The sequence below is a fragment of the Urocitellus parryii genome, chromosome X, assembly GCF_045843805.1.
Source record: "Urocitellus parryii isolate mUroPar1 chromosome X, mUroPar1.hap1, whole genome shotgun sequence".
Classification (NCBI taxonomy): Eukaryota; Metazoa; Chordata; class Mammalia; order Rodentia; family Sciuridae; genus Urocitellus; species Urocitellus parryii.
The window spans coordinates 59,527,647-59,671,825 of NC_135547.1; the positions used below are offsets into that span (position 1 = coordinate 59,527,647).

At 36.2% G+C, this 144,179-nt stretch overlaps 1 protein-coding gene across 1 annotated transcript; it reads right to left on the bottom strand.

The window, feature by feature from the left end:
• Window positions 1-59,475: 59,475 nt before the first annotated feature.
• Zmat1 (zinc finger matrin-type 1) lies at window positions 59,476-106,340 on the bottom strand. Its single transcript, XM_077793889.1, has 7 exons — window positions 106,064-106,340; window positions 80,864-80,970; window positions 76,972-77,073; window positions 76,577-76,751; window positions 74,609-74,677; window positions 63,069-63,168; window positions 59,476-61,942 (listed from the first exon to the last, which is right to left on the bottom strand). The coding sequence occupies exons 1-7, from the start codon at window positions 106,338-106,340 to the stop codon at window positions 60,622-60,624; spliced, it is 2,151 nt and encodes a 716-aa protein (XP_077650015.1). The 3' UTR covers window positions 59,476-60,621.
• Between the last annotated feature and the right edge of the window lie 37,839 nt (window positions 106,341-144,179).

A 144,179-nucleotide genomic window follows, 5' to 3' on the forward strand; every position in this document is an offset into this window, starting at 1 on the left:
TGACTTCCACTAAGCATTATTTTGGAGACCTAAAGCGTCTATGAATTTAAACAGTTAGTGAATGATGGCAAAATCTGGCCTACAGCCTGTTTTTGTGCAGTCTGCAAGCTAAAAATGGCTTTTACATATTTAACAGGTTAGAAAAAAATGAAAAAAATATTATTTCCAGACATGTTAAAATCATTTGAATTCACTTTTGTATCCAAAAAGGTACAATGGATCCCAGTCATGCTCATGCTATGCCTATGGCTGCCTTTGTTCTAGAATGGTAGAACTGAATAATTCTAGTAGGAACAAAATGGCCTATAAAGCCCTAAATATTCATAATTCAGCCCTTCTCAGGACAAATTTGTTGAACTATGGCTTAGAGCAAGCTCACAGTAACTCTGGTAAATGGTCATGGGTCCCTTTGGCTAAGCCAAGAAAGATTTGTTGGAGTCCTGTGTGACTTCATTGTAGGTTCTTCTGTAATAATCCCTTCATTCAAAGCACTGTAGGATAGGTGTAGAAATGGAGTAAGGGACCACCACTCACCATCATGATTGTTCAATTCCCCTGAAGCTGAATTTCATTTTTAATTTCTTTGTATATTTTTAAATTATATCTTATAAAGAAATATTCTTTATATTGTATTTACTTTTAAATGGATCAAATACAACCTATGCTAGTATGCTTTTCATTGTTATGATCAAAATACCTCATAAGAAAACTTAAGTTACAGAAAAATTTATTTGGGTTCACAGTTTCAGAGGTTCAGTCCATAGTCAGCCAACTCCATTGTTCTGTTCCTGAGTTGAGGCAGAACATCATGGCAGAAGGTTGTGGCAAAGAAAGGCTTTCAGCTCATGGTGTCCAGGATGCAGAAAGAGCAAGAGAGGAGACAGAGACTAGATATGGTACACGAGCATGCTCCCACTGATGTATCCTTCAGCCACATGTCATGTACCTACAGTTACCACCCAGAAGTCCATTCAAATTATTAATACATCAAATAGATTAAAACACTGACAAGGTTACAGTTCTCATGATCTAATTATCTCACCTCTGAACATTTCTGCATTGCCTCATACAGGAGCTTTTTGGGGATATTAAAGATCCTAACCATAACATTCCAACACTGGCTCCCCATACTTCATGTCTATCTCATAGTAAAAAATGCCTTAAATCCATCTCCATAAGTCCCTGTAGTCTTAACAGTTCCAGCACTGCCCAAAAGCCCAAGTCTAAATCCCCTCTGAGACTCAAGGCCTTTGTAAAAATAAAGAACAAATATATATATCCAATATAAAATGGCACAGAGTAAAAATGTCCATTTCAAAAGGGAGGAATAGGAACATAGAATGAAGAAATGGTATAAAAGCATAACCAAAACCCAGCTGGGAAATATGAAGTTCTAGAGCTTCATGTCTAGCACCTGTTGAACATGGTGGCAAGATGTGGGCCCCAAAGGACTTGAACAACCCTACCACTTTGGCCTTCCCAGATTCAGCCCACATGGCTTCTCTCTTGACCTGGCTCTGATCATTTCCTACAGTTTTCATTGACAAACATTCCAGGTTTCTGGCATCTCTTATTTCCTGGGGTCACCATCCCAGCTTTGGTTTCACTCTTACAGCTTAATGCATCTTTTCCTCAGGGGCTATTCACAATAATTCCAATGCTGCTACACTTTACCTGACCTTCCAGGACTTCGTTGGCAAAAGAGTAACTTACAGGTAAAAACTTTATTTTAGGCTCACAGTTTCAGAGGTTCTTTTGTTAGCTGGCTAACTCCATTGCTCTAGGCCTGATTGTGATGCATAATAACAGGGTACAAGGGTGTGGTAGAGGAAAGCTGCTCAGCTCATGCCAGCCAGGAAGCAGAGAGAGTGAGAGGTGCCAGAGGCAACATATATTCTAAGGGCATGCTCTACTTCCTTTACCTGCCTATAGTTACTACTCAGAAGTAAATTCAACTTATTACTCCATCAAATGGATTCATGAACTGTCAAGGTTATAGTTTTCATAATCTAGTCATATCACCTCTGAATAGTTCTTACATTGCCTAACACATGATTTTTTTCAGGGGATATTAAAGATCCAAATCATAACATAACCTTATAGGAACAACCTTATAGGATGTTCAGATATTTCAATATCCAGGAAATATTTTGATTAACTACCCAATTTTGAAAATAACTGTAGGTCAAACCATTATGATTATTTTTCCAACCTTGCTCTCAAGGTCAATAGCACTCCATTTCAACCAGGAAGTTACTTGCTTCTACTCACCCTCTGGCTCCAGAGGTGAAATGAGGGTGACCATGACAAGGGCAGAATCTCACATCTCTCTGTGGCCCTTGCAAAATAAAAACTAACCAATTCCAAAAATAGTATAAGGAAGGAAATAATTAAGATCAGAGCCAAGATCAATGAAATAGAGAATAAAACAATAAGACCATGAATCAATGAAATAAAGAGTTGGTTCTTTGAAAAGATAAGTAAGACTAATAAAACCTTAGCCAAACTAACCAAAGGACAAAAGATAGAAGACCCAAATCTATAAAATTAAAGATAAAAGAGAATTTGCCACAGACATCACAGAAATCCAGAGGATCGTTAGGGACTATTTTGAAAATGTATACTCAAAAAAATTATAAAGCCCAGAAGAAATGGGCACATTTATAGACACAGGCAACCTGCCAAAATTGAATCAACAAGGCACAGAAAACCTAAACAGACCATTGACTTGCAACATGAAGCAGTACTAAAAAGTCTTCTGACACAAAGAAAAACTCAGTAACAGATGGATTCTTAGCTGAATTATATCCAATATTTAAAGAAAAACTAATGCCAATGCTACTCAAATTATTTCATGGAATAGAAAGGGATGAAACACTTTCAAATTCATCCTATGAAGCTAGTATCACTCTCATACTAAAACCAGATTAAGGACACATTAAGGAAAGAAAACTACGGACCAATATTCTTGATGAACATAGATGCAGAAATGTTTAATAAAATATTAACAAATTGCATTCAACAACTGTTGAGAGCCACAGACAAGTCAAGATGGCACCTGGCACTTTGCCAAGAGGAGTGGATTGAGAAGTAACGCCAGCAAACCATTAAGATGATAGAGATTCCTTAATGACTGACTGCTGTGTCTAGATTATGTCAATTAAGTTAAGCTGAGTGTAATCATTAAGATGATGAGGATTCCTTATTGGTTGACTGCTGTATCTAGTTTATGTTAATTAAGATAAGCTGTGTGTAATTAGTTAAGTATATATACCTCTGCTGTCCTGCAATAAAGCGGCTCCCACTGTATCCATCTTCACAAGTTGCTTGTCACCCCCCCCTCCCCCGGTTATTTTGCCCAGCCAGACAGTGGCAGATGGTGGCCCATACAGGGAGCCCCAGGACGCTCCGGGGTAAGTGACGAGGAAAAGCTGCCAGTCCCTAGATAGGATGGGAGCAAATCTGCTCATCCCTAGAAGCAGATAGGACGAGAGGAAGGATGGCCATTTCAAGAAAATGGAGAAGATTGATACAGTATGTTTGTGTCTTGCTTTGTCTTGGTGTATTGTATTGTCTTTGTAACGAAAATATGGAAGGGGTGTTAAGTAAATTACTAAGGGAAGGAAGCACCCCAGTGGAACCAAGAACAGTTAGGGCATACGTTGATAAGGGCCCAGGAACTCTAGTCAGGAAGAGAAAGAAGGTTCAGAGGAGGAAGGACTATCAAGAAAGGAACTGCAAAAGGCTACTACTGAATACTTTTCGTTACTGGAGGATGCAAGAAGGCAGTTGCAGTGGTTGTGGGCGTAGCTGGGACTTTCCAGCCGGTGGCCCTCCCCCCCTCCCATGGGACTGCCCAAGGACTACAGCCAGTGGCAGAGGATACACCCAGCGCCCCTGAAGTTTAGTCATTTCCAAGGTCAATAACAATGATTCTCCCACACCTGGAGGCTAATGAATAATGAGCACCATTAAGACCTATTTCAAATGTAAAAAACCTTGAGATAATGTACTAAATTGTTCAGAAGGTTGTTTTCCCAGTGGAATGCTACAGGATTTTCTTTAGCCATCACTGCAGGAGTTCCTGCCTTCATTCCAGTGCCCACAAGGAAGAGGGTGGAGGGATTTCCAGTGTTGCTGAAAACCGAAGGAGACTGATGCTGTTTCTGCTGCTACAGCTTAAGCTAGCTGCCTGCAGAACTTACCTGGACTGTGATTGAACTTACCTGGACTGTGAATTTACCTGGACTGTGAACTTACCTGGACTGTGATTTAATTAATCTATTGAGCTTCGAACTTACCTGGACTGTGATTTACCTGGACTATGTGTTACTTATATGCATTGTGAACTATCTGTTGATGCAACGAATTGTGGTAGTACCAGGGTATTTTTGCTGATGGTGTCATCTGTGGTACAATTTTTCCAAGGGCTTCTTACTTGGAGCCATCAATTGGCTTGGTATCGTGGTATTTTGTATCCTCCCCTTTTGCTTGTAGCAGATTATTTATGGTGTTTGTGTAAAAACCACTATGGTCGTTATCCACAAGTGTGGCTGAGTGTGTTGGGCCAGTAGTCAAAGACGGGTAAGATCCAATTACAATGGTACCAACCTAAGACAGGAGGCTGATGATTTGAGGTCAGACCATCCAATGATGGGTAAGGACCATATGTAGTATTGGACAACCTAAAACAGGCACAGTCCCTAAGCCACATACTTGTTATTTAAATTAAACAAAAGGGGGAAATGTTTAGAGCCACAGACAAGTCAAGATGGCGCCTGGCACTATGCCAAGAGGAGTGGTTTGAGAAGTAACGCCAGCAAGCCATTAAGATAGAGATTCCTTAATGACTGACTGCTGTGTCTAGATTATGTCAATTAAATTAAGCTGTGTGTAATCATTAAGATGAGGATTCCTTATTGGTTGACTGCTGTATCTAGTTTATGTTAATTAAGATAAGCTGTGTGTAATTAGTTAAGTATATATACCTCTGCTGTCCTGCAATAAAGCAACTCCCGCTGTATCGATCTTCACAAGTTGCTTGTCACCCCCCCCCCGCCCCCGTTATTTTGCCCAGCCAGACTGCAGCAAACAACATAATAAGATTGTACACCACGGTCAAGTTGGTTTTATTCCTGATTTGCAAGGATGGTTTAACATATGCATATCAATAAATGTAATTCACCACAGAAAAAGAATTAAGTAAAACAATCACATAATCATCTCAATAGATGCAGAGAAAGTCTTTGACAAAATACAGCATGCATTCATGATAAAAAATACTGAAGAAACTAGGGATGAAAGGAACTTACCACAACATCATAAAGGTTATATACAATATACCCAAAGCCAACAATCATAGTGAATGGGGAAAAACCAAAAACATTTCCTTTAAAAAACTGGAACAAGACAAGATGTTCACTCTCATCACTGTTTTTCAATATAGCACTGGAAATTTTTGTCAGAACAATTAGGGAAGAGAAGGAAATAAAAGAGATACATATAGGAAAGGAATTATCAATGTTTGCAGATGACATGATCCTATAATTAGAAGATCCAAAAAGCTCCACCAAAAGACTTCAAGAGATAATAAACATTCAGCAAAGTAACAGGTTACAAAATCAATATACAAGCTGAATAGTTATCCTGTATACCAATAATGAATCAGCTGAGAAAGAAGTCAGGGAAACAATTCCAATCACTTTAGCTTAAAAAAAAAAAAAACATTTAGAAATAAATCTAAAGTGCTGAAATACCTCTGGAATGAAAACTATAGACCACTGAAGAAAGAAATTGAAGACACAACATGGATATTTATGTATAGGCAGAATTAAAAAATGGCCCTACTGCCAAAAGCAATATAAAGATTCAATCCATCAAAATACCAATGAAATTCTTCACAGAAGTAGGAAAAATAGTCCTAAAATTCATTTGGAAGAAAAGTCCAAGAATAAAAAAAGCAATTCTATTCCAAAAAAGCAATACTGGAGTCAACACATTACCTAACATCAAATTACACTACAAAGCCACATGAACAAAGACTGCATAGTACTGATGTAAAAACAGACACACGAACTGATGGAACAGAACAGAAGATGGAGACAAACCCACATAGATCCAATCATCTGATCCTTGACCAAGGTGCCAAAAACATATATTAGAGAAAAGACAGCCTTTTTATAAATGGTGCTTGGAAATCTAGTTTTCCATATATACAAGAGTGAGAGTAGATCTTTTCCCTCACCCAGCACAAAATGGATCAAAACCTATGCATCAGACCAGAAAATATGTAACTTCTAGGAGAAAATGTAGGGTCAACACTCTAGCATATTGGAACAGACAATGATTTATAAAGAGGACTCCTGCAACTAATGAAATAATATTAAGAATTAATAAATGAGATAGCATCAAATTAAAAACTTGCATGGCAAAGGTAGCAATTAAGAATGTGAAGAGAACCTACAGAACAGGAGAAAGTCCTTGCTAGTTACTCTTCAGACAAAGGATGAATATCCAGAACATATAAATAATTCAAAACTTAACACCTCCAAATAAATCAATAAATGAGGAAATGAACTAAAAGGACATTTCCTAAAAGAAAAAATACAAATGGACAACAAATATATTTAATAATGTCAAACATCTTTAGCAATCAGGAAAATTAAAATCCAAACTACACTGAAATTTTATCTTACAATAGTTAGGATGGCAACCATCAAAATACAAACAATAATAAATGCTGGAGAGGATATGGATAAAAAGGAACATGTTTACAGTGCTGATGGGATTGCAAATTAGTACAACCACTATGGAAATCAATATGGAGGTTCCTCAAAAAACTAGGAATGGAATCACTGTATGACCAGCTATACCACTTCTCAATATTTATTTTAAAGAATTAAAGTCAGAATACTATAGCAATACATGCATAACCATGTTTGTAGGAGCACAATCCACAACAGCCAAACTATGAAAATAACCTAAGAATCTGGCAATGTATGAATGGATAAAGGAAACACACACACACACACACACACACACACACACACAATGGAGTTTTATTCAATCACAAGGAATAATGAAATTATGGAATTTGTAGCAAATGGATGGAACTTGAGAACATTACATTAAATGAAATAAGTCAAACTTAGAAAGCCAAGGGTCATATTTTTCTCTTATGTGGAGACTAACGAGGAAAAAAGGGGGGGGGAATCTCATGAAAATGGAAGGAAAATCAATAGAGGAAAGAAACTATGGTAAAGCAGGAGGGGAGGGAAGGGGAAATACTGGGGAATGATACTGGCCAATTTATATTGTTATATCATGTGCATGTATGAATATGTAACAATGACGCCCACCATTATGTACTATAATTATAATACACCAATAAAAATACGAGAAAAAACAAAAACCAATATAATGTTTGCTATTATAAATGGTATTCACAATGAAAATGGTATTTTCTATTTGTTAAAATGGTTTTGTGTGTATTAGTCTTCTACCCAACATACTTGTTAATCTGTTTTTAATTTTAATTTTCTTACCTTATTTTGAATTTTATAAGAAGATAGTAATGGATAACTTTGCTTATTTTCACTTTCATATTTGTATTAATCTATGTATGTATGTTTGCAAGTATGTATTATATATCACTGCAGTGCCTGGTAGAATGTGTAGCTTATTGCATTCCATTCTGCCTGATGTTGATCAGAGGTCTCCATAGGAGTTGTCTTTGCCTCTTTTCTAATTGTAAAGGGAATATTTCTAATGTTTTACTACTAAGGGTGGCATTTGATGTAGTGTATTGTTTTAACATTGGTTGTCAGTTCACAGAAACAAAGTTCTGTTTTCAATTTGCTGAGAATTACTGTTATTTTGCGGTTTAATATTGGCTGATTAATTTACTAAATATGTCTTTGCTGGATATTTTGTCATAATCTCACTCTCCTTCTTCCTTTGTTCAGGTAATATGTTAAATATCTTGGACCTCTTAAAATTCTAAACCAACCTCTTGTTCTTGCAATCCCACCAGCACTGTAAACGTGTTCCTTTTGTGATGTCGCATTATCTATTTTAGCTATTGTTGGAGTTAGTTTGCTATTGATTTATTTGGTGGGCTTTTGCATTTATGTAACTAATGGATGTTGACTAGTAATTTTGATTTTGCATGTATTCCTTGTCAACAACACTTTTAAAAATATTAAGATTTTTCTATTCATTTAGTTTGGAAAAATATTTTTATGGCATTTATCTATTTAATATGAAATTTCTAATTATCAGCATATCTTTTTCATATTATCTTTTCACCTCTTCTGTGACTGCAAACATGACTCCTTCTTCACTCCAAAATGGGTTTTCTGTACCTTCTAATTTTTTCTACCCATCTTGCAGAGGATTTATCATTATCCTGTATTTCTAAAGCACTAACTTCTAGCATTTTTTTGTTCAATTATATCATCTCTGTTATCAGTTTCATTTAATATTTGTGCTTATTTTTGATATTTTTCCTTGACAAAGTGGAAAGATTTGAGGTTATTTTCTCTTAAGTCAATAATAAAGTAACAATCTTTTCATATACAACCAGGTTTTATTTATTATAATTTTTATCCTTGAATGAAATGGATATTCAAATATCCAATACTTTCAATGGTTCATAAAAGACCTGTGGCTTTTCAATGTTAGTGTTTTTAATAAATGTCATCATGTATGTTCAATTCAACTGTTGGAATATCAGATGATTAAGGAAGAGGGAACTGCATCACTGAAGTAAAGGAATTATTATTATGAAAATATATGAAGTTTGTTTAAGAGAATAGCATACAGCCTAGAAATGACACTCATTTTGAAATCATACTTCTCTGGATTCAAATCCAGGCTCTGTCACTTATGGTCTATGTGGTTTTAGGAAAGTTCTGAATCTCTCTGGGATGCCATTCTTCTATGTTGAAGTCAAGTGATGCTGTCTGCCAAGTGTTCTCCCTTGTTCCAGGCACTTACCTGATAGAACTGAACTTACTAACTGCCTTCATTTGGGTGGTGCAATGTAAGTGACTAGCTCTAGCTAAACCATTGTTGAGTGATGTTTGCTATTTCTGGGACAGAACATCTTGTTAGTTTGAGACTGGGACTCTCATTACATCTGGCACAGTGACAGACCATTTTCTAAATGGTGGTTGTTTCATCACTTTGTGTCTTTGAGCCATTCCAGTATGAATCATTCAGGCCTCAACATCCACCATCCTGTGAAGGATGTGTACGTGCCATGGACATGTAGTAGCAGTAAAAAATAAGCCACCAAATTTTGAAGGTTGCCTGGAACCACAGCATTAACCAGCCCGTACTGACTCATATATCTCATCTATAAATTAAAATAACACTCTCACAGGATTTTTTTTCTGAGAATAAGTTTCATGATGATGTAATTGATTAACATATAATAAGATCTCAAAATATGACAGTATACTTGATAATAACCTAACAATTCTGGAAAATATGGGAAAATTGTATAAAATAAAAGGTATTATGTCTGCCTATCCTGACAAATAAAATTGTATCCTTCTTAGAAAAGTGATGCATTTTATTTATTGCTACATATAATACTTCCAAACAACTTAAACTTTTCAATAAATTTCTTGCCATCATGATGTCAGGAATATGTTTACAGGGCTGGGGTTGTAGCTCAGAGGTGTGTGAAACACTGGGTTCAATTCTCAGTACCATATATAAATAAATAAAATAAAGGTCCATCAATAATGAAAAAAAAATTTAAAGTAATATATGGGGCTAGGGTTGTAGCTCAGTGGTAGAGTGCTTGTCTCACATGTATGAGGCACTGTGTTCAATCCTCAACATCACATAAAAATAGATAAATAAAAAAGGAGTCTGGGGTTGTAGTGTAGTGGTATAGTGCTCACCTAGCACATGTGAAGCCTTGGGTTCAATCCTCAGCACCACATGAAAATAAATAAATAAAATAAAGGTACTGCGTCCAACTACAACTAAAAATTAAATATTAAAAAAGGTATTGTGTCCATATCCAACTAAAAATTTTAAAAAGTAATATGTTATAATTTGGGGATATCCATAAAGAACAGCAAAGTGGAAATATTACAGCAGGACAGAGACTGACTAGTCAAATAAGAAAATGGGCTAAAGACCAATAAGTAACTTCATAATGATAGTATATTATAATTATTAGTAAACACATATCCCATTGTTCTTTGTAAATATGGGTACAAAATATTTTTAAAACAATTTATATCACTGATGGATCATTATTTTTAAAAATATTTTTAGTTATAGATGGACACACTATCTTTATTTTATTTATTTATTTTTTATGTGGTGCTGAGGGTTGAACCCAGTATCTCATGCATGTGAAACAAGCACTCAAATACTGAGCTATAACCCCAGCCCTGGGAACAAAATATTAATGTAGTATAAAGTATTTAGTTTGAACAGGTTTTCCCAAAATATTTTCTGAAGTTGAGATACCTATACACTATGGAAAATTGTTCCATTCAGGCATAAATTGGACAAACTACCTCTCCTTTCAAGACTCATGTTTCATATTAGCAAATTATCTAAAACTTTCTTATAATATTGAAATCCTTTTACCTTCATTTCTGTTTGTCCCACATTTCTCTAATGGTTGATCACATTTTTGTTGTGGCTGTCTCTCAGACTTAGTGTTTTGCAGAATAACCTTGGAAGTACTGAGATAAGAATTAAAAAAGGGAGTTATGTAAGTTTCATATAAAATAAAGTATCACAAGCTATAATATTTTAAACATTCTTTCAATGAATATTTATTTATTTTATATAGAAATAATACTTTATATTTCTCCCAAAATTAATTGTTTGTCAAAATGATTAAAGCACTATCACTGTGGTGGTAGAGAATTACAAGATTCAGAATATTTTACATATATCAAGATACAAAACATAAAAGATTTAATAGTTCCAAACATAAATTCACTGTAAATAACTTTAAAAATAGAGCATATAACACACAAATTTTCTATAATCCCAAAATACAAATGTAGTAACTGAGTTAATATCCATGTTCATGCTATGTCTACATTAAATACCTACTATTCACATCCATCAAGTGCCCCATAAATGTAAGAACACTCATTTATTTGCCAAACTTTACTTATTTAGTATTATCTTCATGGATTTTGACATATATTACCTATAATTTTACTTAATACATTTTCTTAAGTCACTATTACTTTGTAATGTAGTTTTCAAGGAGTGGAGGAAATAACAGAAAACTGGGGGAAGGGGAGAGCACCCCACAGAAATAATGTTTGATTGAACTACTTTAAGATATTTAGAGATTTCAAGCTCAATAAAGATTATGGCACCCTACTCCATATGCACTTCAGAAAACAACTGAAATTCAAGTAAATACAAGAAACAAATCCTGAATTTTCACATGATGGCTATGTCCACATTTTTATCAATATGCCCAATTCTTATTTTCAAAAAAGCTTCCCTCCCCTTGGGTGTGTGTGTGGTGGTGGTGGTGGTGATACTTGGATGGTACTCAGGGCCTCCCACATGCAAGCAAGCACTCACTATTCCACCAATCCACATTCTCAGCCCCCTCCATTTTCCTCAGAGAATCAAATATGAGTAGGAAATTAAGATTGGATTTGGAATCATCAATAAAAATTAGCATCTAGAAAATGTTTGGTAGTTTTAGAAACAATGGGACAGAGGAAGTCGATGCGGATGCGAGGCACAAACAGTGAATCAGGCAGTGTGATGCACCTAGACGGGATTTCAGAGAGGGTGGGAGGAGACCAAGGTTCCATCTGGCTTGAGAGTCCCGCCCTTGAGATGACTGACACGTCCAGGAACCCCGCCCACCCTTCCCTGCTACCCGCCCCGAGTCCCGTGCATTGTTCTCCTCTGCCTCACTCTCCACCATCAACAGTGCCACTAAGTCCCTGGTGGGGGCAGCAATCATCTGCGTTCTTTCTTTGCCACGTGTACAGGAGTTTGACCTCGATCAGAAAGTCATCTCCCTACTTCCACCCAATTCTCACTCCTCACAAATTTTGGCTCTGTGGTGGCCAGTTGGCTACCCTTCGAAGCTTGATTCCTTGAGTAAAATTCTACTACCAGAAAACTGTCCATGGTGGCAGAATATAAAAGTTTGTGGGAAGGCTGGGATTTAAGGCAGAGTTCGATCAAACTTAAGCCTGAGCTCTGCCACTGATTGCCGTTTTAAATATCTGCACACACTGGGCTGTCTCCTCAGAAGGCCAAGCATGCTGTGGGGGATGGGTGGTGAGGTGGGTGGTGAGGTGGGGGTGGGGGCGGAGGAGGGGTGACGGTGCTCGATGGAGGTACAGGGGTTGGGGGAATGGTACCTGATCAAAGGGGCAGTTACATGACCATAAGATCCACATAACCCACAGCTGTGGGGTCTTACCTGACTGCCTGGCGCTTATCTGAAGAGGCCCGCATGATGGCAATATCCTAGCTCCCTCAGGGATCAGGCGTGCTCTGTCTTCACGTGATTGAGAGGGCTGAGCACCACGTGACCATAGTGTGACACATGACTACCTGAACAACAGCTATAGGGTAGCTACAATGCTCACGTGATTGCAAGGTCTTTGCCTCCTATGTGATAGTGAGAGCCACCTGGCTGCAGACCTTGGATCTGCAGAGTTCCATAGCTTGTAATCCTTGCTAGATAGAAGGCTGAGCATGATACTGTGAAGGAGGGAGTCCTGAGGGGTAGGTAATACGGTATATATGATCATAGAAACACATAACCCAGTAAGTCACCTATATGACATAAGGGTAGAAACTTCCACATTCTGGTAGCCAGCAGTGGCCATGTGATGAAAGAATACAGATAACCAGCAGGATACTCTAGTCACTAGAAAAGCTGCATCTACCAAATGATCATAACAGAAAAGTAACCACGGAGACCAAATTATCTCAGCCTTTACGAGTTCATGGTGCTGACCTGACAGTAGACCAGGGTCTGCCACATCATAGTGTCCACATGATGGAAGCATCCATATGACCAGCAGCCTTAGGAACCTTCAAGGTTCAGAACATTGGACTGGAAAATTTGCATTGTCCTTATGTAAGCCTGGACCTGAAGCATGAGAGCCAGTGTCTCACGATAGTTGTCATAGTTCATTTTCCATTGCTATATACTACTGGAGACTAGGTTAGTTATTTTAAAGAATAGAGGTTTAGTTTGGCTCATGTTTCTGGAGGCAGGGAAGTGCAAGACCATGCTACCAGCATCTGCTCAGTATTGGATAAGGCTCTTATGCTGCATCATAACATGGAGGGAAAAAAGCAGAAAGGTATGGGGGCATTGGGGAAGAGAGAAAAAATGAGGGATGACTACCCTTTATAATAATCTATTCTCAAGGCAACTAATACAATCACAAGAGAACTGCATTAATCTCTCTTAATGACCTAATCACCCCCAAAAGTTCTCACCCACCTCTTCATCAAAGTAAATAAAATTTCAACTTGAGTTTCAAGAGAATAAACCCATATTAAAACCATAGCTCTAGTTAATAACTTATATAATAAGGTCTAACATTCTCTTATTACCAATAGAACTCATATTTTATTTCAAAATACTTTACCATTATCTTTAAAATATTTTACCTGACTGATACATTAAAATTATACATATTTGGGGGAACCATGTGATATATATATAATATATGTACATATACATATATATACATATATTTTATGTAATGCTCAAATCAGTGCAAACATACCTATCCCATCAAATGTTTATCATTTATTTATCATAAGAACACTCAAAGTAATTTATTTTAGCTTTTGTGGTGGGAATAAGTTGAACAAGTCCTTGAACATGCTAGGCAAGTACTCTACCACTGAGCTATATCCCCAGCACTTTATTTTATTTTAAGAGTCTCATTAACTTGCCCAGGCTGACCTTGAACTTGAGATCCTGCTGCCTCAGCCTCATGAGTAGCTGGGATTATAGGTGTGCACCACTTCACCCAACTTTATTTTGGCATTTACAAAATATACATTTTTGCCAAGAGTGGTGGTGCATGCCTGAAATCCCTGTGGCTTGGGAGGCTGAGGCAGGAGGATCCTGAGTTCAAAGAAAGCTTTAGAAAAAGCAAGGCACTAAGCAACTCAGTGAGACCCTGTTTCTAGATAAAATACAAAATAGGGCTGGGGATGTGGCTCAGTGGTCAAGTGTCCCTGAGTTCAATCCCTGGTACTAAATAAATAAATAAATATACAATACATTTTATATTATCTATAGTCATCCTGATACTCGATAGAACACCAGACTTGCTTCCATCTGACTGTAATTGGGTTCCTTTTAAACTTTCTCTCTCTCTCCCTCTACTCTATTCTCCCAGTCCTCCAAAACCCACCATTCCACTCTCAGTTTCTTTGAGATCTACATTCTTTTAGATTCCACATATGAGTGAGATCATGTAATACTGATGTTTCTGTGCCTGGCTTATTTCAATTAATCATTTTAATGCCAAAGTTATGGTCTTTTTATTACTGTTGCTCTGTAGTATATTTTGCAGCCAGGGAGTGTAATACCTTCTGCTTTGTTCTTTTTGCTCAATATTGTTTTGGCTATTGAGAATTCTTTGTGGTTCCATATGAATTTTAGGATTTTTTCTAGTTCTGAGAAAAAATTCCTTAGTATTTTGATAGGAATTACATTGAATCTGTAGATTGTTTTGGGTAATGCAGATATGTTAATGATATTGTATCATCTATTCAGTCTATAATGGGATATCTTTCTATTCCTTTGTGTCCTATCTATCTATCTATCTATCTTCCTTGTATGAGGACTAAACCCAGGGGTACTTTATCACTGAGCTACATCCCCAGTCATTTATATTTGTAAATTGGAGACAAGGTTTTGCTAAATTGCCTGATCTCAAGCTTGTGTTCCTCCTGCCTCAACCTACTGGGTAGCTGAGATCACAGGAGTATGCCACCTTACCTGGCCTCTTTAATTTCTTTCATTAATGTTTTATCATTTTCAGTATAGACATATTTCATATGTCTATATTACATATTTACATAATTGGTAAATTTATCCCTAAGTATTTTGTTTTCATATGTGTATGGTTATTAGATATAGGACTGATTTACTAATTTATTTTAAAGATAATTTGCTATTTGTGTACAGCAGTGGTACTGTTTTTTCATATGCTGATTCGGTATTCTGCAACTTTGCTGAATTCATATATCATCTCTAATAGGTTTTTGTGGTGGCAATTTTGGGGTTCTCTATGTACATGAGTTTGTTAGCTTTCCATTACTGTGAAAAAATGCCTAAACAGAAATTAATTTAAAGGAAAGAAAATTTGGGGTCAGTGTAAAAGATTTCAGCCCATTGTTGCCTGGTTACATTGCTTTTAGGCCTGTAGCAAGGCAGAACATTATGGCAGGGATCTTGATGAAGCATAGACACTTATCTCATGGTGGTTAGGAAGCAGAGAGAGAGGGAGGAAGGGACAAAATAAACCCTTTAAAGTCATGTCCCAGTAACCTACTTCTTCCAAATAGTTCCCACATCCTAAAGGTTCCACTACCTCCGAATAGTGTCATAGGCTGGCAAGCAGTGATTTAGCACATGGACTTTTGAGGATATTTCATATCTGTGGATGTGAAGTAACCCTCAAATACTCATGTGAAACAATGTTTAGAGTTGGGGATTTTACAGGATGACCTTATCAGTACATTAATATCCATTGATAGCTGAATATTCTACTGGAAGTGGTATAAATTATAAGAAGGAGGGACATGATTGGAGGGAAAAGGTCACTGGGGATATGCCCTTGAAGACTATATCTTTTCCTTGGACCCTTCCCCCTCTTTCTCTATTTCTCCCTCTCTTTTTCTCTCTCATTTTCAGCTGCCATGAGCTGAGCAGCTTTCCTCTGCTATATCCTTCCATCATGATGTTCTGTCTTACCTCAAGACTAAAGCATTATAACCAACTGACCATAGACTGAAATCTCTGAAACGATGAAACAAAATAAATCTTTCCACCTGTTTTAGTCAGCTTTTTCACTGCTGTGACTAAAAGACCCAACCAGAACAATTATAGAGGAGGAAAAGTTTATTTAAGGGCTTACAGTTTCGGAGGTCTCACTCCATATACAGACAGATCCATTTACCAGGGACTCCAGGTGAGGCTGAACATAATGACAGAGGGAAGCAGCTCACATGATGATCAGCAAGCAGAGAAAGAAACTCCACTTGCCAGATACAAATATATACCCAAAGCCACACACCTACAGTGACTCACTTCCTCAAGCCATACCCCACTTGCCTTCAGCCACCAGCCAGTTAATCCCATCAGGGATCAACTCACTGATTGATTTAAGGCTCTCACAACCTAATAGTTTCCCCTCTGATCCCTCTTGCATTGTCTCACACATGAGCTTTTGGGGAATAACTCACATATAAACCAAGAAACATCCTCTGAGTTGTACTTTATAGGTATTTTGGTCACAGTGAGAAAAAAAAAACTGACTAACACAAGATCCAAACCATAACATTCCACCCTTGGCCCCCAAAAGTTCATATCCTCCTCATAATGAAAATTCCATTTAGTCCATATCCAAGAGTCTTACAATCTTAATAATTTTAGTATTGTTTAAAAGTCCAGGTCCAAATTCTCCTCTAAGATTCAAAAAACCTCTTACATGTGAGCCCTTTCAAAAAAGAAAAAGAAAAACAAAAAATCAAGTTACATACTTCCAAGTAGTACTTGTTACTTGTTTGCCTCTGAGTACCTGGATGACTGAGCACAATGAAGCAAATTTTGGGGTAACTGCATTCTAAGTGATCCCGTGGGAGCAGAACATTCCATAACTCTCTCCTCAAAGAAAAATTTGAAATAAATTTTCACTTTTGCAACCTTGAGCTGCAATGGGTGAGGTCCAGCCAATTCCTGAGATGCCCCAAGACATCTTTCCTATTGTACTGATGCAAAGTACTTGGTTTCATTTTAATGGTGCTAATCTCTTCAGCAACCACATCTTCCTAGAACTAACTTTATATGTGCCTCTTTTCTGACCAAACTGCAAATTTTTCAAATTTCCTGGTTTACTTATTCATCATAATTCTCACTGTAAATCTGGATAACAACATCATGAATGCTATGCTTCCCATGTCCCAGCCTGAATGTTCTGCTGCCTTGAAATTTCCTCTGCAAGATTTAGTCCATCATCTTAAAACAAAGCCTCACATGATGCCTCTGGGCATGGACAAAATTTAGACAGGTTCTTTGTCATAATATAACATGAATATCCTATAGTCCAATTCTCAACATGGTCCTCATTTCTGTCTGAAACTTAATGAGAACAATCTTAACTCTCTGTATTCCTATCAGCATCTTGGCTCTTTGAATCCTCATCATAATTGCAAATCAGGCTCTACTGACAGCATTCTAGGACTTCTTTAGGCATGCATCTTCAAATCTTTTCAAATTTCTTTGGCAAACAAGTACCAAAGACAATGACCCCACTCTTTTTTAAATTTTATTTTATTTTTGTTGTTGATGAACTTTTATTTTATTTATTTATATGCAGTGCTGAGAATCAAACCCAGTGCCTCACACATTCTAGGTAAGCACTCAACCAATGAGCTACAACTCCAGCTCCATGAGCCCTCTCTTGTTACCAAATTTCGTGTTAGGCAGTTTTCCAGTGCTATGCTAAATACCTGAATAGAGATCAAACTAAAGGAAGAAAAGATTAATTTTGGTTCATGTTTTCAGACGTCTCAGTCTATAGTCAGCTGATTATATTGCCCCTGTGGCAAAGTCCTGTGGCAAAGCAGAACATAATGGTCAGGTTAATGTGGTAGAGAAGAGCTTCTCACTTCATAGTAGGTGAAAAGCAGTGTGCAAATCTTAGTGCCACAAATGCCACAGTGTTTGGTCACAACTGAATCCCTCAGCCCACTGAGAACAGCACAACATAGGAATAGGACCAAGGCCCACACTTGCATGAGTTGCCTACTATGAGGTAGATATGTGGTCCAAGAACATGGCAACAAGACATGGGTGTTGCTCACCAGAAAATAAGTCCAATTTGCTGAGGCTACAAGTTTCTACCAAGCTCCAGGGTAAGTTCAGAGGCTTCATCTGGAGGCATAGTGACCTGTGAACAGGGACTGTCAGGATCTTTCCAGTGTTAGATTTCACAAGTCTGTCACTGAGTTCAAAGGGAAAATCTATGCTTACTTTCTTGCTGTCTCTCAATGGAAGGAGTCTTTCTCTCCTCTCATTCTCAAGGTTGGGGGAGGAGAGGATTGGTGGAGGCAATCCCTTGGCTGCCCAGGGATTGCACCTGAGTCATACAGTCACAGACCCATTCCACTGCAGGTGGTAATGCAGGCTGAAACAAGAGTATCTCACACAAGGACACAGATTTCCATCTGATTCAGGTCTAGAGGCTCTATTTGTGACCATCTGCCTGGAAATAAGGTTTGGCCTCTACCTGGTTCTGGGTCTCACTGTAGCAGATTTAGCACTGGGCTGCAAGACAATGTCCTATGTTAACTTTTCTGACCTACTTCCTAGCTTCTGGAGTTTTGTATCTTGATTTACTGTCCAAGATTGGGGAAGTAATTGTGGGGAGAGTCCCTTGTCCACCTGTCAAAGGAGGGTCCAGCTTAGTCTCAAAATTCTGGCTTGGAAGCAAGGGTTGTGGATCTCCGTTAACCTCTGGTTTTCATTGTGGTGGACCTAAAACTGCTTCAAATCAAAGGCCTGGAATTTATTCCCTCTCCCTCCACCAAACAGATGGTGTCTCCATCCATACCCTACCCACCTTCAGTTATCACTCAGTTATTCCTATTAGGGGATTAATTCACTGATTGGGTTAAGGCTCATATAACCCAATCATTTCACCTCTAAACTTTCTTGCATTGTCTCATGATTAGTTTTGGGGAGACACTGCCATTTAAACCATAACAGTGATTTTCTTAAACTTATTACACATCTTCTCCACTTTCTGATCCCTCCTTCTACCCTCTTGATCTCCTTCTTCAACTCCACTGATCTGCCCTTTATGATATCTGATCTACCATCCTGCCATTTTCCCCTTGTTTAACTCTAACTTCCACATATGAGAGAAAATATGCAACCCTTGATTTTTTTGAATCTGGCTTATTTCACATAGCATGATATCCTCCTGTCCTATCCACTTACCCCCAAATGCCATAATTTAATTCTTTTTTTATGGCTGATAAAACTCCACTGTGAATATATATCACATTTTCTCAATTCAGTAATCTATTGATTGGTATCTGGGCTGGTTCCACAATTTGACTATTGTGAATTGTGCTGCTATAAACATTGATGTGGTTGTATTACTATAGTATGCTGATTCCAGACACTTTGGATAAGTGGGATATCCAGGTCGTATGGTGCTTCCATTCCTAGTGTTTTGAGGAATCTCCATACTGCTTCCAAGAGTGGTTGTACTAAGTTGTAGTCCTACCAACAATTTATAAGAGTACCTTTTTTTCCACAACTTTGTCAGCATTTATATTTATTTGTATACTTGATAATTGACATTTTGACTGGTGTGAGATGAAATCTTAGTGTAGTTTTAATTTGCATTTCCCTTTCTGCAGAGTTGTTGAATATTTTTTCTTATATTTGTTGACCATTTGTGTTTCTTCTTTTGAAAATGTCCATTGAATTCTTTTGCACATTTATTTATTGGGAATTTGACTTTTTGGTGGTAAGGGCTTTTTTAAAAAAAGATTTTTATATATTCTGAATATTAATCTCCTGTAAGAGGAGTAGCTGGAAAAGATTCCCCCCCACTCTGCAGGATATCTTCATACTCTTAAGCATTTCCTTTGCTGTACAGAATCTTTTTAATTTGATGTCATCCCACTTATCTACTCTTCATTTCATTTCTTGAGTGTTAGGAATCTGATTAAGAAGCCAGTGCCTGCCGCAAAATGATGGAGTGCTCACCCTACATTTTATTCTATCTAGCAGCTGCAAAGTTTCTGGTCTAATTCCTAAGTCTGTGATCCACTTTGATTTAACTTTCACGCAGGGAAGAGATAGAGATCTAGTTTCATTCTACTACATATGAATATTCAGTTTTTCCACTACCATTTGTTACAAATGCTATCTTTTCTCCAATTTATATTTTTGGCACCTGTCAAATATCAGATGACTGTAAGTATGTGGGTTTTTCCTCTCTGTTTTCTATTCTATTCCATTGATCTTCATGTTTATTTTTTATGTATGTATCATGTTATTTTTGTTTCTACAACTGTATAGTATAATTTGAGACCAGCATGTAGTGGGTACTCTTATAGCAGGGGTGGTGCAGAGTTTTAAATTGGAAGTTCCAGTAGTTGGGATTTAGTCCCAGATGACCTTTGGAACTCTGTTCGTGGGTATTTGAGAGTTGATTCATATCCCCTTTTACCAGGGTGATACAGATCTCTGCTGGACATGTGGGTCTCAGGGGACTCCCGTAAATTCAATTTTTAGGATACAGAGCCTAAACCTCTACAGGTTTCACATTTGCTGCTATTCATATGAATTACCCAGGATTAGACCTGGAGCACAGATGCTCCTATGTGGCCATTATTGGTGTCTTCCCTATAGCTCTTAAGGGACACCAGCAACAACAGGAACTTTCTATCTCTCAGTATCCCAAGCCTAGATACCCTAGGTACAATTCTCTGTGCCCATTTCAGTCACACTGGTCCCTACACTCTGGGTCCCAGAATAGGCAACTGTTGGGTCATTCTGGCAACTTCCTTTATGTGTTCATGATCTCCTGCCTCTGCTTGCAGCTGCAGAGTGCTTATAAATTGTTTCCACACAAGCAACCCTGGTTCCTGTCAAACTATCTGCTCATGGGCTGACCAATTTTGGTTGCTTTTCACTCAACATTCTCCAGCAACTCTGAGTCCATTAAGATCAACCTCCCTATCACAAAGGTTCCCCCAAGCCTATTTTTCCCTACCACACTTTATTCTTTTTCTGTCTGTGCTCCCAGTCCCCTTAGCAGCCTAGACTGCCACCATCAGTCAGTCAAGCCAGTGCAACTCTAACATATTATTTCTTATATTATGTTTGAAGTTTCTGAATTTCTGTGTGTTATGTCTCTAGACATTAGTAACTCCATTTTGATTCTGAGACTCCATCTTTACCCAAAATCAAAACTCATAAACTGCTAAAAAAAAAGAAACTTAAGATACTTTGATCCTGTAACCCCACCCCAAGGTCCCTAAGCTCCCCAAAATGTTGTTACCCAATTCCATGCACTCAATGTCAATTCTAGCTTGCTCTTGTTCCTTATCCAAAAGATATATAAGATTCCATTCAAGTAACACTGGCTTCTGTGCCTTGCAGAAGGGCAGCCTGGCAGATATTCTCTGTCAATAAATGTTTGCTTAAATTCAGAGCCGTGTCTCATGGCTACCAGTTACCCTAACATTCTGGTGCTGAAACTCGGGAGGGGGTCCATGGTCATTGCCTGCTGGTTCTCCCCTCACAGGGATCTGAGCTGCCTTGACCACCTTGATTGTGCCCCCTCCCCCTGGCCAGTATCCACAATAGGGAGTTTCTGCCTCTTGCTGTTGCTGCCCTCCTCACTCAACACAGAATTCAACTAGCCTTCCTTCTACTGGCAGTGAGTTTTCAGAACCCTTCTATGGCAGCTCTGAGAGTGTTCTCTCTCTCTCTCTCTCTCTCTCTCTCTCTCTCTCTCTCTCTCATACACACACACACACACACACACACATACACACACACACACACACACACCAGATCCCAGTGCTGGTTCGGGGCCTCCCTTGGCTTTGGTCATACACCTGTCAGGCATAATGATGACCTTCACTGATGGTCTACTTCTATGTGAGAAATAAGAGAAGTTGTGGGAATGCATCCTCTGTTTTCCTACTCTGGGATCCTGAGAACTCAGCCATGGGCTCTTCTCAATCTAAAATTCCCTGCAACTCCCCCATCCCCTCAGCTTTCTTCTCAAAAACCTCTCCATATGACTCCTGATCTCAATCCTCACAGGCCCATTTTCTATTATAACACAGCCTGGCCACAATATAAATTAGATAATGATTCCTCCTGGCCAGAGAATGGGACTTTCAATCCCACCATTATACAGGATTTACACAACTTCTGTCACCACAGTAGCAACTGGGCAGAGATTCCTTATGTTCAAGCCCTCTCTTTTCTTCACTATCACCCCTCTCTTTGTCAATTCTGCTTCCCTGTCCAGGTCCTCCTTTCTCACTCTCCCTTAACCCTTTCACCTCCCAATCCTAGCAATTTTCCCTATTTTGACCCATAATAAGATCACTCTTCACTTTCTTGACCTCCACCCTATTCTTCTTCAACTCCTTGCCCAGCCACATTTTCATCACCTGACTCGGACACACCTTCACTAAATAGGTAGCCAACTTTCCTGTCCAGCCCTGTCCTTCCTCCCCCTTCCCCTTTTCTTGACCTCAAAGCCTACTTCCACCTCTTCTTCTCCTTATTTCTCCCCTCCCTCATAATTGCTCCCATGAACCCCACCTTGCAGCTTCAGCAGCCCCCCTCCTATGATTAGGGGACACAGCTGGAGCCAAAGGCATTGTATGTATTCACATTCCCTTCTCACTCACTGACCTGTCCCAGATTGAAAAACATTTAGATTCCTATTCTACTCATCCTGATACCTATACTAGGCAATTCCAAAATCTTACCAGATTCTATGATATGACAGGGCACAATCTACATCATTCTATCTTCTACCCTCCTCTGAGGAGAGACAGATGAGACACATAGAACCAATCCTGATTCTCCTATTGGAGCTATTGCAATTCCCTCATCTGAGCCTAATGGGGATTATCAAACCAATGGCCAAACACTAAGAGACCAGATGGTTATTTGTCTCCTGACAGTTCTCAAAAAGGCCTCTCAGAAAGTGGTTAATTTTGATAAATTTAAGTTAATTACCAAGGACCCTAATGAGAATCTAGCCCAGTTTCTTTCATGCCTTACAAAGGCTCTTCAATGCTATACTAAAGTTGACCACAATCCCCTTCTTCATTCACAGCTATAGAGATAGCTGATGAATCCCCTTCATAGAGATCCTGGGACCCCATGGCCTTCCCAGTAGTCTTCTCCTCTCCTGCAGGTTCCCCTCCCCAAAGCCCTATCACTTCCATTCAAATCCTCCCCGCAATGAAGCCAGCTTCCTAAGTCTCATACACTGAATTGCTTCCTAAGTCTCATACACTGCCCCTGTCACCTCAGATAACACATTTTAGGAGCACCAAGTTACAGAGATGACAAATGGCCAAGCGGCAGACAAATATTCCCCTTCTATAGATTTCAAAAAGCTATAAGGCCTTTGTTTGTTCTGTGTATTGTCTTGTCTACATGTGTTTGTGAATCAAAACCAACATATAGAGCACTTATAAACTAAAATTAAAAATGTGGATCCAAATACTTTTGATTCACAAAGGTTCAATTTAAATTGGGTAAATAAATAAAAATGTTAATGTCTTTAAAATCACTAACCCACAAGCTTTTTTTCCCAGAGGATCAGACAATGAAGGATGTTGTTTTCTATAAAATGTTTAAAGTTGCGAGTTCAAGACCAGCCTCAGTAACAGTGAGGTGCTAAGCAACTCAATGAGACCCTGTCTCTAAACAAAAAAATACCAAAAAAAAAAAGGGCTGGGGTGTGGTTCAGTGGTTAAGTGCCCCTGAGTTCAATCCCCAGTACCAAAAAAAAAAAATGTTTAAAGTGTAATATCCATTGCTTCTAGGATTTTCCTTCAACGGAAAAGGATGATTTGAATTTTAATGTACTGATATGAAGCAAAGTGTGAAACATTGATCTGCTCTTATCTATTGATAATTTTCTTTTATTTGTTAGGTTTTATTACTTGGGGAAACTAAGTCTTAAAGGAATTAGGGTATATACCTATTTTAAGGTCTTAAATAATTACTTTGTAACTGGTTAAATAAACAGATGTTATTTAGGTTATAACAATATAATTGACCCCAAAATATATGTGACTAGGTATATTTATGCATCTGAGAACTACATCTGTCTAAGTCTTATCTAAGTGTTATGTAAAGGTTTATAAAGTAAAAATTTATATAAGTTTACCAGCAAGATAACCATTAAGTTATCTCTTTTGTGCATGGTCATAAAAGGGTTACACTGTCATTTGAAGATATGTCTTATATTGGTTTACTTTGACTAAGTCAATTTCTGATTATTAACACAGTTTCCTAAATGTATGAGATTTAATGCTATCCTTTGATTTTTGTTAACCTATGTAGACCTATGCATTCTAAATTATACTTTAAAAGGTAAACTTAGTTAAATGTAAAGCTTAGGAGAGCACTTTGTCACATTGGTGTTCTCCAAACTAAAATTATCTGCAGCAAGAGTCTCACATTTGTGTAGAATAACAAATTAAATTGGTATGTATTCATATCTTCTAATGTTTTATAGCTGGATTAATTAACCTGTTGTCAATAAGTTATATATACAATTTTATGTTACTCTTCACACTAGAATTGGAATTTAAATGCACTTTTGAAAGATAATGAGGAGAATATGATCTATTTAAAGGTAATATCATAAAACAAAACATTTTGCCACTTAACCACACAAAAGGAAAGTTAAAAGCTCTCTCAACCTTTCTCTGATTAATGTTTTAAATATGTTATATTATGTTAACTAATGTTCATATAAACTCAGGAAAAATATATACAAACTTTATAAAATGACATTTAATAAAGAGACAAAGATCAATTTCAGAACTGGAACAATTAAACTAAAATTTACCAAGAGCCCCAGCTCACATAAATTAAGACCCTGTCTCTCATGTTACTGCTCCATGTTAAGATAATCTCAAAGTAGATTAAATTTAAGCTAATTTAAAGTTATGTTCAAAGGATAACTTTTTGTTATAAAGATAACTGTGATTTCAAAATAAATAAGGGACATAATACAAAATTACATAAAGATTTTGATAAAGTATGAAAGGTATTTATGGTTGTAAAAGAGTTTAAAAAGAAAATAAACTGTGAAGGATTTCATAAGTGATTAAATTCATAAATTATTTGGTCTTTTTAGGGACTAAATAGATATCAAATTTACATTAGTACTATTATAGAAATTATATTTCTTGGTTCAAAGTCATTATACAAACTGAATATGTTGTTACTCTTACTGACTTCATTTTATACTTTCCTGTAAACTTCATAGCTGTTGCCTGTTAATGTTCTACAGAGGTATTGCTTAAAGAACACACAGCCTGGATTAATTTAAGATAATAAGCCATCATATACTGGACAAATAGGATATAAAGCTAACTTCTAATACATACCACAATTAAATACAATGGGTAAATGATTGTAAGGTTATGAACATTGAAGTTAAAGCTCAGCACTCTTACTTTAAGACTGGTGAGACAGACTTGCTAGATGTTTAAAACCAAGGCTTAAAGATTAAAGTTAAAATAAAAGGGCCAAGAAAACCAATATTTGGCTCTAACTCTGAGTCAGCCTGAACCTAGGGAACAAGAGAACTTCTCTAAGGAGATTTCCAACTCTAGGCCACATGAATTCCTGATCAGGGAGATCAATGGGACCACTGGAAAATGGAAAGCCAATCCATGCACCTGCTGCAAAAGGGGAAGGTCATTTGAGAAGGGAGACATCCCTGATGCTTCCAAGGGAAGCCACCTCATCAAGGAGACCCTAGTAGATGGCACTAAAAGAGCTAAGAAGTTACTCTCAAGTTCCCCAAGAGTAACCCCTGAGGGAACTCAGCTGACTCTTAACTGCAGATAGGAACATGGTTAATTTTTGACCAACTTGGTCTTAAACACCTGGCAAGAGAGTATAATCAAAACACAGCCACACATGGACATTTAGAAAAAAAATAGTTTTTTTTTAATAAAACTTAAGATGTACACTTATTTCAGTCCCACAGCCCTGATGCCCCCAAACTCCTGAGGTATATTCTTTAAGTGGCTCATAAATTGGCCTCTATACCTTAATTTTCTTTACTTCTCAAACTGACATTCAACCCCACAACCAAAGTCTACCCATTCCAATAACAGCACACACCAGACACAGGAGATCCCCCTCATCGGGCCTTCACTAATTATTCTCTTAGTAATTCTTATAGGTCCTTGCATTTTCAGTTGCCCACCAAAATTTCCCAATGGACCAGAAAAAGATCTTCACCACTTCCTCATGTAATTCCTCAGGACCACTTTATTCCAATGTCTCCTACTTTGCTGCATCCTCCCCACCCTATGTTTCTATTCCACCATTCTATCTAATAGTTCCTTATGCAATACCACTTACAATATCACTCAGGCACTTCAGAGCCAACCTGGCATCTTCTTCCTCTGTGGAAGCTCCATTCTTCACTGCCTGACAATCCCTATTCCCACTTTCTGCCTCCCTGTCCTCCTTACACCTGATATCACCATACACTATGGGGGGGGGGTTGAACTGTCCCTTTTCTCTCCTTCCTGGACTTCACTTCAACATCCCAGATGCAAAAGAACAATCTTCAACCCAGTCCTCATTGGATCAGGCATATTGGCAGCAGCTGGCACAGGGGTAGTAGAAATTGGTACAGCCACCCATCTTTACCATAAACTCTCCCAAGAATTGAATGATGACTTTAAGCAGGTGGCAGACTTCCTAGAATCTCTTCAAATCCAAGTCACTTCTTTAGCCAATGTCGTTTTCCAAAATAGGAGAGCTATTGATTTACTAACTGCAGAAAAGGGAGGCACTTGTGTCTTTTTAGAAGAGGAATGCTATTATTTTGCCAACAAATCCAGAATAGTCCAAGGAAAAATAGCTGAGCTCCAGGAGAGCATTAAGAAGTGCCACCAGGAGCAGCAGCAGTCACCTCCCTGGAACCTTTTGGGTCAGATTCTCCTCTGGCTGCTCCCATTGATGGGCCCACTCCTTATATTCATCATAGTGCTCTTAATAAGACCTTGTCTGGTAAAATTCTTGAAAACTTTTTTACAAGATTGAGTAAAGGCACTCACTAATCAGACTGTAAACCAGCTCTTTATGAATCAACATAGCCCCATCCCCAAAGTTCTGGCCTAAACCCTTCTTCACCCCCATTCAGCTCAAAGAAGAATGAACAACACTCATTATTATAAGACAAAAGGCCAAAATTTAGGTCCCTAGATATTAGTAACTCCATTTTGGTTCTGAGACTCCATCTTGACCTGAAACCAAAACTTTTATAAATTGCCAAGAAAAAGAAACTTGAGATACCCTGTTCCCATAACCCCTCAAGGTCCCTAAGCACAAAAAAACCCTGTTGTTACCCAAACACCTGTAACCAAAGTCATTTCTAGCTTGCTCTTGCTCCTTGTCCAAAAGATATATAAGCTTCCATTCAAGTGAGACTGGCTGCTGCACTTTGCAGAAGGGCAGCCTGACAGATATTCTCTGTCAGTAAACCTTTGCTTGAACTCAGAGCTGTGTCTCTCATGGATATTTGCACCAGCTACTCTGACACTATGTCTCTCTGGTTTCCTTTACTTTCCAATATTGAATTTCATTGAGTTTCTTAGTTATCCATCTTTCTGAGGTGCTGCCATCCCTTTTTCAAATCTTAAGGAAAGGAATTGCTGGAAAGCACAGCCTTCCTCTAATCTGCCATCTTCTCTCTCTGCCTCTAACTTGATAAGATTTCAGAGGGTCTATGTGGGGATCATGGATTTTGTGTCTTCAGAACACTTTTCTTCACACTTGTCTGAGTGACCTATGTAACTGTCCTGAGAGATAGTTGATAATCAAGTTAAACATTTGGAGATGATATGACTTATTCTACAGGGAGGAGTCAGAAGGGAATGACTTGAAGATATTGTCCATCATGTGATTTCCCTAGTTGTTAATCTATACTGATGAAGCAAAGAACAGGAGTTAAAACTGTGTCCAATAATGCAAGCTTACCTCTTAGAATGATTACAGCTCCAGTATTCCATGGATTTACCCAAGGCTGTAGAATGGAAGGTGGTCATTCATTTGTGCCCTATAGTGAAGTCACAGGGTCCCTGGTGCTCCTCCTATCTCTGCAATAGGTAAGGAGAAACTAAATCAACCACCTGCAAAATGTTTGTGTGTATTTTCACAGGAAAGATTTTTAAAAGTAAAAGGAAAATCACAAACACAAATCCCACCTGTTTATCAAAACCATTACCTTTAGCATATTTAGTTTTAGAAGTATTGCCTGCCCAGTGACATATGTTTAATAGTCATAGTATCCCAATTATTCAAAAGTAGTATTATTATTTGTTTTCTAAATAGATACTCATATAAATTGATTTAGGATTGGCTATGAACTGGTATGCCTCTGTCTCTGACAATGTTTCAATAATGCCAATGAGTACAGATGAGGTCTCAAATGCATTCCTCTAGTTCTCAAGTCATGAGTTAACTTCAAACACCATAGCTTCAACATCTTGTGGGGATGGAAGGTTTGCAATGTTTACTTTAAGTTCAATACAGTAGGGCGGGTGAAGGAGCAGTGGCAGTGGATCCCCGTAAGAGGCATTTTTTGATCCTTTCTCCTGTCACCAACCTAGTTAATACCAACTAGCCATTTCTGCCATGACACTGTTTTATCCAGTTATCCTCCCAAATCCTTCTCCACATCTCACACAGTCATGCATCATTACCATAATGACATTCAATAACATGCTCAAGTATTTCAAATGTATATTCAGGGGCTGGGGATGTAACTCAGTGGTAAAGCACTAGCATAGCATGTATAAAGTCCTGCGTTCAATCCCTAGCATCACACATAAAAATACATGTTCAGCTCCTACCTACATCAAGTCCTTTCTTCTCTAAGAGACTCCAAGCAACAACTTCAAAGTTTCTCAAACTTCATGTTGCATACCAGTGGAACTTGGAATATGTTTTGGTTCTGTATTCTCTGTTGTCTATATCACTTTCCCTTGCTTTAGGAAAGAGGCTAACAGGAAACTTCTCTAAGGCATGTACAACTAAGGGTTTTGTCTGCTCAACTCCAAGAAACCAGTGTGAGATAAGACAGAAAACCTGAATGAATTTTCACAGTGCTTAGATTTCCTCCCAGGTCTGGTCAGGACAATTATTCATAACAGTAGCTAAAGGAGAGAGCCCCAGTGTTCTCTCACATCCCTCCTTCCATCCTGGCAATGATGACTAGAAATGCACAGTTATTTCTTGGCCCATGTCAGGCCTCAGTATACCAGATCCTAGTACTAAGTAATTTAGATGAAAATTATTAGTTCAGTGTTTACTTTTGACTTTGTGGGGGCTTCAGAGAGTATTAATTGATTCAAACAATTTACTGGCTTTTCTCTAAATCAACATTATAAATAATGACATTTTAATGAACAGTCCCCCAAAACAACCCTTTACCCCAATCCTATGAGTAATAGTCAATGCAATGAGATTTACTTTGCTTCATTTTACAGAGCAGTGCTTCTAAAATACTAATGGTCTCTTAGCAAATGTTAAGAGTGTTCTTCTTTTCCTTTCATCCTAGTATATTCCAATTTATTAATTTGTCCAGGTTCTACCTCCATTACAATTTATAGGTGAGAGGACATTAATTAGTAAAATCAAAAAGATAAAAATACTCTTATGAGGCTGATAAAATTGGACACTAAACATCAGAAAGAGACAATATAAGCAAGAAAAAATATAGTACATGTTTAAATGTAAATGTAAAAATTACAAATAAAACATTATCAACCTGAACTAACCAATGCATAATCACAAAATATTTGTTCCTAAAATGAAAGGATAGTAAAATATTAGTAAAAAATCAATCAACAAACTTCTAATAATGCCTGAAAAAATGAATACAAATGTTTCATTTCTTCTTTCAGAAAACTGCTGATAAAGAAGTAAAGGGGTAAAATAGGGTCTGGAAGCCAAGAAAAATATGTGAGTAAAATTTCAGGAGCTAGAAAACAGGTGGATGAACTATAAGCCCTTAGACAGCCACAAAGAATGAAACTAATCTTATAGGAAATAAATTAAAAACTCTGGAATTGGAGATATCAAGTTATATCCAAGGCAGAGATTGAAGAGTATACATAATTACTGGATGATTCAAGGAAAACATCAAAAAAGCAATTACCTCTCTACTGTCCTCCACCCTAAATAGTCAGAATTCCTATGTCAGCCTCAACATGAACTCAAGTTTTCTTCACATCCTCTTTGTACTCTGCTAGTGCCTATAACATCCATTGCACCTCAGTTTTTCTTCCATTCTATGGTTACTGGGGTTGCATAAAGTTGTCAAATACTCATTTTAAAAAATCAACTTGATAGGTTGGGGTTGTGGCTCAGTGGTAGAACACTTGCCTCGAACATGTGAGTCACTGGGTTCCATCCTCAGCATCACATAAAAATAAATAAATAAAGATTAAAAAATCAACTTGCCAAAATAAGACCATAACATGTTATACCTTTTCTTCTCAAGACTAGCAGGTAGCTGATATAACAATAGGACTGAAGACTAAGAACAGGGTAGGTATGGGAAATACCAGTCACCTGGATAAACCACCTAATGTTTTAACAGCTAAACTCCTCTGAAGATAACTGGAAAACCTGTTGCTATCTGCTTGTGGAAAATTTGAATCTTTTCCCTCTACTTCTTCAGAATTGTTCCATTTATCTGAGTGAAACCCATATTTGACCATTCAACTTCAGCTTAAATAATTTACTATGACTGCACCTAACTTAATGAAGCAGAATATTATGGGGACCTTAGGGCAATCTTTTTTCTTACCACAAATTTGAGCGTGCACACTGAACTCTGTCCCTATCTCTCTGCCAAGGGTGTACATATATCCCTATCTCTCTGCCAAGGATGTGTATAATTATAAAAATAATCAATGTACTTTTTTATGGACATCTTCAGAGAGACAAAGGAGGGAAATCTCTGGCACGCTGCAGAATAAAACCTCATCAAACTTGCTTCATTAGACTGTCTAACCTCCATTCCTGGCAAAATGTCTGTACTATTTTATATCTCCATTTAGCCAATACTTATTGAGGTTCTACTATGTTCCAGGCAATACTCTGGACTCTGTGGGCACAGCCTTGAAGAAAGCAGATAAATATGCGTATCTCCATTCCCAAAGGCTAAATGGGTGTTCCAAGGTGCCCTCCTGGAAACAGGCTCTGAGATTAAACTTACTACACTGGATGTTTATTATGAAGTTTCATTGGGATCAACATTCATAGGTAAGAGTGGGCAGATTGATTGAACTAAGAAAAAAAGTCAGTCTGCAATGCAGGTCTATTGACAGTTTTTGCCAATACCATTTGAAGTTTAGGAGCTAAAATGTCCTACTAGACTTGCCAAGTATTAGACCTAAGTGGCTGAGCTTTTATATACTACTTCCTTCAGTCACATAGATAGAACATAACCATGGGCAATATAGCTTTCTGCAGCAGAGTTAGCCCTGAAAACACAACAAATAAGGGAAGTCTGTTGACATCTATGCCAGCAGGTGGGCAACAAGTCATTCACTCAGGAAAAATATAGGTAACACACATATGTTGTCCCTCACAGCTTACTCTTTGCTGTGATTGGATTCATGTTTCCACGTAACATTCAAGTATCAGCTTCTCTAGGATCTGTTTGGTTTGAATTACTAAGGAAACTTAGAAGAATATAGATACTAGCCAATACCATTGTAACTGGCCTTGTGGCCACAGCTAGTATTTAACTATTTCTTGCACAATTCACTATACAATCATTTCACCTTCAGTTCCTAAGCCTTAAGACTTAAAGGTTGTCTTAGTGATTTATATGGAATTATCCATACACTCATCCTTGGTCATCCTACCCTTCCCTGGCCTATCTTGCTACCTTGTCCTTTTACTGACAATGCTGGGCAGAAGAGTATCAAGAAAAATTTAATAGATCACCTAAGAGTCATACTTATTTCTCCCTCTTCCAATGAATGACAGCATCCTTTCTTCTTGTGAAAATCAGAGTCAGTTACCCCTGGCAGGATGGTGACTCCTTCCTTATGCTGGATGGTTCATGAGCACAATGAAGACAGAAATTCAATATCAAAGTGAAATCATGTGATGTGTCTTCTGTGCCTGACTTATTTCACTTAACATAATTATTTCTAGTTCCATTCACAGTGTTCCAAATGACAGGATTTTATTCTTTTTTATGACTGAACAGTATTCTACTCTGTTTATGTACCATATCTTCTTTATCCATGCATCCATTCATGGATACTTTGGTTGACTTTGTATCATGGTTGTTGTGAATTATACTGCAATAAATGTGGAGAGTAGATATCTCTTTGACATCAATATCATTTGTTCATTAGAATTGTTTTTGAAAATATCTTTGAATTCCTCCAAGATTCTAGAGCTGTGTCCTGTTCAGGTATGAAGTCATCCGTATTATTCTGTTAAGCAATATAGGATTTTTTTGTTTTGTTGTTATGATATAGTCAAGGGCTTCAAGACTTATATATCCAACCACATGGCCCTGCCAAGATTCTTTATAGTATCCACAAACAACACAGCTAAAATAGCTTTTACCTTTTGGGCCTCAAACAAAACCTTGTCTTTCCCTCACTTTCTCATCTCAACATTAACTTCCCTGTCTCAATTGCAAAGGTACACATTCCAAGGGACACACTTAATTCATTTCTATCATTTACCACAAACATTTACTTCATCAGCAAGCTCAGCACTCCCAGGGTTTATTCCCTTCTCATGTTCTACATTGTAAACATTTGTACATTGGCACTATATCTGCTCACCTGAATGATTGCAGTGGTTGCTGTTATAGTCTGGATGTAGAATGTCCCCCAAGTCTCATATATTATAGGCTTGGTTGCCAGCCTGTGGCACTATTGAGATATGGTGTAACCTTTAGAATGTGAGGCCTAGTAGAAAGAAGTTAGGTCATTGGAAGCATGCTCTGGAAGAGGATTTGGGACCTTGGCTCCTCTCTCCTCTCTCCTTCCCCCTCTTTCTCTCTTGCTTCCTGACTGCCATGAAGTGAGCAACTTTGTTCTACCATACACTTCCTGCCATCATGATCTGTCTTGCCACAGGCCCAAAGCAATCAGTCCAAGAGCCCATGGGATGAAACTACTGAAAACATGAGGCAAAATAAATTTTTTCTCCTTTTAAATTGCTTATCTAAGGTATTTATTACATAAATGAAAAGTTGACTAACAAACCCACTAACTAGACTCCTGGTTCCTACTGTTATTCTCTTTTAGTCTACACTGTAAAGAACTTCCAGAGTGAACTCCTAATAAAGTACATTGTGATGAGATCCCTTGCTTTCTGAAAAAATTAGTTGTTCTATCATAATAAGAACCAGACCCAGAATCCTTACTATGTCCTAAAGAGCCTACCACTCCATCCTTATTTATTACCAATGTTCCATAGCACAAGGTGGCATCCAAGCTGTTCCTTAAATGTGCCAAGCTTATTCATATTTCAGGGTCTTTCTTCTTGCTATTCCCTCTGACTAGAGTACTTCAATTCCTGTATGTTCCCACTGCTGACTTATGTTTGAGTATCAGATCAAAATAACTTCCTCAAATAATCCTTACTTCCTTCCCCACTAAAGTTATTCTGCATCACATTTCCCCATTTTATCTTTTGTGGTTCTTAATTCTTCAGTATATCAACCCCTCTGGAATGTAAGTTCCATGAGAAGTTGTGCCATATCAGTCAAATTGTCTGCTCTATTTCCAGTGCTCCTCACAGGACTGTACACATTGTTGGTAACCAATAAATATTTGTTGAAGGAATTAATTGACTTAAATATATGTATGCTAAGTCACGATTATCCAGCCAGAGTCTAGCTAATGAGAGAGCAAACTCAGATGTCTCCAAAAGAACAGTTTTGTTTGAACCCATGAAAACTGCAGTTGGAGAATTGAGCAGAAAGTACCATAAATGCAAAGAATTATGTATGCCCACACAGATATTAATACACACACAAATGAATGCATATTAAACTCGTGAAGCCTCAGGAAGCTCTGTGGATTGTACTAATGTCTGTTTCCTTGTTTTGATGATGTAGTATACTAATGCAAAACATTATAATTAGAGGAAGTTGCATCAAGGGTATATACAACCTCCATACACATTCTTTTGCAACTTTTTGAATACTGACCATGTTTCAAAATTTAAAGTTAAAAATTCACTGGACTTGTGGGAAAATGAGGTTGGGGCACAACATTTAATAATTTAATCAGTAACACATTGAAAACACTTAATAAAATTAATGTACTGTTTTAGATCTGATAAGAGATCCATAAATACCAAGTAAATATGACATGTTACTTGATAAGGTGTTAAATTTGTTTATATAAATAGGCATGAGAATGGTTGGAAATGTGAGTTACTATGAAGTGATGGGTGAAGGTTGCTGTTATGGTTTTGACTGTAATGTTTCCCAGAAGGGAATGTTTTTAAAGCATGATGCTCAATGCAGCAAAGTTCAGGGATGAAGCTTTTAGGTAATGATTGGAACATGGGGCCTCTGAATTCACCATGGAGTAATCCATTTGATTAATCCATTGATAACTGGAAGTACTGGTGGGAGGTGGGAACTAGTTGAAGGAGGTAGGTCACTGGGAGCATATTCTGAAAGGATTTATCTTGTTTTGGGGTCCTTCCCCCCCCCCTCTCTCTCTCCTCCTGCTCCTCCTCCTCCATTCTTCCCTCTCTCCCCCCCATGAAAATTCTGCCTTGGAGAGAGAAGACCAAACACTGAATCTTCTGCAACTGTATGCCAAAATAAATATTTCCTTCTCTGAGTTAATTCTTATCAGATATTTTGGTCACAGTGACAAAAAGCTAACCACCACAGTTATCAAGATATTGGGAACAGAAGCTTGGGGTGATGGTGAATGCCTATAATACCACAGCTTTGAAGGCTGAGGCAGGAGGATCACAAGTTCAAAGCCAGTCTCAGCAACTTAGCAAGACCCTGTCTCAAAATAAAAATATAAAAAGAGCTAGAGATGTAGCTCAGTGGTAAAGCACCTCTGGGTTCAATTCTCAGTAAAAAAATAGATAAGGGAGAAAAATGTGATTTTCAGAATAGTCCAGGATTTGAATCCCTTCTGTATAATTTTCAGGCACTATGAATGCCTGATGTAAATGCTAGGGACTTTCAGTGATAGAGAGATGGTATCTTTTGATCCTAGCACTGCTGACTGACTCATGGTTGGGGTAAGGGAAGAGCAATCCAGGACATACAATATATAATGTGCAAAGTCACTCTTTATTATGAAAAGAAGCAGGATCTTTAGTGGGGAAAAACACAGAACACCTTTCAGCTTTTACAAGGTAAACTTTAGCTTCCTGATAAGCCAGGGCCCAATCTCAGTCATAGGTATGGCTTCAGGTTGAAAGAAGAATAAAATAAATATGATGGAATAAAAATAAAATCATCTAAGGGATCCTTTAAAGGATTTATTTTTAATATCTTTGTTCACTGCAAGGTCCAAGTCATCCTCTGAGACAAAATATTTTTGAAGAAAGTGAAGGGAAAGAGTTGAGAGATCAGCAGAGACAGAATCCCTGAATATCATCCCTGAGCACCTGAGTTCTGCCTACTTGACCTTCCTGAAAGCCTAGAAACCTATTTCTTTTTACACTTGTGTTTCCTAGACTACATTTTGATAAGAGTGAAGAATTTTAAAGTCCTTCTATAGTCCAGTCATTGTACTGAGGTAACTGTGCTGAGGAGTACAATAACCTCCTTTGGGATGAAAATGTAGAAATTCTGACTACATAATTCCAATGATAAATCTTTGCTATAGATACATGCTTTCAAGTTTACCAGGATATATGTATCAGAATAAACAGGTGGCACTGCATATAAGAGGGAGAGAGTAGTAAAAAGGCAAATGTATATCTGCTTGTGGCCTACTAGAATTCATTGTTTAACAAAAAGCCCTTAGAAGGAACAAGGTAGCTTAATATACACTGAGGAGAAAACTATGGTGGATAATAAACATGAAGTTTAAAACAGTATGTATGGTAGGAAAATGTTTATTTGTATAGTATATTTAAATGTTTTAGTATAAAATTTTAAAAAATTTAAAAAGGGAAACTTTTGTATAAAACAACAGATTTTAAATAATTTCCTGCTATTTCCAATTATTAATGCCCATGCTTCTCTGAGTCCATCCTATTCTTGTGCACACTGAGCACTCATTTCTGAGACCACTTGAGGTTCATCTCAGACTAGGTGGAGAAAGTCTGTACCATTTTCTGCAACTCCTTGGAGAGGGCAGACATGGAGCTGGATCAGGTTCCCTCAACTGTAAAACTTGCTTATGAAATTTGGAGATATTTTCATCTTGGAAAAATTATTACACTATAAAATATAGATATTATTCCATTTAACTATTTTATTTTCCCATTTAACTATTTTAAATGTACAGAGCCATAGAACCATTTCTGAAAATTTATTTGTAAGAAATACTTATTTCTAGGTTTTTTCTGTTACAAGGAATATATAGTTGTGTGAGATTTTCTAAACACTCTTTGGGTCAGGGAGAGAGGTGAGAGAATCAACAAACCTAACAGGAGAGTAGCTAAAATATTGGGTCATGATTTTGAACCAGCACATTGGAATAGGCCTGTTGAATAATACTAGTTTCCTTCCTAACACACATTCATATTATTCTTCTGTTCTCTCAATCTGTGCCAGTCGAACTGGCCTCTGTGAGGCTTCTTGAATATGTCAGTCACCAGACAAACTGTGCCTCTGACTCTTTGTGTATGCTATTCACTCTATTTAAATTACTATTTCTTTTGACATTTTCTAGGCTCTCTCCCCTATCTCCATCAGATATTTGCTTAATTGTTTTGTTTTTATGATTTGAATCTTTAATGTCCTCAAAAAGTTCATATGTTAGGCAATTTTCAGTAGTAAAATGATTAGATTATGAGAGCTATAGCTTCATCAATGGATTAATCCATTTTATGGATTAATAATTTGAATGGATTGTGAGTGATAACCATAGGCAGGTAGGACATAGCTGGAGGAAGTAGGCACTGGGGGTTTGGCTTGGATTATATCTTGTCTCTGACTCACTTCTCTCCTTCTCACTCACTTCCCAGCTGGCATGAGCCATGGCAGCTTTCCTCTTCCATGCCCTTTCACCACAATGTTCTACCTTGACTCAGGCCAGAGCAATAGAGTCAGTTGTCCATGGACAAGAGACCTCTGAAACCATGAGCCCAAATAAACTTTTCCTCCTCTAAGTTTTTTGTCAGGTATTTGGTCACAGAGATGAAACATAAATGTCAACTTATCAATGAGGACTTCCCTGAACCCTGAGACACACTCTATCCTCCTTCTTTATTTTTACCTAGCATCTAACATTCTATAATTTACTAGATAATGTACTTGTTTATATTCTCTCTCCCTGCATCATGAAAACAGGGATTCTTGTCTGTTTTGTTATTTGCTGTGTTCTCAATGCCAACAATGGTATCTGCAACATAGAAGGTGCTCAAGAAATAGCTGTTGAATAAATGAATTAATACCTTCTTGTGTAAGACATGACTGTAAGTAGATGTCATGTTTTCATTTCTAAGGACTCTGAGGAACTTTGGAGACCTGTTATGTGCCAGTCATTGTGTTTGTGGCCTAACAGATATTACCTTATGTCCGATTCTGATAAAAAGTCTTCCTTTCATAACCTTCTTGCCATTCTGGATAATTTAGCAAAAACATTCCCAGCAAACATATACCAATGTGAGATCCCATTGTGCTGAATATTTGCTCCTTTTAAGTGGAGTTACAACTCCAGAATATACATGGATAGGGACATGATTTTTCAGTCCCCTCCTAGGAACTCAGTGGTGATGTGGATGGAACCACAGTTATCACTAAATGAAACATCTCACACAAGTGATCTTCAGGAATAAAGAGCAAGCAGTATATTTGTGAGAGTTGTCTAATGAAAAGGTTGAGAAAGTGCTGGTGCTGCTGGTACTTTTATATTTTGATTAGCTTATTTTGGCAATTATGATATCACAGCATATCTCTTAAAAATAAAATAATAAGCATTACTCAATAGACTATAGAATGTGGAAATGTCTATAGGTGAGTTTTCAACATGTACACATTGTATTTAAAATGTCTTAAATGTGGGAAATTGTAGCCCAAACTAATAATTTAGATTATATTAATTGAATTTCTTTAAACTGAAAGGGAAAAAAATCTAACAGCTACTAATACCAGTAGTAGTAAGTGGACTTCTAGACTTCGTAATATACAAGGAGCTTTCAAAGAATCTCATTCCCTTCCTGCATCTATTTTTCCCCAGCTTTTACTTCTAAGGTTTTTGTCTATTACTGATCTTGATTATTGTGCTTTGCTCCAGGCTACTGGAGCTAATCTCTTTACCTATAAATGTTCTATTAGTTTGCCAGGGCTTCCATTAAAAGTGCTGTAGGACAGGTTCCTGTGATTCCAATAACTCAGGAGATGGAGGCAGAAGGATTGGAAGTTTGAGGCCAGCCTCAGCAATTTAGCAAGATCCTTTCTCAAAATAAAAAATGAAAAGGGGGCCTGGGGTTTTGGCTCAGTGGTAGAGCACTTGCCTAGCATGTGTGAGGCATTGGGTTTGATCCTCAGCACGGCATAAAAAATAAAACAAATAAAATAAAGGTACTGTGTCCATTTACAACTAAAAATATTTTAATAAAATAAAATAAATAAAAAGGGCTGGTAATGCAGCTCAGTGGTAAAATACCCCTGCATTTAATCCCCAGTATCACCAATAAAAAAAATTGAGTTACAGAAAAGGGTGTATAAATAACAAAGATTTATTTTGGCAGGCTTGGTTTCTCTTGAAACCTCTCTTCTTGCCTACAGTTGACTGCTTTCTTTCTGTTTTCTCACATGCTCTTTCCTATGTGTGTACACATGTACATATAATGTTTCTTTGTGTCCTAATTTCTTCTTACAAGGACAACAGTCATATTTGTCTAGGAGCCATTTTAACATCTTCATTTTAACTCAATCACCTCTATAAAGACTTTATTTCCAAACGCAGTCCCATTCTGAGGAACTGGGCATTCAAACTTCAACACATGAATATGGAGGGAAAACATTTTAACTCATAATATTCTGCTTTTTGGACCTGCAAAATTCATGTACTTCTTTTCATTTTTTGTTAAATGAATAGAATGCCTTTATTTGTTTATTTTTATGTGGTGCTGAGGATTGAACCCAGTGCCTTGCACATGCTAGGCAAGTGCTCTGCCACTGAACTACAGCCCCAACCCTCATGTACTACTTACATGCAAAATACATTCTTCTCAATATCCTCAAAGTCTTAACTTATTTTAGCATCAACTCTAAGTCATAAAGCTAAGTATCTAAATTAAGAGTGAAAGAGACTTGGGGTATTGAGATAGGTTGGTTCTCAGGGAGAAAGAAAAAGATGTCCTTACTAGATGGAGACCCAGATCTATGAATATGACCAGCCATGCTCATCTATTTAATTAGGTGAATAAAACCTCCAACATATGCTTATACCAGATAAAATTTAAAAACCTATACAATGTGCCCACAACTGATTTATGGCTAGAATGCTTAACCAAGGAGAAACATTCTGAACCCTAAATATCAAATGATTTATATGGGATTTGATTTTCACAAAAGGTTGCCTGGGAACCTGCACATTTCTTCCCAGGAAAATCATATATGTAGTCATAAAGCTCAACTCTGGCTGTGTCACTTGTCTTCTCTGAGAGAAGAGGAGCATCTGCACCCTACTTTGGGGATGTGTATAGTATTGCTATGCTGTCCTTTAAAAAATATTTGCTTTTGTCTTACTGAAATTCTTTTCAGCAGCATAAGTAAAAAATATACCCAGTCCAAGTTGAAGTCCCGCTTCCCCCTCAGAGGGACTTCCTCAGACCCTCTTTCTAATGACAGGGTTATCATTTATCCTAAGGCAAAATTCCTTTCCAACTCTGAACATGTGGAGCCAGACAAGTTGTTTGTTTCCAAAATACAATGATATTTCCATTCCAAACTAGAAAAATTGGAAAGAAAGGGACCACAGTTTCCAAACAAGTCTAAAACATAGCAAGGCAAGTTCCATTAAAGTTTAATTCTCAAGACAATCCTCTTTGGCTTGATACTCTGTCTTCTGGGCCCACAGGAGTGGTAGCCTCACTTTTTTTTTTTTTTTTTTTTGTCTCACTGTGGTAGCAGCCTTGCATCCAGACCCTAGGCATGTTAGCCTGGCCTGATGAAACTGATAAGGTACCTCTGCTTTCTGAAACCAAGAACAGCCATTCCTACCTTCATGGCCATTTCTTACCTTTTCTTGAAAGATATCAACAGCAAGATAGTTCTACTATCCCATCCTGTAGAGTCTTAAAAGTATGATAGTTTTCCTTCATCTTGCTACATGTCATTTCAATAGAAGTTGGCAGTATTTCTGCTGGTATGACCCCATCTCTATTCCTGGATTCTGCTCAGATGACTGATCAGACACATGAGTCACACCTTTAATCTCTTCATGGTGTGACTGACCAGCCACAACACTTGAGGCTTTCTCCAGAACATGCTTTGTCACTTTTTATAATATATATAGACTGGAAATCTTCAAGTTCTGGTCAATTTTTGCTTAATAATTATTTCTCAAGTTTCTCTCTCTCCTTTCACTATAAAGCAACAGAGAAACCAGGCTGCATCTTCAGCAATTTTACCTAGAAATATATTTTGCTAATATCCAAATTTGAAACTTAAATGTTATAATTCCTATAAAACACTAGAGCTCAATTTGGTCAAGTTCTTTGTCACTTTACAACAAGGGTTGCCTTTTCTCCAGTTTCCTATTATATTTTCCTCTTTCCTAAGCACTCACAAAATTTACCTTTAAATACCAGCAAATAACATACAAAAACATTAAAAAGATAGTGCATCATGATCAAGTGGGGTTCATCCCAGGGATACAAGGTAGGTTCAATATACAGAAATCACTAAATGTAATTTATAACATCAATAGACTTAAAAGACAATAATCCCATGATTATCTCAATAGATGCAGAAAAAGAATTTGATAAAACACAGCATCAATTCATATTCAAAACATGAGAAAAACTAGGGATAGTAGGAACATACTTCAATATTGTAAAAGCTTTATATGCTAAACCCAAGGCCAACATCATTCTAAATGGAGAAAAATTGAAAGGATTCCATCTAAAAATTGGAACAAGACAAGAGATGCCCTCTTTTACCACTTCAAATAGAAGAATAGAATTAGAAGAAAGAAATTAAAGGGATATGAATAGGAAAAGAAGAACTCAAATTTTCCCTACTTGCCAATCACATGACTCTATATTTAGAAGACTCAAAAACCTCCACTGGAAAACTTCTAGAACTCACAAATTAATTCAGTAAAGTAGCAGGACATAAAATTAGCACCCATAAATCAATTCTGTTCCTATTCATCAGTGATAAATCAACTGAAAGAGAAATTAGGAAAATTGTCTCATTGACTATAGCCTCAAAAAATATTTGGGAATCATCTAACAAAAGAAGTGAAATATCTCTACAATGAAAACTACAGAACTGTGAAGAAATAAATTGAAAAAGACCTTAGAAAATGGAAAGACTGCCCATGTTCCTGGATAGACAGAATCAATATTGTCAAAATGGCCATACTACCAAAAGCACTCTACAGATTTAATGCAATGTCTATTAAAATTCCAATGATATTCTTCATAAGAAATAGAAAAGGCAGTCATGACATTCATTTTGAAAAATAAGAGCCCCAGAATATCCAAAGCAATCCTAAGCAATAAAATGAAGCAGGAGGCATCACAATACCAGACTTTATATTATAGAGTTATAGTAACAACAACAACAACAACAACAAACCATGATAGTATTGGCACCAAAACAGACATGAAAACCAATGGTATAGAACAGAAGGAACAGAGACAAGCCCACATAAATACAGTTATCTCATACTAGACAAAGGTGCTATAAACATACATTGGAGAAAAGATAGCCTCTTCAATAAATGGTGCTGTGGAAACTGGAAATCCATATATAACAAAATGAAATTATACCCCTATCTCTCACCCTGCACAAAACTCAACTCAAAGTGGGTCAAGGACCTAGGCATTAGACCAGAGAACCTGTGTCTACTAGAAGAAAAAATAGGACCAACTCTCCATTAGGTCAGCTTAAGAACCTCATTCCTCAACAAGACTCTTAAAGCTCAAGAAATAAAATCAAGAATCAAGAAATAAAATCAAGAATTGGGATAGTAACAAACTTAAAATCTTATTCACATCACAGGAAACTATCAAAAATGTGAAGAGAGAACATATAGATGGAAGAAAATCTTTGCCTCCTGTACCTCAAGATAGAGCATTAATCTCCAGGATATATAAAGAACTCATAAAAATTAACACACATACACACACACACACACACACACACACAAAACAAACAAATAACTCAATCAATAAATGAGGAAAGAAACTGAACAGACACTTCACAGAAGAAGAAATACAATTGGTCAACAAATATATGAAAAAATGTTCAACAATACTAGCAATTAGAGAAATGCAAATTAAAACTACACTGATTTCATCTGACTCCAGTCAGAATGGCAATTATCAAAAATACAGGTAACATTAAATGTTGTTGAGGGTATGGGGAAAAGAGTACACTCATATTTCTGTTGAGACTGCAATTTGTTGCAACCACTCTGGAAAGCAGTATGGAACTTTCTCAGAAAACATGGAATGGAAGCACCATTTGACCCAGTTATCCCACTCCTTGGCATATACCCCAAAGTCTTAAAATCAGCATACTATAGTGATACAGCCACATCGATATTTAAAGCAGCTCAATTCAAAATAACTAAGCTATGGAACTGACCTAGTTGTCCTTCAACAGATGAATGGATAAAGAAAATGTGGTACATATACACAAATGAATGTTACTAAGTGATAAAGAAGAATGAAATTATGGCATTTACTAGTAAATGTATGAAAATGCAGACTACCATGCTAAGTGAAATAAGCCAATCCAAAAAAGGCTAAATATTCTCTCTGATATGCAGATGCTTACTCATAAAAAGGGGGTGGGGGAGGGGAAGTTCACTGGATTGTACAGGGCTGAGTTTGGGGAAGGGCAAGAGCTGGGAATGGGAAAGACAGTGGAATGAATCAGACATAACTTTTCTATGATCATATATGAATACATGACTAGTGGAACTCCACTTCATGTACAACCACAAAAATGGGAAGTTATAGTCTATGTATACATATGTCAAAGTTTTTCTATCATGTATAACTAAAAAGAACAAATATAAATTTTAAAAAACACCAAATTTACCTTTAATATTCATATTTATACCAACAATCTCTCTTTAAGGTAATCTAGACTTTTTCTAACATGCACTGCAAAACCCTTCCAGTTCCTCATTACCCAGTTCCAAAATCATTTCCATGTTTTTAAGCATTTTTATAGTAGCACCGTACTTTTTGATACCAAAATTCATGTTAGTCTGGGTTCTCCAGAGGAAGAGAATTAACAGTATATAGACGAATGAATGAATAGATAGACAGATATTAAGGAATTAGCCTGAGATTATAGGAGGCTTCTTAGTAGGACTAAAGGCTAGAGACATAGGGAAGAGTTGCCCTTCAAGTGTAAAGTCAACTTGTTAACAGAATCCCTTCTTGCCCTGGGAGGTCAGTCTTTGTTCCAGTGAGTCCTTCAACTGATTGGATGAAGCCCACTCATATTATGTAGAGTGATATGCTTCAATTTAAATGTTAACACCCCCCCCAAAAAAAACAAATCTTTTATAGAAACATCCAGAATAACATTTGATCAAATATCTGGAAACTTTAGCTTAGCTAAGTTGACACATAATATTAATCACCACAAACACTTTTGGCCAATATTACCTGGGAAGTTGCCTCAGCTGTGGGAAATCTCTAAGTAAATAGAAACAAAGGGAAGCCCTGAGACAATCCTTCACAGAGTTGCCAGAGTAGTTGAAACACACAACTATAATTATTTGAGAGAAAGGTCTGTACTGTTCACTCTGGCTCTTCACCACCTGCACTAGGAATCTTCATGGCTGCTGATGATCTGGGGATTGACGATGGTAAAAGAGTTATTTAAAATGCCATAAAACTTTCTTCCCACAACACTGAATTTTCTTTCTTCATTGAAACTTAAATTTTGACTACATTCAAGAGTTCTGGAGTGCCTGCAAGCGAGGCGAACCGGCAAGCCACGGGCGGGCGGGTCAGGCCCAGCAACCAGCCAAGGGACTGCAGCTACACGCGCCAGCGGGGAACGCTGACCGGACCCACTAGGACAGGTCCGGCGGCGGACGGCTGAGGGCTAGGCCCGTCCCCTCCCCCAGTGTCTGCAGGGAGGAGGGACTGTGAACAGCAGCAGAGCGAGCCCAAAGCCTGCTGAGGGGCGGAACCGGCCCCTCCCCCAGTGCCTGCAAGCGAGGCGAACCTGCAAGCCACGGGCGGGCGGGTCAGGCCCAGCAACCAGCCAAGGGACTGCAGCTACACGCGCCGGCGGGGAACGCGGACCGGACCCACTAGGACAGGTCCGGCGGTGGACGGCTGAGGGCTAGGCCCGTCCCCTCCCCCAGTGTCTGCAGGGAGGAGGGACTGTGAACAGCAGCAGAGCGAGCCCAAAGCCTGCTGAGGGGCGGAACCGGCCCCTCCCCCAGTGCCTGCAAGCGAGGCGAACCGGCAAGCCACGGGCGGGCGGGTCAGGCCCAGCAACCAGCCAAGGGACTGCAGCTACACGTGCCGGCGGGGAACGCGGACCAGACCCACTAGGACAGGTCCGGCGGCGGACGGCTGAGGGCTAGGCCCGTCCCCTCCCCCAGTGTCTGCAGGTAGGCGGGACTGTGAACAGGAGCAGAGCTGGCCCAAAGCCTGCTGAGGGGCGGAACCGGCCCCTCCCCCAGTGCCTGCAAGCGAGGCGAACCGGCAAGCCACGGGCGGGCGGGTCAGGCCCAGCAACCAGCCAAGGGACTGCAGCTACACGCGCCAGCGGGGAACGCGGACCGGACCCACTAGGACAGGTCCGGCGGCGGACGGCTGAGGGCTAGGCCCGTCCCCTCCCCCAGTGTCTGCAGGTAGGCGGGACTGTGAACAGGAGCAGAGCTGGCCCAAAGCCTGCTGAGGGGCGGAACCGGCCCCTCCCCCAGTGCCTGCAAGCGAGGCGAACCTGCAACCCATCGGGAGGTTAGGCCCAGCAACCTATGGAGTGACACAGGTGCCCCTGGCGCCTGCTGGGTAGGTGGACCTTTGACCGACCAGCAAAGCAGACCTAGGGCCTGCCAGCATGGTAGACGGATCACACTAATTGGAGGAGGATCACAGCCACTACCTGCCCTGCAAGGGTGATTTTTCAACTATACAAGAGCAATATAAATAAATAGAGGGGGAAAATATCAAAGACACAACAATTTCACCAAGCAGAAAGAAACGCCAGCAGTATGAAACGACAAGGAAAGAAAGGACCACAGGCAATGCAGGTCAACTCAACTTTAGAAGAGGTAATAGCTGCAACAGATGGAATGTCAGATAGAGAGCTCAGGACATACATGCTTCAGATGATCTGGAGTCTCAAGGAAGACATGAGACAGCAAAATCAGACAATGAAAGATCACATTGACAAACAAATCCAGGAAGTTAAAGATCAATTTCACAGGGAGATAGAGGTAATAAAAAACAAACAAATAGAAATACTAGGAATGCAGGAAACAATAAACCAACTTAAAAACTCAATTGAGAATACTACCAGCAGAGTGGATCACTTAGAAGATAGAACATCAGACAATGAAGACAGAGTATTTCAACTTGAAAAGAACATAGATAGCTCAGCAAGTCTACTAAGAAACCATGAGCAGAACATTCAAGAGCTATGGGATAATATCAAAAGACCTAACTTAAGAGTCATTGGGATACAGGAAGGCACAGAGCTCCAAACCAAAGGATTAAGCAATCTATTCAGTGAAATAATACAAGAAAACTTCCCAGACTTGAAGAATGAGACAGAATCCCAAATCCTAGAAGCCTACAGGACGCCGAATGTGCAAAATCATAAGAGATCCACACCAAGACACATTATAATGAAGATGTCCAACATACAGAACAAGGAGAGAATTTTAAAAGCTACAAGGGAAAGGAAGCAGATTACATTTAGGGGTAAACCAATCAGAATAACAGCTGATCTCTCAACACAGACTCTAAAAGCTAGAAGATCCTGGAATAACATATTTCAAACGCTTAAAGAAAATGGATTCCAACCAAGAATCTTGTATCCGGCGAAATTAAGCTTCAGGTTAGAAGATGAAATTAAAACCTTCCACGATAAACAAAAGTTAAAAGAATTCGCAGCTAGAAAACCATCTCTTCAAAAAATCCTTGGCAAAACATTACAGGAAGAGGAAATGAAAAATAACATTGATAACCAACAATGGGAGGTAGGACAGTAAAGGGGGGAAAGTAGTCAAAGAGGATAACAAATCAGGTTTAGTAACATCAATAAACAAATATGGATAGAAGAACAAACCATATCTCAATAATAACCCTAAATGTTAATGGCTTAAACTCACCAATTAAGAGACACAGGCTAGTAGAATGGATCAAAAAACAAGACCCAACAATATGCTGTCTACAGGAGACGCATTTGATAGGAAAAGATGTACATAGACTGAAGGTGAAAGGTTGGGAAAAATCATATCACTCATATGGACCACGGAAACAAGCAGGAGTGTCCATACTCATATCTAATAAAATAGATTTCAAGCCAAAGCTAATCAAAAGGGATAAAGAAGGACACTTCATACTGCTCAAGGGAACCATACACCAACAAGACATAACAATCATAAATATATATGCCCCAAATAACGGAGCAGCCATGTTCATCAAGCAAACTCTTCTCAAGTTCAAGAGTCTAATAGACCACCATACAGTAATCATGGGAGACTTCAACACACCTCTCTCACCACTGGACAGATCTTCCAAACAAAAGTTAAATAAGGAAACTATAGAACTCAATAACACAATTAACAACCTAGACTTAATTGACATATATAGACTATACCACCCAACATCAAGTAGCTACACTTTTTTCTCAGCAGCACATGGAACCTTCTCAAAAATAGACCATATACTATGTCACAGGGCAACTCTTAGACAATACAAAGAGGTAGAGATAATACCATGCATCTTGTCTGATCATAATGGAATGAAACTGAAAATCAATGATAAAAGAAGAAAGGAAAAATCAAACATCACCTGGAGAATGAACAATAGGTTGCTGAGTGATCAATGGGTTTTAGAAGACATCAAGGAGGAAATTAAAAAATTCCTAGAGTTAAATGAAAACACAGACACAACATATCGGAATCTATGGGACACATTGAAAGCAGTTCTAAGAGGAAAATTCATTGCTTGGAGTTCATTCCTCAAAAAAAGAAAAAACCAACAAATAAATGATCTCATACTTCATCTCAAAATCCTAGAAAAAGAAGAGCAAAACAACAGCAAAAGAAGTAGAAGGCAAGAAATAATTAAAATCAGAGCTGAAATTAATGAAATTGAAACAAAAGAAACAATTGAAAAAATTGACAAAACTAAAAGCTGGTTCTTTGAAAAAATAAATAAAATTGACAGACCCTTAGCCATGCTAACGAAGAGAAGAAGAGAGAGAACCCAAATTACTAGCATACGGGATGAAAAAGGCAATATCACAACAGACACTTTAGAAATACAGAAGATAATCAGAAATTACTTTGAATCCTTATACTCCAATAAAATAGAAGATAGTGAAGGCATAGATAAATTCCTTGAGTCTTATGATCTGCCCAGATTGAGCCAGGAGGATATAGACAACCTAAACAGACCAATAACAATAGAGGAAATAGAAGAAACCATCAAAAGACTACCAACTAAGAAAAGCCCAGGACCGGATGGATATACAGCAGAGTTTTACAAAACCTTTAAAGAGGAACTAACACCAATACTTTTCAAGCTATTTCAGGAAATAGAAAAAGAGGGAGAACTTCCAAATTCGTTCTACGAGGCCAACATCACCCTGATTCCGAAACCAGACAAAGACACTTCAAAGAAAGAAAACTACAGACCAATATCTCTAATGAACCTTGATGCAAAAATCCTCAATAAAATTCTGGCGAATCGGATTCAAATACATATCAAAAAAATTATACACCATGATCAAGTAGGATTCATCCCTGGTATGCAAGGTTGGTTCAATATACGGAAATCAATAAATGTTATCCACCACATCAATAGACTTAAAAATAAGAACCATATGATCATATCGATAGATGCAGAAAAAGCTTTCGACAAAGTACAGCATCCCTTTATGTTCAAAACTCTAGAAAAATTAGGGATAACTGGATCATACCTCAACATTGTAAAAGCAATCTATGATAAGCCACAGGCCAGCATCATTTTGAATGGAGAAAAATTGAAGGCATTCCCTCTAAGATCTGGTACAAGACAGGGATGCCCTCTCTCACCACTTCTGTTCAACATAGTCCTCGAAATACTGGCCAGAGCAATTAGGCAGACGAAAGAAATTAAAGGCATAAAAATAGGAAAAGAAGAACTTAAATTATCACTATTTGCAGATGATATGATTCTATACCTAGCAGACCCAAAAGGGTCTACAAAGAAGCTATTAGAGCTAATAAATGAATTCAGCAAAGTGGCAGGATATAAGATCAACACGCATAAATCAAAGGCATTCCTGTATATCAGCGACAGAGCCTCTGAAACGGAAATGAGGACAACTACTCCATTCACAATATCCCCCAAAAAAATAAAATACTTGGGAATCAACCTAACAAGAGAGGTGAAAGATTTATACAATGAAAATTACAGAACCCTAAAGAAAGACATAGAAGAAGACCTTAGAAGATGGAAAAATATACCCTGCTCATGGATAGGCAGAACTAACATCATCAAAATGGCGATATTACCAAAAGTCCTATATAAGTTCAATGCAATGCCAATCAAAATCCCAACAGCATATCTTGTAGAAATCGATAAAAGAATCATGAAATTCATATGGAACAATAAAAGACCCAGAATAGCAAAAACAATACTAAGCAGGAAGTGTGAATCAGGCGGTATAGCGATACCAGACTTCAAACTATACTACAGAGCAATAGTAACAAAAACAGCATGGTACTGGTACCAAAACAGGCGGGTGGACCAATGGTACAGAATAGAGGACACAGTAACCAATCCACAAAACTACAACTATCTTATTTTTGATAAAGGGGCTAAAAGCATGCAATGGAGGAAGGATAGCATCTTCAACAAATGGTGCTGGGAAAACTGGAAATCCATTTGCACCAAAATGAATCTGAATCCCTATCTCTCGCCGTGCACAAAAGTTAACTCAAAATGGATCAAGGAGCTTGATATTAAATCAGAGACATGGCATCTGATAGAAGAAAAAGTTGGTTATGATCTACACGCTGTGGGATCGGGCTCCAAATTCCTCAATAGGACACCCATAGCGCTAGAGTTAACGAATAGAATCAACAAATGGGACTTACTCAAACTAAAAAGTTTTTTCTCAGCAAAAGAAACAATAAGAGAGATAAACAGGGAGCCTACATCCTGGGAACAAATCTTTACTCCACACACCTCAGATAGAGCCCTAATAACCAGAATATACAAAGAACTCAAAAAATTAGACAATAAGATAACAAATAACCCAATCAATAAATGGGCCAAGGACCTGAACAGACACTTCTCAGAGGAGGACTTACAATCAATCAACAAGTACATGAAAAAATGCTCACCATCGCTAGCAGTCAGAGAAATGCAAATCAAAACTACCCTAAGATACCATCTCACTCCAGTAAGACTGGCAGCCATTAGGAAGTCAAACAACAATAAGTGCTGGAGAGGATGCGGGGAAAAGGGCACTCTTGTTCACTGCTGGTGGGACTGCAAATTGGTGCAGCCAATTTGGAAAGCAGTATGGAGATTTCTTGGAAAGCTGGGAATGGAACCACCATTCGACCCAGCTATTCCCCTTCTGGGTCTATTCCCTAAAGCCCTAACAAGAGCATGCTACAGGGACACTGCTACATCGATGTTCATAGCAGCTCAATTCACGATAGCAAGACTGTGGAACCAGCCTAGATGCCCTTCAATAGATGAATGGATAAAAAAAATGTGGCATTTATATACTATGGAGTATTACTCTGCATTAAAAAAATGACAAAATCATAGAATTTGGAGGGAAATGGATGGCATTAGAGCAGATTATGCTAAGTGAAGCTAGTCAATCTTTAAAAAACAAATTCCAAATGACTCCTTTGATATAAGGAGAGTAAACAAGGACAGGGTAGGGACGAAGAGCTTGAGAAGAAGATTTACATTAAACAGGGATGAGAGGTGGGAGGGAAAGGGAGTGAGAAGGGAAAGTGCATGGAAATGGAAGGCGATCCTCAGGGTTATAAAAAATGTCATATAAGAGGAAAGGAGGGGTAAGACAAGATAATACAAATGGAAGAAATGATTTACAGTAGAAGGGGTAGAGAGAGAAAAGGGGAGGGGAGGGGAGGGGAGGGGAGGGGAGGGGGGATAGTAGAGAATAGGACAATCAGCAGAATACATCAGACACTAGAAAGGCAATATGTCAATCAATGGAAGGGAAACTGATGTGATACAGCAATTTGTATACGGGGTAAAAGCGGGAGTTCATAATCCATGTGAATCAACCATGTAATATGATGTATTAAGAACTATGTAATGTTATGAACGACCAATAAAAAAATAAAAAATAAAAAAATTAAAAAAAAGAGTTCTGTGAGTCTGACAGATTTTTGTTAGCTTATTACTTGCTTTTATAGAGAGACAGGGTCCTGAAACTCACCACTTGACTTCTTAGTGATACCACTGCCCTAAATTAAACAATTTTTGTAGATCCCTAAATGTATCATGAGTCCTGGGTACTGTGCCTACTGTACTTAATGGATTGACTCACCATGGACCAACTTCAGGAGTTAGAAAAATGGTGATTGCATTCTCAGCCCAGCCTCCATCTCTATGATCTTAAGCCATACACCTAACTATTCTGAGACTCACTTTCCTTTTTTTCACTTGGTTCTCAGAATTAAGATTTCAAAGAGATACATTGTGAAAGTGCCTAGCCCAATACAGGTTTTCAAAAATCTAGTTCCAACTCCCTCCCCTTACGTTCAAATGTTTCTTGAATATTCTATTTCCTCTCTTTTAGGAAATCATTTGCTGCTTTTTCCACAAGGGAAATTGGTAGCTGGGAATAACTGAATAAATTATTCTTTGAAAAATGTTTGGTGGCTCACAAAGGATACTCATTAATTCACATGATTTAAATCTCAATGGAATTGAAAGTCACATTTCTTCTAGGAGAAGAGCACTTTGAAAAGAAGGACTAGTCTTTTCAAATGCTTTTAATGAAGGAGGAGCTCTAGTAGATGCCTCATCTAGATAAAACCTTTTTCATCAAAGGATATGATGTTTAACAAGTTGGACCACTCAGAGACGAATATGTATATATTAACTATCTGTAGGTAGGAAATTGTGAGATTTGAGAAAAAGAAATTTTGCTTGGCTCCTCTGTGAACCAGGGATAATGAAGGTGACATGTGAAAACAAATTACAAAATTGAACTTAACCAGTAAGCCAATATAATTATTAATATACAGATCAACCATTATATAACCTTAGCTATTAGTAAAATAAATGCTATGCACAAAGCATTAGCCCCAAAACTGTACTAACACAAGAAATTTGTCTTATGTTTATTCTCTCAGCCTTTTAGAGAGTAGAATCCTACCAAATTATTTTCAGCACAAATAATGAAAACATAAAATTTTAAATTCTGAGGTCCAATGCTACATATCATTTTGGAGAAATTTGTGTATTGGTTTATACCAGGTTTTGTTAAACAAAACTTCAAGGCAGCTTAAAAAGACAGGCTTGATAAAATTGTAGATAAAGTGATGGAACTGTAGATAAAAATTAGGTAGAAAGAACTAAGACTGAAGTGGAGTGACAAATGAGGGTGAATTTGGTATCAAACAACACAAGTAATGCTTCCCACACACTCCCATACAATCTACCTGAATAATCTTCCAGCCTTTGAACACTCCATTATTCAGTAACCCTTGAGATAACCTATTTTATATTTGGCTGTTATTACTGGAAAGGGATTTTTCCTAGGGTTACCATCATGTAATTTAGCAACTGAATTTTGGTCAATTTAGTCATGTTTCCCTCAATACTACTCTACTTGGCACTCTAATTAAATTACATTTATTGAGAGTTCAATATGTTAGAAAATATATTGGCATATTATATTATTTAGTCCTTAAATAACCTTACTAAGTGAAATTTTTTACAAAGTCTTCCTGTCACAAATCAGAAAAAGGTTTAAGGTAGCTAAATGACTTGCCTTCAGTGACCCTAAAACAAATGAGCATCAGTGATTATTTGAACCCAGTCTTCTGAATCTGAATCCATTGCCTGAACCATTTACATGTTAGGATCCTGTTTTCTCTCCCACTTTTGGCACTATGAGTTATGTTGGTACATGGTAGTTTACTTCTAGTTACCGAATAAGATATATTACATAGAAGTGAATTCAAGGAACATTTCAGTATCACCTACTGATTTTATTTGATGTAAGATGCAGAAATATATAAGGCCAGGATTTTATCTTTTTCTGGGATGGAAATAAACTCTGCCCCACCCAACCTCTTCAGGGATCTATGAGTTCTGCAAAAGAGAAACATTATGTGGAGAATATACAGTCAAATGAATGCTTACTTTCTTAGTTACTTTATACAGCATTTCAGGATACAGAAGAGCTTGATGACTCTCACTTCTGCCTATACCTATTTCTATATTTTTAGATACACCATTTATGAAAATCACCTAAGTACTGCACACTTCCTTCTTCTCCATCTCTTTGGGGTTACCTTGCACCTATGCTTTCTTTTTTCTAATAAATATCCTTTACATTTGTGTCTAGCTGGTGAGGTGAGATTGATGTACAGCTAATATTTTGAAAAGAAGTACACAATTAGATTTCCTGTCTATACTGTTCTATCTTCCATGTGCCAATTAAAGATAAATAAAAAATTTTGAAAGATTTTATGAAATCTTCCTCCAGAACCTTGTCATAATATGCTTAAGAATTATATGAACTACTCATTAAAAACAGGGAAGAAAACAAATGCACCAAACATCTGGTGAGGTTGTACCCATATGGTATATTCTAGAATAACAGGTATGTGAGGAATCCTTTTTGACTTTTCCATAATATGACTGATCCTTGCTATTCCCAAACATCTTTTTACTAAGTGCTTATCTTAAATTGAGGTACAGGGTGAAGCTTTACTAATCCCAAGTGTTATAGATCAATTATTACATACTTAAAATTGTTTTTAATCCTCCTTGGTCTCAAATGTCCTAAGAAACTTAACATTTGTAATGAAAAATTATTTGGTTTTATTTCAATATGAAGCCTCTTTCCATTAATCTCAGCATGATCTCAGTTTGACTTTCTTTGTATCAGTGTTTCTGATATTAGCCCATCTAAATAGGGCTTTGCTTTCCCACTTTCCTCTCAGTTCAAATATTCATTAGGAATCTATGACCTAGCCTAGCATTTCAGTTTTGTCAAGGAATCCTACAGTTTTTCTCCCTCTGTGTCTCACTCCCAGTTCTCTCTGATACTACCCTATTACCTAATATCACACTTAGATTACTGTACAGATCCTATGTTGTGTCTCCTTCCCTTCCTGGCCTCCAGCTTCACACTAAATGTGTTTTATGAGCACATTAGACTCATAAAATATCATCAGAGACAATCCAGTCCAACTTTTTATTTTATTTTTTGCTTAGAAATATTTCATGATTCCTGTTATATTCTATTTGTGCTATTATGACAGAATGTCTGAGACTTGACTGGGTAATTTATAAAAAACAGAAGTTTATTTCTCACTGTTATAGAGGTTACAAAGTCCAAAATCAACATGCTGGCATATTTTTGTTGTCTGTTAAGGGCCTTGTCTCCACTTCCAGGATGGTGACTTGAATACTTATTATCAGGGGTGGGAGAGGGGTGGTAAAAACCATTCCTAATATGGCATAAGCACTGATGAGAATGAAGCCACATCCACAAGTCCTTTGTGTAGTGACATTAATCCACTTGTGAGGGCAGGACTCTCATGATCTAAGCACCTCCCACTATGTCCTACCTCCCAATATTGATGCATTGAGAATTAAGTTTCCAGCATGTGAATTATGGAGAATATAAATACATTCAAACCATAGCAACTCCTGCTTCATAACAGAACAAGGCTACTAATACTGTTTATCAAAGTCCTCCATGCCCCATTTCTGGAGAGCCCACCCTTACTCTTTCCTGACTTGCCCTTCTCCTGGAGCTCCTCCTAGAAACCTCTAGCTCTCTTACATTCTGGCCACAAATTGTCTAATCTTAGAGACCAGTTCCACCAAACCTCTTCCTAGTTCTTTCCTTCTGTTGAATACATACAGTCTCTCTTTTTCCCCTTATAAGACTAGTACTTCTCAGGCTGGGTTAAACTGTGGTTTGATCATAGTAATTGGTCTGATGGACAGTAGGAGTGATGGGTATAAATGCTTGGGGAAGGGCCTTATTGTCTTTCAAGGCAATATTATCTTCAAGCAAGAAAATAATGCTAGCCATTAATTGTTAGAAATGTGTTAAGTGGCCACATTTATCAAAACTAATTAAATATAATGACACCCAGTTAATTTTGGATTTTATATAAACAATTTTAAGTGTATTTTATCTCAAATATTCCATGAACACATTTATACTAAAATTAGCTCATTATTTGAAATTCAAATTTAACTAGTCATCCCGTATTTTATCTGGCAATTCTAGAGTTCAGAGGGTCCAGGGGAAGGTATGATGAAGATGAAGAGATGAAAATCCCTTTATATGCTACCAAGGATGCCTTCAGTTTAGACATATTTTTGCTGCTGTGAACAAAAGATCTGACAAGAACAATTTTAAGGAGGAAAAGTTTATTTTGGGGCTCACTGCTTTGGAAGTCTGAATCCACAGACAGTGAATTCCATTTCTCAGGGCCTGAGGTGAGGCAGGATATCACAGCAGAAGTGTATGGCAGAGGAAAGCTGTTGGGGACATGGCACCAGGAAGGGGAGAGAGAGCTCTCCTCACAACCACAAAATATAAACCCCAAAGGCATTCCCTTAATGACCCACCTCCTTCAGCCACACCCTACCCACTTTCAGTTACCACTCAATTAATCCCTATCAAGGAATTAACACACTGATTAGGTTAAGTTCTCATACCCCAATCATCTGGCCTCTAAACCTTCTTGCATTCTCACACATGGGCTTCTGGGGTATACCAGGTATCTAAATCATAACACCTTTTAACTTTCATATTTTTCCTTAAATTGGTGTTTCTGTCAGCCTTCATTTTCTTTCTCCAATGCAACAATGACTCTGAAATTTAGCAGTTTTCATATAGTTGCTATGTCCCCTGATCCTCTCAACTGCTTGAGATATTACACATGCATGTATATTCCTGTCCAACAGCATCACTGGTGAAACTTTTAAAACTATACTTCCATAGCATGACAGAAACCACCTACCATCTGTATTTTACCTCCTACAAATAAGAGAATCCATATTGCCTGCTCCAAACCGCCCCTTTTTGGTGTCTATTTCCTAAGACCATTTCTGGTTCCTCTTGTCCTAGGTAAGGTTCTGGGAAGAAATTATTATGAGGTAGGGATTTGATGAAGGCAATTTAAAGGGGTATCAGAAAAGAAAAATATTTATAAGGCAGTGATAGAAGGATAAATGGAACTACAAACAGTCATGACAAATACCTCTGCTCATCCCATAAGGAACTCTGTAACTAGAATAGCCTTTTGCAGGTGTCCCAGATTGAAGCAGGAGGCCTGGTCTTAGGAAGGGCAGTTTCCTTAGACAAGGACTATTCCCTAGAAACTGGAGAAATGAATGCCTCTCACCTGAAAAAGGTGTGACAGATAGAGGATGGTTTGGGTCAGCATAATACAGCATCCAATACAACATATTTAATTTAGATCTCCATTGGCTCTTTTACCTATTACTTCTATCAATCTTTTTATATAATTAAAAATTGTCTTCACTTTGCTCTTATCTTCCTTACCATTTTTATCACAGTGTTTCTCCTACCTTCCAAATCTTTCATTTATGGATTTTTTTTTTTTTGTAATTGTTTCCTTCCGTCAGTTTTTGTTTCACACCCTTCAGTTGACTGTTTCTGGATTATTTTTCTGATTCATTCTGTTTCAAAGGTTTAAATGTTTTCTTCCATTTAGCGCACTTAAAAAATTACTAGGTCAGATGTTCCAGCTGCTTTTTGTCTGCATTTTCTGGTGTTCACATTCAACAGGTCTTGGTCTAATGTGTTAATCTCATGTTTATATATTTATTTTGGTGCCATAATGCTTTCTGAGATCTGCTTTCTCTAGATTCTTCTCCCATCCTCTAACATATGAATTTTACATTTTTCCTTACAATCTTTCTGCTCTGTTCAATTTGATTTCAGAAACTAGAAGTTTTCTTTTTTCACATGGATTTACCCTGGAGAAAAATGTATGCTGAATGGTTCTGAGATCCTCAAGGAGTTAGTTCACCACAGTTCTCTTTTGATGATCCTGTGCAGTTTTCTTCACTTACCTGTAATTCAGAAACTGTAATGACTTCTAATGTTTTAGTTGCTCTCAAACATATTTTCCTCTTTTGGTCATATAATTAAGAGGAATTGTTTGGTTTAATGCAAAGAAGAGATGCTCAAAAATGTTTGTTTGTTTGTTTTTGCTTGAGCAACTGAATGAAGATTTTTACATAAATGGGTAAACTAGAAAATGAATGATTAATAATGACAGAGGCAGGCACTCTATTTTGAATATATTAAGTTTGAGGTGCCTTCTAGCTACATGGATATATTAAAGAGATACAACTTTGAACTGGGAAGTTTATTTAGAACAGTTTCCTTTGTGAAGCCTTTCCTGAATGCCATGTTCCCCTTCATCATCATTCCTGTTTTAGCCTTTATCCAATTCATATCACAATTACCTGTTTATTGGTCCTTTTCCTATTGTGGACAGTGTGGGCTTTTTGCGAAACAGGACATATGTTCATTTCTTCCTTAGGTCCCTTTCTGGCACAATACTGATAGTCAGCTATTATTTTCTCAATGCATGTATATAATAGGACAGCCAATTATATATTTTTTTCTAAAACTCCCATTTTTGAAAAATATTTTTCAAATTAAGCCTATGTTTGCTCATTTCTACTATCCAGTTCAGGGCACATCTCTGAAGTTAGGTACTATTAGTATACTTGTTCTGAATACTGTCTTTAACATTTGCCTCAGATCACATGTGAATTTATGTCTAGATATTGGTCTTTTAAACCAAACATGTAATACATCCCCAAACATTGCTTTCATATGTAATATATTAAATTATTTTTCCTCAAATAAGTCTTTATATTGTCTTCCATACCCCGTGCAGTATTTTTAAAAAACTTTTACTACTGAATTTAATCTTAACAGAGTCAGCAGTCAACTCCAGAAGTGGAGATCACTTTATATCTCCTCTCTGTGTGTTGATGTATCTTGACTTAGATATATTCTTACCTCCAGATGCTTAGAGGCAGAAGATGGGAGCAGAGCAAATATGCAAAACTTGGGTTCCAAGTGCTTGTCACCAGCTTCAACCATAAAATTAAATTTTCTGGTTAACAAATAATTTACTTTTGCCAAAAAATTTATCCTAAAATCTTTGAAAACCATTTTTCTTGGGCAAGCCAAGTTACTGCCTTAAGATTGTAATCAAAACCACACCCTATTTGTTCTAATAGCCACACTACCCAATTTAAATGTTTTTTTTAAATTTACATGATTCATCTTCTATAAAGTTATGTATGGCTAATTTTAATGGAACATTGTATCTATACATTTTGAGAATAACATAGTAATTTGGTATCTTAGTGAATATTCTTGATATATAATGTTGAATTCCCCCAACAGATTTAAATAGAAAAAGATTTCTGCATAAGAATTTATCAACTGTAAAAATGTTAATGATTCAATTGATCTTATCTTGCATTTTCTGTACGGAAAAAAAAAACTGTACTTTTGTATTTATGTGTGTGTGCTCAGAAAAAAAAATGCCAATTTTGTGGCTGACAATTTAGTCTACTTGTTCTATCTTAGCTCTTCTTCCTCTCCTTTCACTAGTATACCAAATATGGTTTAAAAGGGGGGGATGATACTATAGCATAAAATAATCTTATATTAACAGTCTCATGAAAGAAAAAAATTATTTGGGGACCATCTAACTCTTTGGGATTATTTATTTAACTAGGTATAAGCCCAACCAATAATATCATGCTTTAGCACATATCTACCATTTTATTTAAATTTCAAATATAAAAACCAACTATGAAATGGCTTGCCTAAATGCAGATATATCACCATTAAAATTTACTTACTTTTTGAATAGGTTTAGCACGTGAAGGGACTACTATAGCCTATTTTTCCTATTCCTGGTGACTCCATGTTGGATTCTGATGGCATTCTCAAGATCACGCTGCAACTTGATGGTACAACTGGAATCCAACCCTGGGATTTGGATTCCCAGGCCATTATACTTTCTATTATACCACAGTGATGCTCAAATGCTTACAGGAGTTGCTGATGATAAAAAAAAAGGAGCACCAGAATAAAAAAATCATCAAAATCAAACAATTTAAAGGTAATAAACCCTCATGGGCCCCTATCACTTAAAATTTTTCCTTCTTCAATTTCAAGTATTTAGCTGGTCATATTTTTCTAAGATAACACTAAGCTCAAGATAAAGTACCAGCTTCTACTAGACAAGCTGTAAAAGCAATGAAATTATTATAGCTTTATAGTGTGATCTTCCCAGAAGTATTAAGTGCAAACTATGTAATTACTGCCCCTTCACTCCAAGATCAATCATCTATGGATGGAAAATGATCATTTAAATAAAACAATGTATAGAAATTAGAACACTTTAATATAAACACTTCCAGAATATAGAGTGATTTTTGTATCAGCACTTTGAGAACTTTTTTTAAAAGTATATATCTTCTAAGTTTGTTATAGACTATTTAATTTTTCACTTTCAGAACTAGAAAATACAAAAATACACTGCAAATTAGATTTAACAAAGAAAAAAATCAGTGTAAATTGTTTCATACATTTTCTTTTGAGAAAACTAAGAAACATAAACAAACACATCGATAATAAAATACCACCAACACTAACACAAACCCCAAAAGGAATGGATTCAGCAATGCCTTGTTTCCCATAGGGCTGACCATGCTTAGTTTCCAAGAACAAATAGGATCAGGTGAGTTCAGGGTGGTATGGCTGTACACTGCAACTCTTGATAATTCTCTCATTAAAAAATAAATTATCTCTCATGGGTAAAAAAATCTACTATCACAGCAATCTGATGGACAAAGTAGAGATAACCCCATTTAGTGAAATTACATTTTATGTAAGATACATTTAATAATCTTTCTTTCTTTCTTTTTTCTTCTTTTTTTAAAAAAATTGAGGAAGAGTAATTTGAGGAAAAGGCATAGTGAATACTTTCAGTTCACTTGGCTTTTATAGAGATTACATTAACTGTCCATGTGAAAAATCAAATAATTATTTAATAAAATCAAACTTTTCAACCCATTAAGGGAATAAAACTAGGAAGTTTGAAATTAGAGGATAGAATCATCCTAAAGCATTGACTCTTCTGACTTCTTTTATAAGTTTCCTTTTCTCTTATGTTCTTCTTGTGTTCTTATGTTCTTGTTTCTCAGAGGTTAGGTTTGGGTTTTCTTGGTTGTTTTTTCAGTTAAATTTCAAGTTTTACAAAAAGAAAGAAAAGGAAAGAAAGAAAGAAAGAAAGAAAGAAAGAAAGAAAGAAAGAAAGAAAGAAAGAAAGAAAAGAGAAAAGCAGTTTCCCTTAACTGACAATGGCTGTATCTACCTCTCCTTTTCATCTGATGCTCTTGTGTTTATCTAATTTCATCTTCTTGATGTTTTCTTCAGTTCATCCTTGAGGAAACACCAACTAAAAGTTTAAAATCCAAAAGCAGATTCATCCCGAAATACTGACTTTTCTGTTTTTCTTTCATAGGTTTGATTTTCTCTGCTGTTCTTCTTTCTAAAAGACTGACTTAGGCTTTTCGTGTGTTTCTTCTTTCAATTCATTTTTAATTTTTGCACACAAAACAATGAAGCTTTCCTGCACCAACAATGACCACATCAAACCCTCCTTTTCTTCATTGGATTCTCCTGTCTTTATCTAAACCCATACTATTTTCTTCAAATCATCCTTTGGTAAACTAAAAGTTTAAAATCCAAGAATTGACTCATCCCAAAGCATTTCCTCTTCTGTCCTTTCTTCAACAGATTTTCTTTTCTCTTTCCTGTGCTTACGTTCTTCTTTTTCAGAGGATATATCACGGCTTTTTTTCTTTTTTCGATGCTTAAGTTTTCCTGAACTGACCCTGACTTTATCCTCTTCTCGTTTACTTTGTTGGATACTCTTGTCTTTGCCTAAATCCATATCCTCATAACTCTTTTTCTTTTTATGCTTGGACTGCTCCTTCTCTTGCCTTTCTTCACCTTCCTCAAGGTGTCGTCTTTTCTTCTGGTGTCGCCGTTTATGAGCTGCTTGATCGTCACTGGTGTTGTTTTCTGAGGAAAGGTGCTTATAAATTTCACATTCTGCACTGTATGGGCCAGAGTTATTTTCTTGCTGACTAAGGCTCAGAGGTACTGGTTTTTCTGAGAAATAGTCTCTGGGAAGTTGACAGTACTTTACAGAGTCTAGTCTCTGTTTGCTGTCATAAGCTGGTAAGCAATGAGGTAACTGGTTTTCTACTGTTTGTGAACTATTGTATGGTCCTGTATAGGTCTGGAAAGTCTCAAATGGGAGTCTTTGCTCAAACATTCTGTATCTTGTTCTGCTATCAACCATTTCTCTGTGTCTATGAGTTTCCACAGAGCTATCAACTATCTTTCTGAAACAAGTCTTTGGCTCTAATCCTCTGGCTTTCTGCACTTTGATGTAATCATCAAGTTCATCTTGGAAAGAGTCATATGTTCTCTTTGAATGAGCTGGTAACCAATGAGGTAACTGGCCGTCCACCGGTGAACTACTGTATGATTGGTGGTAGGTATGGGAAGTCTCAAAAGAAAATCTTTGCTCACACATTCTTTGTCTGGGTCCAGAATCAACCATTTCTCTATACCCTCGGTTCACAGAGTTTTCTCTCATCTTTCTAAAACAAGTGTTTGGATCTAGTCCTCTGGCTTTTTGCACTTTGATGTAATCTTCAAGTTCATCTTTGAAAGAGTCATGTGTCTTCTTTGAATGAGCTGGTAAGCAACGTGGTAACTGGTTTTCCACTGCTTGTGAATTATTGTATGGTCCTGGGTATGTCTGGAAAGTCTCAAATGGAAGTCTTTCTTCATACATTTTAGGTCTGGATCTGGAATCAACCATTTCTCTGTACCCAAGGCTTTCCAAATAATTCTCTTCCATCTTTCTGAAACAAGTCCTATACTCTAGTTCTCTCGTTTTCTGAATTTTGATATAATCTGCACATTCAACTTGGTAAGAATCTTGTGTATTTGAATTCTTTACTAGATTGATAACAAGGGATTCTCTGCAAAAAGGACAGAAAGTTCTTGTTACAAGAATATTTTATTCTGAATATTTTCTTTGCTCTCAAAATAAAAAAAAAATCCAAATAAAATTTTAAAATCAACCTCAGGATAAAAGCTATAAAGAATTACTTTTCATGGTAAAAAGATTCAGTGGGAATGATCAGATATCTCCCAGGCATCTCACAATTTTTGTTTTTAAGAAAACTTTCTCTGGCTGGGATTAAAGGGAGGAGCATATATATCAGATGCTCATGTACTAAAAACCTTAAGACATGTTTGGATGTGTGAGTAAGGACCATTAATATTTAATGCTCTAATAAATGGTCTGATCTGAATGTTAGAATGATGTGTTTTGATTAATCAGTTCCTTTTATAGATCTACAAATGTGGCAAGTATTCTAGAACCCTGAATTTCTTCTTAACATGTCTAAATGTAGGTTAATTTTGGCAAGTCAGACAATTTAGGTCCTAAATATTCATCTATAATAAAGTAACAGAAATGTTATATTTGATTTTTAAAAAATAAGCCAATTATATAACAATTAAATGTCCCTCTGTTGTATTACCTAAATTACCCACTCCTCAATTGCACATTCAATTATTATCTCCTTAAAATAACTGTTAACTAAGCATTTATTGAGCTCCACCTATGTCCAAGTCAGGTACCTTACATATGTTATTATATTTCATTTTTAACAATCTTATATAAGAGTTCTTCACAATTATACACTTTATAAAAGATGGATCTGGTATTCTGATCCAGGTCTGTCTAACAGTAAAACTTTTGTTCTTAACCACTACACCTCACTGAATGCTAACTGGATCATTGAAACCGTGGAACTAAGCCAAGCTTCTAGAAATGCTTTGAATTTGTATGGTTAGCCTGAGAATGATTCCTTAGCATCTCTCTAAAAAATATAATGTTCTCTGGTCAGGAGGGATACAAAAGAGCCAGCTCTTCCAGCACACTATCATGACACAAGAACACCCTTGGGAACACTAGTGTACAATGTTACTAATACTGTTAACCATATCCAGTTCAACTCATAAGGAAATGAATGCCCAGAGAAGTTTTGTAAAATATGTGTTTGGTGTCAGGAACATTTTATCAAAAAAACCACTTACTTAATTTGATGTTCACTCCCTTGCATGTGGGACCGGAACATATCTAAAGATGTAAAGGTTATACTACAAATATGGCAAATGTAGGTTCTCATATTAAATGCTGAAAAAAATAGAAAGTTCAAGTTAAGAAGGTTAGTATGAATACACTTAGAATCATTTGATATTAGGACTGGAGAAGAATTTATTAGAGATGATCTACTTGAAATTTCCCAATTAGGACTGGGCCCAGAATGGCAAAATGACTTAGTCAAAGTCACAGAGCCATTTAGTAGTAGTGAGCCTTTGTGCCCATGTCTCTTAATTTAATCCCCAGAATTCTTTGCACTATACCACACTGTTTCTGTAGCCTTGATTTATTCCCTAAAAATCTGGTATCTGCTTGCTTACTGTTGCTACATGATGGTAGCAGGCACCTCAAATTTAGTGTGCTTGCACAACTTTTGACTCTTTGTCCCTTGACAAACCTCTTTTTGTTTGCCACTAATTCTTTCCACCCAACCAAAGTCTGAAATGTCCCAAAAGATTAAAGACAAACAAAAGCAAATTTTTACACTCTTACCTGAAATCACTGTAGTGCATTAGCTACCAAAAGTAATTTCCACATATTTTAGAAAGGAGAGAGGTTCAGTGAGCCCCACTCACAGGATAAAAGCTGAAAGCAAAATTCTAAAACAAAACTGCTAGTTACCATTTTAAAAGAGTCAAAAACTATAAAATAGGAAATGTCCAACTACCTTAATAGTTTGCTTCTTGGATAGAAGTGGGGTAATAAATTATTTTCATTGTCTTACTCTCACCATCCTTCTACTTCATCTTTGGTCAGAAGAAACAAATTAATAAATTTCCTAAGTCAAATATAAAAACAATCCCACACTAGGAAATGAGGCAATAAATTGGTGCTGTAGAGATATTATGGACATCTAAGGTCACCCTCTTTTATATCAAACAATAAGCTAATCATGGAAAGGAAGCTAAATTAATCATTATGAAGTATATCTGTTTTGTCTGAGTGAAGATTATTCACAGAAATAAAAGACTACGGTCAAATGGAAAGAAAGATGCTGACTTTGAAGACATGAGACTCTGTTAACTATTAAGATATACTCTTAGTGTGATACCAGAAGAGCTAAGCAGGTCACGTAAAAATTTGAATGAATGATTCCCCAAATTTGTCCTCCTATCCCTGTATTCTCATTTCATGCTCACCATATCACTCCCTGTTTATAATTTTTCCCATATTTTTTGATACCAAGAAAAGTACAATCTAGATGACAAACATAAAAACTGGGCATTGGGGTCATATAAATATATGTGTGTGTGTGTGTGTGTGTGTATATATATATATATATATATATATACACACACACACATATATATATCCTGGGGTTTTATATATATATATATATAATATAATATATATAATATATATATATATACTATATAATATATATATACTATATATATATATATATATCCTTATGGTATATATATCCTCCTACCATAAATCAATAGCAGAATGACAATATATCAACTTAAACTATAATGTTTACTAAACTTCTCTGATAAGAATCACCTGGGGTATCATCCTGCAGAACATGATTCACTCTTTTAGGGGCAGGGACAGGGAATTTGTTTTTTAATGAATATCATTAGTTATTATTATCTGATATTTAGGGGCAGGGACAGGGAATTTGTTTTTTAATGAATATCATTAGTTACTATTATCTGATATTTCATGAGAAATATACCAAGGGAATATTTTCCTGTTCCTTGGTTAATTTCAGCCCCTTTCAAGTTTGTGATTAGTGGCTCCCTGATTTGATAATGATCAACTGAAGATTCTGGACTTCCTGAAAAACATGGGACTAAAATGAATCTTTACAAAAACCTTTTATAGGAAATTACTACTATCCTTATTTTAAGATTCAGATTTATATGGCCAATACTATGCATTTTTTAAGGCACCCAAGGTATGCAAGGAATCCTGGCTTCCTCTAGATAAGTGGTCCTCAATGCTGGCTATATTAAAATTGTTTAGGGGAAATATTCATGTTACAGCTCCACGTAAGATCAATTAAATCAGACTCTTTAGGGGTAGAACATGGCTTCCTTACTTTGTGAAAGCTTTTCAGATATTTGTACTTTCAGCTATTGTTGAGCACCTTCCCTAGACTGAGCCAATGATCTTTATTGTGATTAAAAACTCAGATTATATATCAGAGCATTTGTGCACTTATTTAGTGCTTATAATTATAAAATACACTGTATGTAGTTTTATCTTTAATTCCTCCTTTGTTTCTCCACAATTACGACAGAGTCTAATGGAGACAACATAGGACTTCAGAAGAGCTGCCAATCATATATCCAGAGGCAGTTCTAGTACTGTGGTGTGATTACTATTACTTTAGCCCTTGGCTTTTCCACAGAATGATGTTCTTTTCTTGTTCTCATCTGTAGACATCTCATAAAATACTGTATAAAAACTGTGTAAACAGGGCTGGGATTGTGGCTCAGCAGTAGAGCACTCACCTAGCATGTGCAAGGCCCTGAATTGGATCCTCAGCACTACATAAAATAAATAAATAAAATAAAGGCATTGTGCCCATCTACAACTAAAAAATAAATGTTAAAAAAATATGTAAACACTTTCTTTGAAGACAGGAAACCTATTCATTTATCTAAAGATCAGAACTCCTGGTCTAATCCTATAATAAAACTTCATTATTTCTTGCACTCTCCATTATCTTAGAAACTGCTCCTTCGCCCCATTCAGATTTGCTGTACTTGCCCCTGCTAGGATCCTTTGTTTCTGAGTTTATCCAGAAACTGAGGCTTCTTTGCATCTTGTAATTTTCAGAATCTTTGACAACCCAGCACTTGGATGTCCAATCTTCTCCTAATCACAGCCCTATCTCAGAACTCCTTGAACAAAGGTCTTTATTTTTAAAACATGAATTGGGTAGGGTATGTCTTTATAATCTAACATTGTAGTTTCCAATTTGGCTTCATGTTGGAACCATTCAATGAATTTTAAAAAACAAAACAAAACACAATGTGTAGGATCCAGCATGGTAATTTAATTGACCAGTGGAATGATATGAGCATTGGGATATCTAAAAGCCCCTCAAATAATTCTAATGTGTAGTCAAGGATGAGAACCTCTGGTCTAATGTATTAAATCGGGGGCAACAATTGAAAGTTACATGAAAGTAAAAAAAAATAAAAAGCAGCTTAATTTGGAACTTATGAAGAAAAAGAGAAAATATCCAAATTACTTGTCTTAGAATTATGATAGAAAACAAAACTTTTTTAAAAAATTAATATTTAAACCTATTCTGTGATGAGATATACGTACACACACATACATACACATATCTATATATACACAGAGGTATCTATTCTATCTCTCTCTACACACACACTCATACACACATGCACACGCACACTTACACATTATTTCACTTCACCTTTGTTCAATCCTATGATGTTACATTATTTTTACTTTTTACCCAACAAATTTGAGGTGCAAATTCGCAAGTGGCTTCAAACACATGTCTAAATCTATATTTATCCCTCTACATGATATTGCCTAAAATAAGCAATTACCAAATATAAATTGAGAAAAACTCATTAGCATATAAAGCACTAAGAAGTATATTGCAGAATAAAATATAACCCCTTGTCTCAAGGAGAGTGAGTCAGTTGTGGGGTTATAATTGATGCAATTGTCAATGAATAGTAGACTATAAGAGGAAAAAGTATAATAGCAAGAGCTATAGCAGTAAGAGAAGTTGTGATGGATCACAGAGTACAGGAAGGATTTGAATTGTAAGGAAAGCTTACCAGGGGATGAAACAACATCAAATATGGAAGAGACAGAAATGAGCATGATGTGTGGAATTTGAACAATCTGTTCAACAAAATGTGAGTATCTATGTGGCACCAAGCATCATGCTACATGTTAGAAGTACGAAATGAATTAAACAGCCAGGTTTCCTACAAGACCAATAATGCGAGAAACAGATAAATGAACAAAGGATTTCAATCTCAGATGGTAAAAGTATGTTTGAGAGGTATGGGAGCACAGTGAGGCATAGGCACTTAGCACAGTATAAGGATCTAAAGATACTTCTCAAAAGAGAAATATGGTCAACAAATGTATGAAAAATGTTCAACATCTCTAGCAATTAGAGAAATTCAAATTAAAACTACAGAGATTTCATCTCACTCCAGTCATGATGGCAATTGTCAAGAAAGACAATTAAAAATAAATGTTGGTGAGGAGGTGGGGAAAAGGGTACATTCATACATTGCTAGTGGGACTACAATTTTGTGTAACCATTCTGAAAAGCAGTATAAACATTCCTCAAAAAAAAAAAAAAAAAGGAATGGAACCACCATTTGACCAACCTATCCCACTCCTCAGTACATATCCAAAGGATTTAAAATCAGCATATTACAATGATGCAGCCACATCAATGTTTATAGCTTAATTCAAATAGGTAAGCTATGGAGCCAACCTAGGTACCCTTAAACAGATGAATGGATAAAGAAAGTGTGGTATATATACACAATGAAATATTTATTACTCAGCCATCGAGAAGAATGTTTTTATTACATTTGCTATTAAATGGATGGATCTGGAGACTATCATTCTGAATGAAATAAGTCAGTCCCATAAAGCCAAAGGTTGAATGTTTTCTCTGATATGTGGAAGCTAACCCACAATAAGGTAGAGGGAGAAGAGAAATTCAGTAGATTAGACAAAGGGGAATGAAGAGAAGAAAAGGAAAAGGAAAGGCAGTGGAATGAATCTGACATAATTTTCCTATCTGAAGATATGAATACACCACAGTAAATCACACCATAATGTATATACACAAGAATGACAGCCTAATTAGAATAAGATATATTCCATGCTTATATAATTATATCAAATGGATTTTACTATCATGTATAACTAAAAAGAACCAATAAAAATTTTCAGATGAAAAGATCTTTTAAATTTTCAATTGTATTAATTTCTAGTTTTATTGCATAGTGGTCAGTTTTGTCTGTTTTATTTTTGCTTTCTGGAATTTACAGACTATATTTACAGCATATATGAGAATCTAGCTATTCTCTCAAGCCAGGTGTGAGATTTGCAAAACATATAGCACAGTAGTACTCTGTTCACTAAATTTTTGTTTTGGAAAATGTAGTTTTTTTCCTTAAAATGTTATTTATGTTAATATGCCATGGGCTTATTTTGTTATTTTAGAGAAAATAATAATTATTAAAAAATAAGAATTTCAGTTTTAATTTCCCAAACAGTGAATACCAATGGAAGTGATCTACACAAGTAGACACTCTTTGTAGTTCTTTATAATTTTTGAGTTATAAGAGGGTAGGTCCTGAGGCAAAAATTTTGAGAATTGATACCTTGTAGAATTGTTTTACTTTGTTATCCATTCTAAAAATCTTTTTCTTCTAATAACTGAATTAAACTCCTTACTCTTATTGAGAATCCAAAAAATAACAATAAAATTTGTGGGAAAACTTGCAAAAAATGGGTTACCAGGAAAGACAATGACTTACCTAAACTTGGAAGGATGAAAAATAGTTAACTTGATGGAAAGAGTTTCTAAGAGCCTTATGAGATACAGGAAATAGAAAAAAAAAACACTGATAGGTTTTTAGGAATTTTTTTTAAATTGGAATTGTTGTAGAGTAAAATACCAGGGGACAAGTTGAGCAAGGCATAAGGGGTCAGATCAAAGACAGACCTAAAACTTTTTTTCTGTATGTTAAGAAAACTTGAAGTGTTTTAAGTAGTAAATGACATGTTTGTTCAACTATGTGTTTTTGAAGAATGTCTCTTTTGGCTACAATATAGAATATAATTTTAAGAGGAGCAAGCCTCAGGGCTGGGATTATGGCTCAGAGGTAGAGTGCTCGCCTAGCATGTACAAGGCACTGGGTTTGATCCTCAGCACCATATAAATATAAAATAAAGACATTGTGTCCACCTATAACTAAAAAATAAATATTTTAAAAAAGAGGAGCAAGCCTATATGTAAGGAGACCACATACATGAAGTGAATACAATTAACAGGGCAAGAGAAAATGAAGACATGGACTAAAAGGTTCTAAGTAGAAGTAGAGAGAAACAGGCAAGTTGGTGAAATATTTAGTATCAAAACTGGTAAAACTTAGTGACTAGGTGAAGTGAGGGGTAAGGGAGAGAGAGGAATCTAGAGGAGTGTAAAATAATTCCCAGAATCCTACTTTGGTAATTGAGTGGGTGATGATCCCACTAACTGAAACTGGAACTTCAGAAGGAAGAGTTGTTTTACAGAGTAGAAGCATAAGTAATAATGAGTATAAGTTTGAATACTTAAGGGTATATGGAATATTCTTGAAACATTCATGTAAAGTTATCCAATAGGCAGTTATAGATAAGAGTCTGAACAGACAGAAGAAAGTCCAGAGAGATTTTGGAGATGTCAGGACATGGGGATAGTTAAAATAATCAGAATGGGTGAAATCTCCTTAAGATAATGTATAGGTGTGCATAGGAATAGCAACATAATGATAAAAACCCTGGAGAATGTCACTCTTTAAACCAAGATAGTAGAGAAGGAGGAGCCTATGCAAAGTACAAAATGTAAAGGATGGGGTTATAATGATGAACAGAGAAAACAATGTTTTAGGAAGCTAAGTAAAGATGTCCACTGCATTTAGAAATTTGGAGGTCACTATGACTCAGTGAGGAGTAGTTTCACTGGAGTGATATGATAGAGTGGTAGCATGAAGGCTGGGTGAATATGGACCAACAATGGCAATGAATTGAGGAGTGAGTGAATAACAAATTAAGACAGTAAGGGTAGAATAAGTTTTTAAAAAACAGAAACTTGGCTACCGAGGAGACAAGGAGAGTGCTGTAGTTAAAAGGGAACTCAGGGTTATAAGAGAAGTATCTACAGGGGGTGCTTAGGGTTAGAGGAGGAAGAGGATCTGGGAAGGGCAAGATACTTAGTAATCCACATCTGATGGAAAATTCCTTGTTGATGAAATTAAGAAAGAAGCTTGTCTAAGAAGTGTGATGAGGGGGGGCGTAGAGCAAGGGAAGAGAGTCTTGGAGAGTGATACAGTTTTAAAATGATTGTTAAGGGTCATGGCATTTGCAGATAAATGGATGGAATTAGAGAAGATAATGCTAAATGAAGTTAGCCAACCCCCTCCGAAAAAAAAACAAATGCCGAAATGTTTTCTTTGATATAAGGGGGCTGATTCATAGTGGGATAGGGAGTGGGAGCATGGGAGGAACAGAGGAACTCAACAGGGCAGAGAGGTTGGAGGGGAAGGGAGGGAGCATGGGATTATTAATGATGGTGAAATGTGAGGATCATTATTATCCAAAGTATATGTATGAAGACATGAATTGGCTTGAGTATACTATGTATACAACCAGAGATATGAAAAATTGAGCTCTCTCTATATAATAAGAATGTAAAGAACGGGGTTATATTATTTTTTATTTATATATAGCAGCATTCCGCTGTTATATATAAATAAAAAATAATTAAAAATGATTGCTAAGGAGAAAAGTGAAGGAAAAGAAAAAAGTTAAGTAGGACTAAAGACCCAAAGTGGTTAGATACCCAGACTCTGAAGAGGTACTCAATCTCTAAATTCATATAGTTTTCTCAGCATTACTCAGTAGCCTGTATGCTGAAATAGAAAAAGTGGAAAACATAATTTATCCAGGCTTAATATTTCATTACTAGAATGTAAGAGGTACAAATAAGCCATTCCAAAAGGTTCTTACAGCATTAAGGTGCAATATGATGGTAGAGGAAATACAATAAAGGACTACAGAAAGGAGAACCAGTTCTAATATTTTATAATACTTGAGGATGGACAGGATGTAAGTATCAAAGATGCCCTCAAAGATTCAAGTATAGATGGCTAATAAATAATGGTCCTACTGGCAAAGACATAAATCTTGGGAAATTCAAGTTAGAGAATTTTAGAGAATATTATTGATTCACTTTTAGATATGTTGAGTTGCATGTGAAGGCAAGACATTAAGTGCAATAATAGAGCTAGAAATTAGTAAGATAAACAAAACAAATACAATAAATAAAAATACATACATACTTTAGTTCCATATCGTTATGGTAGCCATTCCTGGGCTAATAAGGCCTGGGCTGGATAAAGGACATAAAGAAAGCAGTGAGAATGATGAAGGAAAAAAAAAACGAGAAAAGAGATTAGATATGGAAGAAACACATATAAGCAACAGCAGATGGAGAGGAAGGTTGAAACATAAAGGAGAAATTGGTAAAGAGTGAAAGAGTTAAGGTGGCATATGTCAAATTGTTTTTTTCTTACTGTCTGCTTATTTGTAATATGGGATTCTACTGCCACAGTTCTTTGAAATCCTCATTAGTTAATTTAATTTCTCTAGCAATTTTTAAATTCTCAAATGTTTACTGCTCTTCAGGCAATAGGCAAGAAAGGACAAATCTATTCTTTGAGTTCTAGCTTCAGAAACTAGTGTAAAATGACTTCAATGACTGGATTAAATTAAATTGATGTTCATTCCCCTCCCTCCTCATCATATGAAAATTTCACCAAAATTCTTTATCTCTCATGATAATAACCTTGAAACTTCAGAGTACTAAAATGATTTCCCCTTTAATAGTGACAAAAGTGCAAACACTACTCATAGTTGATTCAATTAAAATTTACTCTATGCCACTAAACTATAAGCCACTTATCTCAGATACTTTCAGCTCAGAGATAGGAAAAATATCTTCACAACAGGAAGTCTGTCATTTCTCTAAACATCTTTTACCTTCAGAAGCCCTATCACTTCTATTTCTACACTTGCTTAAATCAACATTTAAAGGCATAAATACCCAGGAGTGATGGTGCACATCTGTAATCCCAGCAGCTCAGGATGATGAGGCAGGAGGATCACATCCTGCCAGTCTCAGCAACTTAGTGAGGCCCTAAGAAACTTAGTGAGACCCTGTCTTATAATAAAAATAAAAAGGACTGGGGATGTGGCTAAGTGTTTAAGCACCCCTGGGTTCAATCCTTGGTACCAAAATAATAAAAAAGAAATAAAATAAGATCATAGATAAAATCACATCTGTATGGAACTTTGGGGGATATGTTGAATCACTTTAAGTAGGATAAAATAGTACAAACATGGAGTAAGCACTTGATAAATATTAATTAACAGTTCACTGATTTATATATTATACCAATCTCTATTGAGGTAGGACTAATTTTTGTGCCAGTTTTTATTTCTAGTACTGGAATTATAGAAGAGTTAAATAACGCCCCTTCCTTCAAAGATCTCACATTGTAATGGGAGATAAAAACACATGGGGAGATACTTGGAAATGCAAGTTAAGAAAGCATAGAAAATTAGCCTTGAAGGAAGTAAAATGGCTTCCAGGTAGCAGCTGCATTTTAAACAATGAATAGGAGTTAGCCAGAGGAGGGTTATGGGAATTATTTCAGGCAATATGACAGCATGAACAAAAGTATAGAGACAAGAAACAAGACAATGGTTTCTGGAAACCACAAATGGTTCACAGGAAATGACCTGCATAGATTATGGCAGGGAGCAGAAAAGAGTGAGCCTGGAGAAGATAGGCAAGAATAAGAAGGTGCATAGCTATGAAGCTTAGTATTTATTCTTAGAAGATGGTGAGACAATGGAGGATTTTTTAAGAAGGGGAACAACAAGAAAATATCTGCATTTTAACTAAAACACTTCAGTGGTTTAATTGAGGGTATGTTTGGGCAGAAAAAAAACTGGAGAGAGGGGGAGTAGTTAGGAGGTTATGGAAGGATAATGCTTTTCAAAATTTACTGGGTGCAAATCACCTAGGGATCTTGTTAAAATGCAGATTCTGACTAAGTAGGTCTGCAGTGGGGCCTAAGATTATGTTTTCTAATAAGCTTCCAGGTGATACCAATGGTGTTGATCAACAACCCACAATCTGAGTAGTACAACTTTAGGAAAGATGTTAGGGACCTAAGAATTTAGGGGAAGAATATGGCTGGAGATAAAGACATAAAATAGTGACAGCTTGGTGCCTGATTAGATATAGAAAGTGAAAAAAGTAGCATTGGGGAGTTCACAGGTTTCTACTTTGGATGAATACATTTTAAATGGCTTTGAGGTATCCAGGTAAAACAGCAGCTGCCATTTGAATATGTATGTCTAAAGTTTGACAGTAAGATCATAAGCCTACAGATGAGAGATGAAACCAGAGGAATAGATTTGAATCGTGTTTTCTAGAGTAAGGTCAAGAATGGAATTATGGGAATACATCTAGGAAATGAACAACCACAAAGAAAGAGCCCATATAGAGAACAGGTAAGAAACAGAAACACATTAGAAGAACCAGAGCATAAGGAATTACATATGACAAAGAATAGAGCTTCAAGAAGATAGGAGTAATGAGCATTTCCACATGAAATAGCAAAGTTTAGTAAAGAAAGAATTGAAAAATAACAGCAAGTTGAGGAAAAAAAATGGATGGAAGAGAAAGTATGAAAGGGGAATAAAATATACTAGTAATGAGAAGGTGCCTGTGGGGGAAAATGAAAAAAAAAAAAAAAACATGGTTAGAAGAGCAAGTGGATCACTCCAGTCAGGATCAGTCTATATTGTGCCTGAACTCTTGCCAGACTTTCTTAGTTCCAAGTCCTTCATTCATCATCTCTCCTTCCCACTTGTGTTAAGTGAAATCACAGAAGTCTATGAAGATCTTATAAACCATAATGCTTCACACTTCTAGTTATCAAAAATATGTAGACAAATGACATATATATATACAAATAACATATATATATATATATATATATATATATATATATATATATATCTATCCTCATGCAATAAAGTGTTATTAACCCAACTAGTTTACATACTTGGTCCTTCAGGGAAAACGACATATTCTCATTTGTATTCCAAAGAATGGCCAGCCTAGCACACAAGAGACACTTAAGCCATATTTAGTGAATGAACAGTACCATCACAATACAAATTTAAAGTACTTTTTATGAACCTAAGATAGCATACAACCATGTGAATACCTATATTTACTTCTGAATTAATAAGGGTCACCTAAACCATTCTGTGTTTCATTTTCTAGAATACAAACAGATCAAAGTAGATGGACTTCAAAGTCCTTACTTATCTAAAATTCCATGATTCCATGAATACCCTCAGTCCCTCACTCAATAAGAATAAAATGTTATATAAATAAACTAGTATGTTTTATGAAACATGAACTTCCCATGAAAGAGTTTGGGGATAATGTTCCTGTCTATCATTTCCATTTGATTTTACTGGAAGAGGTTTCTCTCTTATCTTGTCTACAAATGTCTTCCTAGTTTCATTTCTTTTGTGTTTTTTTCCCAACATAATGTTGTTGGGCCATTATTGGACTATTAAAGGAAGCAGGGCAGATTATTCAAATCCAAAGCACTGCTGGAAGAGGAAGGCATAGTCTTGTCTTTAGTCCCACCTGGAGGAGGCTTGGCAGCAAAAGGCTTCAGGAAAGTTGACTCTGTGTAAGTACGAACAGGCACACCTGCTGAAATAGTTATAATGAAAGGAGATCAGTATGTGTTCATATATTTGAGCTGCATTCATAAAGTATTACAGACATTTAGAATTCTTTAAAAACCCAGCATCTTTGGACTTTTTCAGCACAGGGATGCTGGATAGAAGAACTGAAGTCAAAAAGAATTTCCTTCTGTGAGAATGGAAATTTGAACACTCATTTATCACCAGGTTTTGCCAATAAAGACATGGGAGGGAAGGAATTTTCCACATCAGGCATTGCCTAAATTTTATTGGTTCATTTGAGGAACCAATAAAAGTACGACAATTGTCTTAGTGTAAAACAAATGATACCAACCTCTAAGTTGATGTCTTTCTTAAGTAACATAGCAAATGCACCTATTCTGCCTAGGCTAAATTTTAACTTTTTCTTTTCCTTTTTTTAAAAAAATTTCTCAGTTGTTGATAATCTTTATTTTATTTATTTATACATGGTGCTGAGAATCAAACCCAGTGTCTCACATATACCAGGCAAGTGCGCTACCACTGAGCCACAGTCCCAGCCCCTGCCTAGATTTATAATGTTTGCATCAGAATAAAATTGATGCAGTTAAGACCATGAAACTATACCTGTTTCTACAATTCCAGTTATTTCATTGCTATTTCACTTTCTCTCCTCAAGGCCAAAACAATGGATATTGGTGTCCGAAGATATGGTTGTTATAAAATACTTTCTCTTTTAAGGCACACTAATTCTGTCCTTCATTAGATTGGCAGTCAGAAAAAAATACAACAATTAAAGAGACTAGAATAACTTTAAAAACAAATTCTGGTTTCATTTGTTAAGAAAATAGTAAGTTTTAATACTGCTTCTTGTAGCATTGACTTTGCTGGGTGATGCCTATAAGATGACTTAGGAATTAATGTAGATGAATTTTCCATGCCAGGTATACCTTAGAACTACAAGGTTGAAGCTACTTAGAATGTAAAAAAATATTTATTTCAGAGGATTAATCATCATCTTTTTTGTTTTGCACTCAAGTTTTTCAAAATAGAAGTTGGGTTTCCCAGAGTGTGCTCTGCCTTTTTAGATAATTTTGGGTCATATCTCTCTTCACTGGTAGCCCAACATCACCAGAAGAAGGGAGAAAATAATATTTTATAATTTTCTGTATCTTTTGAATTTAACATAACAAAATTACTCAGCAACTACTGATTGATAATGCTAGTGGTACTTTTTCTTTATATTCATAGGAAGAAATAAATGGAAAGCCAGGGTAAAAGGAAAGTCAATAACTTTTTTTTTTGCCTGCAGTTATAGCCAGGAAAGGCTGCATCTGTGATTATATTATGGTGAAGACATTGTTCTAAACACACATTTAAGACATCATTTTGGCAAGTACTACAGCAATAAAGAAGATGCCAAGGGGCAGAAATAAGAAAGTGTTAAAGAGCTTATGACTTGATTATAAACTGATAGAGCTCTAGCTACTTGTTAATATTTACAGCAGTATAGCAAGTCACTTGCTTTATTTGGATTTAGCAAACTGAAAGTGAGATGTCATAACACCTTTTAAATTCAGCTAGCAATTATAATCTCCATTGACAAGGACACAGAAAGAGATTAACTGAGTAGAAGAAAAATAATTAAGCTGTTAAACTGAAGTGAAAGTCTGCCTGATAAAAAATGGATGGCAGGTTTGAGGGAAAAGATGTCTAGATCTTTTATTAAAGAAAAAGAGGTGAGTAGGGGCTGGGGATGTGGCTCAAGCGGTAGCACGCTCGCCTGGCATGCGTGCAGCCCAGGTTTGATCCTCAGCACCACATACAAAGATGTTGTTTCCGCCAAAAACTAAAAAAAAATATTAAAAATTCTCTCCTCTCTCTCTCTCTCTCTCTCAAAAACAAAAAGAGGTGAGTAGAACCTTACCCATCTCTGGTTGAAATCCTGATGGAGATACATGATAATGTTCCTCCGTTAGTTGCTTCAGTTTTTTAGCATGGACCTTCCCCACATAATGAGATTGAGCAACAATTGGAGAGCTAAAAATCATGTTGCAGAGATCACAAAATTTGTTTCTGTCCACTACTCCACTCCTATGCACCTGAAATAAGCACAAGCATGTTAGAATGATTCAATAGCTCAAAGTTCAGAATTATTTTTTTAAATATTTTTAGCTGTAAATGGACCAAATATCTTTATTTTTTAAATGTGGTTCTGAGAATTGAACCCAGTGCCTCACACATGCTAGGCAAGCACTCCACCACTGAGCCACAATCCCAGACCCAAAGGTTAGAATTATGACATTAACATAGACCACTCACCTTAAGGTTCCCAACATGCATCTTCATTCTCTTACCAGGCACTTCATTTTGTTCCCCATGCATTTGAAAATAAAATCTAACATTTTGAGCATGTTTTTCACTCTAAAAAAAGATATGACTTTGTTTATCCAATAACAAAGTCATCAAAATTTTCTCTCTCTCTGAATTTAAAGACAGTACTCATGAGTTTTATTACATTTAAATTGTACTGCTTATGAAAAAAACTTCAGACTTTCAAATCTCTAAATCTCACTTAACATAAAAATAATGCTAAAATTTAGAAGTCAATCATTTTTAGGTTCTCATTTTTGACAGACTTCTAGTTGCTACCCAATATCAAAGGTCTTCTTCCTTAGTTACAAACCCTCGTCAATGGTCCCAACAAAAGAATATATTTTTCAGCCTCCCTTTCTATAAAATGTAGTCATGTAACTAGATTCTGGCCAGTAATAATCTGAAGCGTTTGGCGAAACTTTTGGGATGTTTCCTTAAAACTTTCCTTAAAAATTTCCTTAAAAGGATAAGCCCTTCTTCTATCCTACTTCCCCCATGCTTCTAGAATTATGTTGAAAAGGACAGAATTCACATTGGACCACAGGTAACTGTGAGGACAAAAGCCAGTTCATCAGATCAGAAAGACATGAAATGCCTAGGTCACTCCTAATAGTACTGAGATGTCATAGAATTCTAATACTGCCTACCTCTCAAAATATTTTATGTGAGGAATTAAACCTTTCTGGATTCAAGCAATATTAGAAACAATCTCTGAACAAATATATAACCTAATACGTAAGAAAAACCAAGATTAAAATTAGTGTAGGGAGAGGGTAAATGAACAATTTCTTAACATACTGCTTGAGGCAACATTTCTCTTTTTTTAAATAGAGATAACCAAAACTTTAATTATGATTGAAACATAGATATGATAAAAAATAAAAGAAATAAGACACAACATATACACTTTTAACAGAGAAGTAAATTCTATATTGGGGGTTTTGGCGGGTTTTTGTATTTTTTTTCTTTGTTCTAATTAGTTATACATGACAACAGAATGCATTTCATTTCATTGTACACAAATGGAGCACAACTTTTCATTTCTCTGGCTGTACACGACATAGAGTCACACCATTTGTGCAATCATACATGTACCTAGATTAATGGTAAATTACTCTCTTTACAGAATTTTAAATAGTCCATCATACAGAATAGGAAAGGAAAGGAACTAACAAGCTAGAAGCCTGTAATACTATCTAGTTTCAATAGATGTCTAGGTTTTGCTCTGTTTCTTTCAAAAGTCCTTTTTATGAGGTAAAATTTTATAGACACAGTCCTATACCCTCATGCCCACAATCCTTTCCACCTCTCTTCCTCCCCACAGGCAAATCTGATATATAGCATTTCCTTTCCTGCATTTATTCTTTGACCACATTTACATGTGTATGTAAAGTTTACATACTGCTCTTTAAAAATTTACAAAAATTGAATCACTTAATATATATATATATATATATATATATATATTTTTTTTTTTCAAATTGCTTTTTGAAACTCAGTATTAAAGGGGCTGGGGTTGAGGCCCAGCAGTAGAGTGCTCGCCTAGCATGTGTGAGGCCCTAGGTTCAATTCTCAGCACCACATTAAAATAAAGATATTATGTCCAACAACTAAAAAATATTTTTTTAAAAAAACACTCAGTATTAAAGATTTATCCATATTGATACATACAGTTCTAGTTCATTCATGTTATATACTATATAATATTCTACTCCATATTCTACCCATCCGGTCCTCTATCAAGTGCAGTTATGCTTGAATTTATTTTGCTTTTACAAACATTTCTGCAATAAACATATCTCCTAACATACATGTTTAAGAGTTTATTTTGAGCAGATACCTACAAATGGAATCCTTGGCTTCTAAAATATGTAAATTTTCAACCTTATGAGGTATTGTAACATTCTGAGGCAATTTATATCTCTCAAGGCAGTGTTTCTGTCTCCTGATATTCTGAAGTGTTAAGTATCATTAGATTTTATATTTTGCCAGTATTATGGTTTTTATATGATAGTCCATATAAAGTATCACTTTTATATGGTAATCCATATAAAGTACCACAATATCATTTTAACTGCATTTCCTGTTTGATCACTAATTCAGTATCTCTTCTATAACCAGTTCATATCCCTTTCCCATTTTTATTTTGGGTTCTTATTCTAACTTAGTGGTAATCCTTTGTATATTCTAGACACTAATCCTTTGTTATTTATATGAGTTATAAACATCACCCAATGTGTGGCTTATATTTGACTTTATTGTGACATTTTTTGCAGATAATATAAATTTCTCTTACAGATACTGTGATTTAATTTATAAAGCTGTGACTTAAAGGTGAAATTGCTGTAGATATAGGGAAACAGTCCAATATAATAAAACAGAAGAATATCCTCAAAACAGACCATTGGGTAGAAATTAGTATACAATGACGTGTCCACCACAAATCAGTGGGGGCAAGGATGGACTACAACAGACAGTTCTGCGATATCATCTATTGTATCACCTGTATATCCATATGAAAAAATACTATCCACTTTCTATGCACAAAAATCAATATCAGATGGATTAAACACTTTGACATATGAAGTAGAATTTTTCAAAGTTTTAGAAGAAAGTGTATAGAATAGTTTCTTAAACATATAAGCATAGATATAAAAGGAGATATTAATAAATGCAACTTCAAAACTTTTGCTACCCACATTTTGTAGGTTCAATAAACATGCTCAGAGAGGTGAAGTATCTTTCCCAGGGTTATACCACTATTCAATGGTGGAGCTATGACTTGAACCAAGCTCTTCATCCAAAACCAACAAAATTTTCCTATCAGTAATTATAACAACTTAATCCTAGTCAACATAAGGACTAAAATATAGTTTCCAGTAAGATTAGTAATGGAAAAAAATAGAATAAGTATTTTAAAAAGTCATATGGGCATTACACTGTTTAAAGTAAAGATATCTATTACTTTTGGTAATCTAGATATCAGATATGAAAGAAAATTAATGGTTCATCAAATGATGTATAATGTAGAACAATATCCAATGAAAGCAAAGAACACTGAATATGAAATCGGAAGAAATCACTTTAGGCTTAATCATGTCAATGAATAGCTATGCAGAATAACCCTTGGCCAAGTTCAGTGGCACACATCAGTGACTCAGGAAGCTGAGGCAGGAGGATCACAAGTTCAAAGTCGACCTCTGCAACTTAGTGAGGCCCTAAGCAACTTAATGAGACTCTGTCTTTAAATAAAATTTTAAAAAGGTGTGGGGATGTGGCTCAGTGACTAAGCACCCCAGTGTTCAATCCCAATGCTAAAAAGAAAAAAATCACCCTGGGTCTGTTTCCTAATGTATTAACTAAAAGAGTAAGAACATTAAACATTTTCTCTTCTAGCTGAAGAATTTATGTTTGAGTATCTAAAATCATGTGACCAAGTCAATAACTGGTTAATTTTGTTTGTGTAGTCATCTTGTATTGCAAAAGGAAATCCCCGGAGTTCTACAGTTTCCCTTGATTTGCATTAACAGTTTCCTACACCACGTGGAATATTTACTACAAGGATGAATAGTATAGTTGCTTGATGGATATAAAGGAGGGAGAATGATGTGAAGAAAGTAAAATAGATATAGGGAAACAGTCTATGTTTAAATCTGGATTCCCCAAACTTAAGGTAGTATATTACTGTCCCTCTCTGAACCAGTATTCTCCATCACAGGGAAATAATACCACCATTTCACAGGATTCTTGAAATCATCAAATAAGATATCTTATATGAAACTTACTTGCTATATTCAAAAACTTGCTTTCAACCCTATTACCACTGTACTTAACCAACCTCATAATGCGAAATCCTTTGTGATTCGAACTGTAGCATCACTCCACATACTCGACAAAAGTTATCTGTAAAAAGTTCAGTCTTTCCCTGTTCATTCCAAGTGGCATCTATGAATAAAATAGAGGGAAGTAAGACAATGTATCACTTTAATGGATACATACAGGTACCAATTTCTTTCCTCAACTATATATTTCATATACCACTTGAAGTTTGACTGTTTATGAGGCTGCAGTAATAGCTTTTTCTAAAACATTCAACTTAATATGCATATATTAAGAATGTCTCTAATGTCTAATATGAAAAGTTACATTCATTTAGTATGATAAGTCTAATCAATGATATTTTAAAGGAATAGTCATGGGGCATCAGTAACTTCATGAGCTTCATAGAATGATTTGGGCAATCAATAATGAAAGACTGAGTTTTAAAACTTAGCCTGATATTTTGAGTTTTATAGTAGAGAATCCTTAGAAATTTGTTGTTTTAAGTCTGTCACTTATTTCAAGATATGACTCCAATGTTATCTAAAAATCACATGGAGGGGCCTGGTGATGTGGAGCAATGGTAAGTGCTTGCCTAGCATGTATGAGGCCCTGGGTTAGATCCACAGTACTGCAAAAAGAAAAGAAAAAGGAAATCACCTGGAACTACAAATCATCTTTGTCCACCATAGGCAAATATCTTCTATCACTGTACAAACACTAGGACAATCATTTGGCCAAACAAATTTCATATTAAACCCCAAAGATTGTGTTTGTGTGTGAGTACATACACTAAGATACAGAAATTTATGCTATAGTATTTTTCAATGTAATAAGTAACACAAGCCAAGTAATTTTGCATTTATACTTAGTGTCCACACTTATATCTAAAGTCCTTAAGAGCTTCAATGTATTATACCAAAGTTTATTAGTTTATCTATAGGGCATATGTCACAAAATATCAAAATTTTGTTTATTATTTGGGCATTTAATGTATAATTTGGTACCATATATACTTTCATGAAGAAATTCCATTGATGTATTAAATTAAAATTTGTAGAACAAATGCAATATGTCCAATCCCCAACACTAACAAAAATTAAATATATGCACATATATTCATAGGAATGTATAGAATGATGTAAACTAAATTTAAAAGTAGTTAACTTTGGGAAGTTAAGCAAGAAAAGGAACAAGGGGAGATAAAATAATGTTTAACTCTCTGTACAACTATCTAAAGTTTTGTAAAAAGTATGTAGTATTTTCTAATTAAAATGATTAAGATGGCTGTCAGAAATATGGAAAAATAAGACCCTCTAGCACTTGATCCTGCTACTCCCTGACTAAAACCATAAAGTGAACAACTATTCACACGTGAAAATACTTTCAAGAGCTAAGGAAATCAGTTAAGAGAGAATAGCTTCTGGGTGTAGCGCAGAAATACAATGAATTGAAGAGTACAGGAAAGACCAACATTACCTGCATCACCCCTCCCCAAATCCCAAGTGGTACAGCATGAGAGATACCCTGTGTATGAGGGAAGAAGAGGAAAGTTAGAACCAGACTTTATCTTGAACCCCAACACTGGGTCTGCCACAGTGAAACCCAAAACTAAGCAGGTCTCCATAGTCCCAGATTCCAGGCTGGTGCTAAAAGGCTGAACTTGCAGGACTGTTCTGGTACCAGTCCAGATTCTGCCACCCCAGTCTCCCAATCTATAAAATATTCAGTCTCCAGGTTGTTTCAGTGCTGAGGTGAACTCTGGTTCTGGGCAGATATGGATACAGGCTCCAGGCTTGTACCTGTGGATTGAGCCTTCAAGCCTGACCCAGCGCCAGGCAGGATCCTCCAGCCCTTGCAGCCAAGCCCTTCAGGCTGGCCCCTCTATCCCCATGCTCTAACAAACCAAGATCCAGGAATATTCTACTAGATCCCAGTTCTGAACCATGCACTCAGAGACTCAGTTTCCAGGATCACCTGAGTATTCAGGACCCAGCCTATCCCACTGAAGACCCAGGACCTAGGGTAGTTATTTTGGATATAACTTCTAAGTGAGGCACCTGCATACCCAGCCTTCAGGCAAGCACCACAGCCACATGCTTCAGGTTTGCCTCAGTGCTCTAATAATCAGGATAGTACCTATGATCCTAAGTTCTAGATTAGTCCCTGTGGACTCAGGCTCTAGAGTGGCCCCAGCATCAGGCCAGTCTCAGGTTTCAGGATGGTTCTTATGCCCCAGGTTCCAGAGGAACCATGGCCTTATGCCCACTCAAGTAGACCATGATGCCAGGCTAAACACCTTGGATTGAGATTCAAAGATCACTCTTAGAGACTCAGATACCAGGTTTATTTCAATGGTTCCAGGTAGCAAGCTTGACCAAGAGCTAGGCCAGCCCACGCAGGTTCAGGTTATGGCCCACCCCAGCACCACTTCAACCTTTGTGAGCTCAGGCTTCAGGTTGGCCAGCAGAGGTACAAGATTTAGGCCTGCCTTTGTGGACCCAGGCCCCGGGCTCATCCCCAAGTCCAAATCAACTAGTCTACCACACTGGATTTAGGCTTCAGGCCAATCCTGAGGACTCAGGTGACAGGCCTTCCCACCTGCTGACCTAGATAGACTGCTCAAAGCCTCCAGCAGCAAGCTTTCCTGAGGACGACATCAGATGGCCTGCTCAAAATCTCTGGACAGTCTGACTCTTGAAGGCTTTCCCAAACAAAGATAGTATGCAATGAGTGGGATAAGTCCCTATTTCTTTATGTGCACAAACATCAATGTAAGGCAATGAGAAAAGAAAAAAAAAGGAAGCATACACCACCAAAAGAACACAATAATTTCCCTATAGCTGACTCCTACCTGATAAGAATTAAAAGTAATTGTCTTAAAGAAGCTCAGAAAACTCTAATACAGAGAAACAATTTAATGAAATCAAGAAAATAATGTGACAAAAATAATAAATTTAACAAATAGATTGATATTGTTTTAAAAATCTGAAAAATACAATGAATTAAATGAAAAATCTAATCCATAGCATCAACAGAAGACTTTATCAGGTGAAAGAAACAATCAATTAATTCAAAGAAAGGTTATTTAAAAATACAATCAGAGGAGAAAAAAGAATGAAAAGAAACAAGAAGTTTATAGGATTTAGGAGATAGCATCAAAAAGCAAATGTTCAGGTTATGGATGTTCATGAAGGAAAAGAGAAAGACAAAGGAGTATAAAGCAAAGTGTGTGTGTGTGGGGGGGGGGGTTCAAGATGGTGGAATAGAGAAGATTGCTTTCCTGACTATGAAACCAAGAAAGCAAACAGGCAGCTTCTCAGTGAGGTGGGTAAACAACAACAACAACAAAAAGGAGAGCTTTACTGGAATTAAATACTGGACATTCAAACCAGACTGGGGATAATAATTGGCTACAATAAAATAAGGAAGAAATCCACAGTACCCCACAGCCACAGCTGTGACTGGAGGCACCATCTGGTGCATGCCCTCCATGAGCAAAGTGGAAGGATAAGGGAATTAAAGAAACCCACATTTTTAGGAGGACTGAGGCATGTCCAGGTACACACAGTTTAGAGATCAAAGAGACAGCCTGACTAAACCTAAAGGTGTGCTACACAATATCCTCATACAGGAAGGAAACTGCATCTCTCCTGGCTGTGTGTGGACAGAGGGGAAAAAAAAAAAAAACATTTGCAGCTGAAGAATTGAAGCTGGCAGCTGGGGAAGCCAATTCCTGGCAAACCTAAATATGGTCTGAAAAACAGTCCTGGCAAACTCACATTGCACAACATAGAGTGTGCCTAAGTGACCAGAAGAAAATCAAACGTGGAGAGAGGTTCACACATGGGACAACAGATCGTAGAAACCCACATGGCTCTCCCCCTCCTCCTCCATCCAGGTTGCTTGCAGAAGCAGCTGGGGAAAGAAACATCTGGCCAGGAATTCGAAAGAGTGGGGGCGGGAGAGATTGAGTTTGGAGACTGTACCCAAGACCAAGAAACAGGTTTGCAGGTGATGTAGTAGACTAAGAATTGGCTCCTTGACTACATGAGTAGAACCCAGAAGAGATCCTTGGAATACAGTCTTTCAGTGTGGATCAGCAAGTACTGGGCCCTGGAGGGAACTGATTTAATATCTCCAGACCAACTGGCATTTAGCAAAGAACCTGCATCCACCTAAGCCTAAACACTGCCTACATGAGTTCCACCTACAGGATTACCTCCCTCTCTTCAACAACCCCACCGAACAGTGCTGAGAAGGGAAACTGAGAGTATTTTTAATTCCAACCGACACAATTCTTTAACTTTTCATTGAGGTTCTTTTTATTGCTTTCCTGTTTAATTGTGACCTTAATGGTTCATGGACATTTATACATATTCATATTTGTTTTTTCTCATTTCTAGCATTTTTGAAACTAGTTATTTTTCATGGATCAGTATTTTGAGGACTACGATGTTTGATTAGTATATTTCAGTTTTGTTTTGTATTTTTTAATTTTCATTTGTTAAAAATTTACATTATACACACACACACACACACACACACACACACACACACCTCTTAAATTTCCCTTGATTCTCTTTCTCTTCTGCTTATAGCCAAACTCTATTATTCTCTTTTTCATTCTTCCCTTAATTTTACTTCTATCTTCTCATCTCCTCTCTACTAATCATCACATCCTAGATCACTTCTTTTTTGGGAGTGGGGTACCAGGGATTGAACTCATGGGCACTCAATCACTGAGCCACATCCTCAGGCCTATTTTGTATTTTTATTTAGAGACAGGGTCTCACTGATTTGCTTAGCGATCGCTTTGCCTGAGGCTGGTTTTGAACTCATGATCCTCCTGCCTTAGCCTCCTGAGCTGCTGGGATTAAGGGAGTGCACACTATGCCCAACCCTATATCACTTCTGTTCTTTCAGTCCACCATTTTTAATTGTAAACCCTTTTCAAACTTACTGTTTTTACTGTGGGCAATAACTGATTATATCATTTCTGTTTATTGTGACAATTATCTTTTTAAATGTCTTAGCAGGAGCTATTTGTTTTAAAGCTGTATATTTGCATTGGTGGTTGTTATTATTTATCTCCCCATAAAGAGTGAGGTACAGGAAAGCCTCAGGGACACTACAAGTCCACAGAATAGAAATTCTACTGCCTCAGATCCATACTGTTAGATGGGTAGATACACAAACAACATGAAAAAGCAACTGAACAATTTGCCCCCAAACAAAGATACTTCAATAACAGAATCCATCAATATCACTGTGAAGAAATGTCATTGAAGGAATTTAGCATGTACAAAATTAAACTGATCTGTGAGGTAAAGGATGGTATAAGGAGTGAAGTCAGAGAGAAAATACATGAAGTGAAAAATCACTTCAATAAAAAGAGATTCTGAAAAAAAATCAAGCAGAAATCCTGAAAATGAAGGGTTCAATAAACCAAATTAAAAATTTAACAGAAAGTATCACCAACAGACTAGACCATTTGAAAGACAGACAATGAAGACAAAATACATAATCTTGAAAATAAAGATGACCATGGAGAAATGATGTTAAGAGATCATGAACAGAAATTACAAGAAATATGGAATAACCTGAAAAGACCAAATTTAAGATTTTTCAGGATAGATGAAGGCTCAATGTACAAACCAAAGGAATACACAATCTTTTCAATGAAATAATATCAGAAAATGTCCAAAATCTAAAGAATGAAATGGAAAATCAAATACAGGAGGCTTAAAGTCCCCAAATGTACAAAATTACAACAGACCAACACCAACTCACGTTATTATGAAAATGCCTAACAAACAGAACAAGGATAGAATTTTAAAGGATTTCAGAGAAAAATAATAGGTTACATTTAGAGTGAAACCAATCTAGATCTCAATTCAATTCTCAACATAGACTCCCAAAGCTGAGAAGTCGTGGAATAATATATACCAAGCTCTGAAAGAAAAATGGATGCCTTCCAAGAATATTATACCCAGCAAAATTAAGCTTCAGAATTGATGATGAAATAAATACGTTCCATGAGAAACAAAAGTTAAAAGAATTCACAATTAGAAAGCCTATACTACAAAACATACTCAATAAAACAGTTCATGAAAAATACATGTGAAAAGCAGAAAAGGGAGAAACTACACTGCAAAAATAGTCAATCAAAGGAGAAACTGCCTCAAAGTCAAAACCAAAATTAAATCAAAATGTCAGGGAATAAAAATCATTTCTCAATAACATTGAAGATAAATGGCCTAAACTCATCAACCAACAGACACAGACTGATAGACTGGATTAAAAAAACAAGATCCAACAATATGCTGTCTCCAAAAGACTCATCTCTTAGGCAAAGACATTCACAGACTGAAGGTGAAAGATGGGGAAAAATATTATTCACATGGATCTTGTACATAGGCAGGGGTCTCTATCCTCATATGAGATAAAGTGGACTTCAAGCCAAAGTCAATAAGAAGGAACAAAGAAGAACATTTCATACTGCTTAAGGGAATTAAACAAAACAAGGTATAACAAATATTTATGTCCCCCAAACGGAGCATAAATGTGCATCAAAGAAACCCTTCTGAACTTCAAGAATCAAATAGACTACAACTCAATAATACTGGGTGACTTTAACACATCTCTCTCAACATTGGATACACCCTCCAAACAAACTAAATAATCTATAGAACTTAAAAATATAAATAATTTAGACTTAACAGACATATACAAAATGTTCCATCCATCAATGACTGAATTAACTTTCTTCTCAATAGTATGTGGATCCTTCTCTAAAATAGACCATATCTTAAGCCACAAAGCAACTCTTAGCAAATATAAAAAAATAGAGATAATACCTTTATTCTATCATCATAATGGAATTAAATTAGAAATCAATGATAAAATAAAAAATAGAAGCTACTCTAGCACTTGGAGACTAGATAATATGCTATTGAATTACCAATGGATAGCAGAAGAAATCAGGGATAACAAAAAAATACTTAGAGGTAAATAAGAATGGTGACATAACTTATCAAAATCTCTGGGGCACTATGAAGGCAGTTTTAAGAGTAAAGTTTATCCCACAGAGGTCCTTCATTAAAAGGACAGAAAGTCACCCAATAAATAACCTAATATTACATTTCAAAGCCCTCAAAACAGAAGAGTAAATTAACACCAAAAGCAGCAAAAGACAGGAAATAACTGAAATCAATGAAGCTGAAACAAAAAAAAATTTAAAAGAAACAAAAAGTTGGTTCATTGAAAAAATAAATAAAATTGATAAACACTTAGACAAGATAATAAAGAGAAAGAGGGAAAAAACTCAAATTACTAAAATTCGTGATGAAAAAGGAAATATCACAATGGACACTACTGAAATACAGACAATAAACAGAATCTATTTTGAAAAAATATACTCTAATAAAATAAAATAGAAAATCTTGAAGACACTGACAAATTTCTAGATACTTATGACCTACCCAAATTTAATCAGGAGGACATAGAAAATTTAAACAGATCAACTTCAAGCAATTAAACTGAAGAACCATCAAAAGCCTACCAACAAAGAAAATCCAGATGGATTCTCAGGCAAGATCTATGAGACCTTTAAAGAACAAACAAGAAGCCTTCTCAAATTATTCCAGGAAATCAAAAAGTAGGGAGCCTTTCCAAAGCAGACAAAGATACATCAGGAAAGAAAACTTCAGACAAATATGCCTGATGAATACAGATACAAAAACACTTAATAAAATACTGGCAAATCACATACAAAACAATATCAAAAAGATCGTATGCCATGATCAAGTGGGGTTCATGCCAGGAGATGCAAGATTGGTTCAGCATACAAAAATCAATAAACATAATTCATCACATCAATAAACTTAAAAACAAGAATCACATGATTATCTCAGTAGATGCAGAAAAAGCATTTGAAAAAGTAGGGAAACAATTCATGCTCAGAACCCTAGAAAAACTAGGAATAGTAGGAACATACCTCAACATTGTAAAAGCTATATATGCTAAATCCATGTCCAACATCATTCTAAATAGACAATTGTAAGCATTGCTTCTAAAAACAGAAACAATATAGGGATGCCCTATTTCACTATTTCTATTCAACATAGTCCTGGAAACTCCAGCCAGAACAATTACAAGAAAGAAATTAAAGGGATATGAATAGAAAAAGAACTCAAACTATCCCTACTTGTCAATGACATTACTCTGTATTTAGAACACCCATAAAATCCCACCAGAAAACTGATAGAACTCATAAATAAATTCAGTAAAGTAGCAGCATATTAAATTAATACCCACAAATCAATTTCATTCTTATTCATCAGTGATGAATCAACTGAAAGAGAAATTAGGAAAACTATCCCATTGACTAGAGCCTCAAAAAAGTATTTGGGAATCAAACTAACAAAAGAGGTAAAAGTTGTCTACAATGAAAACTACAGAACTCTAAAGAAAAGAAATTGAAGAAGATCTTAGAAAATGACTGCCCATGTTCCTGGATAGGCAGAATTAATATTGTCAAAATGGCCATACTACCAAAAGCACTCTACAGATTTAATGCAATGTCTATTAAAATTCCAATGATGTTCTTTGTAGAAATAGAAAAAGCAGTCATGAAATTCATTTTGAAAAATAGGAGCCCCAGAATAGCCCAAGCAATCCCAAGCAAGAAAAGTGAAACAGGAGGCATCATAATACCAGACTTTAAATTATACTACAGACTTATAGTATCATGTCTGTTTTGGTATTGACACCAAAACAGACATGAGGACCAATAGTACAGAATAGAAGGCACAGAGACAAGCCCACATAAATACAGTTGTCTCATATTAAACAAAGGCATCACAAACATTCTTTGGAGAAAAGATAACCTCTTTAACAGTGCTGAGGAAACCATGTAATAAAATGAAATTAGACCCCTGTCTTTTACCCTGCACAAAACTCAACTCAAAGTGGATCAAGGACCTAGGCATTAGACCAGAGTCCCTGCACCTATTAGAAGAAAAACTGGGCCCAACTCTCCGTTAAGTCAGCTTAGGAACCTAATTCATCAACAAGACTCCTAAAGCACATGAAGTAAAATCAAGAATCAATAAATGGGATGATAACAAACTAAAAAGCTGTTTCATAAGAAAGGAAACTATAAAGAATGTGAAGAGAGAGCATACAGAGTGAAGAAAATCTTTGCTACCTGCACCTCAGATACATCATTAATCTTCAGGATATACAAAGAACTCATAAAACTTAGCACCAAAAAAAGTCAAATAATCAATAAATGGACAAAGGAACTAAACAAACGCTTCTCAAAAGAAGAAACATGAATGGTCAACAAATATATGAAAAAAAATTCAACATCACTAGCAATTAGAGGAATGCAAATTAAAACTACATTGAGATTTCATCTCATTCCAGTCAGAATGGCAATTATTGTGAATAGAAGTAGCAATAAATGTTGGTGAGAATTGGGGGAAAAGGTACACTAATACATTTATGTTGAAACTGCAATTTGGTGCAACCACTCTGAAATGAAGTATGGAACTTCCTCAGAAAACTTGGAATAGAACCACCATTTGACCTAGTCCTCCCAATCCTCAGTACATACCCAAAGACTTAAAATTAGCATACTATAGTGATGCAATCACATCAACATTTGTAGCAGCTCAATTTATAATAGCTAAGCTATGGAACCAACCTAGGTGCCTTTCAATAGATGAATGGATAAAGAAATGTGGTATATATACATAATGTTATATTAGCCATAAAAAGAATGAAAATATGGCTTTTGCTGGTAAGTGGATGGAACTGGAAACTATCATACTAAGTGAAATAAGGTAATCCCAAAAAAACCAAAGCCCAAATGTTCTCTCTGATGTGTGGATGCTAACACACAACAAGAGGGGATGATGAAGAATAGAAATACTTTGGATTAGACAAAGGGGAATGAAGGGAAGGGATAGGGTGTGGGAATAGGAAATATAGTAGAATGAATCAGAAATCACTTTCCTATGTTCATATGTGAATATACAACCAGTGTAACTCCACATTATGTATAATCAAAAGAATGGGAAGTTATACTCCATATATATATATATATATATATATATATATATATATATATATATATGTCAAATTACCTTCTACTGTCATGCATAACAAAAAGGAACAAATAATTTTTAAAAAAAAAACAAAGAACACTTTCCAAATTTGGAGAAGTATAAATATCTAAATACTGGAAGAGAAAAGGTATCAAATCAGATTCAATTCAAATAAGATTATCTGAAGACAAATTATAATGAAATTCTGAAATATCAAGGACAAAGAGAGGATCTTGACAGCAGCAAGAGAAAAGAAGCAAATAACATACAAAGGAGTTTCAAAACAGCTAGCAGTGAAAGCTGATAATCTAGCTCAGTGGAACAGTGCTTGCCTAGAATGCTCACGTCCCTGTGCTGGAGTGTCAGCATAACAAAAAAATCCAGCAGTGGATTTCTTAGAAGAGACCCCAAAGACCAGGAATGTGGGATAATGTATACAAGATAATGAAGTAAATAAACTACCAAAAATAACATACACACAAAAGCAGCCCTTCAGAAGTTAAAGATAAATAAAGACTTCCCCAGACAAACAGAAATAGGGAATAAATCTCCACCAGACTTGTCTTACATGAAATGCTAAAGGAAGTTCTTCCAGCTGAAAGGAAAAGATATTAATTTGTAACATGAAAATGTAGGAGTGTGTAAAACTTACTGGTAAAGTAAGTACACATATAAATTCAGAATACACTAGTCCTGAAATGGTGGTGGGTAAATCACTTATATTGTTAATAATGAAGCTAAAAAATAAAACTTTTGAGAATAATAGTAGCTACAATAATTTGTTAAAGGATACCCATATAAAAGAATATAAACTGTGACATCAAAAATATAAAATGTGGGCTGGGGATGTGGCTCAGTGGTAGAGTGCTTGCCCTGCATGTGTGAGGCACCGGGTTCAATTCTGGGCATCACATAAAAATAAATGAATAAAATAAAGGTCCATCAACATCTAAAAAAATATAAAATGTGGGAGGAGTAAAGAAGTGTGAAATGGTTTTAGATGATCAAAGTTGTTATTAGCTTAAGTAGCCTGTTATATCTATGAGATGTTCTTGAAATCTTCATAGTAACCATAACTCAAAATTTATAGTAGATACACAAAAGGTGAAATATAAGGAATCAAAGCATAACATCAGAGAAAATCAATCATAAAGGAAGACTGTAAGAGAGGAAGAAGAGAAAGGAGACATAAAGCAATTAATAAAATGACATTATTAAATCTTCACATATCAATAATTATCTTGAATATAAATAGATTAAATTTTCCAATCCAAAGAGAATGGCTGAATGGATAAAAAAGCAAGACCCAAACACATGATGTCTATAAGACACTCACTTCACATGTTAAAAACACATGTAGAAAGTGAAAAGATGGAAAGTTTTTCTATGAAAATGAATACCAAAAATAGAAGGAATAACTACACTTACATGAAAACAATTGAAGATGTTTACTTTAAAAGTTAAGTGAGGTATCTTTCACTAAGCTTAATTTTCAATACCTTTCTATGGACTGAACTTTAAAAATTAAAGTTACTTTAAAAATTACATGTTCAAGATTAGAATAACTGTAATTAGAAACATGTCATAAAATAATTAATATTTACAAGTTTATCCCTATAATTTATCACATCACCTCTGAATTATTTTTGAGATTATCCTAAAATATATGATTTATCTGACTCTAACATCAGCAAAGTAAAAAGGTTATCTAAAATTTATTTCAGGACTTTCCTTATTTCAGTAATAAACGCTATATGCAATGTAAGCATAGTGTCATAATCTTAACTTCTCAATGTGGATTTTTCAGCAGAGACCTTATAGACCAGAAACATGGGAAAATGTATTCAAAATGATGCAGGAAATAACTACCAAAAATAACATACCCACAAAAGCAGCCCTTCAGAAATTAAAGATAAATAAAGACTTCCCCAGACAAACAGAAATAAGGAATAAGAAGTTTATAAGTATCACTAATTATCCTGTGGTGGCATTATAACTTTACAGAAAAAGTGTTTCTTTTTTTTCTTTCTTTTTTCTTTGTTACCCGGAATTAAACCCAGGGGCGCTTAACCACTGAGCCATATTCCCAAGCCTTTTTATATTTTATTTTCAGACATGGTCTCACCAAGTTGCTCAAGACCTAAAAGTTGCTGAGGATGAGGACGAGAATCACCTAAAACTTGTGATTCTCCTGCCTCAACCTCCCTAGTGGCTGGGATTATAGGCATGGGGCATCACACCCTGAAGAAACATTTCTTTCAGAAGTAGGGAACCACTAATTTATAGGTTCAAGAATTCCAAAAAATTTACACTGATTTTTCTCCTAGATCAACCTTTAATTCCAAGTTTCTCCACTACTGAGATAATCTGAAATTGACACTCAAGTTGGTAAACAAGAAGCCTGGATTTTTCCACCCAGTCTTTCATTACTGGTATTCCAGATCACTTCCATAAAGTCCAGGAAATTGCTGGTGTCCCTATAACTTTTCCTTTAGGATAATATTGCCTAGATTGCCTTTGACTCACTTCCTCAAACAAGGCCTGGGTCTGTTTTTCTTTCTCAAATGATATAATATCCTCAGGCTCAAAATTCCAACCATTGTCCCTAGAAAATCATTAATTCATACCAATTATAACATGACATCCTTTCCTATTTACCTCTTAATGCCACTTAACACCACCTAGTACAGGCCCTCAAGTGTCTTTGGATATAATTTAGCTTTACTGATATTTATTGTGTTTAGATCCAAAGTATTATGGTAGGTGTTTTGAAAAGAGGTAGAAAAATGATTGAACATTGAGGGTTTTCTGTGAGTCAAACAAGGTGACAGACTGTCTCTTCTGAATTTAAGACAAATGCATATGGTAAATGGTATTTTTGACATTCCAAAAGTTTGGAAATTGTGATTCAGTGAACCAAAACTAACCTGTCACATGTTATGTGATCAAGCTGGAATATAAATTATTGGGAATGCAAACTAAGTAATTCCTAATCTCAAGTAATGTACAATTCAGTAAGGAAGATAATATGTGTATAGAAAGTGCTAAAATCTGAAAACCAAAATATTTTATATGCTATAAGGCATAAGAAAGTACAGCGTATTCTTGCTGAAAATTTTGGAGAAAACTTCATAGAAGAGAACAGAATTTGAACTAAGCATTAAAAGATATGCAAAATTTTAAAAAGTAGAATAATGGTATTTCAAGGAAGGTAAAAGAGTATGAAGAATAACACTGGAAAAAAGAATAGAGTCAAATCATAATGAGATTCATTAGGGCATTTGGATTTAATTATGTAAACAATAGACAAAAGGAGTGATTTAAAATTGGCATATCAGTTAGGTGTCCATGGAAGACCTGAGGCTTGAACTAGAAGAGGGGCAGTGGGCATAGAAAGAAAAGAAAGTCATGTCTATCAAAACTAGAGGATATTAAAGACTGAGATAAGAACTTTCTGTGAATATTATAAGCCTTTACATCTATTACAAATAAACTTCAGTAATGTTGTTTCTGATGTAAGAGGTGGAGCTTTGGCATTACATCCAATGAATGTATCTACAAGTGTTTGTCAGTGGCAAATTCTCTTTGTGGGAGAATTTTATATGAATGTGCTGATGTCCCGACTTCAGTGAATCAAAAATGAAAACATAAAATTATAAAAGATGATGCTGAAGTGATGATTCACACTTAAAATTGACTTGAAATACTTTCCCCAAATTTTATATAAATAGCAACTCTCTTAATTTAAATATGATTAATTCTACTCTAATTTTCAGCAATAATTCTTTATGTAAAGTTCTTCTTAATCAGGGTTTCACATCAAATTCACATGTGAAGCTTTTCAAAATCATACATACTGATTTAAAATCAAAATTTCTGTGGGTGGTTCAATTTATCCACAAGTGATTATGATGATCAACCTGATGGGAACCCTTCCTTATATAAAGGACAGGCTCAGATTCTTACACATAATGATGGTCCAATATTTATTTGGTGAGTAAAATGAACTGTAAAAAGATATTGTCATTTAGAATGTTGCTTATCAGGCTAAACTATGTTTAGTCTAATCTATAAAGGTTTTAGAAGGAAATAAAGGATGAATGAGTGAATGCCCATATTCCTTGGCACTATTCAAATCTCTCCATGGTTGAAGCCCAAGAATCTGTGTTTAAGCAGGTTTCTGAGAAGCTGGTGTTTGGCTGTACTCTCTGAAAAAGCAGAACTATTGACCTCATTGAGCTTTCCATCATCTTAACCTTGGCTGTCCATCAGAATCACCAATTTAAGGGGCTGGGGATGTGGCTCAAGTGGTAGCGCGCTCGCCTGGCATGCGTGTGGCCCGGGTTCGATCCTCAGCACCACATACCAACAAAGATGTTGTGTCCGCCGAGAAAATAAAAAAATAAATATTAAAAATTCTCTCTCTCTCTCTCTCTCTCTCTCTCTCTCTCTCTCTCCCCCCCCCCCCTCACTCTCTCAAAAAAAAAAAAAAAAGAATCACCAATTTAAACAGGCCAATTCCAAGGCTCCATCCCACATTAATTAATAAGAATCTAAGTGTTTCCCATTCATTGTTTATTTTAGTTTCCTGGGTGATTCAGTTGCATAGTGAGAGTTGAGAACTAATGCTATCTTTTAAGGATTTTCCAGGCTTCTGTTGAACTGAAAGTTGTTTTCCTAGTGTAGGAGTTCTTAACTTTAGTGTATACCAGGATTTCCTGGAGAATTGTCATAAGAGATCACTGGATTCACACAACTAGAATTTTTTTATTCCGTAGTTCTGAGATTGAGCTCAAGAATTACATTTCTAAAAAGTTCCCTGGAAATACTGATGCTGTTGGTGTAGGGACCATCTAGAGCTTCCATGGGGCCTAGTTTCATTTCTTGAAGACATGGTGAGTATGACCCCTCTTCTAATATTCCTTCAATCCTTTAAAAGAGCTATTGCTTTTTCTTCCTTTCCTTTGTCTTTACCCCTTTTGTGAATTAATCCCAGTTAGTTCATATGGCATGATTTCTAGTCCTCTTATTAGTTTGCCTAAATCCTTGCCATTCATAACTAACACAATCTCTTTAATAGGGTCACAATGACAACAAACAAGTAAAATGGGATCATCTTCTTTTTTAAAGTTATGGTAAAAAACAAAATTTACCACTTCAACACGTTGAAGTATACAGTTCAGTAGCATTAAGTATATTTAATACCTTATTTTGAAAATTTATCAAGGAAGCTTAAGTTAAATTCACTACTTGTGGGGGTCACATCAATTGACTCATGCTCAGCTAACTTTTGACTCAAATATCTGGTTCTACTTCACCTAGGACTGATTAATCTGTGTTCCTGCAGGGCACAGTTATATAATCAGAAAAAAATCTGGACCCCTAAACAGACCCAGTATATACTTTTTGTTTTAATCAGCTTTTTTGTTGCTGTGACCAAAAGACCTAACAAGAAAAATTTAAGAGGAAAAGTTTATTTGGCTCACGGTTTAAGATGTCTCAGTCCATAGACGGCCAATTCCATTGCTTTGATTCCAAGGAGAAGCAGAACATCATGGTGGAAACATAGTGGAGTAAAGCAACTCAGAATATGGCCACCAGGAAGCAGAGATAGCTCTGCTTACCAGGAACAAATATATAAATCAAAGGAATGCCCCTAGTAACCCACATCCTCCAGGCATAACCTACCTGCCTACAGTTACCATCCATTTAATCCATCGACGTGGATTAATACACCAATTAGATAATGGCTCTCATAATCCCATCATTTCGCCTCTAAACTTTCTTGCATTGTCTAACACATGAGCTTGGGGGGGGATGATATCTATTATCTAAACCATAACACATTAGTTCCATTTAAATTTCATCTTCTTAGATTCAGTTTATCATTCTAGTGTTTCATGATCTTTCTGGATTCTGAATTTGTCATATGGGGGATTGTGGGTGGTGAATTTCTATTAAGAAGTAATTTGAATACTGTTTCTTAGAGGTCACCCTGTACTGACAAATTCTCAAGTTGCATGGCCCCTAAATTTTGACATGGATGTGATGATCTTCACTTTCTAAAAGTGATATGTGAGATTTGGAGAGATTAAGTGGTTTTCCCAAAGTTACACATTTAGTGTCAGAGCCAGGATTCAAATATATGTTGACCCAAGGTTTCCTTGAGGTGGTTCTCAAGAAGGCCAAAGTCTTGAGTTGGACACGTTGCTCAATGGTAGAATTCTTGTCTAGCATGTATAAGGCTCTAGAGTTCAATTCCTGGTTACAACAAAAAAGAGGTGGCAATATCTGGAATGGGAAACTTCCTTTCTAGGCTCAGCATTCATAAGAGGCTAAATAATTGTTTCTTTAGACCCACCCTACCTGCTTCCTCCACTATTTGAGACATGACTTTTGAACTCCCAGAAATAAATGGCCAATAGCCAATTCTGAGAGTGGGAGAGGAAACTGGTGCTCATAGTACAAATGTTTCTCAGCCTGTCTCAGTGTGAAGGCCTAGAGGGAAGGATAATTTCAGGGAATAGATGTTGAGTTAGAAGTCAGGTAAGCAGATGATGTTGGCTGTGAGGAAGATGGTGGGGAAAGAAATTATTATTTACTAAATACCCATGATGTGCCTCAAATTAAAAGTAAGTGTTCTAGTAAAAAATGGGAGTAAGGCAAGGTAGTGCGTGCCTGTAATCCCAGTGGCTCGGGCAACTGAGGCAGGAGGATCACAAACTCAAAGCCAGCCTCAACAATTTAGTGAGACCCTGTCTATAAAAAAAGAACTGGAACTTAGAAACTATTTCTGCTAGTAATGGGAACCAAAGCATAGCTGAAGAAATAAGGAAACCTGGGGGTTTGTGTCATCCTCTTTTCTTTTCTTCTTTACAGTCTTTCCAAGATCTTTTCTTCCTTAACTAATTAGAATATTAAACAAATGTATTTATTGGTTAGTTGTTACATTCAGTTTTACACTGTTTCTTAATTCCATAAACAGAGTTGTAAAAAGCACCGGAGTAGCTGGGAGAAGTGGTGCACATCTGTAATTCCAGCAACTTGGAGGCTGAGGCCAGAGGATCACAATTTCAAGGCCAGCCCCAGCAAATTAGTGAGACCCCCCATCCAAGTAAAAATAAATAAATTTTTTAAAGAGCTGGGGATGTAGCTCAGTGGTAATGTGCCCCTGGGTTCAATCCCAAGTACAAAAAAAAAAAAACACCAGAGTAAGAGACTGCATTACTGTTGTCATGCTGCTATTTACTTACTGTATGACTAAGAACATATCACAACCTTTCAGATTTCTGTTGTACTTGACTTTATATTTTTTATGGTGATTGGTGGAAAAAAGTTTTTAGATAGAAATACATATAGAAGCAGAATTTTGGTGAAACACTTACAGAGGACATAAATATTTTAGCTGCATCCACATAATAAGACAATCAGAAACAAAAAAAAGATGACTTAACATTTTAAGAAGCCTTACTGTAAACATGGAACTTTAAGGGCCTAAAAAAATCGATATTTCTCCCCCTACTCCTTCCTTCCCTTTACTTTCTTGTCTATGTCCAAACCCTAAAGCTGGCTCTCCCCAAAACATTTCTTTGCAAAAACACACACAACCTTTCTATCAACAATTATATTGTTTTAGTCATTATTACAAGTGTCAAAAAAGAAATTTTTTTTTGCAATTTAACATTCTTGTTATAGATTGGTATAAAGAGCTCATTTTTTTCTCTGCCAATAAAATACACAAAATTCATAGCATGTTGGGTCTTGTAGCTTTCAATCCAATTCAGTAAGAAGTTAGGAGATGTAGGGTAAAAAATATAGATTATACATTAGAATATCAAATGACAATATACTGAATGCTGCAAAGTATAAATTCATCTCTCATTTGCATTGAATAAATGTCATAGAACATGGTAAGGTAAATGCCCCCAGTCAATCTCTGGAATGTTATTTTAATATTTCTAGCATAGTGCTTCTGAACTGCTCTTCATTCCATGGTACTTAAATTTTTATGCTACTATGAACTTGGAAAAGATATACAGATAGCAGAGCAAGATTTTATTCTCAGAATCAAAGCTTACTTTAGTGAAACAGTAATGAGATCTTAATGATACAACAGAATTCTCTCAAATATGGACAGGGATGTACTGTTGTTGAAACAGGAATTTCTAATGCTAACATCATTTCTTTACATTTTAACATATGTGTAATGAGAAATAAGAAATAACTGTCACAAAAACTAGAGTGGAAATGGGAAAAAATAAATCTGCAATGGAATAAGGCTTAAAATGATAGGATATGGAAAAGATAAAATAATGTTTAATGGATAGTCCCATTTATACTATGGTAAAGAGAGTAAAACTGCTTTGCTTTGTGCCTTGTGGTCATAATAAACTGTATTTCCTCAGGTCAACTGTTAACAAATTAAGCATAGCTTTTAAATATGTTATTTTCTAGAAGTTAGACATGTCAGAAAGTTGTACAGAGTGGAGAAACATGGTCATATAACAAAACTATTACCTACAGGTACAGAGTTTCAGTTTGGAACAATGGAAAAGTTCTGGAAATGAATCACTGTAAAGCCTACACTGCATTATGAATGTGCTTTATGCCACTAAATGGCACACTTAAAATACTTAGGCAATTTTTTTGCAAAACTTTTTAAATATTGAGAAAATAAAAGATAAAAGCACCTTCTTCTTCTGGAATCAGTGCATGAAAACAAGTGCCCCAGAATGAACCCATTAATGAGAAGAAAATGCAAGAGCAAGTGATAAACGTTTTTTTGTTTGCTACCACAGTATAAGTGAACCTCCTGAGTAATATTTATGAGGATTATTTGAATGAAAGAGTGATTTTGTGACAAATTATAAATGGAATCTGACAAGAGTGTTCATAATTCAATGTAATGTATTTTATTACATTTAAGTGTGGCTTTACCCTTTGGTGGGAGAATGAATCAACCCCAATATTCTATTAATAAAACTGTTGTGTTGGGGATGTGGCTCAGGGGTAGAATATTTGTCTAGCATGCACAAGTCACTGGGTTTAACCCCCAGCACTGCAAAAATAAAGATAAAAGTGTTTATCTCTTTATTTCTTTACTACAGGAAATATTTACATGATCTGAAAAAAATAAAGCTTTCATAATAATTTGGAATGGGAGAGAACTATGACCTATTCACTGGGTAGTAAGAGAAAACAAGTTAAGCTTTTGAGTTGTTTAAATATATTCAAATCCCATCTGCACGTGTAACTATATAAACTTCAAGAAATTATTTAATTATTCTAAACTGATTTTTCATCTAAGAAGTACAGAAATGCATATGTAATTCCAAGGATTTGGCAAATATTAAATGAGATAAAAGTTTTTTCATTCAACATGTACACACTTAAATAAAAGTACACTTTTTTTTTACCAATCCAAAAACTTTTGAGTTTTTACTTAATATTATGCTTAAACATCTTAGTTCAGGTCAGGTTATTTGAAAGATCATCTAGTCTAAAATTTCTCATTCTTGATATTATTGTTACTTTGGGTTAGATGATTCTTTGTTGTGACAGGCTGTCCTATGCATTATAGGTATATCTGACAGCATCCCTGGCCTCTATCAATAAGATGTCAGTAGCATTCCCTAGTTGTAAAAACAAAACCATATCCAGACATAATCAAATGTCCCTTGAGGGGCAAAACTGCCTCCAATTCAGGACGAATCCATCCTAATGTCCTCATTTCATAAATGAGGAAGCTAAGGCTCAGGGAGATTACAGGAAATAAATGAATGGGGTGACTAAAATTTAAAAGATATAATTCTAGATTCAGTTGGATTTGGTCCAGAAAATAACTGTAGTAGTCCCAGGAAAGTCAATAGTAATATCAAAGAAATGTTAATCAGTAAACCATAATTATGAATATGAACAGCTCATGTTCTATGGACTCGGGCATTACAGGATTACAATATAAAAATATTTGATTCAGCTTATACCAGAATATTTGCCTTTAATGAAATAAAATAAGATGGAGTCATTTGATAGAAACTTAACTTTAGTGACTTTTGTTAGGTTGGGCCTAGTTTGAATAGTTACACTATTATGAAAATGCAAAATATCACTATCTTCTGCTTCCAAAAATGCAACTGTGTGTTAAAACCAAATTATCATATTTGAATCGTTCTCCTATCTAATACTACTAGATAACACCAGACAATTTAAAATAAAATAGATTTTTGTGACAAAAATATAACACTTATGGCTTGGATCAGAAAAGAAAAATGAATTTGGTCCACACTTGTTTGTGGAATTATGAATGTTACAGGATGTCTGAGGAAGGGAAACAGAAGATTACCATATTTATTCAGTTTGGGGAAATATAATTTTCTCTGTTTTATGAAATGTTCTTTGATTAGCCTGATGATCAGTTTAAATTTCTTAAAATTAGGTGATTCTACATATATCTGTCTGTATGAATAAAATGAATCTTACTTGCATTTCTTAAATGACAATTAGGTTTGGTTATACAAACATCAAATCTCTTCCTAAGGACAAATCATATATATCTATGGCAAGAACTTGCTATTAGCTGTTTTAATTCATTGCTGAATGGGAATTTCATAGTCTAACTGATTTTGATGCAAAGAGATCCAGGATTGTAAAGAACTTCTTGTACATCCTGTTTAAAATAAAGTGACCAAAATGGAGCAAACCTCAAAAGTGTTGGCTGTAATACTATAAACATAGTCACAGAGAAGTTTGAGAAATAAGCATTTTAATTGTGCAAAGAGTGCATGTGCTATATTCTCCATGATTACATCTTTAGAGATAATCTCTCAAACATTCTTGAATAAACAGGACTTTTTTGGTAAATGCTGGCTTGACCTTTGAAATCTTTTGCATACCATCATAACCTCAGGACCAGAGCACATCAATACTAAGATACAGCAGAATGAGGAACTGTGTTAATCTTGCCAAGGTGTTTTAAAGGCCGCACTCCTCATAAGGAGTTTTCAGAAAGATTAATTGCGCTAGAAATACAAATCTGTACTGGTCAACATGATGAACACTCAAAGCTATAAAGCCATCTAATATCCTTAAACTTTCAGGTTATTAGGTTAGTGTCTGATTCATTAGTTTACCAAGTTTTGACTAATTTACAGAAATTATCACAATCAGATAATGACATTTCCCATTGTACATTAATAATTACAAATAAAAAGGAATTAACAAAATAATTGAAAAGTACTAATGTTAAACATTTATGTCATTTTTATTTAAACTAAACCTTGACCTTTATAATCATAAACCTTTGTGGCTAGTGAATTCGGGGTTCATGCTTCTGAAGTCAGAAACTGAATTAGGTCCTGTGTAATCCATTAACTTACTTGATCCCATGACAGCTACTTTGCATCAGAAAGCCACCAAATACATGCCATTCATTCCAACAGGTTAATAAACGTGACTGGATCTGTAAGACTGGTTTTCAGACCGGAAAGAATCAAAGTTCTCACAGATATAATGAATATGGTAGGAAACTTGCTTAAGTTATTCTTTATAAGCTTAGTAAATATTTTCATATATTGACACCTAAGAGAGAGGGCCAGAAACTAGCAAATGTTCATTAACCTCTCTCCAGACATCCCCAACCTGTGAAATACAAAATAAAAAATTATTTCTAACAGTTTACTAATTATTCTTCACAAATATACTAGACTGAAAATATGATGTGCATTAGTATGCCTCTATTATATAAACCACCATGATCAGAATGCAGATTTATAATAAACAATGGAACACAATTCATTCAGGAGCACAATTAGTCATTTAAAACTACATTTTTCCCACTTGTTTATTTTGTAGTTTTAATATTGAGAAATACTATTGAGCTCTTCAGTATAGCTGTGTCTTTTGTCTGTGTATCTTTAAGCACTAAGCCTAGTGCCTGGCACACATACACAGGTATTCATTAAGTGATTCCTGAATAAATGAAGGAAAGGTTAGTAACTAGGTTTTCTTACGGTGGACTTACTGACATATGACTTGAAACTCTATTGAACAATATGGAAACAAAACACTTCTAGTGCTATGCAAAAGGATTAATAACTAAATAAAAAGCAAGAATCTAAAACAACAACTATTTCATAATTTCTTTTTCTTGAAAGAAAATAGCAAATTAACAGGGAGCTTCATTTATTTTTTTGTTTTGGTTTTTACTATGAGTACAGGTAACATCATTACTGGGTGAAAATCCATGTTTGAGCCATTGAACATTTTTTAAAAACTTCATTAAATGAAATATGTTCTACAAAATCTCATGACCCCCCCTTACCATGAATTCTGAGTGTATTGAGTGTATATGTTTGAATTTTTTCATATGTATGTTCACATCCCATTTTTTACAGTTTCTGATATTCCTTGACAATTTCTGATTTCCACTGACATTTGCCCACTGCCAACCCAGGAGGGACAAGATCCATGAATCTTAGCAGGAAATGAAAATTTATCAAGCCTCAGGCACAGTGGCAAATGCCTATAATTCCAGTAACTCAGGAGGCTAAGGCAGGAGGATCTCAAGTTTGAGGCCAGCCTCAGCAACTTAGTGAGACCCTGTCCCTCCCTGTGCAAAAATTAAAAGGACTGGGAATATAGCTCAGTTGTACCATGGGTTCAGTCCCTAGTATCAAAAAAAAAAAGGGAAAGAAAACAAAAGAAAAAATGTATCAGCAAAGGCTTTTTCAAATCACATTTAATGATCTTATCAGGAGCTGACTTATAATAAGCGGAATCCTGACAATCCTTTGGTGTCTTTTGAGCTGTATCCTAACTAGACTTCAAAAAACCAAATGGGCAAAACATATTGGCACACAACCAAGTAACATTTTTCTCTTTTCTCCTTTATCCACTGTAACTGTCAGCCATTATGACTTTTATAACTATCTACTTTCATAACACCCTCACAAAGCCACTGAGGCCTAACAGTGTTTTGGGCAGTGTGACATATCAAATATTCACCATTTGTGAAGTGAAAAGGTGAGAAAATTTTAATTTGGACTACAGAGTTAATGATGGATATTTATCTAAAAAGAAATGATAAATGATTTTTAGGTAACAATTATACTTGTTTTTCATACCCTAATAAATTGTATGAACCCTAATTCAACACGGAATTCATTCCTCAGTGAATGTCAGATGATGATTATTGGTCAAGGTTTCTTATATTTTGTAAGTTACTGTCCCCATACACAACCATGCAAATGACCCACAAAGGACTATCAATGCAGAACTCCAAAATCATGGTTCATGCTTTTAGATATGAAATTTAACTCAAGAGTTTGGACAGTCCAATTCCCCCATTTCAGAAATGACAAAACCCAAATCCAAGAAGCTTAGGACCTGTTCAGGGTCACAAAGTCTAGTGGATTAGTTAGAAGCACTGGACTTCTAAGCCAGAGTTCTCTTCATACAGATAAGGTATTGCTGCTACTTTATGAACTTACATCTCTTAAAGCCTTTAATGTTTGCATATATTCAAAGATAGTACAATCAAACCAGTTAGAGAGCCTGGCAAAAGCCACTTTTCCCCCCCATGAAATGATGACCTTAACCTTAACTGTGAACAGGTATGAGAACCAAATTGAGTGGTGATTTTGATGCCTATAACACTGTTCTCACCTTCTTGCTGGTTACAGCACAGTTTGGTATAAAACTTAAAAATCTAGGAGTTTCATCCTAGGACAATGACATAAATCCAATCTGATTGAAAATACTAACATCTTTGCTAAGAGAGTTGATAAATAAAACACCATCATTTTACAGTGTATTTCTAATATCCATATTTAGTAAGTGGCATTTATGTAATGTGCCTATTACAATTATTATGAGGGATTTGTTGTTATTGACTTGCCATTCTACCAAAGTGAAAGGTATGAAAATTATGGAATATCACACACAAATATATATCATTTACAAATGTGAAGAGCAAATTTTTATGGGGTAATTTTAATTATTTTAAATTATTTTATTCAATTTTGGCATCCATAATCTTTCACTTTGGAGGTAAGTTAGCAAGATAAAGTAACAAAGCACACAGTGGAAATTACAAAATTTACAATGGCAAGATTCTCTGAGATCTTCTACAATGATATCAGTCTCCACCATCTAAGAACATTTCCAAAACTGCTTTAAAACACATTTCAAAGGCACATTTTATAAGTCTGATATTAGTAGACTGTTTACAAATATATTGTACTTCATGTGAACTAAAGTCCATTTATATTGAAATAGTCAAGAAATACATTTTTGTTAGGAGTAGTATGTGTTGATAAGTAATACAGCATTGATTCAAATCCAAAGCACCTTTAAGATGGGCCTGTAAACCTTGCTTTACTAGTATACAACCTCAAATAGCCACAGAAAACTCTCCAGTGGTCTCTGAAATCTCTACTTCTGTCAAACTCTCTGCCTCTCTTTCTCCAGTAGTCTTCTGCACCATACGCTGGATCCTAAAATACAACAGATCCTACTTGAAAGCCCAAGTATACAAGCTAACCTCCTGGAAATCCTAACCCCGTCTCTCTGTAAATAGCCTACTGCTAGTTTTTACACTTCAGGACATTGAATTTCACGGGGGAGGGGGGGGTGTCTCCCTCATTTCTTTTCTTTCCTCTTTGATTTCTGTGCCCTTTCTCCATCAGCCTCCCCTTTCGTTTCCCTGACCCTTAAGGACTACAGCACTTCTACCTTGCCTCTTCTTTTCCCAAATCACACCTCCGTTCTACATCACACTAAAGCGTCTGGCTGGGAGAGAAATAATGTGTTATATACATATTTTTTCCCTTCTAACTTCTGCCTTGTGAGTACCTGCAGTTCCTTTGCCTGAGGACCCCAGTCCTTTGCGGGAAAGGGGAAGAGGTAGGGAAGCCCCTCTGCTTCAGTCCATCTTGCACACTCAGGGCTAATACAGAGGGGCGGGGCGGGGCGAGTTTGGCCTTTACTGCGCCACAGCAGGTGGGGGGTGGGGCGGAGGCGAACCGCGCCCAGTCCGATTTCGGACAAGCTGAAGAGAGGCAGAGAAGGAGATGGGGCCGCCCCCGCACCCCGGGACGGGAACTCACCTTCTCTGAGGCAAGGGCGGGTGTCTACTTTAAAACTACTGCCCCCCCTCCCCGCCGCCGCCATAGTGGAGCCGCCAAAGCCGCCGCCGTCGCCACAGCCACCGGCGAGCGGGCAGACCTGGGTGGAGGTGGCGGAGGAGGCAGGCACAATCACTGCCACCGCCGCCGCCGCCGCCGCCGCGCAGGCGACGTAGGAGGAGGAGGCGGCAGAGACGGTAGCTTCCTGAGGGGAAGACTCCGCGGCCAGCAGGATGACTGTGCTCGGCGCCGCCGCCATCGCACAGCGAGGCGCTTACAATTGCACTTGCGCCCCGCTCTGGTTAGGCTTCTTTAGCTCCGCCTTCCTCTTAGCTCCTCCCCCTCGCCCCTCTTTTCCTCGCTTCAACTGGAGCCTCGTTCTGGCTCCTTCTGTCCGCCAATGGGAATGCTGTACACCCACAGGACGCCTCCCCCTCCCACCTCCTCCTGCTTGGCGTCACCAGCCTCCCTTTGGAGGGAAAGTGATGATAGCCAAGGGTAAAGGTCAAAAAGCGCGGGGTGTAAAAGCACGTGGACCTCACACAGTGAGGCCTCCTGGAGCATCTATCTAAAACCAATTTAATAATAATAATAAGTAAGTCTGGAAATGTATTGATCCCAACTCCAAATTATCTCTAAAGTACATTTTATTCTGTTTTACAACCCTTAGTAAAAAGATTAGAAATAAGAATCTTTGGTCACTATACATTTTCCCCATGGCCTGTTAAAGGACTGTTTATCTGTACATCTACCCATCTAAATTACAGTGAAGTTCCGTCAATCTGGTACCCAAAGAACTGGGATATTACTGATATTTTTTTTCTTTTCTTTCAAATTCCCTTACTCCCCAATCCTGATTCATGCTTATTATTTCCTTGCTCTTTTAACATTTTTTTTTCACATAGATGTTTGTCTAACTAATGTTTCTTAGTTTTGATTGGTTTCAAATTTCACAAATATTTATATCTTTTTCTAGGTAGCATTCTGGAACTGTTCCTTTTTTGTGGGGGGTGGGGGAGCCAGGGATTGAACTCAGGGGCATTTGGTCTCTAAGCCACGTCCCCAACCCTATTTTGTATTTTATTTAGAGATCGGGTCTAATTGAATTGCTTATCACCTCGCTCTTGCTGAGGCTGGCTTTGAACTCGTGATCCTCCTGTCTCAGCCTCTGTAGCCACTACAATTACAGGTGTGTGCCACCCTGCCCCCCTGCCTGGCTTGAAACTGTTTCTTTAACTCAGCATTTAACTCAGATTCAAAAAAGCACGCATGTTGTCACTTGGAGTTGTAGTTATTCACTCTCAGTGTTTTACATCCCATCCATTGCCTTGTTGATAAACATACCTCCTGGTACATGTATGCAAAAGTATACTCTCCTTTCCAGGCTCACTTTCATTACTGTATTTAAGTACTTAAGATGTCTTGACAGAACTATGGTATCCTATCCCACTAATCTCCTTACCTGTGGTCTCAGTGTCTCCAACCTGTTTCAATATTGCTATCGTCCATCACCAGCTCTCCATCGCCTATGGGGTAAAATTAAAGGGCACATATTTGCATTTACTAATCCCCCCTCGCCTTCTGATCTCACTTCTTTTCACTCCCCCAACCCCTCCCCTCTTTTAGTTTATGATTCAACAACACTAAATCTTACAGATTCCTGTGGAGTCCATGTTATTTCATGAGGCAGTGTTATTATATATGTTCTTCCTTCTTCCTAATATACCCTTCTGCCCACATGAACTCAGAAAACAAGATAATAAATCACCTCCTCCTGGTAACCTCTTTTGTCTTTTCTTAGAGTTAATCCCCATCTTGTGTACTTACACCTATACCTGTTGCATATTTTTATTGTAATTAATCATATTTTCTGCCTCCCCTCTTGATAGCCTGGAGCCATTTTGAGACTAAAGATATTTTGTTTTATTTTTTACTCCAAATGCCCCAGCCCAGTAAAGTCCTAAGACAAAAGCAGTGACACCCCTCCTCCAGGTCCCTAAGCCCCACAGATACCTGTGTTTTTCCTTGCACAATTGTTTATTCTTTCTCAAAGCTTAAAAGGGAGGTTTCAAGCAAAAATTACTTTAAAACATTTGAATATTTGTCAGTTGTGGCTCTGCATTCCTGAATAGCAACAATTAGCTGAAGCTGAATAACAAATTCAAAGGCTCAGTGTGCTGGGCTTATAAAATGTATCATTATGGGATTTTGTTGTTGTTGTTCAGATTTACCCAAGAATACTGGAGTGAGTAAGTAAGTGGTTTCTCACTGGCATTCTGTAAATTAGGGTATCTTCTGGTCATTGAAGAAATTATTAGATAGGCCAGGCAAAAGAAATATTCTGCTGAAATAGCCAGTAGGACAAGGTAAACATAAAAACGGGGTATGATTTTATCCCTTCCAATATGAGGGAGGAAATCCCTCAAACACATTGCCCCTCTAAATATGAATCACAGTTCACTTGTGTAAGAAATATTCACTCAGAATGGGGGAGTGTGAATCAGTCAACATTCAGTCAGCAAAAAAAGAAATTGCATTAGGTATTTCAAACAGAAAAGAAAATTAATGTAGGAATCAGGTACTTAAAGGAATAAGAAAGGTTAGAGGAGTAAAACATTTGTGTGAATATGTATGATATTTTTCTATAGAATGGAGACTTTAAAAGCCAGTTTACCTGGAATTCAGCAGGTAAAGAATATGAATTTGGGGTGGGGGAAGTCTTAGCATTCTTCTGTGACTTTCTTTTGAGGCTCTGTGAGATTACAGAAATATTCAGCAGTTCTCTGACCTGTGTAGCAATAATGATTATTTATTTATAACAAATATTTATTAAATTATAGAATAACTTCTTCCTCCTGAGACCCCATGGAAAATTCTGTGTCTGCCATTCAATCAAATAGTTAAAATATGAGAAAGGGTAATACATTAAATGAAAGAAAATGATTTTTCTCCCCATTCTTCAACTCCATTTGGTCACATGCTATTTCTGTCTGCTAGGCCAGTACTTTCAAGCACAATCACTTAAGCTTGCAGAAAAAAAAAAAAAGGCTGTGGCACCTTTAAATAACTGTAAATTGGCCTCTGAAGTTGCTTTTTGTGTCAGACAAGGTCTGTCAGAGAAACTTCCAAGGTCATCTAGAAGTGAACAATATGTCTTTAAACTTGCTCATCTATCCTGCCCCACATTTAGGTGATCAAGAAGTGAATTTTGCTTGCTATAATATTAAATTCTGTGCTCATTGGTGGTCCTATCTGTCATTTTCTGAACATGCAATGTAGGAAGAGGCATGATGTCAAAGAGCAAGCTCAAGAATGTGCCTTCTGGCTGCTGTTGTGGCTCAGTGATAGAACACTTGCCTAGCATGTGTGAGGCACTGAGTTCAATTCTCAGCACCACATATAAATAAATAAATAATAAAGGTCCATTGGCAACTAAAATATTTACAAAAAGAATGTGCCTGATGAGTCTATTGTACATGAATATATGAGTTTCTTAAAAACAAACAAACAAAAACCCTTGCTTTGTTTGCCTGGGGAAACACTGCTTTTTTTTTTTTTTAAATGAGCCCCAGTGGTCTCCTTTCTTCCTTCAAGTAATAAAACTATTTTCACACTTTAATTTCCTTGGTTATAGTAAATTAGCTTTGTATTCCCCAAGGGGTGAACCCACTGCCTTCTTACACTATAACATGAAAATTTCACCAGATTTCAGTCATATACTATGATAATCCTACACACTTTTTTTCTCTCTCTTATACTTATCATTTTTCTCAGTAACTATAATGTTATTAAATGAATGCTAAAGTAATTTATTTCACAGGAAAGGCATAGAATGTTGTAAAGAATAATAATTGTAAATGCCTTATTATGGGCCAGACATTTCCCATAATTTCCTGTTCATCTCACAATGTTGATATTCTATTGAGCTCATTAATCCATTTAAAGAACGAAAAACTCAGTCTCATGAGTGCAACTAACTGTTCTATGGTTTTTAACTTAGTGATTGAAAATGGTCTGTCTATACCATTGGACCAAAGTGAATAGACTGTATTGATTTAAATGAATTTTAACTACCAACCCCTCAAATCATAGAAAGAAGATGGGAGTGAGGGTGGGAAAGGGAATTTAGATCTAAGGTGGAAGGGAAGGTCAAAGGTGCTAAAAAAGGAGCATATTTTTGCATAAAGGAGAAATCAGTGAAAAAAAACATATTAGGGCTCCTTTCACTATATTTACAGTGCAATGTAACATGCCTCATTTGAAATGATATGGGAACATTTAAAAGCCCACTACTACCTAACATAATGCATTTAAAGATATCAGAAAATGAAAGAAATAATTAAAACATAATTTGTGGCATATAACTAGTAATTGACATAAAAAATGAACCTAAGCAGAACAGAGTTCTGCTGTTATGACTTACCTCCTAAAAGTTCCACCTCTTAATACTATCACATTGGCAATTAAGTTTCAATACATGAATTTGGGGAGACATTCAGATCATAGCAGTGTGTATAAGGTGACTCAGTTTTGAACTAAAACTTTTACACATATGAACAGATAGAATATTTCAATTAAATATATTATATATTTATATATAAATTATATATATTTATATGTAGTTCAAATATTCTGTGTATATGAAAAATATATATGAAAATACTAAGAGTTGACAGCTTATGGTGGATCTCAGTTAAGATGAAAATACAAGATAATTAACCCATATTCACATTTTTAAAAGATAATACCAGATAAAATTATTATACTATAGTATGTGTCTGGTTAGAGATTGATGTCATAGAAATGAATCTTTACTGATTAAAGTTTGTCAAATATATATTTTTAATTAAAATGAGTTTATCCAGAGTTTTTGTAAGAATTTGCCTCTTTATTCCTGAATTATTTCTCTCATATTATGAACCTTCCTGGATTCTCCTTCTTGTTCTGTTCCATACTCTCATCACACAGATTGCCCCCTGCCTCACACACACCTCAACCACCTAGAGAGAATCTCAAGGGAACATTCTTCAGTAATTTAGCATCCAAATCTATGCTAAAATCATGCTTTAGGCTTCCCGTGCCACATAAACATCTAAAAATTTCCAGAAAATTCTATTGGATAAATTCAACTATAGAGAAGGGATTTTCCCCTTTAACCTAAGTTTGTATTTTAAGATTTGTTAAAGGGAAAATATGTTATACATTAGTCACTTAATGGTCACACTGGACTATGCAGTCAGGGAGCAATTCCATCATCCCATTGTCTCTTGTTTCATATGTTTTCATGTCCTCTGGCTTTTATGCTTTATGTTATTCATCTTCTTTACATCATTGTGCAGCTTTTGCTTTAAAGGACATCAGCTATCCTCACAGGTCATTAGTCTAGAGTTATATTTTCAGTGGAGACTATTCTCTGCATTTAAGTAACAAATAATTTAAATAAAAGCAATTGCACACCCAATACTATGGATTTGAAGATCTTGAGGATTGAACCTAAACCTAGTTAAAAAGTATCTTCTAGATGTAAAGAATAGCAGAATAAATCACTGTAGTCATCTTTTTGTTATTGCTAAAAGGTATATTCCTTGAATGGGCATTCCGAAAGGATTCAGCACAACTACACAAAGTAAGATTTCATTGTTACAGAAATTATTTGAAAATTTAACTTGATGATATCTATTGTGTGTGGGAATGTGCACACACATGAAGGTACTAAATAAACTAGATCCACATCTTTGAACTCCTCTTTGATAGAGTTATTCACTGTAAGTCTTTTCTTCAGGAGATTGTCTTTTAAAATGACTCCATTCTATAAGTGTTTGAATGAGGATCTGAGTATTTGTACAGATTCTGGTATTCCAAAATCACTCAAAAGTAGTAACATAGGAAATGTGACTAATTATAATAAGAGTTGCATTTGCTGGGCAACAAACATGATGAGAGAGAAAGAGAGAAAGTAACCTCTCTCAGATGCTAGAGACTGATGTTTCTGACTATGGGACACACATCTGTTGACTCTCAATTCAGTACTCAATCCCACAGGCCTACCCCACTAAGTATTTTGTCCTGTCAGTCTCTAGGGATAGCACAGACATGAGATCCCTAAAAGGAAAGACTTTACAACTTTATAGCAAGTTTGTATAGTAATGGTTCTCACAATCTTTCCACAAATGGATCTATGGCCATTTACTTAGCTAACTGTACAAAGGAAAGAAAGATGCACAGACATCTTTAGACCTTTGGATACAGACTTCTAGTTGACATTGATATCTGAAGACCTGAGACATCTTCATGGCACTGGAAGAGGGAGCAGATGAGTCATCCAGCTTTGATTTGCTGTCATTCTAATGAGTTCATGAACTAACCTGCTTGTCATTTCTCTGATCTTCAAATATATAATTAAACTGATGTACATGCCAAGTGATGGAACCTCCACAGTTGTTCCTTAACTGGTAAAGAAATGGCTATCATTCTAGTGATATATAAGTGGAACCCTCTGAAGCTGGAAATACTACAGCCAAGAAAATAAATTTAAAAACATACAAAATCTTGCAGAGGGTGACAGAAATCTGTGACACCCTTTAAAACTTCAAGGATGTAGGGGTAGTGATGTCCACCATTTTCTCATTTAATTCACTCTTTAGACTATTAAAACTCCAGAGAGATTATGGAGGAGGAGAGTAAACCACCAAAAAAAATTATTATCCTGAAGGATGTATTAACACTCTCATTCTGTTGTAACACAGTCTGAAGAAATGCAGACCATATGGACATTCTGTAGAACATTATTTTGAGACACTATATAGATAATAACATTTAATTAAATCAATTTAGATAGAATTTGTAGGAACACTTGAGTGCTTAGTAAATCACATGTGCTCCAGAGAATGAGAGAGAAAACTATCCCAGTTTTATGTCAGTGAAGATTGTAAAGGTCCAGTGGTCTTCTGCATATTCGGAAAACCACATTAAAACACATAACACATTATAGGATTTTGTGGTATCCACTATAAGTAGGAAACATCACACCTGATAGACCTTTTCAGATTGTGGAGCAATTTATTCCAATTTGGGAATATTGCTCTCATTCATTGACTAAGTGGCATGCAAAGCTACCAACTTTGAATAGGGCCAAAAGCAGTAAAAGACTCTGTACTGGGTGCAAATTGGGGTACTAGCAGCCCTGCTACTTAGGGCATATGACCCAACAGATCTTATGACATTAGAGGAAATGCAGGGGGGACAGATTCCATATGGAATTGATGGAAGCTCTCAACAGGAGATTTACAACATAATGATTGATGTTCTAGAGCAATCTTCAATGAAAAATTAGACAACATTTTAAATTTCCCACCATAAACCAGATACCATCAGACCCACAAAATTAAAAGCTTGCATGACATTAAAATCAAGGGGAGATCAGTAGAGGAAAGGGATCAAGGGATGGGAGGTATGGTAGGAGGGGGAAGTGCTGGGAGCAATATGGCCCAAATTGTATTGTCATATTTTGTATTGTATGCATGTTTAAATATGTAACAACAAATTCCATCAGTATGTACAACTATAATGCACTAATACAAAATGTGGGGACAAAATCTTGAGTGAATGGGCCCAGTAAAAATTCATTGTAAATTGAAAGTGGTACTGCTGAGATTGGGCATTGTCATGTCCAGAAAGTACAATGAAACTACTGGAGGGGGGGTCTCAGACTCCCAAGTCATCAACACTTGGAGCAAAGCCTCAGGTCTCAGCTCACATTTATGGTCATAGGAGATGCCTATGATGAGCAAATGGAGATGGGAAAGGACGAAACCTGATTCCTAGATTGATTGACTCAGTATTATGGTGCAAATTGAAGAGGAATGCTGCAGTATTAAGCCTCATTCAAAGACAGCCCTGAATGATATCCACTTTAAGGGTCCAACTTTCCAATGTGAATAACTGTAGGCAGAGCATCTGGTCAATGGATTCAAAGAGAAATGGCTGAAGGCAAAAATAAATATAAATTCAAGGCAGTGGAAAATGACTTGTCAAGTTGGTCAGTGTCCTGGAGGAAGAAGTGCTGGAATATAAGGTACCAGAATGCATGGAGAGGAAGCAGGTGGATGGATTAATGAAAGTAGGTAATAAATGAAAATCTTTGTATTATGTTTTAACACTCACTAGACAGCATTCAGCACAGAAGAGATATTAAACAGTTGAGACACAATAAGCCAGCCAGTTCCTACTGGCAGTCTACTAAAGTGCACAAAATATGGGCACCCAAATAGAGTAACCATTAATAGCAAGGATGGAGGTTATGCATGTGAACAATACCATAGGTTTCTTGAATGTATTTCTCTATCTAGAAATCTCAGTGTTATATTCTGGGTTTCTTTCTTTCTTTCTTTTTGTATTATCATTTACTCCTGGAATTAAATGAAATTTTTTCTCCTAAATCATAGTATACAATAAAACCAGAAGATAGGAAAAAACATAAAAGAATATGGAAAAATTACTTTTTTTACCAACTCCATTTGGTAACTCATTCTATAACCGATAAACCTTAAAAATAATTTTAAATGCCTGTGTCCTTCACCCTGCTGTGCTTGTGTACATTCATGTGCAGGAGCATGCACAATTTCCCTGAAAGATAAGATAACCACTTAACAAGAAACAAAATCAGTACTTTGGGTGCTAGAGAGATTGCTAGAGTGAATTCAGAAAGAATTCGTTGGGTCATTGTGACAGACTTAACTAATAGCTTTAATAACCTTGTATAAATCCCCCTTTGCCTCTCTCCTTTACCTCGCTTATCAATCTGTATTTCACTTACTTTTCTTCTAAAATGTACAGGGTTGTGTGGGGGCAAATGAGAGGATTGGGTGAATTGTTTTAATTAAATACCCTCTGATTCATGACCTTGAGACACGGCAGCATCAAGAGGCACAATGAGGCTAATTACTAGCAAAAGTAGAAGTCTTAGATTCAGTAGCCCTGATACTGATCCTTGATTCATAAGAAGCATGTAAAAATGGTTTACAGAACCCTATATTAAAGTTATTGGTTATCATTTCACTACAAAATGGAATCCAGTTAAACATTGCATCTACTGAGAGTCTACCCAAGTCCCCATAAAACAAACACGTGTCCATTGCTAAAGGACACTAGCTCCTCTTCTAGATTATATAGGTGTCTTTTTTGTGTGTGGTTCTGGGGATTGAACCCAGGGCCTTAGGCATGTGAGGCAAGCACTCTACCAGCTGAGCTATATCCCCAGCCCCATGTGTCTTTCTTCTTATAATTGGAGGCCCCTTTTTTACACTCCAGTATCAATGAAGTAAAGAGGTGTATTTCTTTCCTTCTTCACCAAAACTAGAATTTCAAATGCAAAACCAGGATTGCTCTTCCAAATAGACCTCCATTCCTGTGAGAACACACAACTTTTTGGTAACGTTATTATTGATGAAGACAGTGGTCACAATCAACCAATGTATGATGTTCACAACCCCTCCAGGGTCATAAAAGTTCAGCTGAGTTGCCTTTTTTCCAACTGTTTTTCAAACCATAGTTTCCATTTCCAGAACCCTATGATTTTAAAACATTTATATTTTATCTACATAGCTCTTTATCTATTAATATATCTCTATATTATTTTTTTAATATTTTTTAGTTGTAGATGGACACAATATCTTTATCTTATTTATTTCCTTTTATATGGTGCTGAGGATTGAACCCAGTGCCTCATGCATGAGAGGCAAGTGCTCTACCGCTGAGCCACAACCCCAGCCCCATATATCTATGTATTATAAATTCAAGTATATAGTATAGATGACTTAGGAAGTCAATTCCAATATTTTTACTGCAGGTTCTTTTCAAATATGTCTCCAATTCCAAAGGCAATAATATCTCAATATTATAAAGATATGAAGTACAACATGAATCTTTGCATACCTGTTACAGGTATGCAAAATAGAATATCTCTTACCCAAGATATCATTAAATGAATGGATATGAAAATACTCCACACAACAGTTACGTTGTAGGGAAAAATTGGGGTAATCTGACAATGAGAAAGCACAGTATTTGGCCCATAGTAATATAGAATCCCCTGGGGGACCCCAGAGTACAAGGACCATGCAAACTTTCCTCAATCCTTGCAAACCCCAGTGGGCAATTATTTAATGGTAACAACCAACAAGCAATTTTAAAATAATATTATTTATTGGCTTTTCTTATGAGAAGCTAATAGGGTAAAAGGATGTGGGTTATTAGGATAAAAAGGAACCATGATTACTTTAAATCATGTCCATAAATTCTAACACTTGCTATGATCTGAATGTTTGTGTCCCTCTGAAATTCGTATGTTGGAATTTAATCCTCAATGTGTTGGTATTGAGAGGTGAGGCCTATAGGGGTGACTAGTTGGGATTAGTGACATTATAAAAGATGTCTGAGGGAACTTGTTTCCCTAATTTTTTCCTTCTGCTTTGTGAGGATACAACTAGAAGACACCATCTATGAGGAATGAACCCTCATCAAATATGAAATCTATTGGTACCTTGATCTTGGACTTCCTACCCTTCAGAACTGTAAGCAATAAGTTTCTGTTGTTTATAAATTACCTAGTATAAAGTATTAGCAGGCCAAGCAGACTAAGATACAAATGGTACTGAGAAATGATGTGGTACTGTAACAAATACATAAAATTGTGGAAATGACTTTGGAACTGAAAATGGGTAATTACTGGAAGAATTTGGAGGAGTATGCTAGAAAATCCTACTTTGCCATGAGCATAGCATTAACGATGATACTGGGGAGGGTTCACAGTAAAAGGAGAGCTATAGAGAAAATATCAGTATTCTTAAGAGATTATCTAAATAGTCATGAATGGATTCCATGATGTCAATCATTTACCACCAGAGCTGATCAATTACACTTAAGCAGTCCAAGGAAATTCCTGACCATGAATTTCCTAGCAAAGTATCTATATGGGTCTCTTCATAATACAACACCAGAGGGAGGGTACTGGATTGGACAAAATGCATTAAACTTCACCAGTATCCACTAACCTTCATTCTCCTTCTGGTTTACTGAGAAGCTTATAAACAATGATATACAGGTAACATATAGTGATAATTTAAATATCAAGAACAATACCACTTAAGATATGTGCATTCTTTATTTTACTCTTAAAGATACTTTTATATGATATATACTTTTATTTATATTTTACAAATGAGGAAATAAGTCTTTAGAAAAAATAAATAACTGATAAATTATCATGCAAATAGCAAGAAGTTGAACTTAAGTTTCATTAAATAGGTCCATATATAGATCTCTTGCCTTTTTGTTCCTTAACCTTTTGTCAGGTTTTTCTAGCCATAAAAGGACACTTCCCATTTATAATTCTAGGTACACAAAACCCAAATGTAACACACCCTCTGCTTAATGACAGTGCCTCATTCTATTATCCCCTTTCTATCTTTTCACAAATCATACTATATTAGCACCTAGGTTGAAGATAGATAACAAAATGGGATTCACTGAAAAATCACAAACTTCCCTCACCCCAAAAGGTTATCCTCTATGAATGGAAACTTTCTACAGTACACTTTCATTCTCCAGAATGATGGTTGTAAGCTTTGGTTAACTGAAAGTTTCTCTTTGCAGGAAACAGATTTCTTATTTACAACTGTGAGCATCTTCCCAAAAAGAAAATGATCTTAAATTATTTTTCAGAGCCAATATTAAATAGGATACCAGATATGGCTCCACCTCATTACAGTGATCTTGAATGAGCAGCTACTAGAGGATCCAGAGTGACAATACCCATGACTCCCACCATAATAAACAAACACCTCCCTGCAAACCAAAGACTATGTGGCAGAAGCTCAAAAATGTTGTAGAGCATTCATTCTTGTTCAGCTTTTCCTGGGTATGCTTTATTTGATTCATGGTTTGGATATAGGACTTTTATTACTCCAGCTCAATGTTAAATTCCTTGTAATCCTTTTCATCTTACTTGTTTGTGGTATTGAGGTTACATTTTCTCCACAAAAGTGACTCCAGAAAACTCAGGGCAAATTCCAAATCTTCAGCCACATTTGTAGTAATTTTTCAAATGTAAAACTTCACCTCAAAGTCTTGAAGCTATCTTAGGACTCATATTAAGGAACTTACCCTAACCTCTACCACATTAAGGTCTTTACAGGCAACATCCTCAAGTCAATAACAGACAAGAATACTCAGTGTCCATCACCTCAGGAATGATGAACTCAGACAACCCAAAACTAAAAACATGATGAGCTCTGCTAAGAAGACCAACATATCCCAAATGATGATCTCAGAACAAATGGCACTCTAAAATGTTCTGCCACAACAATTCCACACTCAAATCAACCAAAGAAAAATTCTAATCCCATCCCTTCCTCAAACGCAAATCTTGGCTAATCCATTCCACTTGTATACACCTTGGATTTTCTATAAATTCCTCAATTGCCCTTTATTCTCTCTCACCTCATTCCTTCCTTTAAGTTTCAGTCTATACAGATATCTGTTCTCAACTGATGCCAACCTCACCATGGTTACTGTAAACTATTTAACTGTTTATTAAGCATTATCAGAATGCTACTGATTCTGCTTATGCATGTCTTTGTAATTTCCTATCTCTCTATCTTACACAAACTACCTTACAAGAAACTGAAGGTTATTGGTAAACTCTTACCTGCCTAGATCATACCCAAGCCATGTCTACTTGTTTTCCAGTACAGGTACTTATACAGCTAAGTTCTCCTCCTTCTAGGTATTGAATATTCATAGCAAGAGCTCATCATCTTACCCATTCTCATCATGGCCCTTGAATTTCCTTCCAGCATTCCCTTTACCTCATTTACTTTTCCTTTGTGGACCTAATATCCTTCCTGACACCTCATCAATCAATATTACACACAGCCATGTCTTTCCTGACATGTCTGCACTAAGATCAATTTATCCACCAGAAATTTCACCTTCCAAGTCCTCTTGGGATATTGATTCTCCTCTTTACCAAGGTTATACATTCTACTCCTACATCCCTATCCCTTTTTTCCTTATGTAACTTGACCTTTGTTTTATGTATACTTAGTACTCAATTTACCCTATGTCAAACTAGAAAATCCATCACTATCTGAATTAGTTCAGGGTGCTATAACAGAATGCAATTGAAGTTTATTTCTCACAGTTCTGGAAGCTGGAGAGTTGAAGATCATGTTCAATCATTTTAAGGCTCTGGTTTTCAGATGGACATCTTCTTGTTATGTCCTCACACAGCAAAAGAAGAAAGAAATCAAGCTCTCTTATGTCACTTCTTATAAGGTCACTAATCCCATCACGAGGACTCCACTCTCATGAACTAATTACATTCCAAAGGCTCCATATACCCATTGTGGGTTATGATATTAGCATATGGATTTAGGGGTGACACAAACATGCAGTCCACAACAACCTTCCTAATCTAGCCTTCCCACAAAAAGAAGCATTGAGCCATCTTTTTATCTATCATATTGATCTTCATTACAATCTTTGGTACAACAGACATAAATTTAGGTATTTTCTCTTTAGTAAAATGATATCAGTTAATAAGGGCACCCAGACATTGTCAGAACTCCTGGAAGACCACACACTAAGAAACTCAAGACTTAGAGACCCTTAATATGGCATAAAGCTCTCTAACTGCTATAGTGGCTGACAGAAGATTAGTATTGGAGTACTGATTGAAATCTCAAAGTAAGGTTGTGTTTTAAACTTAGATTTTTTTCTGTATGTAGATCAAGAATAGAGGTAAGTTCTCCAGAATATTAAAACAAATACAACAAAATACAAGAATCAATACAACAATATGAATTTAAAAGAGTCTCTGAACCTTAGTTGATTTCTTCTTCTTGCCATCTCCTTCTGCTGGCATTGACTAGCTCTGCACTATTTTAGAGAGCTACAATAATTGGTTATCTAATTATTTTGAAATAACTTTGCAAACGTATTTTCTCTCAGACCAAGGGTAAGTTCATTTTCAAGAAACCTGAAAGGTTGCTGTGCTAACTCAAACATCAAGAATGACTGTATAGACGGGGATATCAGTGGGGGTGGGGAGGAAGGAAGGAGGGAGGAAGGAAGGAAAGATGAAAGAAAAGAAGAAAGCAAGGTAGTTTATATCCTTACTGAATTTGACTGAGTTCCAGAAACCCCCAAGCTACATTTCGCACCTGTGTCTTGTGCTTTTGCCTCCTTTAGGATCCTGAGAAGTCTCAGACCTCCAACACACATCATGCACCCTCTTGATTCCTCTTTTCAACTTTTTTTTTTTTTTTTTTTTTTGGCTGGAAGCTGCCTCTTTTAAACTCATACCAGTTGGGTTCCCTTTTATGAAATGTCCCTTCTGAACTTTTCACAGCATGCCATCTTCCCAGTACTTTGCTTCAGGATTTCTCCACCTGAGTGAGTAATACCTCTTTCATGCCAAAGGATTACTGTCATAAATTTCCATATATGAACCTAATATTTGCAGGCAAAAAGCTTTTCAATGTTCAAGTAGAGTTGCTATAACAACAGGATTTGTTCATCTTCCACCACAACCTCAGCAATTGAGATAGGCTATCCTTTCTCCAACTAGTCTGGGTCTGCCTAAGTAAGCAGGTGCATGCAACCCACCCCCCTGAATCCTCCCAGAGGCGTTTGCTTCCAATTAGCGTTCCTTGGCTCCTTTCTATGCCATTCAATGAGACAATTCCTAAAAGGGAAACAGACCATGATTCCATGCACATAGCTACTTAAGAAAAAAGGGCAAAGGATAAAGAAGGTGGAAAGAAAGCTCTGATACATAATAGCCAAATATATTATGATCTGGAAAATCTCTTTCTTTTACAAAAGCAAACAAGGGAAACTTCTGCAGTGTCACAGAGAAAAGTTAAAAGTGGGGAAAACCTTTGCTCTGATGTAAAAAAAATTCCACCCACTCATTCAATACACATTCATTAAATACTTACTTTGTTCCAGGAGTTTTACTAGATAGAAAAATGAGTAAGTGCGCACAGTTCCTACCCTCTGGGATCCTTTAAACCTAATGAAATAGGCAGATTAAAAAATTAGGCTTACAAAGCATATAAAGAGTGTTATGATGAGGGTATTCCAGGATGAAAGAAGATATCCCAGATGAGTAATTAGCTGAATAAAGGGAACTCAAAGTCACCATAGAGAAGATACTTCTAACCTGGATTTTTAAGGGTGAAATAGACTGAGCCAACTTGAGAGTATTCTAGATATAATATTTCAAGATTCAAAAGAGAAAAGTATGTGTGATGTTAGGGAGACTTGGAAAATGTGGTCCTTTCAAAGATTAGTGAATCTTTGAATTTAGCTGAGGTATAGAGTGCACATAGGGAAGAAGCCAAAGAAGAGAATGTCAGCAGTCAAATCATGAAGGACCCTGAGTGGTATGCTAAGGGTCTGGTTCCTATTATTTAGTCAATAGGAGATTGCTGAAAAGTTTTGTATTACATGTAGACCACTTTGGCAGCACTGTTGGGAGAAATTTAGGTAGAAAAAAGTAGAGATCTTATAAGAGAACTTTGTAGTATTCCACAGTTTTTCTGAAGTAATAATAGCTAGAATAAAAGTACAGACAATAGGAATAGAGAGTAGGGGAAAATGTTAACTGACAGTGGGTAGAATTTGGCAGCTGAATGAATGCAGGACAATGATGAGAAGTAATAAAAAATGACTCCCAAAATTTCAACTTGTATATGGCTGGTATGTTAAGGTAGAAAACACAAAAAGAAAAAGAGGAACTTATTTGAGGGAAGGAAAGAAGAAGACTTATTTTGTATGCACTAAGTTTGATATATCTGCAGAATGTCTTACAGGCAATTGAGTGTATGGATCCACAACTCATGAGCAAGAGCAGGGGGTTCATATTTTGTGAATCATTAGCCTATCATAGGTTGTTAAGCTAAGAAGCTGGTCAAATTCATGTAGTGTTTATACAGTGAAATGAGAATGAGCCAAAAGCAAAGACAGCAGCAGAAAAGGCTAATATATCAGAGGCAGTTATAGAATGAGAAGCCTATAATGGAGAATGATAAATACTTAGCCACATTGGAAAGAGAAATACAAGAAAGTGGTATCACAGAATTTAAGGGCAGAAAGCATCCATTGATGAAGAGCTCAAACAAAATAAAAAGTATTCACTGGAGTCAATTTTAGAGCGTTATTATTGTGGTTTGGATATGAGGTGTCCCTGCAAAACTCCTATGTTAATGCAGGAATATTCAAAGGTGAAATTATTAGATTATGAGAGCTACAACTTAAACTAAGTCCATCCTAGTTTGAGTGGAATAATGGGCTGATGACTGTAGGCAGGTGGAGCATGACTTTAAGAACTGAGTCATGGGTGGTAGACCCTAGAAGGGTGCATCTTCCCTATGGTCCATTCCCCTCTCTTTCTCTGCTTCCTGGCTACCATGAGCAGAGCTGCATTTCTCCACCAAACCCTTCTGCCATGATGTTCTGCCTCATGTTGGATCCAGACCAATGGGGTCAGCAGATCATGGCCTGAACTTCTGAAACTATGAGCCAAAGTAAACTTTCAACCTCTTACTTGTTCTTATCAGGTAATTTTGGTCATAACAGCAAAAATCTATCTAAAACAGCTATTTTAATGGAGGGATGGGGTCTTTAGTTTATAATAGGTTAAAGAAGGAATTAGAGGTGGAAATGTGGATAATTATAAGAACAATTCTTTTAAAAATACTCTATTGTGAAAAGAGTGATCAGAGAGTTCCCATCTTTTTTATTGACTGCTATAAAAAGCTCAATAGATAGTCAAATGTCAGAATTCAAGGGATGAAGGGGACTATTTATGGAGCAAGGCCTTAAAGTCATAGGGAAGAAGGGGGTTCCAAAGAGTTGGAGGTTGCACTGGAGTTTTTAGCTAATGGTTCAGAAGTGAGGTATTTGAGGCACCAAAGTGTGTGTGTATGGAAAAGCAAACAATACAGGCAGAGATGAAGGAAATGGAGGACTCAGTTTGAAAAGGAGTCTTCCCATTCCACTGAACTTCTAGTGAAAAAGAGTGGAAATAAATGCAGGTACAGATATGGTTGTGAGTGTGGCAGCAGAAAATTGGGGAATCTTATCTTCTAATCTCTGTTTCCTTTGTTAAGTAAGTGATGAAATCATGTGATGAAAGCAGAGGATTCAAGGACAGTAGCAAATGTCTGAAATAACTACTGGGATAAAAGGAATAAGTGGGAGAGAGAGGCATATACAGTACTGAAGGGCAAGTTGACATTTTAAAACTGGAGTTTATAAAGGAACATGTGCTTAAGAGATATGCTATTGTCCTTAGCTGTGATTAGCACACTTGGGTGATGTTAGGGAAAAAATGAAGTTGAATAAATTCAGATTTTAAAGCTGCAAACAAGAGGTTAGAATGGTCAAAAAGGATAGAAGTTTATATGTATTTGCAAGAAAGTGGTGAAAGTTATAAATTGACAAGAGGGAAGGAAGTGAAGACAGCATATTGTTGATGGAAAAAATGTAGAGGCAAATTCTCAAGGTCTCAATAATATCTATACAGATTTTATGGGTTTTGGTCAGATTTTTAATCACTGTGACAAAAAGACCTGACAAATATAACATAGAGGAAGAAGAGTTTATCTTGGCTCACAGTTTCAGAGGTCTCAGTCCATAAATGGCTGACTTCACTGCTCTGGGTCCAAAGTGAGGCAGAACATCATGGCATAAACACAGGTTGGAGGAAAACAGCTCAGGACATGGCAAGCAGGAAGCAGAGAGAGCTCCATTCATCAGGGACAAAATATGAACCCTAAAGGCACACCTCCAGGGCCTTACCTCCTCCAGCCACACCCTACCTGCCTACAGTTATCACCCAGTCAATCCATATCAGTAGATTAATTCACTGGTTAGATTGTAACTCCCATAATCTAATCATTTCTCCTCTGAATGTTCTTGCATTATCTCACACATAAGCATTTGGGGACACCTCATTTATAAGCCATAACAAGTGGAGAGAGTAAGGAGAAAGGTGAAAAGTTGTGAAGTGGTGATTAGAAAGTGGTATTAGTCTTTAAGGTGTCAGAAGTATAGAAATATGAGTGACAACTGTTTTCAGGATATGCCATGAAATGCTGTTCTCAGTATGTAGGAATGGTGAAAAAAACTGGAATTGAATAAATCAAGAATGTATGAAGTTAAAGAGTTAGTTGATTTTTTAAAAATATTTTTATTTGTTGATGGATCTTTTTAAAAATGTATGTGTATATTTTTTAAGAGAATTTTTAAATATTTATTTATTTTTTTAGTTCTCAGCGGACACAACATCTTTGTTTGTATGTGGTGCTGAGGATGAAACCCAGTGCCTCATACTTGCTAGGCAAGCACTCCACCACTGAGCCACATCCCCAGCCCCAGGGGTTAGTTGGTTTTTATAAACAGACATTGAAGACACAGAAGATGGAAAAGATGAGAGGAAGGATATGAATAGGGACATAATGACCAGAAGGTTTGTAAACACTAATAATCAAGAATGTTTGATGATTACATATAATCAGATGACATGAGAAGAAGTTGTTATGTGAAGGGATAAGAAAAATGATTTAGAAGTGGTCATTAGGTTATCAGGAGAATGTTGGAATCATCTTTAGGTCTGTGAAATGGGATTTGAAAGAACCATCAATTCTTTTATAAGAGGTGCATGAAAAAGGAAATGCCCTTAAATGAGAGCCAAGTGGTGATTTCAAGCATTCTGCAAAAGTGAAAACCCAGTGGAATTTTAAGTCAATGGACAAGGTTCAGAGGAAAGAAAGAGAGTTCTTGGTATAAAAGTATGTGGGATTTCAAGAGCTATCATTATGGACAGAGATGACAGATATGATTTAAGTTGAGATTATCTAATTTCAAGGTTTTAAGTGGAACTCAGGAACAGGTACTATCTCAAGCAGAGTAGAAAATCTGATAGAAGAGGGTATTTATTTATTTATTTTCACAAAATCCACTTAGAACACTTGTGAAAAAATCTGGAGATCTTAGAAGAACTTCTAGCTTATAATAACAGGTCAACAAAATTCATTGACCCCAAGACTCTCACTTCTTAGAAATAAACAAAAGCAGTCTGCCAGGAAATAGGGAGTGATTCCTTACAGCCCTAAAGAGATCCTTTCCTGATTGTATAGGGACCTGAGAGGATGGTTTCTTCTGATGAAAAGAGGAACAGCACCTTAGGGAATAGATGAATTGGGGAAGATGTGAGAAGAAATTTCATAACAGAAGTAATATTTGTTCAATGTAGACATTGAACCTCATCAGGGACCTATAATTAGGGCTAAAGTGTTAAAGTTCACCCTGGCATGTGTAGTCACATAAAGTCCCAGAAGCTCTGCTCTGTTGCCTCAACTGGCACCCTTAATCAGAAGACATATGTGCTTCTAATTTTTTCTTTCAGTTTCACCCCTATGAGTCCTCTTAATTGCACTAGGCAGACTCCAGTAGAATCTTGGACACTAAAAGTTCCAGGTAGCTCTCATATAATTAAAAAACCCACAAATCTTGGTGGAAAGGGTGGGTGTGAGGAGATAGTCCCTTTCTTCTAGAGATGAAAATTATTCTTGTGACATAGACTTTAAATTATAGCATTTGAAAAATTGAGAATAGCACCCACTCATTTCTGCCAAAACCTCACTTAGAAAAGATTTCAGTACTCTTAGCATGTCACAATACAACATTTCATCTTAATTTCATGCTAATCTGAGGAAAGGGGATATAATTCATCCTATTGGGCTAAGTTCTGTGTATTCCAAACCAAAAGAAAGACTGTCAAGTGATAATAAGAAAAAGAAAAGGAAGATCATCAATCTATGAAACACACATGAAAGATGGTTAAGAGTTAGTTTTGGATTCATCATCTCGCTGCCATGTTCAGCTTGCTCATGGAATATCTACTATATAATAGTTGATGCACATATTCTCAACACACACACACACACACACACACACACACACACACCTTTTTCTGCACTACCTCTGATGGATATTTCTATTTTTCTCAATAATTCTTTTAACAGATTAAGATACTATATTAATCCAGAGCTTTACAACACTAATAATAATTTGTTAAGTGCCTTCCATGAATTGTCATTATTACACAACAGCCCAATTAAAAACTATTAGTATCATCCCATTTTTTTCAGAAGTGGAAACCAAGAGGTCAACTTGCCTGAGGTTACACAGCTAAATTGCAGATGAAATTCCAGAGAAAGGAATCCTATGTAGGTATCCTGGTGGCAGCTCCCAAAATCACTGTGTACCTGTATCTTGTTTTGCCAGCCTTTAGTGTGAACTGCAAAATGTCAACATTACATAGTGTACATAGTACATAGTGCTCTTTCTACTTATAACTTCTCATTGAGAAGATTCATTATTAATAAAAATCACACAATTTTAGTGCTGCAATAGATGATAACAACCCTTTGTCACTTATTTCATCAGGAAAATAAAGTTACTAGAGGGAAAGTGACTTAGTGACTATCTTAATAACATATGTAGTCCATTAATGGCAGAACTGAGAATATAAATCATGTCTTTATGAATGCAAAATGCTACTATCACCCTCAAAGTATTTCCTCCATTGGCCCACTGCAGTGATTGCAAGCCCGTCAATAGGAACTTCTTTTGAAATAGAGTTTTGTGTTAATCATTCATTTGCATAAAAAGAAGGCCCATTGCTAAATTTATTGGATAGCCATTATGATCGGACACAGGACACAATTTTGGTTTGGGTCTTTTATTTATTTATTTTGTTTATTTATTTTCTTTTTTCTTCCTTCTTTTTTGAATACTTGAGACTGAACACAGGGACTTCCACATGCTAAGCAAGTGCACTGAGCTACGTCTCTGGCTCAAAAGTAACTTTTGATGAGGAAGGGGAAGAAAGGAAAGATTTATAACTAGAGAAATGCAGACCATGGTAAACACCAATGTTTACTTCAAAAGTAAGAGGACAAAAGGACATTGAATAATGAGAGAAAAGAAGCTAAAAAGATACTAAAGGGAGTACTGGGGTGCAATGAAGGGAAATAGTGGTAAAGACTTAACCTCACCTATCTTTATTAATTAATACATTTTGAAAAGTGCTTTTCTATTTACAGAGTGCTTTGTGTAAAACACTTTCTACAGAGTATGCTACTAGTAAGCATTTAATGAATTGTAACTTCATTTTCATTTCTTTTCCTTCTATTTTTCCATTCTTAAATATACTTTGAGATGTATTGGGTCAGGTGGTGCTGTTAGTTTTAATAGTAGGCTGTGGTGTAGTTGAAAGAATGTGAACTCTAGAGTCAGCCATTCAGGACTTGAACCCTGTCTCAGTCACTGATTATTTGGTGTGAGAAGGTGAAAACACAATCTCATTCCCAGAAATTATTTATTTAGATTTTCTGCATACATTATTGGATTTAGTCACTCTTCCTAAACTACCAAAAAGTAACAGAAGAGTAGGCATTGGTTCCAATAGAATAAAAAAAAAAAAACCTCTCATTTTATAGATGGAAATGAACATCTTCCCTTACATTCTTTCAAGATACCATAGACCAATGTCTTGTAATTGACATTCTTACAGAAAATGTGAGTCCCCTGGCCAGGATAGCATGCCTTATATTGTCCTCTTAATGTAGGAAGTAAAATTATATTTGTTCTTTGGTTCACCCCAATAACTCTGGATTCTATGGAATTCCTGAATACCCTTGAAATTCTGACTACTCTCTTTTCTATGTCTTTATGTATTATAGGAATTCCTTCAGGTGTCTACCTGTGCTTGTCTCCAGGTTTACCCTATGTATGCATCTTACAATCTTATGTCTCTTATTTTCAGGAATAGTTTCTGACTTGATCTTTGTGCTAACCTTTATATATATATATATATATATATATATATATATATATATATATAGATAGATAGATATAGATAGATAGATATAGATAGATAGATATAGATAGATAGATAGATATAGAGATAGATATAGATATAGATATAGATACAGATAGATATCTTTGTTTTATTTATTTATCTTTATGTGGTGCTGAGGATCGAACCCAGTGCCTCACACATACTAGGCAAGCTCTCTCCCACTAAACCACAACCCCAGCCCTCTGCTAACCTTTGATTTAAGTATGATGTTAGTTTTTTAGCTTCTTCCCAATCTAGATAAAAAGGCTCCATATTGAATTTTTGGCTTTTCAACTGTTCTTTACCATGTCTCAAACCCGTCATGTGTAACTGATTAGAACTAATAAAAAAAAATCCTTCCAGAAAAAAAAACTGTGGATATCTATAGTACTCAGGATATAGAAATTTATGAACACAAAGTAATATAGAAAAAGAGAAAACAATGTTGTATTACTGGACAAGCATATCCAAGCTAAGTGCATATAGGCAATCTGAATGAGACTTCTGTCAAAAGACAAAATTATAAAAAGTTTAAAGATTTTAGGTGTCTTTATTTGTGATTCTAGAATCAAGAAACACTTAATTCTACAAAGTAGAATAAATGTTCCAGTGACCCAAGCAGAGAAGGGGTGAGATTTGTACACAGAGAAGGGCAAAAGAAAGCAGAAACAAAGAACAAAGAGTGAATCATTCTTTCAAAGTTCCTTTAAAAGTTACTTTCCTTGTAAGGAAGGACCAAGACAAATCAACATCAAAATAACTGATTGATTAGCATTAGGTTGCTTCAAGTTACTTTTTTATGTTCGGATTGGAAACAGAGAGGATTTCTTTATCATGCTTATTAAAACTGGGCTGTTTGAGGCTGGGGATGTGGCTCAAGCGGTTGCATGCTCGCCTGGCGCTGGGTTCCATCCTCAGCACCACATTAAAAAAAAATAAATAAAGATGTTGTGTCCACCAAAAACTAAAAAATAAATATTAAAAATTCTCTCTCTCTCTCTCTCTCTGAAAAAAATTTTTTTTTTAAAAAACTGGGCTGTTAGGAAAATTGGCTATTATTTCTTTCTCCTTATCTTTAGAAGGTCAAATAACAACTAAGTTTCAGTTTGGTGGAACTTAAGTATGAATAACACCATTTTTATTTTTAGTCTGGTCTGTAGTGGCCTCCACAGAAGAACTTAGAATTCAAAACAATGGCCTCCGATAATTTTTATTTAATGTTATAAAGTAGGGCATTTTCAAATACATTTATATAGATAATTTGTAGCTTCATTTATATAGATAATTTGTCCTTCAAATTTATTGTATTTTTTTCTCATAAAAGAAATTAACAGCACAATTTGCACATTGTTTTCATTATAGTTCATCCTAAATTCGTTATCAAATTGCTATCACTGTTCTACTTAATTTCTTTCATCCAAAGTATAAGAGAACCTTTCTAGCCTCATCTTAAAGGGTTACAGCCTGAGATACTAAACTTGAGTTAATTTCCCAAGGTGCCAAAGAGACTTCCCTGTTGTTTACATTTCAAAAAGGATGAAGTCCAGACTCTCAGAGAAAGTTATTTACATTCCAAAAGGTTAGAGTAAGGACCCATGGTTAATTAGGTTTCCAGTAGAATGGCTCTTGGAAGAGGAGAGGAAATGCTCTATTTGCCCTTTACAAACAGACACCATCATTTCATTTGCTCTGTCATTAACAACAGTAGTGCTTTAGCCCCAAAGAGCAGTTGTGCAAGCTGCCTAACATGCAGCAAGAAATACACCCACAGATCTGAAAAGACTTGGGAATCTTATCTTTCTGTCTGATCTTATCTCAGGAGCACTAGAAAGATATTGAATTGCTCCTAAGTTCTTTACTGGTATCCTAGAGACCCAAAAGTTTAAGAGACGTCTACTTTCCATCAATACAGAAGAATCGGTACATGCTGATCAGGCATGAATGCTGGCAACCAAATACTAGAAACCAGTTAGCATCCAAAGAAGAGCAAAATAGTAAATTTACTCATTATGGTGCTTTTGTTAACTTACATCATTTCTTTGTTTCAGAAAAGTCATTGCAGCAGATGCTTTTGCTTTTCTAAATACATTTGAATCAAAATCATTTGTCAGAAGAGGTCCATATATCTATCAGTTGGTTCATGCAGAGTGTTATGCTTGGTACTACACACACACATACACACATCTGTTAGCCTTTATTTTTAGCTTAATACAATATTTCCTTATATCTCAAGTGCTAGATCTCACAACCACTCTTTTTATTATTATTATTTATGATCTCTAATCTCATGATATTCAAATTTTAAAATACTCAATAAACCTTATGGTTTATGCAAAGCACTCGGACACTAATATAGATTTTACTCAAATTTGTTGTGAGAGAATATCTAGGGCTGGGATTGTGGCTCAGCAGTAGAGCACTCGCCTAGCACAGGTGGGACCCGAGTTCAATCCTCAGCACCACATAAAAATAAAGCTATTGTGTTGTGTTCATCTACACCTAAAAAATAAATATTTAAAAAAAAACTTAAAAAAAGAATATCTAGTGACCTATCTAGTGAATATCAATAACAATTTTAAAAGAAATCAATTGCCAAGGTTTCTAAAACAATCTAGTTGAGTGACTGTTATTCATAGATTAACAAAAACACATTATGTAGATTTATACCAAAAAGTTTCCTTTGAAAGAGTTCTCACTCCTCTAATTTGTTCCACGTTTGAACTCGGATAAGGGATAAAGTCTTCCCTGGTGCACAGACATGATTTAAGGCCCAGTAGAGTGATAGATCAGACCTGCTCCAGGAGCCTCAAAAATAATAGAAGGAAAACAGGCAGGTGGGCAACAAGGATCAAGGGGACAATAGGGGAGGAGCCATAGAAGGAGGAAGAAAGGAGGAGAAAAAGGAAAGTTGAGTTTCAACTTTGAAGAGTTGGAAAATATCTCTGTTGTGAATTTCATGGGTGGTTGCTAAACACAGGGGGGGGAAAGTAAATTAATATAAAATTAAAACTATTTACCACATACATAGTTACATGCATATATAAAGAAGATCAGAAAAAAATGATGCCTATTTAAGATTTCAGGTGAGTCTGAAAGTGGGGGATTATCAGGCTGGGGAAAATCAAAAGAATGAAGAAGAAAATCAACCAGTGAAATGATAGAGTGCCACTACTTGAAGGAATAAATAATCAGTTAGTTCAACTCTCTCCTTTTATGAATGAGAAAACTGAGGTTTCCAAGATACTAGTGAAATCATAAAAGCAATGCCTATGGCAACTGAATACACATGGAATCTGAAGAGATTTGCCAAAACTCAGACATATGCCCAAAGCCAGGCCTTTAATATTTTTATAATGTGCTTGAATTTTTTAAGTTTTCAAAACTTTTTATGCTCACTTTTTAGGCTTGGCTTTTTAATAAATATATCTATTTGATATTTTATAAAAATTAGAAGCTCACAACTTTGAATCTGGAAGAATTCAAACATAGATAAACAATCTGTCATATCAGAGGAATGCCTACATTGTAGCTCCAACCAGAAGAGTTGGTTATATTGTCATCAACTAATGGCATATTTGGGTGAAGGGAAAGGAATTAAAGCTAACACATTCATTACCAATAGCAGTTATAATATAAATATTAAAAGCTTTGAGAAACCAAGTTTGTTCTGTTTAATTTTGGATGGGAAGGGAAATGGGGTTCTGCCATCCTTAAAAATTCATACTAAGAGCTGGTTATAAACTGAATTTCTAGAGCCATGAATATAGAGGGAGGGCTTGCTGCCTTGCAAATATTATCTTCCTGATAAAAGGGTGGCTTGATATGATCAACTGCTTATAATTATACATTTACCACTTGGTTATCAGGAAGTGAGAAATAACAGGATGAACAACTCCAAATGAGAGATGATAAAAAAACATTCTAAATCACTTAGGGGGAAACTTTCTCAGAAACACACACTTAATCACCCACAATTTAGCCCATACTATATCTAACCTTTAACTTTAGAATTCTTGTCTCTAGATCTAGTGATCCAGGCCTAACTGTAATGAGAAATATTACATTTAATATAAATAATTGAAGACATAAAAAGATTGGCTATATTAGCATGTTAGATTATTCAGTTTTGTGCTTGTTGGGAGTTTTATCTTCTGGTTGAAGGTGACTTTCATTATTAAAATTTTCCTGGTTTATAAGCAAAGTCCAAATTCTCTAACCACAAGCCTAACCATGTATTAAAGGTAAAAAGCAGGAGGCCATTGACCTGAAGCTGTCTCCATATTTTGAGCTCCTATATAATAAACCAACTGAAACCTAATTTAGGAGTATATTTTATAACAAAAATCTGGATTTCAGCCAATCAAATGCAGCCAAATGATCATACTATGCTAAGTTAAGGCAAATTTCTCATCACATCGTGCCTAAATATGGCAAACACCTACTTGTAGCCAAACAGGTGATTTCTTTACTTTGCTTCCGTGTTTGGCCTATAAACTAAAGCTGCTTAGTGAAATCTCTGAACCTCTTCTTTTTCAGAGTGCTGCTTGCTTCATGAATTATTCTTTGCTCAAATTAACTCTGTTAAATTTATTTTGTTTGAAGATTTTCTTTTATACATATATGGAAGACAAAGACCATTATAAAGTTAAGCCAAACAAGATGGAAACCAGTCTGTGGACCTCCCAGTTATACAACTTCCCAGATGTCCAAATGACCAGACAGCTAAATAAAATAAAATGTTATCCTTTGAAGTTTGATCCTCATATCGGGTGTCTGTTCAGGATATTGAGGCCTCACTGACCAGGGATGAATATTTACCCAGTGAATGACAGTATGAGAGGGATGTTGAAAGTATCCACAAAGTCATAGACAGCTTTCTTTTTAACTTCACAGACAGACTAAATTAGACACAATGAGAAACACAAAGCAGGATTCCATTACTACGGGTATCTTAGTCAAAGGCAGCCCCGGTCCATGTGCATTGAGGTGCAACAGATAAATGACATCAACACACAGGCCTAGGCAACTTAAGTGACCACTTAGAGTAAACAAGTAAACTAATTAACATAAACCTATAACCCAGTCACTATTTCTTCTTTCACAGTAAAATCAAACATGAAGAAAGTTTGCCAAAGTTGCTTGATACTTTGGTGACAAATCTAAGATTCTAATTCTATTTGTTTCACTACATTATAACATTGTTGCCTGACTTTTTTCTCTTTGCTCTTGGATTTGCAGTGCATTGGAAATGATAAAAATCACATAATAATAAAGAAACCAAGATTGTAAAATATTTCATAATATTACCATTGCATTGCCAATTTAATGCTTGATTCCAATCCATAATACAATTTTAGACTGTAATATAAAACAGATTTGTGAGTCTGTAGGAAAAAAGTGAACAATTAAAATATGGAGCATACCTGATTTCAACTATGAAAACAGCATTTCCAAAACAATGATATTTTGCCTAATAAGTGAATATTTGTTAAAATAGAAAATTCTGGGGAATGATGTTAGCCAAATTATATTGTCATATCATGTGCATGTATGAATGTGTAACAATGAATCCCATAATTGTGTATAATTATAATGCGCCAAAAATATGGGGAAAGAGATCAATTTTAAAAACATGGAAAATAAAAATAAAATGCAAATGTGAAAAAAAAACAGAAATTTCAAAGTTTTGGTGATGTCGTGCTTGGTCCTAATATGGGAAAAATACTGGTAAAATTATTGTTGAGTTCATTAAGCATAGATAGATAACTATATTAAAAGTGTTGTTAAAAGTCTTCCTGTTAACCAGAACATGTTAAAGTCACTATTGCAGCCCTATTGGGTCCTGTCTTAAACTTTCTAGTGTTCTAAATGGTTATTTGTCACTTTGAAGACATAGGAAAAATTGTTCTCTCCCTCTCCCTATCTCTCTCTCTCTTTTGAGAACAAGTAAAAAAGAAGTTTTACTGCTTTGCTAGCAAAGAGAAACACATGCAACTCCTATCCCAGACTGTGATTCTGCCCATCAGGGGAAACTATTTTTTTTTAAAGAGGTGATTCAAAGGCTACATTCCATGTGCTCTCTGTCCAGAGTTATAATTCACATCTTATTTTATTTTGGTACCAGGTATTGAACTCAGGGGGATTTAACCACTAAGCCATATCCCTAGCCTTTCTGATATTTTATTTAGAAACAGGGTTTCACTAAATTGCTGAGGCTGGATTTGAACTCACAATCCTCCTACCTCCTAGCTGCTGGGATTACAGGCATGTGCCACTACTCCTAGCATAATTCACTTATTAAATAGTTATTTCTGATATATTATGGTGCCATCCCTAAGTCTAAATTACTCTGTTCCTGTAGCGGGTGTGTGCTCAAGGACAGATAACTCTGCCTAGGATGGGGAAGAAAGGTAATACTGTTTCCCCTGAGATTAGGAAGGGGAGGGAGAGAAGAAGAGAAAGAAACTTGTCTATTTTAAAAATAATTCACAGTGGCAGAACAGCAAGTGCTATATTCAAAGCATAAAGTGAACTACTATTACACTTCCTCATTGTCAAATTTTACATTCCATTTCTGTGGAAAAATGGGCAACGGTATCTCCAAACTGCTTCCTGCTGAGAGAGTGCAAAATTGGGGGAAGTGATTCAAAGTCCTGTTCTCTTTCAGGTGGGACAGGGACAGTTAAGGGTATTCAGCATCAAGGCAGCACAGAGGTCCACGGTAGCAGTTGGCAGGTAAATTGACAGGGTATACCCAGGGCAGATAATTCAGATGGCCAAAGGTGTTGCGACTTTACTGGCTTCAGTTTCATTTTTCTAAAACGGGAACCAAGATGGAGCAATCCATACCACTTAGGGAGAGAAGGTGGAAGTTCTCTGAAGCAAGAGAAGTTTTGGCAGCTGCTGGGACAGTCCCTCTGTCCCTCCCTTTACTCACAGGAATAGTTCCTCCAGATCAACTACAGGCAAACTTACCTGTCTACTAACTCTCCAGCAGTTGATTCTCAACAATTTTGCCAGTTACCTTGCATCCTTAGCATGGAAGTGGGTGGGTTACTCAGAGTACCAGACTTGCCCAAGAAATCTGGAGTGGGTGCTGCTCTCAGGTTCTATCTAGGCTGCCAATTTGTTATCAAAGCTGGGTCCTTGTCTGTGAGGCCAATCCAATAAAGAGGACATTAATTAACTAATTAACAAGTAAACTAATTAACTCAAACCTATAACCCAGTCACTATTTCTTCTTTCACAGTAAAATCAAACATGAAGAAAGTTTGCCAAAGTTGCTTGATACTTTGGTGACAAATCTAAGATTCTAATTCTATTTGTTTCACTACATTATAACATTGTTGCCTGACTTTTTTCTCTTTGCTATTGGATTTGCAGTGCATTGGAAATGATAAAAATCACATAATAATAAAGAAACCAAGATTGTAAAATATTTCATAATATTACCATTGTATTGCCAATGGGTTGAGAAAAACAAGTCCTATTGCTTTACTAGCAAAGGAGAAGCACAGGGGACTCCTGTCCCAAAGGCTATTATTCTCCATAAGAAAATTTTGTCTTACAGGTGTAATACAGCTATAGTTAATGCCAGGTGAATTATTAGAGAATCGGGACTGATTGAACATGTATTAAGTGATGAGATCCAGCATGATAAAGTCCAGTATAGAAATAGTATCTTGCTCTGAGAAAAGATGGGGAAATTCTACTTAAGAAGCATAGGTCTCCTAGTGAACCCTTGAATAATAAAAAGAAAAACTTTATATGGAAATGGTAACAATTTTGTGCCTATGATTCCTGGAGAATATTAAGTATTATACTGGAAGTGTTCTAAAAATATAGTTTTGGGTATAAAACATTGTGGGATTGTTCCCTAACCAGCATCTTTGAAGCAGATGGAGGAGAGGTAGCGAAAGGCATGTATTTACAGTAATAACTATTATGATCATGCTTGCTCCCTCCTTCAGACTATTTCTGACCCTCATCTTTTTCTTCCTTCCCTCCAGGTCTGGCTCCTGATATCCAGAGTGTACACATCCATCTTCCCTTTATTGACCTATGACATACTTTCATGTTTGCAGATAACTGAAAACTTGGCCTAGAAATATAAAGATGGAATGATCAAAAATCAAATTACCTTGAAATTTTGTGTGCTAGATTTACAGTAACTAGACAATATTAAAGGTGAAAATCTGACTGCAGATTATTTTTTAATTGAAATATAGAACACCAAGAAAAGCTCTCACTAAGCAGCAGCATGTGATCGAATATCCAGCAATACCTAAATATTTTAATTGACTATATTTGCAACACAATCTAAAATTAGTATGAAGCTTTGTTGAAGAAGCTAATATGCACAAGAGCTAAAAAGAAAGGTATGGTCCAGATGCAAGAGAAGTTGATGGCATTATATCTGGACTGTTATGCACCATTCAGGAAACCATAATTTTTGAGTGTCATGACCAAGGATAGTTAAAGAACCTGTAATTAGGTGTGTTTCTGCTGTTGTAATGCTCCTGTTGACGTCCCACTCCTCATCATTTCACCCATCCCTGCTTTTTTCTTTATCTTTTTTCTCCCTTCTTCTCTACTCCTTTTTGAAGGTTTCAGCTGCTTCTTAGTTAAAAGTCCTGAAACTTTCCATGCTCTAAGTGACTTCTCTTCCCATAAGGAATCTATATAATACGTGTGGATAGTCAATTTGGAATGAGTATTCCTTTTCCCAGATTGAAACAGGTGGCCAGGAACATCTTGGTAACTGAAGGGTATTGGGAATCAGGGAAATAAGAGCCAGAGTTTCATGGAGGGGCTGCAATACCAGGTCCTCTATCATCCCTTACATTGTAGGCAATGGGCAAGGAGTATAAAGGTGGAATTTGATATGTGGTAGTGGTACCTTCATGTAGGCAGGATAGGATGCTCCTCTCAATGCCAATGACTATGCTGAAACAGGGAGATTGTTATGAAAATAATAACAACTAACATTTACTGAGTTTTTCCCATGTGTCTGTGATTCCCATGTTATCTAATTTAATTCTTATAATAGTTCAGTACAGTGATGTTAATATTTGTACTTTTTGGAACAGAAAACGGAATTTCATGAGGTTACATGAACTGCCAAATATCACACCATTAACTAGTAAGAGGAAATTGACTAGAAACCAGGACTGTCTGGTGATAGAGGAGCTTCTACTTCTAGCCATTACATTATAAAATCTAATTGTTAATTGGATACAATAGAATAATCTTAGCTGCCCCTACAGAGGTTTGTATCAATGTTCATTGCCTAGATCAGATAATTTTTCTTTGGTTATGAAAGATGGTAGTGTTTGGAAAATTTGCTGGGTGAAATACATGTGAAAATTCTCTGTATTTTCCTTTTTTTGTAAAAAATGTCAAAATTCTAAAAATTGAGAATTGAAAATAAATGTGATCATAACATGGCTTTAGGAGATTATAGAAAAGTGTGAAAAAGGATGGCATGAGACTTCAGCAGATCTCCTGGTTTTAATCTCTGCTTATCAGTGACAGGATGAATATAATAGAAGGAGTATGGCCTCTGAAGTTAGGCTTGGATCCAAATTCTTGCTCCAATATCCTTAATTGTGGTATATTCACACGCAGTTTATTCATTTTATTAGATGCACAAGATAATATGGATGACTCATAGAAACAAATATACTACTGAGTGAAAGAAACAAGTCACAGAAGACCACATATTTTTAAGATTTATAATCTCAATATTGTTTTATTTGATCTTATGGTAAATAATATTCATTTTTAAAATTTTTTTAGTTGTAGATGAACACAATACCTTTATTTATTTATTTATTTTTATGTGGTGCTGAGGATGGAGCCCAGTGTGCAAGGCAAGTGCTCCACCATTCAGCCACAACCCCAGAATGATCATGCAATTTTATATAAGGCTTAAAAATAATAAAGCTAAAGAATATATCATTATGGATAGATACATGATAGAATGTTTTTAAAGAGACACAATACAAAAATCAGGATAACAATTACTTCTAGGGAAAAAAAGGGGAAGTTATATCATATTGCAATGGTCTAGTTAAATCAGATGGCAGATTCACAGGTGCTCATTTTGTACTTATGCCTCATAATTATATAAATACATAAACATTTATTTATGCATATTACCTATAGTATGTGTAGACAATTGCATAATAAATTGCCTTAAATTCATCCTGTTTTTAAGATTAAATGTACAACTGGGTGCAGTGGTGCATGCCTGTAATCCTGGCAACTGTGGAGGCCAAGATAAGAGGTTCACAAGTTCTAGGCCAGCTTCAGAAACTTAGATACCAGTCTAAAATAAAAAATAAAAAGGGCTTTGGATGTGGCTTATTGGTAGAGTGCCCCTGGGTTCAATTCCAAAATAAATAACCCAAAATGATAAAAATAAAAATAAATAAAATATACATAAAATGAAATGCTAAAATCTTAAATATACCACTGAATCGGTTTTGTCAAGGGCATACACTACTATAACCTAATACTAATATCAAGTCAACTCCTCCATCACCTAGGAAAGCATCCTATTGCTTTTTGCAAACAATTAGCCAACCTCTGAAACTAGAGGAAATCACTGTGACACATATAGATTGAATTGTACAGCATTTATGAGCATATCTACTTTTATTCAGAATAATGCTTTTGAGGTATATCCAATATTGTTGCAATACTAATTGCAATATCAACAGTGAATTATTTTTTGTTCCTGGGTAGTATTTCATTACATTATTGGAGCATAAATGGTTTATAGAGTCTCTTACTGATTATCTAGGCTGTTTCCAGTTTTCGGTTATTATAGATGAAATCTGCCATGAACATCTTTGTACAAAGATTTCTGGATATGTTTTAATTTCCCTTGGATGAATACCCAGGAGTGAATTACTGGGCCCTAAGTTACATTAATGTTTAACTTTTAAAAGCAGTTGATAGTCTTATAACATTCTAACTGATGAAATTCTCACAACATAAGAACAAGAATATTCATTGTGTTTGGAGAAAGGTATGACTCAAAATAACATGAATTACAAGGGGCTGGAGAATGGGGGATGATGGCAAATGGATCTAAAATTTATTTTAAGGTGAAATTTTTCTAAAATTAGATAATGGTTGTACAACTGTGAATATACTAAAAGTGGTGAATCAAATACTTTTAAAGGTTGAATTTTACAGTCCATGAATTATATTTAAATGAAGCTGTTATAAAACATTGCCACTTTTTAGAGTAACTAATAGATAAACTTTTAGATAAACTAATAGATAAACTTTTATAAAACTTTTTACTCAGTCTTTCATTCTTTTTGATGCTCCTACTCATTTTTCTGGAATTCATTTTAGTTCTCATTTATAGAAGTTATTTTTTTACCGGGATCCTAAAATGTGAGCAAGGACAAATAAATCATAGCTTTTATTTGATGCTGCTCTATATTATATCAAGTACTTCCAAAGAAATAGCAGTTACTTGCCTGTGCAGTAGCCAGTTTGAGACATTATTTTAAAATAAAGAATATATATGTATATGCATATATATATCAAAACATCATGTTTTGCACTTTATATACACTTTTCATTTGTCAATCATACTTCCAAAAAGTTGGCAAAATAATAAAAAGGAAAAAGTGGATGTTTTAGACTTTTTCACATTATATATTATTCACCTAAGCCACAATCACCATTATTAGTAGTACTGTATTAATATTTTAGGTAATATTTGTGCTTGCAATGTAATATTTTTAAAATTCTGCAGTCATTCCATGAAATAAACAAAAGATCTGTGGTAGTAACTTTAAAAAAACTAATATGCAATTAAATCACAATGACAAAGTGGTCACCCCTAAGTAAATATACATATTTAATATGCAGACTTTAAATTCTATATTCATAAACAAGGTTCAATAGCATAGAAGATATCTAAAATGTTAAGTGGAAAAAAGTAATATTATTATCACAAGATCCTGTTAAAAGAAAAGCTAAAGACAGTTGAATTTAACAAAGTGTACTTGAGCAAGAAGAATATGCTCAGCTAGCATTAGAGACCAACCAAGGTTCAGAATTCCCCTGTCCACCCTGCCCTCCCAAGTGGCAGGTTATATTTATAGCTGAAGAAAAGGAAGTGACATACAAAAATAACCAGATTGGAAGTTTGCATTTACCTTATATGGGCATGGTCCAGTCAGTTGGCAGCCTATGATTGGCTGAAGCTCCACTGCTGTGATTGGCTGAGACTTTGTTGCTCGGTTACAAAGTTCTACTCTTGATTAAGCTACAATTTTTTTTTCCCCATCAAACTATGTCTAGAAGCTGTTTTAGGCTAAACTTTAGGAGGCTGGTTTGGACCAAATCTGTTTGTTTAACAATTCTAACTCTGTAGTATGAACATATTAAACTGTGACTTTAAAGTAAACCGAAATGTTAAAGGCACCTACCTTTGTGTGGTGACAGATTTTTTTTTCTTCCTATATTTTCTTTTTTTTTTTCGTTAATTTTTTTTTAGTTGTTAATGGAGCTTTATTTTATTTATTTTATGCGGTGCTGAGAATCAAACCCCATGCCTCACACATGCCAGGCCAGGCACTCTACCACTGAGCCACCACCCCAGCCCCCTCTTTCTATATTTTCTAAGTTAACTAGATTTTAGTTTATGATAAAAACAAAGCCATCTAAATTCAAACATCATCACAAGGAAAAGTGATTTGTTATATTGGTTCCTGAGGAAATGAAAGTGACAAAAGATGGGTTTTATCCTAAATATGGTAACATCCTCAGTGTCATTATGATCCAAGGGTTTCTAGTTTTTGTCCTAATAACTAATTTTATTGGCACCCTAAGCTAGTCCACTGAACACAAATAAGTAACTTACAATAAATGAATCGCACAGCCTAGATGACTTGAAGGTCTTGATAAAGACTATGTATGTGCCATTCATTTCTTTCCAAATTTTGTTTCAGGAAATATAGAAATGTAAAATTTTTGTGTGTGTGTATGTGTGTGTGTGTGATGGCTGAAATGTAGTACACAAAAGTAATAATTTCAGTTGTATAATCAAGTGTGAACAAGGTTGTTGGAAAATAGGAACTTTTGTGTACTGTCACATAAGAGAGCAAGTTGGTAGTAACTATTAAAATGGAAAATGTGCATACTCTATGACCTGTATAAAACTACTATTGGTTTTCTATTGCTGCTCAACAAATAGTTAAAAACAGTTTAAAAGAACATGTATATTTATTATCTTTCTATTTCTCTTTGTCAGAAGTCTGAAACATTGTTTTACTGAGTGTTTTGCTCAGGATCTCACAGAGCTGAAATTAAGGTGTGCACACGACTGTTCTTTTCTGGAGATATGTTTTTTCCTCCACATTTTTATTGGTGCATTATGAACATAATGGTGGGAACTGTCGTTATATGTTAATACATGCACACATATAACAATATAATGTGACTAATATTCCTTCCTAGCACTTCCTGCCTCCCTCTCCTCCTCTTACCCCCTTGTCCCCTGTCTCTACTCTACTGATCTCCCATTGCTTTTCATGTGATCACCCTCACCTTTCTTTTCTGTTTTCTTCTCTAGCTTCCACAAAGGAGAGACAACATACAACCCCTCATATTTTGAGTTTGGCTTATCTTGCTTAAAATAATGTTCTCAAGTTCCATTCATTTTCCTGCAAATGAAAATTTCATTTTTTTTCTTTTTTCTTTTTTTTGGGGGGGTGGTACTGGGGATTGAAATCAGGGGCACTCAATTCCTGAGCCACATCTCCAGCCCTATTTTGAATTTTATTTAGAGACAGGATCTCACTGAGTGCTGAGGCTGGCTTTGAACTTGCAATCCTCCTGCCTCAGCCTCCCAAGCCACTGGGATTACAGGTGTGTGCCACCACACCCAGATAATTTTTCTTTATGGATAAATAAAATGCCACTCATTTGTTGATGGACAACTAAGCTGGTCCTGTGATTCAGCTATTTTGAATTGTGCTGCTATAAACATGAGTATGCATGTATCACTGTAGTATGATGAATTTCATTCTTTAGGATACATACTGAAAAGTGGTATTGTTGAGTCATATGGTGGTTCCATACCTAGTCTTTTGAGAATCACCCCCTTAGGAGAGTCTAGACACCAGTGTAAGATATGCTGACAGGTGGTAATATCCAATCCCTGGATTTTTAGAAAAAGACAAATCTTTACAAGGGAATAAGCTGTGGCCAAGGTGGCCCTAGCCCACTGATAAAATTATACTACAGTTCTGTTTTTAAACATACTGAAGTTTCACTGAAAGCATAACAAAGGTATGAGTTATCTTGCATACTAAGTGCAATTCCAAGAGAAGGGGGCTCTTCTGGGGTAATCTTAAAATGAACCACATCAAGAAGACTGTCTAGAGAACACCAAGATACCAGAGGACAGGAATCCATCAGAATCTTAGGGGTTAAATGGGATCTTAAAAGCAACAGATAAAGGGGGCAAGGTTCATAGTCAGATATTCCCAGAGAAGGATCACCAAGAAACCTGCTTAAGCACTCTAACAGATGAATCCTCAATATTTTATCTGCTATATTGAAGGTCCTGGTTTTTTATGACAACTGCCAGTTACCATGGCCTGTTTTGTTCCTTAACTCTTCTTCCTCTCTTCCTTCTATTCATGCAATTTCCAGGAGGAATAGTGAGTAGGGAAGAAGATGGAGAAAGTAAAGAGTGAAGAAGACAATTTTATCCTTCCTCTAAACTGTGGAGTTCTTTGCCTGAAGCATCCAGACTAAGATATGGGAAAATGTTTATAAAATGGTACACAATTTCAGTTAGATGGAGAAAAAAAAAGAACTTTCAAACTAATTAAGGATTTGATTTGACATTACATTTGATGTAACTTTAAAATGACAAAAAATCCCAGACTATTCTCACATGTGAAAAGAACCCCAAAAGCTGCTAGATATGACGAAGATTTCCTAAGAAACAGGAAAATAATTCTTTTAATTATATTTAAAGATTAAGTGTAGGAAAAAAGGATGCTTTTTTCTGCTTTGATCTATTGAATCATAATTATTTAATGAAATTAATTGTCACTCCTGGCGTTGGATAAGAATTCTTGCCATTGACTTGCTGGTTTTTATCCAAGTAGTATCCAAGTGGTCTGCAAAAGAGGCCCTGAGGGGCTTCATAGGAATGCACCACGCAAAACAAGCACTTTTGTTAGCCGACTGCCTTTGCTTCTGTCCATCTAGATGTTAATGAAAGAGCTTTTGTCCAAGAGACCATAGGACAATTCTAAGATCATGTGGGAAGCTTTGACATTGGCAAGGTTGTGAGAAGTAGCCTTGAACTTTGGATACTCAAATGAACATTGGCAAGCCCCTCAAACTGGAACAGTGAGAATGTATACTCTGATCACACCAGCTCAAATTGATTTTTGTCGCCTATAAGCAGCTGTCTGAATTAATACCTTCAACCAGCCCGTTTGTCAATCCTTTACAGGGATATCAAGGAGGTTTCATGAGAAAGACTATTTGTCCAGTTGGTTTCAGTCTCCTAAAAAATAGTATGCATAATGTATTAACTTGCTACAAGAAAGTTGTGTGTCCATTCTCTCTGGAATTCAGAAGTCAATTTAATAAGATCTTTCATTTGTTCATTCAAAATTATTCTCAGTCTCATTTGTGTGAAGACTTATCTAGGCATGGGGATAAAGCAGCATTTGAATGAAATATATAAAGTTTCTATCCACAACAGCCTATTCCCATGTTATTATAGATGGAGGTTGACAATAAACAACAGAAAACAGAGATAGCATAAAGAAAGTATATAATGTGAAATAGTGAAACATTATAATGAGGCAACCAAAGAAAAATAGGTCATAGGATATATGTAAGAGGACTGTATATTTGCTAGTAAATAAAGCACTTTGGATCCCTCTAGGAGCATTGGAAGTAATGGATTTAAGCAGTACTAACAGTGGGAACTGTGGGAGCTTGGTAGAGGAAGTTCCTGCTTATCTGCATTGGTTGAACACTTTGTAGAAATTGCCAAGATAACACCAAGATTCACTTGGGAATAAAAAGAGATCAGAGATGGTCAAAACAACATTGAAAAAT

Excerpts from the sequence above, each read along its gene's own strand:
- Zmat1 (XM_077793889.1), bottom strand. The coding sequence starts at position 106,340 with ATGGCGGCGGCGCCGAGCACAGTCATCCTGCTGGCCGCGGAGTCTTCC. Across the intron at positions 74,678-76,576 it reads AGGATTTCAACCAGAGATGG|CAGGTGTGCCTGTTCGTACT; the intron begins GTAAGGTTCTAC and ends TAACTATTTCAG. Across the intron at positions 61,943-63,068 it reads GGGAGTGAACATCAAATTAA|AGAATCCCTTGTTATCAATC; the intron begins GTAAGTGGTTTT and ends TCCTTTTTGCAG.